The 139,586-nt window shown below is 36.5% G+C and overlaps 4 protein-coding genes and 1 non-coding gene across 10 annotated transcripts in view; 3 read left to right on the plus strand and 2 right to left on the minus strand.

Moving 5' to 3' along the window:
- The first annotated feature begins 20,156 nt into the window (after positions 1–20,156).
- On the plus strand, positions 20,157–76,449 carry slc24a4a (solute carrier family 24 member 4a). 2 transcript variants are annotated; one of them, XM_073826421.1, is made up of 17 exons: positions 20,157–20,755; positions 34,717–34,827; positions 54,638–54,714; positions 56,292–56,366; positions 58,730–58,814; positions 58,902–59,005; positions 59,413–59,487; positions 61,389–61,414; positions 61,501–61,554; positions 63,290–63,378; positions 67,082–67,251; positions 68,842–68,989; positions 70,525–70,691; positions 71,056–71,170; positions 71,275–71,387; positions 71,478–71,543; positions 72,912–76,449. In XM_073826421.1, the coding sequence occupies exons 1-17, from the start codon at positions 20,578–20,580 to the stop codon at positions 73,062–73,064; spliced, it is 1,806 nt and encodes a 601-aa protein (XP_073682522.1). In that variant the 5' UTR covers positions 20,157–20,577; the 3' UTR covers positions 73,065–76,449. The 2 variants fall into 2 exon arrangements, with proteins under 2 accessions (XP_073682522.1, XP_073682523.1); XM_073826422.1 differs by having other exon boundaries at positions 68,845–68,989.
- On the plus strand, positions 40,766–40,930 carry LOC141296422 (U6atac minor spliceosomal RNA). Its single transcript, XR_012341267.1, has one exon. It is a non-coding gene; the product is annotated as a U6atac minor spliceosomal RNA (small nuclear RNA).
- Positions 76,450–77,878: 1,429 nt separating the features above from the next.
- dglucy (D-glutamate cyclase) lies at positions 77,879–96,363 on the plus strand. 5 transcript variants are annotated; one of them, XM_073826416.1, is made up of 13 exons: positions 77,879–77,962; positions 80,508–80,624; positions 81,464–81,617; positions 83,500–83,698; positions 83,881–84,031; positions 84,949–85,071; positions 85,381–85,584; positions 89,129–89,389; positions 89,743–89,842; positions 92,802–92,950; positions 93,241–93,360; positions 95,167–95,321; positions 95,928–96,363. In XM_073826416.1, the coding sequence occupies exons 2-13, from the start codon at positions 80,525–80,527 to the stop codon at positions 96,069–96,071; spliced, it is 1,860 nt and encodes a 619-aa protein (XP_073682517.1). In that variant the 5' UTR covers positions 77,879–77,962; positions 80,508–80,524; the 3' UTR covers positions 96,072–96,363. The 5 variants fall into 5 exon arrangements, with proteins under 5 accessions (XP_073682517.1, XP_073682521.1, XP_073682520.1 ...); XM_073826419.1 differs by having other exon boundaries at positions 77,898–77,962; positions 80,538–80,624; XM_073826417.1 differs by having other exon boundaries at positions 77,919–77,962; positions 80,490–80,624.
- Positions 96,364–105,602: 9,239 nt separating this feature from the next.
- On the minus strand, positions 105,603–107,074 carry gpr68 (G protein-coupled receptor 68). The gene has a single exon (XM_073826845.1). The coding sequence runs from the start codon at positions 106,995–106,997 to the stop codon at positions 105,960–105,962; it is 1,038 nt and encodes a 345-aa protein (XP_073682946.1). The 5' UTR covers positions 106,998–107,074; the 3' UTR covers positions 105,603–105,959.
- Positions 107,075–114,718: 7,644 nt separating this feature from the next.
- Positions 114,719–139,586, minus strand: part of ccdc88c (coiled-coil domain containing 88C) — a 79,675-nt gene continuing 54,807 nt past the window's right edge. The window contains exons 25-34 of the mRNA XM_073826600.1: positions 137,992–138,135; positions 135,306–135,492; positions 134,977–135,122; positions 133,774–133,863; positions 132,950–133,236; positions 126,861–127,067; positions 122,610–122,684; positions 122,462–122,521; positions 119,447–119,676; positions 114,719–116,994 (exon numbers count right to left, since the gene is read on the minus strand). Coding sequence (XP_073682701.1) covers positions 116,104–116,994; positions 119,447–119,676; positions 122,462–122,521; positions 122,610–122,684; positions 126,861–127,067; positions 132,950–133,236; positions 133,774–133,863; positions 134,977–135,122; positions 135,306–135,492; positions 137,992–138,135 — 2,317 coding nt within the window. The 3' untranslated portion in view covers positions 114,719–116,103. The remainder of the gene's footprint in view (positions 116,995–119,446; positions 119,677–122,461; positions 122,522–122,609; positions 122,685–126,860; positions 127,068–132,949; positions 133,237–133,773; positions 133,864–134,976; positions 135,123–135,305; positions 135,493–137,991; positions 138,136–139,586) is intronic.

Here is a 139,586-nt window from a genome sequence, read left to right on the forward strand (position 1 = left end):
TATTCATTTTAATATTTTATTAGTGTACTCACCCCATATGCTATTGTTTTTTATTTTTTTTATTTTTTATTATGCACTTTTTTGCTGCTGGCCAACACTTTGAACTGCCACTGATGGTGAAAAACGATAATGGAATTTTGGAATAATGTATAATTAATAATAATAATAAAGTTTCTTTATTTTCAATATGTGATAATAACCCACTTGACACTATTATTATTGCTATTATTGCTATTAATAATAATAACAAATATATATTTTTGTATTTGATCATTAACAATAAACCACTGCAAAATACCTGTAGATTTTAATGCAGCTTTTTCTATTAATTTTAATATTTTATTAGTGTACACATCCTCATGCAATCCCAAACCCATATGCTAAATTTATTATGCACTTTTTGATGATGGAATTTTGAAATAATGTATTATTAATAATAAAGTTTCTTTATTTTTAATATGTGATAATAATCACTTTACACTATTATTATTCTTAATAATAATAATATTATTTTTTATATTTGATAATTAACAATAAAACACCGCAAAATACCTGTACATTTTAATGCAGCTTTTGCTATTAATTTTAATATTTTGTTAATGTACTCATCCTCATGTAATCCCAAACACATATGCTATTACATTTACTCTGGAACGCAAATTAAGTATTCGCTAGTTCGCTATTTGCTAACAATTTTAACTGAGGGTGAACACGTGATTATAGAATTTAAATATTATTAAATATTATAACAAACTACCACAAATTATTATTATGAAGAATAAAAATAAGAAAGTGCCTTTATTAAATATTGTACAATTATCGCTAGACTACTGTAAAATACCCGCCTGAACTAAATTACTTACTGTATGCAACAATTACAGTAAGCTTATTGTAACATGCTGGCAACATTTGCTGTTAACAGCATTTATTATATATTGGCTAAAAGGTCATGAGAATGATTTGTACTCTTTTGGAGGCAAAACCAACACATGATGTTAATCTGTATCATTTATGCATGCTATATGGAAGACATGATTGATTTCAGAGGACGCCAGATGACATTTCCCATCGCACTGATCCAAAGACATCTGTACAGTTTTTACAATCAAGGAGTGTGTTGATAAAGGAAGGAAGGGCTGTGTTACAAAGCGAAGCTTGACTCTGTAAATTCAGAACAGTTCTGCTGCCGTTCACTAATGTTTATGTTCAGGTTGTTAGACTTTATTTCATGCTCCACTTCTCTCTATTACATAGCACTGAGGTATGAATACAAGACCCAAACAGCCAGGCTTCATTTATACAGAATGAGAACGCAGTACATGCATGAAAAAAAAAAGAAAGCCAAGCCAAGAAAAACTAAAAAGACAACGTCCTCTAACAGCATATTTGCTGTTTAGTATGTCACGCTCAGTCCTTTTTTCCCATGTGGTGGCCTCCAATAACCCTCTTTGTTTGCCACCATGTGTGTATGTGTGTATCTATTTGTGTAGCGGGGTGAAGAGTTTTGTGATATGGAGTGTATGTCGACTCTGACCTTTTGTCCATTTTTCATTTTCATAATTGACCAGGCATGGCAGAAATGTCCATCAGCTAATCCTCTTACTGTGACTCTAATGCCAGCTCTGTCAGAGCAGCACCATGTTAATGGAACAAGCTGCTACGAACCAGCAAGGTGGAGAACGGCCAAGTCCTGACGGTCCCCACTGGCTAACAGCATGCGACAAGTGCCGTTCCCTCTATTAAGCCCCATTAAATTAGTATTAGTTTTAATATTAATTGTGCTCTTCAATTATTGATCATTGTAATGACTGGACATTATGGATTTATTCCTGATTATTACAGTTCATGCTTGAGGGAGCATGGCAGCAATTTATTATTGGAATGAATGTATAGCATTAGCTTAATCGGTCTAGACCAGTTCTCAACTGGTGAGGCATGCAACTGTTCAGTGCAAATGATAAAATGTGACTATATCTAACTCTGCATGCTATAGAAAAAACAAATAAGCTTTTAAAAGAAAGGATAAAATAGTTCCCATTAAAAAAAGTTAATATCTGACATGGAATCTGATGACAATTCCTACTAAAAGAGTCAAAATATCTTGTCTGTTACTACAGCGGTGTGAAAATGTGTTGGCTCCCTTCCTGATATTTTATTTTTTGCATGTTTGTCACACTTTAAAGTTTCAGATCATCAAACAAATTTAAATATTAATCAAAGATTTCGCAATCAAGAAATCACTTAAATAGGACCTGCCTGACAAGGTGAAGTAGACCAAAAGATCCTCAAAAGCTACGCATCATGTTGAGATCCAAAGAAATTCAGGAACAAATGAGAAAGAAAGTAAATGCGATCTATCAGTCTTGAAAAGGTTATAAAGCCATTTCTAAAGCTTTGGGACTCCAGTGAACCACAGTGAGAGCCATTATCCACAAATGGCGAAAACATGGAACAGTGGTGAACCTTCCCAGGAGTGGCCGGCCGACCAAAATTACCCCAAGAGCGCAGCAACGACTCATCCAAGAACAGTGGTGGAATGTAACAAAGTATTTGTACTTCGTTACTGTACTTAAGTAAATTTTTACGTATCTATACTTTACTTATACTTTTTTTTTTTTGATTTTTCAGCAATTATCTGTACTTTGTACTCCACTACTTTATTAAAATGCATGTCGTTACATCCTTCCGAATCTTGCATAAAATTTTTTTGGTCGACTGACGTTTTGGCGTTGCTGGCCAATGCACGTTGAAACAGATTGGAGATCTGATTGGTCAAAGAACTCAAGCCGAAAAATAGTGAGTGCGCGTTTTGAAACAACACAAGCGGAACTGATGTAAATCGAAGAAAAGGACACCAAATATCAAACATGGACGAAGAGCCAACAACGTCGACTGAGCTTGAGCCTGTGCCCTGTATCTCTGATTCTGAGAGACACCCCTGGCCTTATTTAAGCAAGTTATTTGAATTTAAAGGTTCAAAGAATGACTCCTGGCGTTTTCAATGTGTCAAGTGCCTACCTCAACGCAAAGAATTGTTAGCGTTTAAAAACTCCCCTTCAAATTTGAAGAAACATATAGAGGTAAGACATGCAATGCTAGTTATTAATATTTAAGTTACTAACTTGCTATGACATGGTGCTATGACTGTTATAGAAAAACGGATGTCAACATAACAAAAATATCACACCAGTATAATATTTGTTTCAAACATTTTACTTAAAAAAATACTTTTACTTAAAAAAATACTTTAAAGTAAATTTAAAAGTATGTACTTAGGACTTTTACTTAAGTAAGATGTTGATGTAGTAATTATACTTTTACTTAAGTATATATTTTGCAGGGTAGTTGTACTTTTACTTAAGTACTAAACTTAAGTACTTCCTCCACCACTGCTCCAAGAGGTCACAAAAGACCCCACAACAACATCTGAAGTACTGCAGGCCTCTCTTGCCTCAGTTAAGGTCAGTGTTCATGACCACTGCTGAGCAAAAAGAACATAAAGGCTCATCTCAGTTTTGCCAGAACACATCTTGATGATCCCCAAGCCTTTTGGGAAAATACTCTGTGGACTGATGAGACAAAATATGAACTTTTTGGAAGGAGTGTGTCCAATTACATGTGGCGTAAAAGTAACACAGCATTTCAGAAAAAGAACATACCAACAGTAAAATATGGTGGTGGTAGTGTGATGGTCTGGGGCTGCTTTGCTGCTTCTGGACCTGGAAGACTTGCTGTGATGAATGGAACCATGAATTCTGCTGTCTACCAAAAAATCCTGAAGGACAATGTCCAGCAATCTGTTTGTGACCTCAAGCTAAAGCGAACTTGGGTTCTACAGCAGGACAATGATCCAAAACACACCAGCAAATCCACCTCTGAATGGCTGAAGAAAAACAAAATGACTTTGGAGTGGCCTAGTCAAAGTCCTGACCTGAATCCTATTGAGATGGTGTGGCGTGACTTTAAAAAGGTGGTTCTTGCTCGAAAACCCTCCAATGTAGCTGAATTACAACAATTCTGCCAAGATGAGTGGGCCAAAATTCCTGCACAGCGCTTTAACAGACTCATTGCAGGTTATCGCAAATGCTTGATTGCAGTTGTTGCTGCTAAGGGTGGCCCAACCAGTTATTAAGTTTAAGGGGCAAACACTTGTTCACACAGGGCCATGTTTTCTCTTCATAATAAAAAACTGCATGTTGTGTTTACTTGTGTTATCTTTGAATAATATTTAAATTTGTTTGATGATCTGAAACATTAAAGTGTGACAAACATGAAAAAAAAAATCAGTAGGGGGCCAACACTATTTCACACCACTGTATGTATGAATTTAAAAAAATGAAGACAATATTTCTGTAAACCAATGAAACTTTTGCTGTTGAAAATGGTCAGTTACTGTCATATTTTGGGCTGTACTACTCGGACTGGGAAAAACTTTTGGAGTACTATAGACTACCAGAAGTTATAACAAAACAAGGAGAAGAGTGCAGAAGACTGTCTGAGGATGTTTGTTCTTATAATTTCCGGTCAGGTAGGTGATAGGTGATCTTAATTAATACTGCTCCTATCCATCTTTAACACCTATTAACTTTAGTTTGTTAAAATATCGCACCATTTCCTGCTTACTAAGTCCTTCTCTATATGATTTAGGAGCTACCACATGTTTTTTTCCCCATGGTTTAGACATCACAAATTAGCAGAACAGCATATTCAGTAGTACATTAACAATGCAGTCAATGCTGTTGGTTACATCCGAGTATCCTTCAGTATAGGCCAGTATAGTATAGGCCTTCAGGTAACTGATCAAACCTTGATGTCAGTGCAAACCCTCTTTTATTATAATTAATTAATATTTTAAATGTTTACTGACCCTAACTGGACCTAATACAATTCACCAATTTTGTAATTATATTAGGCTACATTAATTGTATTGTTTTCACAAACTGTGAATATACCAATTGATTAGGCTTATTATTTTGAATTGTAGGCTCATTTTGAGCACAAAGTATATGCTTTCTCAATATGTAATTGTTGTGAGTCTAATTGTTTTGATTATTATTTTAGCTATAAATTGTAGGGTGTAATGTCACCCACTTTGTATAATTAAGATATGTATGGGGAATTACTGCATTGTGTTGGTGGGAACAACTATCGGAAGTGTTTAAAATTGTCCATGCTGAAAAAAAAAACAGCTAAAATCAGCCTAAGCTTAAGCTGGTTTAAGCTGGAAGTAGCTGGTTTTAGCTGGTCTCCCAGCCTGGCCCGGCTGGTTTTAGCTGGTGGAAAGTGGCCAAAACTCCTCTAAAACCAGCCTGCTGACCAGCTATGACCAGCTAAAAGCAGGCTAGTTGACCAGCTAAAACCAGCCAACCAGCCTAGGCTACTTTTAGCTTTTTTTTTCAGCAGGGTGTGTAAACAATTCCACAAGCTTATTTTTTTTTTCATATGAATTGTGAGTACATGCCTACCTTAAAAGCGATAACAGTGTGTCTTTTGGTAACTGATGATAATAGCAATATGTCCTCGTCAAGGTTCAGTTCTTCATGGGTAAATTGCATAGATATAAATAAGTAGATGCCTAATTAGTGACTGTTTCTCTTTTATATTTATGGGTAAATTAGGGATGTTGTGACCAAGTAATCAGTGTAGCTTGTAGCCCCCTCTTTTGGTAAAAAATGATCGATACATGACTGCTCTGGTAACCAACAGGCTATGTTGGTCTTTTTTGCAATGTTTTAAAGGGGTCATTAGATGCAAAACTCACTTTTACATTTAGTTTGAACATTAATGTGTGTTGGCAGTTTGTGTGCACAACCACCCTACAATGATACAAATCCAAAAAATCTTTTAAAAACTTTAAAAGTAATATTATATATTTTTTTAAATCAGGTCATTTTCAGCTTCTTGTCGGTGTGATGACACACAGACAAAGGCCACTCCCACAATAGTTGATTGACAGGAGCATCTAGACCCACCCTCACCAAGCTGAAACAGTCCGACTCTGATCGCCATTGTGTTGACTCAGGTGCAGGGGAAGACAAGAATGTCTCTGATAGAGTGATTGAGGTGTTCTGTTGTTGGATGTAATAATGATAATAGCAGTTATCATTTACTTCCGACATCTGAGCTGCTGAAGACGCAGAGGATTAACGTTACTTTCGTTTTTGATGGGAAAGCGCCGATCCCGATCTACATATGCGTCTATGTTTGTGCGAATATTTGTGATGCAGCTTTACTCACAGCAAAAGAGTTTTTTGCATCTTTGCAAATGGCCTTTGTTAAAAATGTGCTAGTTAACAAGTTTCGCAGCTGAATTCGGCTTAAGTAAACATTACAGCTCGTCATCCCACTGCAGCGAGGGGCGGGGCGAGCAGAGTCCATTAGCATTTAAAGGAACATGCAACAATATAGCTCGCTCTAAAAAGGGCTGATTCTGACAAGGTAAAAAGAGTGTTTTTACACTACCATTGAGAATGTTATAGACTTCTCATTAAGATCCTAATGAATCATATCAACTTGTGGAAAATAGGCATTCAATGAGGGTGTTTTGAAATTTCTGTAAAAAAAAATAAATAAATTGGTCATTAGTCTATAATGACTTTTTAAATTATTTTTTTATACAGGCATCACTGACCTTTATAACTTGCAGTTCACCCTGCTGAAAAAACAGGGTCATAGCCGGTCAGCAGGCTGGTTTTTAGAAGGGTTTTGGCCACTTTAGAAGGGTTTCTGGCCAGGCTGGTCAGGCTGGTCTTAGCTGTTCAAACACCCTTTAAAAAAAGGTAACAAAAACAATAATGGACGAATTTTTTAGTTGGAGGAGAAAATAAGATATGAAGTTTTCCAACCAACTTTACCTTTTTGAACTGAACTTTTCAAGTGTGATCGTACTATGCGTGAAGTATGCACATGCGCATCGCAGAGTTAATGCAAGACAAGCAGTTGTGGTTAAAAAAATCATTTTTAAATTATTATTATTATTGAAAATGACAGATTGTTTAACTAGATAAGAGCTTTATTCCTTGACTGGGTTGGTTCATTCTGGAAGAGAAATTCAGATTCAAGCAAAACCATTTAATCATGTCTAAACATCCCAGCTTTAATGCACTTGTAGTACATTCATTCTCCTATATATTACAGTAGTGAATGAGATGGTGTATGCAATGACTTAAAGTGTGTGTCATGTGCATGCCCTGCAACTTTTCATTGCAGACGGAAACTCAGAATGAAAAACATACTTCCTCACAAGTGTTTGAACCCTCAGCTGACTGTCCTGCCTGGTGCCTCAAACCCCAAATTCTCATCAGCTGACTAGTCCTTGAAGCCTAAGCCTGAGACACACACTCACTTACACACTGCTGTATTCAGACCATTCACATGATTACAGGCAGGAAGGCAGCATGACTGTTGAGCTGCTGTCTCTACACCAGTACACAACACATCAGTAGGTCCTTAGTGTTTGGTAAGGATTATACTGTAGTAAACATAAAATCAAAAAGGACAATATTTTCTTTCTTAGTAAACTTCCATTGTCGCTTTCCCTTCCTTGTGTATTCATCTGTGTACCTCATTCCAAAGAAAAAACTATTTGTCTTCTTAATTTCACAGCAAATTTAATTATCTTGCTTCGTCTTTGAAAATGTTTTTCTGTTGATGTCACAACGATATGTAGACCATCATTCTTCATGCGCTGATTTTCACAATCAGTTTCTATCAAATCACTGTTGATATTATTAATTAAAACTAAAACTCTGAAAAAGAAGTGAATTGAAATAAAGATAAATTCAAAAATTATAAAATTTAGATGGAAAAACTAAATATGTGACACTGGACGACAAACACAAGTTATAAACCCTGTTTTACATTTTTTTTAACTGAGATTTATACATAAGATTTATATATAAATAAGCAAACATTTATACATAAATACGCTTTCCATTGATGTATGGTTTTTTAGGATAGGACAATATTTAGCTGAGATACAACAATTTGAAAATCTGGAATCTAAGGGTGCAAAAACTGTCTAAATATTAAGAAAAATCGCCTTTAGAGTTGTCCAAATGAAGTTGCATATTACTTATCAAAAAATAAGTTTGGATATATTTACGGTAGGAAATTTACAAAATATCTACATGGAACATGATCTTTACTTAATATCCTAATGATTTGTAACCCGATCATTTTGACCCACACAATGTATTTTTGGCTATTGCTACAAATATACCTGTGCTACTCACCAAGTTTTGTGGTTCTGGGTCACATATAATAAAATGAATAGAAGTTAAAGTACTAAATGGAAGCCTGTTTCCGCCAGGTCAGAAAAAAAATCCATGCCTTAAAAAGTCGAAATTATGACTTACTTAAGTCATAATTACGAGATAAAAAGTCGAAATTATGACCTACTTAAGTCATAATTTTTTTTTTATTATTATTATTATTCAATGCCACAAGAACAAGAGGTATTACATATTCATATCAAATTAACATTAGCAGCCAGAGAAAAAGAAGAAACAATATAGAAAGAAGAAATTAAATTACAGAAATTTCAATGTTTTTAGAGCATTACATGTTTTCAGTGCTTTTTTGTTTTTTGTTTGTTCCAAGAGATTTACATACAATTTAAAGTCGTTAATAAAATGAGAAAAATTTGGTTTACACTGAGCCCACTTTTTCTTATGTATATGGAATTTTCCTAATAAAATAAACAAATGTATAATATGTTGTTCTTTACAATTCAATCTTTCATTTTCTGTATAAAAAAGCACATCAAATATACAAATTTCTATCATACATTCCATTTTCCTGTTAATATAGAATTCCATATCTTTCCAAAATAATCTTGAATAAATACAATGAAAAAAGATGCAAAATGGTTTCTTTTTCTTGACCACAAAATTCACAGGTATACGAAATATTAAGCTTAATTACCTACTTAAGTCATAATTACGAGATAAAAAGTCGAAATTATGATTTAAACATATTGATCACATGACCACTTCATGCCTTCCGATTTGAATCAAATGATTCGCCATACGCCTTTGAAGTTCCCTTTCCAGGGGTCCGTTCTTCGTACCTCGCTAACTAAAAGTTAGCTGGATTTGACTGTTGACGATTTTGCGTGATCTTGGATCGTTCGGTTCTTCGAAGCTCATCCGGGACTTGCTGTCATAGTAACAGGTCCGTAAACTTAAACCTGGGGGGAGTTCCATAAAACAAGTTTACCAAATAAGTCAGGCTTATTTCAGTTAGTCTGACTTATTTTGAGCCAAATCAAGTGACAATAAGTCAGACTAACTAAAATAAACCTGGCTTATTTGGTAAATTTGTTTTATGGAACACCCCCCTGCTCGGGAGCAGGTTTATCTCATGTAAACAGGATTTAGGCTGCGCTCCTGACAGGTTATGATTGGTTGAAATGGCGAGGTTACATCTGATTGGTTAAAGAGCACGACTGACAAGGACTGACTCACGTGGGAAAAGAAAAGTATTTTGCAAGAAAGTGTAGAAAATAATTAAGACGATTCACACACGAATGATGACCACAGCTACACACACACACACACACTCATTATATATATATATATATATATATATATATATATATATATATATATATATACATACACATATATACATATATATATATAAATATATATATGGATCATGGATCAAAAGCTAAATATAAAACACTCTCCAAAAACTACAATAATAATAAAAAACACACATACTGACAGGCCTACAGTATATACACAAGTATTGAGGTCAACTATAAACAATGTCCATTTTTACTTCAAAGTTGTGATAGAATAAAAGAGGGTAGTGTAGCCTTGATCACAAGCCAAAAAAGATCAACATTTTACCACGAAAATGTTTACACACTTAAAAACAAGCGAAGTTGTCCAACCTCTTTCAGGATGACATTTGCGGTTGTTTAACGAGGACACTGCAGCGTATAAAAAGAGTTTGCCATATCTAGGGGATAGTATGAGGCACAGATACATCATTTAAAGGGGCGTTTTTCCTCTGAGTGCAAGGTAAGATGAAAGCAGCGAAGAAATTATTTATCTGTGCAAACAGGAAGGTTGGCTGTGGAGGGGGTTTTCCTCTGGGGTAAGCAAGGTTACCTGGGGTGGCTGGAGCTCTCTTTGAAATGAGGCTACATGTTTCCGTATGCCTGTGGGGAGCTGCTGCTACCAGAGCAGAGTACGTCCCAGGAGCCATTTTGTTCCCTTCTCAATGGCTTGGCGGCGAGCCCTTTGGACTCCTAGCTGGCGAGGTTCAGATGCCATGCAGAAATGTGGATCCGCTTCAGAATCTATGAATACACTGGTACATAGCTTAGCTTGTTTGAGTTTTTGTTCCTATTTTGGAGCTGTTCTCCCAGATTTATTTCAGATTTATCTCAAAAACATTTCCACACTATTAATTTAAAGTCTAAAGTCTATTTAAAGGGGACATCGGATGCAGAATTTAATAAATGTGAATAATGCAAATAAATGTGTCTTAGCAGTGTGTGGACACAACCACGCTCCCTGCTGAAAAAAAAAAAAACAGCTAAAACCAGCCTGGGCTGATTGGCTGGTTTTAGCTGGTCATAGTTGGTCAGCAGGCTTGGTTTTAGCTGGTGGTATCCCAGCCTGACTAAGACCAGACTGGCCAGGCTGGAAAAAGTGGCTAAAACCTGTCTAAAACCAGCCTGGCCAGGCTGAGAGACCAGCTAAAACCAGCTACTTCCAGCTTAAACCAGCTAAGACTTTTTTAAAGGGGTTATCGGATGTCCATTTTCAAGTTCATATGATTCTTTATGGTCTTAATGAAAAGTCTATAATATACTTTGGTTAACAATTCTCAGTATTAGTATAAAAAAATACCCTTTTTCCTTGGCAAAATCATCTCTGCAAAAAATCAACTAATTTTATTGCATGGTCCTTTAAATGCAAATGAGCAAAATTTAGCTGCATTTAGCGGTGAAACTTGCCAACAAGCACATTATTAAGAAAGGTCGTTTTCGAAGATGCATAAAAACCCTTATACTCACTTCTGCTGTGGGTAAGGCTGCATCAGGATTGATTTGCACAAACATAGACGTGCAATGTAGATCGGGATTGGCGCTTTCCTTTTAAAAGCGAAAATAAACGTTATCCTTTGCGTCTTCAGCGGCTCATTTGTTGAGAGTAAATGACTACTGCTATGTTCATTATTACATCCAACAACAGAACACCTAAATCGTTCAGTCGGACACATTCTTGTCTTCCCCTGCACCTGAGTTGAAACAATGGCAATTGGAGTTGGACTGTTTCAGCTCGGTAAAGGTTGGTCTAAGGGTCAATCAGCTATTGAGTGAGATATCAGAGTGGCCTCTGTTGGTGTTAGGCTGAGAATGACCTGATTTTAAAAAGGAGATACTACTCTTAAAGATTAAAAAATACCACTGGGTGGTATTACACAATACCATTGAGAAATTTTAATCAAAGTATGTTATAAACTTTTTATTAAGACACTAAAGGATCATATCAACTTGTGGAAAATAGGCATCCGATGACCCCATACGGCTGGTACCTTGGCATGTAATTCTTTTTTGGATACACTGCGAATGAATTTCAAGTATTGAGTTTTCGAAGATGAACAAAGGTATTGTGTCCCAAAGATGAATGAAGGCCTTACGGGTTTGGAACGACATGAGGGGGAGTAATTAATGACAGAATTTTCATTTTTGGGTGAACTACCCTGCTGAAAAAAAACAGCTAAAACCAGCCTAGGCTGGTTGGCTGGTATTAGCTGGTTTAAGCTGGAAGTAGCTGGTTTTAGCTGGTCTCCCAGCCTGGCCAGGCTGGTCAGGCTGGTTTTAGCTGGTGGCTTGGTCAGGCTGGAAAAATAGCCAAAACCCCTCTAAAACCAGCCTGCCGACCAGCTAAAACCAGGCTGGTTGACCAGCAAAAACCAGCCAACCAGCCTAGGCTGGTTTTAGCTGGTTTTTTCACCAGGGTATCCCGTTAAGAGGCTGTTTATGTTCACTTGCTGGAAACTTATTTACAATAATTCCGATGAATTATCAAAGGCAACAATTATCAAAGTTGTGACAAAATGTTCAAGAATTGTGTTTGTTTGTGTGACTCTTTTTAGTGCTCTTTTTAGCCTCCTGCTCAAAGTCAGGGAGTCAGGTCTACAGATTCAAGTTCAAGTCTCTGAATTATTCTTAAAAGATGTCTTGATTCTGGATGTTGTGAAATTTCCACAGTGAGGTTTGGCTATACTCCAGTTTCATTTACATCTAGAGCCTGATTCAGTTACAGCTGATGTAAACAGCTGTGAAGGTTTTGAGTGACAGCATTAAATCTTGCTTAATCATCCCTGCCTAAGGAGTCATCATTATGATCCCTGAGCCAGCAGAGCGGTTAGGAAAAACACACATTATTTCAGTCTAAGTTGGCTTCAGTCGGAAAGGTTCTGCCAGTCTACAAAAAAATGTATAAATGTATATTAACAATTTATATAGTCCAACAACATGGCTGATTCCACGACGTTCTGCCCTTAAAGTTATAGTTCACCCAAAAATGAAAATTTCCATGTTGTTCCAAACCCGCAACAACCTTTGTTCATCTTCAGAATGCATATTAAGTTATTTTTGATGAAATCCGAGAGCTTTCTGACCCTCGATAGACAGCAAGGGTCCTACCACGTTCAAGGCCCAGAAAGATACCACGAACATCAACAAAATAGTCTATGTATGATCCTCGTTATTTTGGTAAATATATAACATTTCACAAATTCTGCAAGGTGTGTGTAAACTTTTGACCTCAACTCTATGTACTAATGCATTTAGCACACATGGGAGAGATACTTATTGGCATGTTCATCACATGTCTGTTTTTAAAGAAAATCACAGGAAGTACAGAGCTTCTTCAAGATCAAAAACACAATACAACAGTTGTGACTTCAGCATCTAACCAGTTAGTTAAAACAGTCACAGTCTTTCTTCAAGGCTTGAACATGGAAAAAGGCTCAAGTCTTTCGTCATTATCGTCTGGGGAAGCAAGTCATCTGAACTAAACACATGATTCAAAGGAATGAGAGAGCGAGAGAGAGAGGTTAGCAGCATGAATCCTTCTTTAAGTACCAGTTGGTTACTGGAAAACCTTCTGTGGAATAACCCTGCTGGGAAAAAATATAAATGGAATAAATGTTCTGTGATTAACTGCAATACATTATAAATTACATTCTTCTGCTGCAGGACATCATTCTCATGGGCATCTTTAATAATGCTACGTCTGAAAAATGCTGTGGCGGTGTTACCTGGGGCTGTGCTCCCACATACCTTACAGTGAAGACCATAATTCAAAAATCTTTTTTTTACATGCACAAGTTCCTTCTCCTTGTACATGTCATAAAATTATCCAATCGCTTAAAGGTTAATTACCATGCTGTATATAATTGAACATTTCAACTGCATATTTACTGAAAATGAAAATTACACCATAAAGAAGACCAAGGCTTGTTGTCACACTTTTTACTCCTGTGAATATCTGGGACTTTTTTGGAAAGGTTACTGTATTGACACTTATTTTGTAGCATACAGGGATGCTTAAAAGTTTCTGTTTTGTAAGTAAGATTATACATTTTTGGTAACATAAAAGAGAATAATGGGAGCCCTTTACACACACATATACCATCTCTCATAATTATAACAAAACTCCACAGCGTTGAGGATCTCACATTTCACCTGGCCTAAATTCTCACCAGCTGACCTTTAAAACTCGAGAGAGTAACTCACCACACACACACCACTGGAGAATTCAGACCATTCACATGATTACAAAAAGGCAGCGTGACTTCTGAGCTTTTCCACGCCGTCTTTTGGCAAAACTTACCCACCGTGCACTGCAGGGGGCACACCGGTAGCATCGGTGTCCAGTAAATCTTGCTCACCGTTCACACAGTCCTGTTCTTTTAGCCTGAAGAATAGTTAGCAAAAAACTGACGTTAAAAAGCACTGACATCAGGCAGTGTAGGCTGTAGCTGGTGAAAACAGATTTGCGAGCATGCAACATCCCTTCCTTCATTTTTTGTCTGGTTATGCATTTAGTTCAGGCAATTGAACTGTTTTGGCCCAACAAAAAAGGCTGCATTAACAGTCCACCCTGAGGCTGATTCCTTGTTGTTGAGCTTGTTTGATGTGCTGAGCTTTGCACGTTAACTTCACATGTCTAGCCAAAATGACTAATAATAAACTTTCTTTGCAATTGTTTTTGAAATGTGCATCAAAGACCAACAGGGAAGAGAAGATATTCTTAAATTAAGTTGTTATTTTTGTTTTCTTTGCCTTTAAAAAGTATTCTTTTAGCTTCATAAAATTAAGGTTGAACCACAGATGTCACATTGACTATTATATTGATGTCCTTACTACCTTTTTTGCCTTGAAAATGTCAGTTGCATTGCTGTCTATGCAGGGTCAGAAAGCTCTTGGATTTCATCAAAAATCTCTTAATTTGTGTTCCGAAGATGAACAAAGGTCTTACGGGTTTGGAACGACATGAGGTTGTAATTAATGATAGAATTTTCATTTTTGAGAAAACAATCCCTTTAATTGATGGAGTGGTGTTGTGGATTATTACTGATGTTTTTATCAGCTGTTTGGACTTATTGTCCTTTGGTGAGTATGACGCAATGCTAAATTTCTCCAAACCTGCTCCAATGAAGAAACTCAAGTACATCTTGGATGGCCTGCGAGGGTGGTTACATTTTCAGCAAAGTTTCATTTTTGGGTGAACTATTACTTGGAGTAGTGTTTGTGTAAAATAAAAACAGGTTAACTGCCATAGGGAAACACTCTTTATTCGTCAGTTAATTGCTGTTTTTGCTCAAATGCTAAGTCCAAGAAAGGCTAATTCCTTTGACTGTGCACATGAAAGGAAAAGGAGAGACATGCAGCCAAAAGAGAAAGACATGGATTCAGAGGAAAGAAAAGAAAATTGATGTATCTAAATAGGATCCACTACATCAAATTTAACCCCCTTTAAAGAATCCTGGGTGACCCTCTATAGCAACCTGCTAATGATTTTCAGACCTGACTATGAATTCTACTTACTGTCTCAGGCAGTAAAGGCATCTGGGCATATTTTTGCCCTAGATAAAAAAGACAGTCAGGAAATAGTCTAACCATAACCATACTTTGGCTACTAGCATTCAGGTTCACTGACTAAGGTTGAGACCAGGAAGGAAGTGGCTACTGTTCTCAAAAAATATACTGATGCAGTGAAGTGAGCCAGACTTTGTTCAATGGTTGCATAAAACAATTTTCATTTTATTGCAATATACAGCACATTGCAAAAGTATTCATACCCCTTAATTTTCTCATGTTTTGTTATGTTGCTGCCATGTTAAACTGCTTTAAATTACCACATCAATTTTCCACATCAATCTACACTCCATACACCATAATGTCAAAGCAAAAAAAACATGTTTTTAACATCTTTTCAAATTTATTAAAAATAAAAACTTAAAGGATTCCATTGCATAAGTATTCATACCCTAATCTGTGACAGTTGAAATTCAGCTCAAGAGCATTGATTGTAGCATATTGCTTGTAGATGTTACTACACTGAGTGAAATTAACCTGTGGCAAATTCAATTCAAATGGGTATGATCTGGAGCAGCACACACCTCTCATAAAAGGTCTAACAGCTGAAAATGCATATCAGAGCAAAAACCAAGCCCTGGGGTTAAAAAAAAACTGCCTGCAGAGCTCTGAGACAGAATTGAATCAAGCCACACATCTAGGCAAGAGTTCAGAATCTGCTGCATCAAAGGTTCACAGAAGCATGCAGTCACCGTTACCCTTAATGGAAGAAGTTTGAAACAACTAGGACTCTTCCTAGAGCTGGCCTCCAGGCCAAACTGAGCAATTGATGGAGAAGGGCCTTGGTTAGATTGGTGAATAAGATCCTGATGGCCAATCTAGTTGAGCTACATGATCATATGTGAAGAACCTACAGAAGGACAAACATCACAGCTACACTCCCCCGATCTGGGCTTTATAGTGGTGTGGCAAGACTCAATCCTCTCCTCAGTGAAGTCACAAAGAAACACACTTGAAAAAAGCAGCTAAAGGACCCTCAGACTGTGAGAAACAAGATTCTCTGGTCTGATGAACCTCAATTCCAAGCATCATATTTGAAGAAAACCAGGCACTGCTCCTCACCTGCACCATCCCAAAAGTAAAGTGTGCTGGTAGCAGCCTCATGCTGTGGGGGTGTTTTTCTGAAAACCCAGTCCAGATCATTCAGAACTTCCAAATGAACAGAAGGTTCACCTTCCAACAGGACAATAACCCTAGACACACAGTAAGAGTGGCTTATAGACAACTCTGTGAACGCCCTTGAGTGGTCCAGCCTGGGCTTGAACCCAATCAAACACTTGAACATCCAAACCTGAAACATCCACATCCAAGTTGACAGAGCCTGAGGGGTGAAGAGGTGAGGAGAAAATGGCAGATCATTGCCAAATGCTGATGTGCAAAGCTTGTCGCATCATACCAAACAGTACCGCCGCTCCCTATACGCAGAGTACGCAGTCTGCGTAGGGCACCAAGTCCCAGGGGGGCCCCATCCCAGCTGCTAAAAAAAAAACGTTTTTATATATTATAATAATAAATTAATATTAATAATATACATATAAAAATATAAACGTATATATATTGCATTTTACGGTAAGCGCAGAGTAGGCTAGTAAGCACCCGTGGTGACATGCAGCATCTGCGCCGCGACGCGCCCTCACCTCTGTTTACGGCTGCCTATTTGGCCAAAAATGATGATAATAATTGATGGACAATATGCCTGGTCCTGGAAAGAGACATCAATACTCCGGCGCCAAGAAACGAAAGAAAAAAAAGCCCAAGATGAAGCCCGTGTATATCACTTTCAGGTGCGTTCATAATCCTGTGAAACTTTATTTTATTCTGTCGACGTTAATAATGTGTTTTAATGTCGGTAATAATTTCACGACTAACGCATCTTTCTTAATATGAATAAAAGCAGATCTAAGTAAACACAGTGACTTAAAATGCATTATATTAAAACACAGAGGCAATTATGATTATTGATTAATAATGACCATATGGTGTCATTAAATAACAGTGTTAAAATACATAATCTAATACAAAATTAGCAGTTTACATTACAATTTTAATAGAAATGCCTGAAAAGGGCACCAAAGGCCTGGTAAATGCAGTTGTTACACTTACATGACGATCAAATTCCTTGTTTAATATTGACCAAACATTTAAAATATCCACATAATCTTTCCTATCATTTCCTCAACAAAAATATGTGGACATCATAACTCTTGTCTGCTTTATTGTCAAAGTCTGCTTTATTGTAAATTTTGAACTGCTCCACCAGATGACAGTGTTGATTTTATTTCAGTTTATTATTGTTTATTTTATTAAGATTTCACAAGTTTTATTTAAAGTGTAATTTTAGTTTGTATTTTTTGCTGTAGAGCTACAATTGTAATTTATAAATGATACAATTTATTTATGTATTTACTTTTATTTGAATAAAGTTCTATTTTGGCCCCAATAGTAGTTTTTTTTTTTTTACTTCCGTAATATTTGGGGGAAGGGGCACAAAAGTAAATTTTTGCTTAGGGCACCCATTTGGCCAGCAGCGGCCCTGATACCAAAAAAGACTTGAGGCTGTAAAGTTGCTTCATCTAAGTAGTTGAGTTCAGGGTATGAATACTTATGCAATGTACTTATTTCAGGTTTTCTATTTTTAATACATTTACAAAGTTGTGACAATTCTGTTTTGCTTTGTCATTATGTTTTTTGGAGTGTACTAATGTGGAAAAAAGTAATTAAAAGCAGTTTAACATAAGGCAGCAACATAACAAAATGTGAAAAAAGGGGTATGAATACTTTCCCAAGACACTGTACTGTATGTGTTACTAGATCATGTATCCATACAATTTTTAATCAATCTATTTCAGATGAATTGCTTTGGTTGTAAAAAATAAAAATAAAAATAAAAATAAAATAATACTAATAAAAATGCCATTACCGGTGCTGTGCTTTTACCTCCAGTGAATTCAATTTAGATATGCTGATTGAATATAAGTGCTGTTTCCACTGTATTCGGGAAAGGAAAAACTTGTTTTGGCACTAAAATATATAATGTTTAAAACAGCTGGGTGAATGGTTTGTGATATTAATTTATTTTCTTGAAATTACAGATTTTAAGATTTTTTTTCCCTTTTTGTGACTAGTAAATTCAATAGCAATATTATTTTTGTAAAGAATACTACTATTGCATTATGGAACTGACCTTAACTTGATATTTTCTAAAATAACATTATTCTAAAAGGATTAAAAAATGCCTTTTTTTTTCTTTAGAACGTACAACCATTGCATCCTGTGGTAGCCGCATTACTAAGTTTATGAACCACTTTCTTGTAATTTGTAAATGTAGGGCCTCACACAATAAGAACCCAAAAAGCCTGGAAAAAATGTTGCTCAGTCATTCGTCACCATATAAGCTGCTTTCTACCTAAGTCTGTTAAAGTGACTCACTAAGGGTTAATTTACAACAACCCATCATTTAACAGGGCAGTTTCAAGGAAAAGGTAGGACAGAAAACTGTTTAGCACACAAACTGTAATTGAAATAATACACACTTGTAACAAAACATTAAATAAGGGTCATTTTTGAGATTTTATATTGTCTGAAAGGTGAATAAATAAGCTTTCCATTGATTTGAAAAACAAATATTGAGAAAATTGCCTTTAAAGTTGTCCAAATAAAGTTCTTAGCAATGCATATTACTTATCAAAAATGAAGTTTTAATATATTTATGGTAAGAAATTTACAAAATGTCTTCATGGAACATATGATCTTTACTTAATATCCTAATGATTTTTGAAAAATAGATCATTTTGACCCATACAATGTATTTTTGGCTATTGCAATATACCCATGCTACTTAAGTTTAACTTTTGTGGTCCATGGTCACATTTTTATCACACTTTGTTACTTTAAATGGTCAACTTATTGAGCTATAAGCATACATGAAAATCTATAACTATAGCTATAACTGTTTATTTTAATATATCTTAAAATGTCATTTATTCCTGTGATGGCAATTGCGATTCCAATTCATTAATGAATTTTAGCAGCCATTACTCCAGTCTTAAATGTCACATGATCCTTCAGAAATCATTCAATGCTGATTTGCTGCTTGGGAAACACTATTATGATCATAGTTAAAACATTGAAGCACCATAATATTTTAGTGGAAACCTTTAGGATTATTTGAGAAATATAAAGTTCAAGAGAACAGCATAAACTTGAAATATAAACCTTTTGATACATCATTAATGTATTTACTGTCACTTCAATGCATCCTTGCTTAATACATTTTTTTAAAGTATTAATTCTTACTAGCCATAGATGTTTGAACAATAAATTAACACATTGCATCCTATAATTAAACCCCCAGACCAATATTTAAAGAAAATATGATCCACTGACATGAGATCCACATGATAAAATGATCATTTGTGACCCTGGACCTTAAGTAGCACGGTTATATATGTAGCAATAGCCAAAAATACATTGTCTGGCTCAAAATTATTGATTTTTCTTTTATGCCAAAAATCAATTATATTAAGTAAAGGAAATTAAGTAAAGGTCATGTTCCATGAAGATATTTTTTTTTACGGTAGGTGATTACCTACCATAAATATACCTAAACTAAATTTTTGATTAGAAATATGCATTAGCCCTACTAAGAATGGTGATTTTCTCTATATATTGTAATTTTTATTGCACCCCCAGATTCTAGATTACAAAAAGTTGTATCTCCGCCAAATATTGTCTTATCCTAACAAACCATACATCAATGGAAAGCTTATTTATTCAGCTTCAGATGATGTATAAATCGTATTTTACATAACATTCAGTGATTTATTAGGACCAGCCTACACTGTTTATATGCTAGAAGCCATGCCTTTTCCAAGGATTATAGTAGTCTAGTCTAGCGAGTGTAGTAGGCTCAGTGTGCATACGTCATCAGCGTCACGTGAACGCGCGTAACAGTCTCTCACATGTAGAAGTCACAGCAGCTGCATGAGAGGGAGATGAAACCTCAACTTGAGAGGAGTGAGCCTTAACGGCATGGATCCTAAAGACGCGTACTGACAGGGCTGTTTATATATTTCATGAAATAACAGAACACCACGCTCGCCCCGTATAGTTCTTATGTTAAAGAAAATGTGGCTTTTAGTCTTCTTACAACCAGACAACTGTGAAGTCCGACCAAAATATGTCCAGTGATTAATTTCAGCTGATTACAATTAGCATTTTTTTTTCTCGCAACAGGACACACGGGCTGCTTTAATAATACAACATCAGAACGAACGCGTGGACGCACCTGGGACTGAAGCTCAAACACACATGCACGCTGCGCGCTCCACTGCCTCACACGGGATCCGCGCACTGGACATGAGGAAGACCTCATCCCGAGCCTGATTTCCTGCGGTCCCGGCCATCTGTGTAGCTTCGATTCGGAGCTGAATTACACTCACAAAATGACCCAGCCACAGGCGACCATGGAGCTGGAGCAGAGCTGCAGTATATCTAAAAAGAGCATCATTACCAAAATGTTTAAAGTTCGCAAAAGGAGAGAGATGTTGTTCGTGCAGGTGTGCTTCATCTGCAGCGTCCTGTTCTTGGCGTGGTGTATGTCGGCGTTGCTCACAAAAACAGGTGAGTAAGTGATTGTCCTTATATGTTTTGGTGAGACTAACTTACACATCGCTACTTACGCGTGTCGTTATTGTATGGTGTGTTAATTATGCGCCGACTTGTCCTTTTTTGGGACGTCAGACGCTGAATTATTCACAGTAGTGTGAACAGAGGCTGATGTGAGTGGTTACAACATCCCTTCACATGAATATCTACACATAAACGGTTGACAGCATCTTTACAACGTCCGTTATTCTCTGGGCTATTTTGTGGGTAGATATGTCGGTTGGCATGGTTACACGTTGTACAGTATATTCAGCAGTCTCATTTGTGCGTATGTTAGTCAACAATGAAACAAACAAACAAACAAACACACGACGATGGTTCCAAGCTGTGGTCCAAAATATGTAACCGACAGCCCTTGATTGTGTTTATTTGTAACGGTATTATACAAATTGAATGCACAGTTTCATTCTATTCGACGATTAGTTGCTCATTTCAAGCTGTCTGAGTTTGAATGTAGCCCACATGGGCGGAGCCAAACGTTTAGATGGGCGGGTCAAGATTGTGAAGGGCGGAGTCAAAGCCACAGGCAGATTTGAAACTTCTGATTGTTTTCATGAATTGCTTACATTTAAAGGGTTAGTTCACCCAAAAATGAAAATTAGCCCATTATTTACTCATCCTCCATGCATCCTAGGTGTACAGGTGCTTATCATATTAGAATATCTTCAAATGGTTGATTTATTTCACTAATTCCATTTGAGAAGTGAAACTTGTATAATGTATAGTTCATTCCACACGGACTGATATATTTCAATTGCTTATTTCTTTTAATTTTGATGATTATAACTAACAACTAATGAAAATCCCAAATTCAGTGTCTCAGAAAATTAGAATATTACTTAAGACCAATACAAAGAAAGGATTTTTAGAAATCTTGGCCAACTGAAAAGTATGAACATGAAAAGTATGAGCATGTACAGCACTCAATACTTAGTTTGGGCTCCTTTTGCCTGAATTAGGCCGCGATCACACCGAACGCGTTTTTGCAGTTGGAGGCGCCTCTTTTGAATGGTTTTCTGTTGGCAGTGAGCGTTCTGCGCGCTGCTTATACGCCCCGGGCGCCTCGCGTTTTAGCCGCCTGCTGCGCCTCGCGTTTTTGCAGGAGCGCTCTGAGCGCCTGAAGTTGAAAAAAAATCAACTCTGAGCGGAAAAACGCCCAACGTCATTCGCATTCTTTTCCATTGTCCAATCGAATGAATGGAGAGGCGGGCCTTCTGTTGTGGTGATGAAAGTTTACAGTTGCTTAAAAAGTCCGGAGACTGCAAGAAATAGAGGAGAAACCTTTGGTGTCTATCGTGGGTAACCCGGAGCTGTATTATTTAGGGTTTCTGCTAATATGACAGTTTACTTAACAGCAAAAAACTAAGATTTTAGAGGGCTCGCGCTATAATCCTTTGATTTGACTGACAGGACAGCTGTTTTGGTCATTGCTTAGCAACATAAAAAAACCGCAGCACACTGCTCTTTTATTAAAAGTCACCAAAAAAGGCAGTGCTGTGCGCCTCGCATTTTTAGAACTAAAAGACGCGTTCGGTGTGATCGGGGGCCTTACTGCAGCAATGCGGTGTGGCATGGAGTCGATCAGTCTGTGGCACTGCTCAGGTGTTATGAGAGCCCAGGTTGCTCTGATAGTGGCCTTCAGCTCTTCTGCATTGTTGGGTCTGGCATATCGCATCTTCCTCTTCACAATACCCCATAGATTTTCTATTGTATTAAGGTCGGGTGAGTTTGCTGGCCAATTAAGAACAGGGATACCATGGTGCTTAAACCAGGTACTGGTAGCTTTGGTGCTGTGTGCAGGTGCCAAGTCCTGTTGGAAAATGAAATCTGCATCTCCATAAAGTTGGTCAGCAGCCTGGTATACAGTTGCGTTGACCTTGGACCTCAGAAAACACAGTGGACCAACACCAGCAGATGACATGGCACCCCAAACTATCACTGACTGTGGAAACTTTACACTGGACCTCAAGCAACGTGGATTATGTGCCCCTCCTCTCTTCCTCCAGACTCTGGGACCCTGGTTTCCAAAGGAAATGCAAATTTTACTTACATCAGAGAACATAACTTGGACCACTCTGCAGCAGTCCAGTCCTTTTTGTCTTTAGCGCAGGCGAGACGCTTCTGACGCTGTCTGTTGTTCAAGAGTGGCTTGACACAAGGAATGCGACAGCTGAAACCCATGTCTTGCATACGTCTGTGCGTAGTGGTTCTTGAAGCACTGACTCCAGCTGCAGTCCTCTCTTTGTGAATCTCCCCCACATTTTTGAATGGGTTTTGTTACACAATTCTCTCCAGGGTGCGGTTATCCCTATTGCTTGTACAAATTTTTTTTTTTTTTTTTTTTTTTTCTTTCTCTACCACATCTTTTCCTTCTCTTCGCCTCTCTATTAATGTGCTTGGACACAGAGCTCTGTGAACAGCCTGCCTCTTTTGCAATGACCTTTTGTGTCTTGTCCTCCTTGTGCAAGGTGTCAATGGTCATCTTTTGGACATGATTGTGTAGCCTACAGAACTAGACTGAGAGACCATTTAAAGGCCTTTGCAGGTGTTTTGAGTTAATTAGCTGATTAGAGTGTGGCACCAGGTGTCTTCAGTACTGAACCTTTTCACAATATTCAATTTTTCTGAGATACTGAATTGGGGTTTTTATTAGTTGTCAGTTATAATCATCAAAATTAAAAGAAATAAACACTTGAAATATATCAGTCTGTGTGGAATGAATGTAAACATTATACAAGTTTCACTTCTTAAATGGAATTAGTGAAATCAACTTTTTGAAGATATTCTAATTATATGACCAGCACCTGTATATGACTTCCTGATTCAGATGAATCCAATCGGAGTTATGTATAAAATTTATCCTGGCATTTTCAAGCTTTAGAATTGCATAGATGGGTCTCTTCAGTATATAACAAGTCCAATAAAGTGCATCCATACATGGAAGCAGTTCTGCGCGGATGGCGTTAGACGTAAGCGTTGCGCATGCGCCAATGAGTCTCACATATACCAGCATTTGTTTACAGGAGCAAAGGAAACAAAGCTTCCTTAGTTTAGCAAAGGAAAACCAGTTTCCTCTTGGTTTATATTAAAATTCTCCATTTTTCATTACAAATCTTTTTAAAATTTTAATTCATGACTGATGCTATGTTTACTTCTCTCTATGGTGCGTCCGTGTTCATCACTTCCGAGTTTATCGCCATTCACCCGGAGCTGCTTTTGTGTATGACCAGCCGGTGCAAGCTAGATTTAAGTGATTATTGTTTTCAATATGCATATTTTTCTTATAAAAATGCATCGATTTGCTACAGGAGGCCTTTATTCTGTGTGAGGCATGGATACACTTTATTGGACTTGTTTTGGACTGATGAAGAGAAACACTCGCCCATGCAATTCTAAAGCTTGGAAATGCCAGGATCATTTTTATTATAACTTTGATTAAATTCTAGGAATGGGACGATAAATCGCTGCAACCCAAATCGAGAAATGATTTCACATCGATTCTGAGATTTTCGAACACATCGCGATTCTTTCTCAAATCGATTCTGAGCTTAGTTTTTGAACAGCAGATGGCGCTGCTTGCTTTAGAAACAGCCGTGCTCTGCTTGTTTCCAAATCCTTACTCGCACTTGATTCACCATTCATACAATTCGTAAAGGTTGAAGCAAATTACAAGGGTGTTCACAGTGGGCTGTGTATACATTAATCTTGTGTCATAAAAGCATTCTGAGCCAAGGTGAAATTACACGACTCAGCTGAACGCACAAGTGCTCCTCAGCACTCTTCTTCATGAGTATTTGAGTGTGTGGATAAACTCATCTGCTGTTGAGTTTTTATCTAAGTTCAGAATCCATTCTCGATGCATTTAGAAGGTCTCAGATTGTCCCATCACTCATGAATTCGTCAATGGTAAATGATGGGCTAATTTTCATTTTTGGGTGAACTAACCGTTTAATTGAATGTAGCGTGTTCGATGAAGATCTTTCTCTAACTTCTCAGAGGCCTTCTGACTGAATTAAGCAAACAGTCACAGTTTTGTTTAGCGTCATGTGTAGGGATGTGAAAATGTAAAGTTATTGTCCTTACAATAACAAATTGTCATGTAAAACTCTTGCATGTATTTTATTAAGGCTATCCACCGTATTCTTTGACATGCCTTTTGTTGAGACTGGTTCATTAGTCGCTGTAGGGAAACAACAGGAAGAATAATGTGCGGTAAATGGTAAAACTGTTTGCACTGCAAGCCAGTGTGTTCATAATTAAGATAATACATTAAAATAATATGGTAAGACACACTAATTTGCAATATCAAGCAGTAAAACAAGCTGTTTTGTACAGCTAAAAATAGCTGGATGTGGATAAGGCCGGAAGCCAGACCCATAAAATTTACAAATGGCCACTCCCGTTCTTACGGCAAAAATAAGGTAAATATCTACTTAAGTATGAACTCAAATCCAGTGTTTAGTAGTTCCTGATAAGCATTATTGTCAAAGATACTGTATAAACATGACTGCTTTCTTTAATGAGCGGTTTGGCGTCAAGACCAGGCGGAACGTTAAAGGGTTAGTTCACCCAAAAATGAAAATTAGCCCATTATTTACTTACCCTCCAGGCATCCTAGGTGTATATGACCTCCTTCTTTCAGACGAATATAATTGGAGTTATATTAAAAATTGTTCTGTCTGTCCGAAGCTTTATCATGCCAGTGGGTGCTTCTTTTCATCGCTCCAAAATAAGTCCAATAAAGTGCATCCATCCATAATAAAAAGTCACTCACAAGGATTCAGGGGGTGAATAAAGGTCTCCTGTAGCGAATCGATGTGTTTTTGTAAGAAAAATATCCATATTTAAAACATAATCACTTTAACCTAGCTTGCACTATGGAAGCAGGTCCGGGTGGATGACGTTGGTGTTGCACATGTGCCTTTAGAATCTCGTGAAAACCAATGTTTGTTTACAGGGTCAAAGGAAGCCAATGGTCTGTGGGTGTAACATCTGAGGCTGAGATTATGTTCTAACAACAAAATATTAATAATACTCCAGTGTCATTAAACGCACCATAAAAAAGGTTTAGAGACAATTTTCACTCAGAAATTGCTAGTCAATTTTTCAATGTATCACAAAGAAACCAGTAACATTGAATTGAACATGAAGTTTCGAAGGAGAAAGATTGAAATATGTTTTTATTGTAAGACATGCTTGTAATCTATTTTTACATCTTTCTTTCTTAAAGTTGAGATATAGGCCTAATGGAAGTAGTAACAGATCTTTTCTTCTGTATCATGACGGACATCTGAATGTAATGCATTTTTGAAAAAGAAGTGTCCAGTCGATACTACTACTCCCCAGCTCACTTTAATTGTGTGGAAATATGCAGATTGAATATTTAGTTAACATCTCCGTTTGCGTTCCACGGAAGAAATAAGGTCATGTAGGTTTGGAACTACATAACATTTTTAAAGATAAAACTGGAGATATAAGCAGAGCTCTGAGACCCCCGCTGATCATTAGCCGGCAGACAGTCTGATATCCATAGAGTCTCATGTTTTCTTTTTTTTTCTTTTATATGTCTCTCCGCAAGAGTATTGTGAAAGGAAGGTGAAGGAGGATTTGAGGAAAAGCAGTTTTACGAATTGGATTAAAAATCACATCTGTAAGATGGAGGGTATAACTATCTCATGTGTAATTTAAGTATGGAGATGAAAAGGACACAGGAAATGGAATCAGTGGCAGGTGAAGAGCACAGTACGCAAACTATGATATATGGGCCATTCTATAGAATTGCTGCAAAGTCAGAGTTGGAAACCTCTTGGAAAAAAATATCTTCCACAAATTTTGTACACATTTTCACACATTTCTAGTAACTGCAGTTAATTCTCATATTGTGTCTTCAGAAAGTTTTGGAATATTTGTCACTACTGAAACACAGTAATGTATAATTTAATACATTTGCCTGTTAAGATTTTGATTCCATCTACCATTGTAAATATATATATTTTTGCTATTTTATTAAAAAAATTTCAGAAGTAAATCAAAAACAATAACAATTCTATATTTTATATTCTATATTTCAAGTGTGATTTATGAGATTTGTTGTATTTTAAATCCATTTTTTCTTTGAAATCAATATGATCAACTTTTTGGCTTTTACAAAGTTAAGGATTCATTAGATTTGAATATACATTGAAACTAAACACTGTCACCATCAGCTAAGTTGATAATTCAATATTTTTTTTTATATTTTTGACAAAACGTGTCTTGTTTTGGTTGTGACTGCACATTTTTGGTAGTGACAGTAATGTTTTTGGTATAGCAACCAGAATTTTTTTTTTCCTCCCTAACGCCTTTACTAAACACTAAAAAAACATACTAAAATACAAAAAAGTTCAATAACTGTACAAAATTGTTTTATTTCCCCCAAATAAAAGATTGTGTTCCCTTTTGTCACTACAGAAACAATGATGAGATGTTTTGTAGATTTTGTTTTGTAGATTTGGGCGCAGCTCAAAAAAGCAAATTTTTGCTAGCACAGTTCTGAATAGTTGTACAAGCATAAATTTAAAAAATATTTCATGATGATAAATGCAGGGGTATAGTTAAAAATTAGTCTTAGCCAATGGAATAAAACATGCATTGTTTCGGTAGTGACATGAACTACATAGTTTAATATTTTACAAAAATAAATAAATAAATAAATAAATATATATATATATATATATATATATATATATATATATATATATATATATATATATATTAGGGCTGTCAATTGATTAATCATATCCAAAATAAAAGTTTGTTTTTAAATATGTGTGAGTACTGAGTATATTAATAATGTATATATAAATACATACACGTACATGTATATATTATAATAATAGTTGTCTATATATATTTATATTTAATTCTATATACATATAAACTCTTTATAGTTACATATAACATTTTGCATCAAATATATATACATACAAGTGTGTGTATTTTTATATACATAATAAATTTACACAGTACTCACACATATGTAAAAACAAACTTTTATTTTGGATGTGATTAATCAGGATTAATCATTTGACAGCCCTAATATACAGTATATATAATTTTTTTTTTTTTGACAAAAAAAAATCAAAAAGATATTTTTTAAAAGCAAAATAAAATGCAAAAATGATTTTAGTATTTTCATAAGTTAGCTTTCAGGACAGCCAATTAAACCCTCCAATTAAAAGTATCAAATAAATGATAATTTTATATATACTAAGCTTATTGATATTTTAAATATGATTGTTGGTTTCAATAGATAATAGAAAGATCTTAGTAAACATCCAAGACTTCTTGGAATTCTTGGATGCTTTTTAAATGTTTTTTGGTTGTGGGACAGCAGTTTGCACCAATTCTGTAGAATTGCCCATATACCATTGTAGACCATCTGAGGCTCATTGGGGACAAAGTGCTTGTGGTGACATTTCTGCAAATATTACAGAGATGTCAGGTGAGTGCCATTATAATGTTAGCCTACCCTGAACCTAACCTATAGTGGTAACAAAAGTAAAAATGCATTTGCTAAAGTAACACTGCCATTTTAGCATTTTTCTACAAGTCTTGAGCTCTTTTTTGTGACTCATACCGAAGTGCTTCTTATTGAAAGTGCAATATTGTACCAGGTGAGCTACTGAGCAAGTTTACAATAATAATAATAATAATATAGTATTGCGTAAATGTGTAAAATAAGTCTGTATAATACCCCGTAATCATAATTGTCAAATATTTTTGTAAAATGCAATAAAAGTGGGTGTCCTGATGACAATAGTGTTCATTTCATCTGAAAAATCCAGTCAGTTATAGGGCTGTGCAAATAATTGAAATTCAGTTTTAATTTCTGCATCAAACAATCATGAAAATACAGTAAAATCAAGATGAAACAATTATTGCGCCCCATTCCACCCCCTTTCCAGTGGTGAGCTTTCACTCCTTCATAAAAGCCTAATTTCACATGCAAATCAGCAAAATCATGTAATGTGACTTTCATAAAAAGGATGTGATTAATAAATGTTTCTTTGATGTTGTGTTTTTAAAAGCAAGCGAGAGAACTTGCGCCATTCTGTGTATGCAGAGACAGCAGAACACGGACATGTAAAGTTATCTTTTAGCTCAATGTGCACACCTAAACGGTCAAATACACGCAAAAATATTTTAAAATGAGGGAGAGCTTAAATGATCATAAACCGTTGAGAATGAAAATATGTTTGTAACAGTATATTGGATCCGTGTGGCTCTTAAAGCGGCAACAAATTATATTCCTTCCGCCGTCTCTGTGCTTAATGTTAATAAAATGTAAAAATACAAAGAAAAAAATCACTCACTGCAGTTGAATGAAGGACTTTTGTAGTTTTAATAAGAAACAAGGCATTTTTAATTATTACAGTGAAGACGCTGTTTTATTTTGCATTCAAATAATTACATTCAATTTCTGTAGCAGGCTGTTTGAATACTTTAGACTTGCATAAAAGTATTCAGTCTTTTCTTTAAAAATGGAAAAAAAAGCACCCAGTGCAAAGTGCACCCAGTCATAATGTTAAATAATCGTGATTACAGTATTGACCAAAATAATCGTGATAATGATTTTTGCAATAATCAAGCAGCCCTAGTCAGTTACATGCATTACCTAGATATACAATTGACTGCAGTTTCCAGCGGAAATGAACACCCAGCCTAGGTGGTTATAAATGGAGCACAGATCAAACCTCTGTGGTACAAGCACATCTCAGACACAAATGATGTCTCATTACAGGGGATTTTGCATCACGCTTTTCCACTTACTCTTATTGCCTATGAAGTGTACAGCGTTGCCCGCCTGGCTGAGCGATGCTAGTGGGTGCGGTTGAGTTTAATTACGGCAAAATTACAAGCGGCTTAAGGGATTACCTGCACATGATATTGTAATGATGAGGATGCTGAATATGTGCTTTCTGCTTAATGGCTCTACGGATGTTGGCGTATCTGATAAGCCTGTCAGGAGTCCATCTGGTGTGCTCTCCTGCTGTGATTATCGAACATCACACCTAATATGGGCCAGCTTCTCAAATCTCATTCCTGTTCTTCTGCACCTTCTCATTTCCCTCCATTGATAACCGTAGGGAAGTTAGTGCAGGCTGAAAATGCTGCTTAATGAACTTTTTATTGCTGTTGAGTTCATTATTCTGTCCTCCTTCTGTGACACTTCGTTACACAACTTTACTGCTTTTTTTTTCTGCTTCTCATAAGCTCTAAGTGGGTCATTCTGTTCTTGATTTAGGAGCAGTTGGAATATTTTTGACAGGTTTTGCTGCAGTAGATTTCAGTTTGGGGATTTTTTTCAGTCTCTGTCTGGCTAGTCCTAATGTACTGTAGGGAATAGAATCAAGACTGGCCATTTAAAAGATATTGTGTGCATTAAAAGAATTGTCCACCAGAAATTGAAAATTATCACCCTTATCTTGTGTTGTGTGTGTGTGTTTTTTTTTTTTTTTTTTCTCCCCCAACTCAGATAAGTTGGGAGTGGGACTAGGAAGGGAATAGTTTGGAAGTTAACAGTTTTGTTTCTTAAATTCGGAAAATGATTCTTTCAGTAAAAAAAAAAAAAAAAAAAATCAAGGTACCTAACTATAGTATATTTTTAACCGTGATAATACTGGGCAAATGTATACGGGCCATTCTACAGAATTGGTGCAAACTGCTGTCCCACAACCAAAAAATGTTAGATGTTTACTGTCCTTCTATTATACACTATATTGCCAAAAGTATTCGCTCACCCCCTTCTAATGAACAGGTTTGACTACTTTAGTAATTTCCATGAGTGCAAATCTTAATGTTTAAGCATAAAATGATATTCTAGGGAATTGTGTGCTTCTAATTTGATAGCAACAGTTTGGACAGGACCCTGTTCAATTCTAACATGACAATGCCTTTGTGTATAAGGCAAGGTTCAAATCGAAATGACTGATTCAGTCAGTGTGGAAGAACTTGACTGGTCTGCATAAAGCCAGTTTTTATAATGAGTTTTTGGCTCAAGGTCTGCATTTAAAGTCACACCAGAGGTGTTCAGCTGGGTTTAGGACTTTGCTTTCTGTAGACCAGTCAAGTTCTTCCACACTGACTGAATCAGTAATTTCGATTTGAACCTTGCCTTATACACAAAGGCATTGTCATGTTAGAATTGAAGAGGGTCCTGTCCAAACTGTTGCTATAAAATTAGAAGCACACAATTCCCTAGAATATCATTTTATGCTTAAACATTAAGATTTGCACTCATGGAAATTACTAAAGTAGTCAAACCTGTTTATTAAAAGGAGGTTAGCGAATACTTTTGGCAATATAGTGTATATTGAAACCCACAATAATATTTTAAATGTCAGTAAGCTTAATATACATAAAATCATCATTTATTGGGTACTTTCGTTTGGGAGGTGGCTGCCCCGAACGCTAACCCCTAAATCAACTTATGAAAATGATATTGAAATTTTTGTATTTTATTTCAGTTGTTTTTATTAAAATTAGCTTTTTATTTTATTTATTTTAAGTGAAAAAAATATTTTTAATATTTTGTTTTTAAATCATGAAAGTTTAAAAAAATGTGTCCTGCATTTTATCACTACACTGTAAAAAGTTTTCCCCAGATTCAAGTTCAGCAGCTGCCTTCAGTTTTTAAGTTAAATCAGCTTAAAACTACAAGTCATTTTAACTTATTACAATAAAAATGAGTTGATTGAACTTGTGAGTTTAAATGACTTAAGTTGATTTAACTTAAAATCTTAAGGCAGCTGCTAAACTTACGTTTTTAAGTTAAAACTGGTGAAAACTTTTTACAGTGTACCGAAACAGTGCATGTTTTAGTCCATTGCCTAAGACTTATTTGAACTACACCCCTACTTTTATGATCAGTAAATATTCATGTGTTCCTCTTTCTCATAGCTACATGGCGAGATAATAGGCCCCATCATTTTAAGGTAAATGTGTTAAGTTTGAAAATCTGTGTGTAACCTTAAGGAACGTCACTAGCAAGCACCTTTTTTTTTTTTTTTTTTTGCAATTAAGCACACATTTTGGGTGTCATTCCATAACATTTTAGTTTTTATGTGTGTACAACTGTTCAGAATTGTGCTAGCTAACCATCTGCTGATTAGTCTATTTGAGGTGGGCTTAAAAGTATCTAAAATTATCACTGTTACCTATGGTCACGACTGAAACACGTGGTGACAAAAGGAAACACCAAATCCTTTATTTGAAGGAAATAAACAATTTTAGTACAGTTATGCAAATGAGCAGCTTAGTATGTTTTAGTATGCGACTATGCGTCATGTATGATTGACTTTATGCCTTTTATTGCTGTGTTTTGGTAGTGACAATTTTGGGGAGAGAAGAAATATTCCAAAACTTCCTGAAAACACAATATGAGAATTAACTGCACAATTACTAGAAACATGTTCCTTGGATATTATACTATTTGCAGACATAAATCATTTGTGGATTTCCAACTCTGACTTTGAACAAATTCTGTAGAATGGCCCATATACTCTTTTTGTAATTTACGTTATTTTAGGGGAATTAATACATGAAAGGCTAGCTGACTGCATATTACACTGGAATCAAAAATATTCTGACTTTTAAAAAACAACCTATTACACACACTAACACTTGAGCTGGACGAGTCAAATTTAACCAGTCAAGAACCACTAAATTAACCACTCATTCAACCATTTACTCCGTAAGTGAAGTAAAACTGATAGTAAAGCAAGTTTATTAAGAAGTATATGCTCATAAGTGTGATTCGTTTGTGAATCAGACTACACTGGTCATGCTATTTCTTGTTGCATGTAACCAGCGGTAGTCATCAGATTTATCTGTTTATTGTTTTGTAGTATTTAGAGGACCATTGTTTTTCACAATGTAATCCTAATGTGAATGTTTTCTGAAAACACTCACAGTGTTTCAGTACAGTGTTCTAATTCTTCAGACCACATTGGTGGCAGAATCCAGACGTTCACAAAATGTCTAAGGAATTGAACGTCATGAAAATCCCTAAAAATAGAACTGAGTGATGACTTCTGCTTGTTAATTGCTTTCATGTTGCACAGAAAAAGTAACATCATACATTTGATCATTTTTGACAGAATTTGCATTTTTTTTTAATAATTTGAATAAATGCAATGTGTTCAATGATTAACAGCCGTAATGCCAACTGTCTAACAAATATGTTCCACTAAATGTGTGCCATAGTTTCAGAACAAGATAAATGTGATTATCCATGTGATTATGATTTTTTGGATCTCACTGCATATCCTCATGTGCTGAAACCGACTGCTGAGGGATAGAAATGTAGGCAAAATATGCATGAAATCCTAATTCAAGCTCTGGCTGTTAGGACAGTATGCATGGTTGAATCTTCACACTATTTTCTTTTATATGATTTTCTCAAAATAAATAAGCCCTGTGGGGCTGCTAACCATGATACAATGCACATCCTGTTGGAATATTGATTAAAACCGATAGCCAGGCAGATCAAGGCTGCAGTTTCAAACGCTAACCCCAAGCCTAACCGACAAGTCATTTAGCTAATTGGCTCCAAGTTGTTAACTATTCCTGGATGATGAGTATTTGGATAGCTGATGTGAAATGTAATGCAAGGTGCCATGTCAAACTTATAAAACCATTTTAAACATTCTGGTGTTTGAAGTTCTGTTAAAACAAAATTTGACTGTTTAAGTGAACACAATCATGGAATTGCATATATTAGGTTAATTAATTATGTGCTAATGTTTATTATCCGATTTAAATTTAATATAATGGGTCAAGGGAGTGCAGTCCATATAAGCTGCACATACTTAAAGGAACACTCCACTTTTTTTGGAAATAGGCTCATTCTCCAACTCCCCCAGAGTTAATAAATTGAGTTTTATCATTTTGAAATCCATTCAGTCGTTCTCCTGTTCTGGCGATATCACTTTTAGCATAGCTTAGCATAGATCATTGAATCCTATTAGACCAATAGCATCGCGTTCAAAAATGACCAACGAGTTTCCATATTTGTCCTGTTTAAAACTTGACTCTTCTGTAGTTATATCGTGTACTAAGACCGGCGGAAAATGTAAAGCTGCGATTTTCTAGGCCGATAAGATTAGGAACTACACTTCCATTCCGGCGTAATAGTCAAGGAAGTTTGCTGCCGTAACATGGCCGAAGCAGGCGCAGTAATATCACACAGCACATGTGCAAATGCTAACCTAGCTGGAAACTAATTTCAGGCGCTGTGTGATATTACTCCGCCTGCTGCGTCCATGTTACGGCAGCAAACTTCCTTGACTATTACGCCGGAATGCGAGTGTAGTTCCATCTTATCGGCCTAGAAAATCGCAGCTTTACATTTTCCGCCGGCATTAGTAGACAATATAACAACAGAAGAGTCAAGTTTTAAATAGGACAAATATCGAAACTCGTTGGTCATTTTTGAACGTGATGCTATTGGTCTAATAGGATTCAATGATCTATGCTAAGCTATGCTAAAAGTGATATCGCCAGAACAGGAAAACGGCTGAATGGATTTCAAAACGGTAAAACTCAACTTATTAACTCGGGGGGAGTTGGAGAATGAGCCTATTTCCAAAAAAAGTGGAGTGTTCCTTTAAGCCATTATATTAAATAAGTCCAGACTGGCTAATTAATATTAATATTACTATAAATTCCTTTGTCATTTGAGATGTAACATAAGATTATGTATTAAATTGTTGGGAGAATGTATGTAACTGCCTATTAATTATTTATTTGTCAAACGAAGGTAAATTCTGCAAATATCTGCCAGTTATGAAGGGATCTGGGTAAGCGGATTCACAACAGCTTTGGCGCCTACGCTCTGAAATTGTCATTTAAATGATGTGTTTCTTCATTCACAGGTCATGGGCTGGTGCTACAGGAGGGGTTTGCTGTACCCAGAGATCACTTGGGCCGAAGGCTTATGGCCGCTGCGGGAGACAATGAGACGGAGAAGAATTGCACACCACCAGGTAATTCATGCATCACTTCATAGTATGATTAATATTTGAGTGATCACTTGTTTAAGAATGAAGTGCAGATTTCAATGCAGGGCTTGCAAAAATGTAAAAAATCCCCAGGTAACCCAGGCATTCGGAAATTTATTGAAAATCCTCCAACGTGAATGGTTACTCTTGTAAGATCTCTCAAGGTTAAATGATAACATTTAATTTTTTTTATTGCATTATGATTGCTTCAATCCAGAGACAGTGTTTTATCTACACATATCCATACTTACCATGCTCTTTAAAGGGATAGTTCACCCAAAAATGTACATTTTGTCATTACTCGCCCTCATGTCGTTCCAAACCTGTAAGACCGTCGTTCATTTTCGGAACACAAATTAAAATGTTTTTGATAATCTTAGAGCTTTCTGACTAGTGTTGTCACGATACTAAAATTTTGACTTCGATATGATACCGGACTAAAATATCTTGATACTACTACTGAACCGACATTACAACAAAAACATAGAACAACAGGAAATGTAAATAAATAATGGATGATCCAAATGGAGGTTATAGCTATTTTATCTATTTAAAAAAAAAAAAAAAACATCCCCTTTAATAAATAAATAATACAAATCACATGCCAGTGCCACTACACAGGACTATGGTAAGCAACTGCTGAGCCTACAGGTATGTAGAGATCTTTGCAATATTAGTGAGTTAGCTAAAAGGATAAAGCCAAATCTTATTTCATGATATAATAATTTTATTGCACAATAACAATTTATATCATGATATAGTCTTTTTGGTTACTTTATCTTTGTTGTTAATAATAAGAACATAGATGCAAGTAACAAAGGACAAATACAATAAAACAAAAACAAAAAAAATGAAATGGGGCCCCATTATTATTATTTTTTTTTTTTATTTCCCCAAATTCATTTTTTTTTTTCTGTTTTCATTTAGCTGGATTATGTTTTTCCTGTAAACATTTTTCTAGATTCTGTTTTAATGGTCTCATTTAAAAAATATTAATCAAAATGGATGTCTAATTAATTGAAATCATGAAACTTTGAAGTAAGCATGAAGCAATTTAACAGCAATTTATTAAGTTTAATAAAAATGAAATTATTTATTTTTATCAAATTCTCTAAATCTTCTATCCATTGATTTTCTGGATTCCACTTTAATCATTTCATTAAATTTCAATAATTAAAAGCATGTCCAATTAATTTATAAAGATTAGTTAGATTTTATTAAGAATTTAATATTATATTATATTATATTTATTTTCCATAAATACTGTGTGTATTTACAATTTTCTGTTAAATTATTTTTTTGGTAAATATTCCTTAAATGTTGTTTTAATAACACTTTTATTAGTAGTATTAGCACTTTTTACATTACACTAAGTAATATTTCTGTCAAGTTAAACCCAAGTTTTATTTCGACGAATTGTTGTGAAGTCCTTGACGTTTCTGTTTGTATATATGATGATGGTTTTTCTCAAAAGTAACAGTAAAATGCTCATGAACTGACTCTCACAGCAGTTTGTTTGTGTTCATGTACTCATATATTGAGGCAGCAGAGACTGAAAACACACTCTCTTCAGTATGTGTGTAGTAAGCGAAACCGTGCTTCTGTGCCATTCATTCATACAGAACATGCAAGATTCATATTTAAACAGGCAAGTTCCGTGATATTCCGTGTGTAGAGTAAATTAAATTATGACTGGATCCTGTGATTCAGTCTGCATTTTCCGCTTCGTGGTAATCATAGGGCCCTAAATAAACAGTGATTTACTCAGGGAATATTATTAAAATGCTTTCTTAAAGTACTGGTACTAGTACAATACGGAAAAGCAAGGCATTGTGATGCCTTTTTAGAACCGGGTATATCGTGCAACACTATTTCTGACTCTGCATAGACAGTAGAGCCCGACCGATAAAGGATTTTGAAGGCCGATACAAATATTTGTTGGTTTTAAAATCCGATATTTTGATATATCGGCATATATACATAATATGATAATGCATTTTAAAAAGAAACTTGTTTCTTTTTATTGTCACAACAGAACAGAGGAACATAAATATATTAAAGTTCTGATAAATAAAATGTATAAAAATACAAACTTAAGATACGAAACGTAAAGTCCTTTAAACAAAAACAAAAACAACAGTTTTAAAAGACTTTGTAAGCTTCATAAATATAACTTTGAATAGGACTGGAGACAAATTCTGTTAAGTTTTAGCGATCTAAATCCATTATGTGACTCGTTAATGCTCCGGCTGAACGACAGTCTGCAACGCACACTTGGCGTTATTGGATTTCACACACGTGTAAAAGAAAAGCTAACTTTTATGCACAAGCTACGTTTGATACTTTTTCTCTATGTCTAAATGTTCACTCCTCGCAAGTCTAACTTACATTTTACAATCCAGGGACTGTAACTAGATATATGCTAGTTATAAATACAGTAATCATTACTTTATTTAGGCAGAATTAGTTTGTTGTGGTTTCCAAGCTCATTAATGTTAACGTTAGCGGTCTTCCACTAGCGGCATTAGCTTCCACTGATAGAGTTCGTTACTATTACTCTGATCATCTTTGCCTTTACATTAAAGGGAGGGTTTGTTTCATGCAGCCAAGAGATGAAGTAGATACCGGTCTTCCCGCGGGGATATAAGTTACTTTTATCAGTGGGCTTTTGCGGGACGAAATAACATATACTCCTTTTGGAGCGGGCGGGCCTAAAGCATCCGTCCCTTGCAGATGAAGTTTGCGTGCAGCGGCAGCTTTGTCTTCGGTTTTTACAAAGCGTAGCCACACTTTTGAGCACTTCGCGCGATTCATCTTGTAGAATGATGTTTACATTACCACACGAGGTCCTGGCAGATTGCACACGCGGAAGGTCCTGGCAGATCACTAGATGAAAAATTGCACCCAGGATTCGATAAGAGGAATCAACATTTTTAATTTTATATAAAGTATTCAATTCTTTCTTAAGTATCCAATTCCAGAATCGGAATAAATTTTAGATTCTCAACCCTACCATGAACACACTTCACCAATGATCTCACTCGCGGATAACTGGCTCTCTCTCTGCCCGACTCTGGCTGGATCAGCAAGTTGCAGGATATGTGGCGCGTTATACAGGAGTGTTGCCAACAGGGACGGTGTAGAGTGCCCTCTGATGGACAAACAACAAACAAAACAACGCCAACACTCATGACATGGTTGAAGTGTGTTTCGTCCGTTTTTTATCTTTGAAATATTAATTTATCAGCCATTATAAATGCCGATACCGATAGTTTGGAAAATGCCTAATATCGGCCGATAATATATATAATAATATCGGCCTGCCGATAAATCGGTCGGGCTCTAATAGACAGCAATGCAACTGACATGTTCAAGGCCCAGAAAGGTAGTAAGGACATCACTAAAATAGTCTGTTTGGTATCAGTGGTTCAACCTTATTTTTATGAAGATTATGATTTTATGATAATACTTTTAACTTTATGTAACAATTTCCTTTTTTTGTGTACAAAGTATTCTTATAGCTTCATAAAATTGAGATTAAACCACTGATGTCACATGCACTTTTTTTAATGATGTCCTTACTACCTTTCTGGGCCTTGACCGTGTCAGTTGCATTGCAGATGGATTTAATTAAAAATATCCTAAGTTGTGTACCAAAGATGAACAAAGGTTCGAACGACGTGAGGGTGAGTATGACGGAATTTTCATTTTTGGGTGAACTATACATTTATTCCACGTAATGTAATTTCAACATCTTAGATTTATTGCATGCGTCTATTGGTCCACACTTTGGGAAATGATGCTTGCTTCACACATCATTCATTCCTATTCATCTAATGTCACTGATATTGACAAGACAATGCTAATAAAGACATAAATCTTGAACGAAATGTAATATATGCATGAAAACGTCAATGGAATGGAGCCTGGTCCTGCCAACTTATTGAAATGAATTGTTCCAGCAGTAAATTAAGCTGCTCTGACTGGAAATCGTCATCGCTTATCGCTCCGGGCAGCTTTGTGGAAAGACAAAAGAATTGTAAGGGAAGATTTGTGATTATGAGAGAAATGGATCTGTGGCTTTGCCTTGTGCGTTCTATAAATGGAAGCATGAAGGCTATTTTTAGACGTTTGTCCCCTCGACGTCCCTGTGACCATAGGAGATGTTGGGGAAGATGAGGCCAGATCTTTTGATGCATCTTGGGAGTCCTGGCATCTCAGCGCCTGAGGGCTCTCTCATTAAGTGGCTTTTATTTGCCGAACGCCGCAGTTCGGTGCACGTGACCCCACATGCACTAGGATGTGAGATTATGAGTTGTTTCAGGGGTTGTGTCTCTATTAGAGTCATGAGCTGAGGAAGTTTGTTGTCGTGGGCTGATGGAATCTGCCCTTTCAATTTACTCTCTGCCCGTAACGAATATCTCAGGGAGTGTGGAACAGCACCGCTTTCAGGCAGATTTGCTCAGCAGTGCGCCATTCGCTGTCGTCAAGCGCTGACATTGTGGATCTTAGCCTTGCTGCTCCCAGCCAGAATGTGAGCGAGCGGTGATCTGAGGTCTTTGCCAGCTACATGAGCGAGAAGGGAGAAGAAAGATGAGATCTGTCCATCTCTGTCAGCAACCCTCCGAGCTGAAGGCCAGGTCGAGGTCACGTCGGTTGTCTCAATTGTGAAACATTCACTCATGCATTTATGTCCCACTGCGTGTAGAAGTTTGCAAAGAGCACTTCTTTCTTGTTGTAATGTTATTTATTCTTTTTAGGAATTGAAGCTGTTAGCAGTATTACCGCCTCTATTTAATTTAATTTATTTAATTTATTTTTTTTACATTTCCCTACAAAGATACTCTTGAAACCACTGTAATCAGAGATGGGGTAGGAAAGTGGCAGCACATCATCTTGGTGTTGTCAAATGTGTCAAAAACAACGCCTCTCGCGACAAGCTTACAACAGACTGCTTATGAAGCTAAATACTGCTTAAAGGGTTAGTTCTCCCAAAAATGAAAATTGTCATTAATTACTCACCCTCATGTCGTTTGAAACCCATAAGACCTCCGTTCGTCTTCGGAACACAAATTCCGAAGTATACTCGTGGCTTCATAAAATTACGGTTGAACCACTGTTGTCACGTAGACTATTTTGTCGATGTTCTTGTTGCCTTTCTGGACCCTTGCTGTTTGTGGAGGGTCAGAACGCTCTCGGATTTCATCAAAAATATCTTAATTTGTGTTCTGAAGATAAATGATGGTCTAGGGGTTTGAACGACATGAGGGTGAGTAATTAATGACAGAATATTCATTCTTGGGTGAACTATCCCTTTAACTTAAATGAATTGGTGACCACATTATCAGCTTCCTCCTTTCTATGGGATGTGCATTCTTTTATAAAAAATTAAGTATTTTATTGATTTTATGTGACTCTTTTTTTTTTTTTTTTTTTTTTTTTTTTTTGGTTTAGAAATCACTTTTAGAATTGGGATCATATATATTCAGGTTTTCCAAGACCGTAGGAATAATTAAAAAATGCTGTGAGGAAGTAATAAAATAAAGGGATATATTAAAATAAGAATTATTGATCTTGATTTTTAGTTATTTTGGCTGCTTATAGTGCTTGCTGTTTTTTTTTTTTTGCCTATGTGTTTTATTTTCCCAAAATTTGGAGCACCTCTTTGTATGGAATCCCATTTCCGCCACTGAATAAAAGTTTTTAAAAAGGTAATTGCCATTTATTTATTTTTTCTTCATAATTCTGACTTTTTTCTTGCAACTGAGTTTACATCTTGCAATTCTGAAACTTTTTTTTTTCATAATTGCGTGATATAAACTTGCAATTGCGAGTTATAAAGTCTGTATTGCGTGACAAAATCAGAATTCTGTAATACAAACTCACATTTATGACTTTTCTCAGTTGCGTGATATTGCGTAATGTGTTGTATGAAAGGAGAGAAGGTTAGCACTCCCCTTGACAAGAATGGAAAAGGTCCTAGTGACCTTCAACACTTATACGTTCTGAAGATAAATGACAGTCTTAGTTGTTCGAACGACAACGACATAAGGCATGATGAGTAATTATTGACAGAATTTTCATTTTTGGGTGAACTATCCCTTGAACTTAAATGACGAAGTGACCACATTATCAGCTTCCTCCTTTCTATGGGATGGCCTATGAAAGGAATACGGTTAAGGAATTGCCACCTACGTCATGGCATCTCTAACCATGTTTTAGGGGGCAGCCATGGGTCAATTCTGATTCCTCTGAATTGTGAAATAAACTTGCAATTCAGATTTGTTTTCCTCATACTGTAACTGCATGATATAAACTCTCAAATGTAAGTTATAAAGTCAGAATTGTGAGATATACACTCGCAATTCTGAGAACATAGTATTTTTTCCCTATTCAAGGAAAAAATCAGAACTGTGAGAACTTGCAATTTCAAGTTTTATTCATTGGCGAAAACGGGCTTCCATACCTTTGGAAGGTCCCTTTAGAAAAGCAAATTTTATAGTGCAAGTTTTTGAAAATGATACAGTTTTTGTTTCCGTGTTCAGTCTTTAGGTATGTGGTCAGAAGCGTAGTGTTGTTTTACAAAGTGACATCGCCAACTACTGGCCTGGCATGCATAAATAGCGTTTTTAGTCATTTTTGCAGATCCATATAAATGGGGATATTTTTGACAACATTGTTGTTTGCATTTTTAATACATTGTCATGTCAACCTACCTAAATTTATTTTCTATGCCATTCTCTAAAAATCAAACCGTGATGGACAGTATCCAGTCAACATTTAGTGTTTATTTTGCAGGATTTGTCTCCCTGTTGCAAAACTGCTGATATTTCTGTACAGCTCTTAGTTTCATTTGAGCTTCAGCCCAGATCTCCTGTGGCTTATTTCCAAAATGCATCAGAGCAGCAGTCCAGCAACATCTTATGTTTTCCTTAAACCATTGTTCATCCCTTGATGTAGACATCAACACAGTGCCCACACACAACTATAGCTATAACTGAATGAAATTGAGTAATGACTTCATTTATACAGCTTCTCTTGAGAGGTATAGTGTCTGCCATCAGATTGTTATTAAATAATGATGTTGTGCAAAGCAGCCTCTGTGAATTATACTATAGATTATATCACAGAATAAAACATTTGAAATTTGCTACAATATTGGTTGTTCTGGCCCATAATAATAACCCACTTAGGGGTAGAAAGCCCATCTGATCGACATATAACAAGAAACTCCGGTTGTTTGCTTTTTAATGTGATGTTTAGAGGCAGGTAAATGCGAAATCGATGATACCGTAATCCGCCAATGTGCAAAGTGTTGGCGCATTCTCAGCAATCTCTGTGAAAGCTTACACGGTAAACACTTAAGCAATTTGTTTAAAATGTTGTGCAACTTTGTGGTCAGAAATTTCTATCTAAAAGTAATAAGTAGCAGTTATTTCAATAACATGTTTACTGCTGCTAATTGCCTCTCAAATATCTTTTAAAGATTTTATGCCGTTCACCTTGTACACGTGATTAATACAGCAATTGGTTCTTCCTCTAAAACGCTCATTGCAGCAGCCTGGGAACTTGTAAACACTCCTTCCTAGCAGACTGATTAAAATCAAGTGCATGCTGACTCCTGGAAGTTGCATAGCAGTCAACCAATCAAATTGGAGCTGGCCAGATCCTGATTTTGCATGCAATATGCATCATACGGTCCCTGACGGGTCCATTGATGTACTTTCTGAAGCTGAGGCTGTTGAGGAGCTTGTCATCTGTTCTGCATTTGCTAAATAAGATGTTCCTTTATTGTCATGTGGTGTAAAATGAGTTGATTTAATTTGTGATGAGGGCATCACACCAATCTCTGAAATGCAGCTAATAAAAACGCATGCAATTCAGTTAGCATGCATTTTAATTTAAAAATATTTAGCTCTAAAGAGAAGATATTTTGCTTGTTTATATGGCTTTGTAATAAGAGAGTCTCACTGAACAGGGATCCGCATAGGCAAACAAGCAGGTGCTTTGATGAGAGCGGCCTCCATTATGTTTGCACTCCTCAGAAGCTGCTCAAATCAATAAGTAATCTGAAAGAGAGCGAGCGCTCAGACAGTCTGGGTTGGATGCCAGCTTGTTGACTGAAATTTGAATAAGCAGAATGCTCCTGTGCCTGAAGAGGGGTTATTTTAGGAACTTGCATCTTTTACAGACTGGAAAAGATTGATCGAACCATTCGTAAGGGGGGAAAAAAAGGTGATGGGGTGGGCGCTTTGTGCGTGCACTTTTAAGATGTGACATAACTGCAAGCTCAGGCACTGACAAATAGGTTAATACACTATTCAACAGCTTTACAGATCTGCAGCGTATCTCATAAAGAAAACAAAATACCGTTACAGCGCAAGGCTTGTCACATAGAGATGGGGCTGGAGGCGGCATTGTATTTCATCCAGTATTACAGTGTTCTTTCCGGATTGCTGCTGTATATTAACTACGCAGTTTATTCCATAAAAGACTTGTAACTATTTATTGACATTTAAGTCCTTACGATGCCTTGACTAATGTAATTCTGCTCACAAATCAAGCAGTAAATCAGTCATACGTTATGGTCTAGGTTGTATTTACTGGTTGGAACCACACACTAACCCACAGTTAAACATGAAATGGCTTTCGCAACAGGACTACCTTCGCGGGAGGGCTAGCTTGGCCAGTTCTAGCAATCACCAATCACCATTGAATCCCATAAGGGCTCACGTTACAGCTGAGTGCTTAAGTTTGCACCCCCTGCAGGATGTTTATCATTAATAAGTAGGGATGCACGATATGAAAAATTCTAACCGATACCGATAGCCGATAATTAAGTCCTTCTTTTGGCCGATACCGATAACCAATACATATTTTTATATGATAATTTTGTGCACACAGGAGAATACAAAATCTAAGATAAACTAATGAAATTTATATTATATATCTGGGTCTAACAATCATAGCAAACAGTCCTGACTTTTCAAAAATGTATTTTTTTTTTTTTTTTGTGTAAGGCACCACAATTCTAAATAAAATAAAATGCTTTGACATTTGTCAACCTGGAAAAAATGAAAAGTGCATCATGGAGTAAAGTCAGATGTCCAAATGTCTGTGGTAAACCTTATGTGTAGTCCATTCTTATTGATCATATTATGAATGTGTGCAGCAGCCAAATCGTACAAGGCGGGGAATAAAATATCAGAATCGAAACAAAAACGTCTCAACTCTTCAGAATGTTGCAAGCGCAATGCAGGTCATGTGACATGAACCAACCAATCAGCTTTGTCCTTTCCCTTAATAACACTGAAAGCACTGGCAAGGTGGAGAAACAGCTTATCAAAGCTGGAATAAACAGGAATAAACATTTTTAAATAAATTTGATAACAGAGCTACTGCAAGCGATTTTTAATGCTGAAAATCTATTTATTCTTTGCTGAAACTACCGCGTCTTTATGGAGAGCGCATGTCATGGCTGCTTAGCAACGGCAGACACCACTGGAGCTCATACTACAGAGCGGTTTGGCAAAGACTTTGGGTTTGGAAAGAAAGAGAAGGTGGCGCTTCAGCGTTTTTCACGCGTTTTTAGGCGCGACATGTGAACTGCCCCTAAAACAGATTCACCGCGATGACGACCGCTGAAGTGAGATATAAGATTGTTAAAACTTAACGGCTTTTTACCTCCTCTCGGAATCCTTGCTAAACATGTGTTGCAAATAGCAGTAGCATTGTCCTCCTTTGTCACTGTGAAAAACTACCAGACCTGCGAAGGCGATGATGACGACACAGATGATGACGTATTAAACGCGACAAAGGCTGAGAGTCACTGCAGTTTACAGCTGCAGTCACTTGCACTCGGAAAGCAGATGAATCTCAGATAAACCAGACTGATTGATTGATTTACCAGCAAGAGTACTTTATCGGATCGGGTTTCATTTATTTATCGGAGCAATAAAAATGACGTCATTTTTACCCAAATCGGTCGATAATTTATCTGTCCGATAAATATCGTGCATCCCTATGAATAAGTGTAATAAAAAATTAGTTGTGATGTTTAAATTGACTGCTCAGGGGGTGTAAACTTTTGAACAGAATTTCAAATTTTCTTTTTTGCCTAAATCTTTTTTTTTTTTTTTCATTTAGTACTGCCCTAGAAGCTACAGTGGATACTTGCATGTTTCCCAGAAGACAAAATAAGTAAAATTTACCCTGATCTTCAAATTCAGAAGGTTCAAAGGGTTCAAATACACCAAAAATGCTAAAAAAACAAACAAAGAATCTGTAGGACCTGAAGGATTTTTCTGAAGAACAGCAGGCAGTTTAACTGTTCGGGACAAACAAGGGACTAAACAAAAAACAAAAAAGTGGATCATTCAGGTAACAACAGTAGTAAGTGTGCGTAAATTTTTGAACGGGGTCATTTTTATAAATTTAACTATATTATCTTGTGGACTATGTAAACCACTTTTATGTGAAATATCTTATTCAGGTCAGTACTAAATAAAATATAACATGAATTTTGTATGATTTCTCTTAATTTGGTAAAATAACATTTAGCAGATTCTGAATATCAGAAATGGAGAGACTTAAATCAGATTTACCTTAAATTTCACCCAGCTAAATACTCACTAAAAACTCCCACAGATCATGTTTTCATGCTTATTTTGATGTAACAAAGTGGTTATATCTAAGTGAACTTTTTTTATTTGTCTTCCCATTAACAGCATTATATTGTTCGTTCACAATGATTCACAAATACAGAACGCGCATGAACACGAGGCAGGATTTATGCCATGAATCAAACAGCTGATCACAACCAGTCATATTTAATCATATCGCGATGGAGGCATGGCCTCCTCTTACGTGACTTTCCCCCCATTCATTCTCATTTACCCCCCACCAAACTCGTCACACACTTTAGAAGGTCTGTTAAAAGTCAATGGGCTCAGGGGAAGCCAGAGAGATACGGACTCTTACTGTAACTTGATTTAGTGATTTTATATACTTCTAATGTTATATTTTGTAATATTGGCATTGTTTTACTTTTTTTTTTTTTTTTTTTTTTATCCAATATTTTGAGGAGGCACTGCCCTCCTTTTTCGTTTTGGCATCAGGAAGCAATTCTAACAGGCTACGCTGATACACACGCACACCTAGCTCAGCTCGGTATATCCAACTGCGAGTCGCTGGTCCTGCCATGTGTGTTCACATCAGGACAGACGCTGATGGATAAGGTCATCAGATGACAGGAGACAACAAAGCACATACTGTCTCACTCTACCTGAGATGGTTCTCCACAGTAGCCCAGATTATATGCTGTTCATACAGCAGATAATTGTATGTTGTATGTATGTTGTACTGAATTGTATTGTATGTTGTTCGCCATTTGTATGGAGACACTGACAAAGCCTCCACCTTAAAATACTGTCATGATGCCCACAGAGACAGAGAGAGTTTGTTTTTAATGGTACTATCATTAATAATTGATGCAGTGTGCCGGAGCTCCTAAGGACTTTAATGGATTTACCTGCAAGAGATTGCGATGCTTCGCACAAGTGCATCAACCTGGAGAAAAACAACTTCCAGTGTCAACAAACAGCAGGTCCTGCTGAATACCTCATGTGTTCCCATCCTGCAGAAGCAGCACTTCTGGAAGATTGTTTTATCATGCATATCAGCTAATATTAAATTATATTTGCTCATGTTTATATACATGTTTTCCATAAATCTCATTTGTTCTCGTGTGTCTAGCAAACATGGTTACACTTCCATGTTTACAGTATTTGATGAGCTTTATGTATGTTGATTATTGTTTATATATGAATAAAAGCCTAAATGAAATTTGACTTGTATTGAACTCCTCTGTCTATACTGCCCTCCAAAGGCAAAGTGCAGTAACTACGCGAACACTGAAACTGAGAAAAATGCCTTTAAAGTTTTTGACAGCTAGTCAAACACTCTCGTTTCTCTGAAACAACACTCTCATTTCTCCGAAACAGGACAAAATTAAACCAGGAGACTTTGCCACGAGACAAAACAGTTGTCACAATGTCCATTTTAAGCCTTAACTCAATTTTGACCAAATGTGTAGTTACTGCGCTTTGCCTTTGGAGGGCAGTATACTTTTACAGTGTCTTTTTTTTTTAGTATTTGATGTTATATAGGTTTTGATAGCATGGACTTTTAGTGAATATACAGTCAAGCCTGAAATTATTCATACCCCTGGCAAATTCTGACTTAAAGTTACTTTTATTCAACCAGCAAGTTTTTTTTTTTTTGACCGGAAATGACACAGGCTTCTCCCAAAAGATAATAAGATGTACAAGAGGCATCATTGTGGAAAAAAATATTTCTCAGCTTTTATTTACATTTGAACAAAAAGTGGCATGTCCAAAATTATTCATACCCTTTGCAAACTGTCACAGTCTATGGGAAAATCCAAAGTTCTATACCATTCCAAATAGTCCAAGCTGTTCTAAAGCATCCTAATTACCCTGATTCATTGGGAACAGCTGTTTTAATCAACTCAACAGGCGAAAAACAGAAGCTCTGTGCTGTTGGTTTGTGGACTGTCATGGCTAAGACAAAGGAGCACACTGAGGACCATTGTGGCTACTCACAAGTCAGGAAAGAGTTATAAGCCCATATCTAAATGTTTTAAAGTTCCAGTGGCTACAGTGCAAAGTATTATTAAAAAATACAAGACGTTCCGCACTGTGAAAAAATTCAGAGAACGTGGAAGTAACACCAGTGCCTGTGCTGGCCAGGAGGATAGTGAGAGAGGTTAAAAAGAACCCAAGGTTCACCACCAAGGCCATCCTGATGAATCTGGGCTCTGAAATGAATGGACAAAAATACCAGTGGAGACATGCAAAAAGCTGGTCAGCAGTTATAGGAAGCGTTTGATTGCTGTAATGGCCAATAAAGGCTTTTCTATTGATTATTGAGAAGGGTATGAATAATTTTGGACATGCCACTTTTTGTTCAAATTTAAATAAAAGGGGAGTAATTTTTTCCACAATGATGCCTCCTGTACATCGTTTTGTTATCTTCTGGGACACATCTGTGTCATTTCTAATCAAAAAATTTCTGGTTGAATAAAAGTAACTTTAAGTCCGAATTTGCCAGGGGTATGAATAATTTCGGGCTTGAGTGTAGCATGGTGCTAGAAATGCCAGTCATGGGTTCGATTTCCAGGGAATGCATGAACTGATAAAAGTATACATTGAAGTCTCTCAAAATGGATCAAAATTATGAGAGAATATTAAAAACATAAACGTTCGTCCATACAATGAAAGTCATTGAGGTTTAATGTTACTTTGGACTAGGGGTGGGTAAAAAAAAAAATGTTAAAATCGAATTTTAATCGATTCTCTTTTTTACGAAACAGTACCGATTTTAACTCCCAAGAATTGATTAGTCTAGCCTGTTTTCAGTTAAAGAATGGAACATTGTAGTGCACCTACCATCAAATAAATCACAATAAGATTTGTTAATTTTAATACGAAACCATTCTTAGATTTTCTTAGATCAAATTCTATCCATTTTAATGCATTATTCAAACAATCAAAGCTGTTTTGGTGCAGTTTAATGTGGATTGACAGATCGCTATAAAATACTCTTGTTCTAAGAATATTTTACTTACCCCACTGGCAGATACCCCTCCCCACCCCCGGAAACAAGACTAAATATCTTACGTCATTTTGCTCATCTAGTAAATGCATATCAATTTAATAATTTTTACACATTTTGACTAGAAACAAGACAAAAATACTAAGTAAGACAAGCCTTTTTTGCAGTGTAAAAAGTAGTACTTTGTAGTACTAAGGTGGTCTTGCGGGTTTCCGCCAAAAATAAGTCAACATTTATAAATGTTAGTATTGTAAGTATTGTAATTTTACTGTTGTTCTTAAAAATATAATAAAAAAAATGTTCGGTTATCTGCCTTCGTCCCAGTGTGTAATTTTGTTCAGCTTTGGCTGAGAATTTTCATTTCAGTGCATCCCTACTTGAAATCATGTGGCCTAATGAAGAAGCAACACCCTATAGGCAAGGTGGTCACAGGCCACTTCCTTTTGACAAAAAAAAAAAATTCTCCAGTTCAGTTCTCTTATATGTGACCCTGGACCACAAAACCAGTCATAAGGTTAAATTTTACAAAACTGAGATGTATACACCATAAGCTCAGTAAATAAGCTTTCTATTGATGTATGGTTTGTTAGGATAGGACAATATTTGGCCGAGATACATCTATTTGAAAATCTGGAATCTGAGGGTGCAAAAAAATCAAAATACTGAGAAAATCACCTTTAAAGTTGTCCAAATTAAGTTCTTAACAATGCATATTACTAATCAAAAATTACATTTTGATATGCTTACAGTAGGAATTTTACAAAAAATCTTCATGGAACATGATCTTTACTTAATTTCCTAATGATTTTTGGCATAAAAGAAAAATCAATAATTTTGACCCATACTATGTATTTTTGGCTATTGCTACAAATATACCCCAGCGACTTAAGACTGGTTTTGTGGTCCAGGGTCACATATGTGGCTGCTGTGAGTCTAGTGTATGTGTATTTTGAGTGTACGTGTGTTAGTCTGGGGATGACACTCCATGTGCCCGGTGGCTTCTCTCAGGAGACGACCTTGAGGGTGTCCTCTCCTCCTTCTCATGTGTTATGGGAGGGGCGAGCTGTGGGAAGGGAAATGTGATCGGGGCACCAACAACTCTCTTCCGCTTGATAGATAAAACCTGTTGGGATTCTTCATTTTTCTCAACCCTACAGATAACAGCAATGGAAATGGCTGGTGGTTGTGATGATAAAACATCACGCCACAATTGCCGTCATTTATAACAGATCGCTTCTTAACGGGAAGAGCTATTAATGCCACGAGTGTTTTAATGAGCTCTTCAGACTGAAAAATGAGGTTGCAGTAGAAGATTTTTAAGCATTTTTTGATGCTTTTACACAGCAGGTATTTTTCGTTACTGGTATTTGCTCTGAAGGACAGTAAAAGTCTCAGTCTTGCATATGAAGGAGGGTCCGTGCCATATCTGACTTGGGGGTGGCAAGTCTCCACGGAAAGTGTTAAACTCATTAGCTTTAGAGGGGAAGGTGACTGTATAGATTATGGCATTTTGTTGATTTATGTTGTGAGCTTCATTAGTGCGGCCCTGACAGGCAGCATCTTGTGCCATTGGGGATTATTTGACCTACAGGGCTGCCCGGGTCACAAAAAGGGCTGCCATGACAGAATGTACTGACGTGTGACCTGCCCTGCCATGTGTTTGTGGCGGTTTTGACGTTTAGTGAGATTGCACTAACAGAAGGCCTTGGAGGCATATAAACCAGATTTAAAGGAATGTTCTGGGTTCCATATGAAGTTAAGCTCTAGCAACAGCATTTGTGGCATAATGTCAATCGTCACAGAAAAGGATTTTGGATTCATCGCTATAGTTTTTGTCAGAAACATAAATCATGGTTACAGTGAGTCATTTAGTAGACAGAGCCAGGCAATAAACTTTAACAGTTTAGGTCTTAACCCCTATGTGTTAACTTTAGACTAGTGTGGTAACTTGCCTTGTCTGTATTATAGTGGAACTATAAAAATGGAAAAATTACACTAGCTGCATTTCCATTACCCTTCAAATTGCACAAACTGAAATTATGGCTAATGGAAACGCGTCAATTTCGTGAAAACTCCCATATATTGCGAAAAAGTTTTTAGGCTCGCATGAGGTGGTTTTTCAGGCATTTCGAAAAAAGAATAATTTGCTAAACTGCAGTCACATGATCATTCTTTAATATACTGTAGTCTTAAACACCTCATGTTGCCGCTTACACAAACATTGACTGCACAATTATTGAATAAGGGGCTTATTCAATTAAAGCTTGGATAACTGTGGCCACTGTAGTCAATGCTTGTGTTTATACCAGCCGCTGTGGCTCGTTTTAATTTCAGAAACGTCCCAGAAGTGGCTCTCCGCACTTCTTCTGCAAAGATAGATGCCTACATTTTAGTCGCATAACATGGAAACGCTGTAATTTCACAAGTTTTTTTTTTTATTGACAATTATAAAACTTGCAAAAGTTTTGCACAAATCTGTAATGCCCCTACTGATAAATGCAAATAGCTGAAAAGTCTGTTGTTGATTTTAGCTCCTGCTTAAGCTTAATAAGAAATGTAAAATGCAGACCAATCTATTTAACTTTTAAATATTTGAAGCAAAATATGAGCCTATAAGAGAGATTTCAGATGAAATGGGCAATTTAATGGGTAAGTAAACATTTGTACCATTTATGTACTAGTTATTATTTGTGACCCTGGACCACAAAACCAGTCATAAGGTTAAATTTTACAAAACTGAGATATATACATCACATGAAAGCTCAATAAATAAGCTTTCTATTGATGTATAGTTTGTTAGGATAGGACAATATTTGGCCAAGATACAACTATTTGAAAATCTGGAATCTAAGGGTGCAAAAAATCAAAATACTGAGAAAATCACCTTTAAGGTTGTCCAAATTAAGTTCTTAGCAATGCATATTACTAATCAAAAATTACATTTTGATAGGTTTACAGTAGGAATTTTACAAAAAAGCTTAATGTAACATGATCTTTACTTAATTTCCTAATGATTTTTGACATAAAAGAAAAATCATTAATTTTGACCCATACAATGTATTTTTGGCTATTGCTACAAATATACCCCAGCGACTTAAGACTGGTTTTGTGGTCCAGGGTCACATTTATCTTGAATTAAGCAAAAGCACAAGATACATTTTTGTGGGACAGAGGGACAGTTCACCCAAAAATGAAAATTACCCCATGGTTTACTGACCCTCAAGCCATCCTAAGTGTATATGACATTCTTTTTTCAGATGAATACAGTCTGAGTTTCAAGCTATAATGACAGTGAATGGCTTTTGAGATTTTGAAGTCCAATAAAGTGCATCCATCCATCCATCCATTATAAAAAGTTCTCCACATGGCTTCGGGGGTAATAAAGGCCATCTGAAGCAATTGGATGTGTTTGTGTAAAAGAAAAAATCAATATTTAAAACTTGATCTTAAGTTTCCCCTTGTTGTACGCTCATTCAAGAGAGAGTGGCGTTCCAGTGGAGGCGAGTGAGGAAGCAGAGAGAAGCATTTGTAAAAAAAAAAAAAATAATTTTTGGAGTATTTCACTGTAAACCAAGAGGAGACTGGTTTTCCTATGCTGTAAACTAGGGTTGCATCGATCCGATACTCTGGATCGGTATCGACGCCGATCCAAGCTTTTTGAATGGATCGGATATCGGTGATGCGTGACCGATCCAAATCCGTTACCAGAGTTTGATTAAATAAATAGCAAGAAATAATGGTCTACTGTAAAAACTATAATTCATACAAGAACACAATTATTTTAAAACATTGCCTTAAAAATAAAATACATTTACAATATATTGCGCTGCTTACACAACCACATGTGACCTGAGTGTGACAGGCGAGTTCAGAGGGAACTTTCATATGCAAAGTCTACTGTACCTCAGCGCGGTAAACATGTCCCTGATCTGGAAATATTTTACTCTTGATACAGCATCTAGTAGCACTGCAAATTGTACTATTTGCAAAGCCAAAGTTTCAAGAGGTTGAAGTAGTGTTTCGAATTACAACGCCACAAATTTAATCAAGCATCTTCAAAAGCATCACGCAAAAGAACACAAGGACTTTGCGAACCGAATGACAGCTTTTAATACTTTCTTTGTAAATACTTTGTAAATGAGATATTAATTAAGAAGTTATTATTAAATGACTTTCATTGTCTGACTATAACACTATTGCCTGATTTTGCTCTATTTCGTCGTCAAAAGTAATCTGAAACAAGTCACAACTGAGCCGCTGCTCATCTCCACTCAAACACAGCGGTGTTTCGTTTATGAATGAACGTGCGTTTTTAAACGAATCTAGTGAAATGATTCAATTTCCCATTCAAACAGAGAGTCACTTGCTTTATTTCTGAATGAACCATCCGTTCAAATGAATCAAATCAATGAAATGATTAAGTAATTAAATCAGTGTCTTGCCGCCATCTGCTGGCAGATCTGTTCAGTTATTTATATCTGTAATATTTCTGTTTTCAAATGTTATTTTTAAAACATTAATCTTAATATGAATTTATGAATTTGATTGCACTCATGCATGTCTCTCTCCCCCCCCCCCCCTTTTTTTATCCAACAATGTGCCAGCAGATTTGGTATTTCTTTCTTTACCTAAAACAAATAAATCTTAATGACAAAGTGAATTGTATACATTCTTTAGTTTTGAAGGTAAAATACCCCCACTGATATCGGCCTGGTATCGGTATCGGCCGATACTCAGAATTTTTGGTATCGGATCAGTTTTGAAAAAATGGTATCGTTGCATCCCTACTGTAAACAAAACTTGGTTCTCGTGTGGTTAGCATATTCTCAATGAAGCTTATGCTACTCCTAAAGTAATGCATCTTTCGAATCTGTAAAGACTCTACATTTATTTGTATGCACTCAGACTAACAACGAAACTTTGCGCTTTTGTAAAATAATTAAGCAAAAAGGATGCACTTTTTTAAATGAACCAATTCAAATAGAGAACAAATATTCTCAGATTTTTAATCCATATGAAACATTCATTCATGGCACATCACTACATTTATTTGTATGCCCTCAGACTAACAACGAAACATTGCACTTTTGTAAAATAAATAAAGCAAAAAGGATGCGCTTTCTGCCGTCTGTCTCTGAGAACTTGAATGCGAAAATTGAAACTCTGTATACTTGCCTTACAGACATGAAAAATGTATCTACAGAGCGTGAAATGTCTACTTTTAAATAAACCAATTCAATTACAAAACAAATATTCTCTGATTATTATATTATTACTGCGGAGATGACGAGTCAGTGTCGCCGACTTAATCTCTTAAGACGAAAAACAAAGAAAGCACTAGTTTATCAGTAACTTATTAAACCGTTAATGCAGTCTCTTTGCTGTTTTTTTCCTGACACTTTTATAATTATATCTCCCGGTGCACTGTGGCAAGCTTTTTTTGTGCGCTTGAGTGCTTATTAGGCTGTGTAGGCAATTAAAGGCTCATTATTATGATTTATATGGTTTATTAATAAACGTGTGACTATTAGTCGACTAATGCTTAAAACTGAATGACTACTAGTCGACCAGAAAAATACTTAGTCAAGGTCAGCCCTATAGCTACTGTCTGACAGTCACAAAAAGTTGGATCAAAACTTGTTTGAGGAACAATACAAATATGCTGCTTTTCTAGAATATGGTGTTGAAATGGGCTGCAGAAATCCACATTACTTACCTAGTCCAGCTCACCCAGAGAAAGCCAAGGATACTAGGTGAAGAGCGTGAAATGTCTCACTAGGAAAACTCCATATTGGATGCACCTCTGAATTGCCTCGCTGAGACTACATGCTATCATGCATCAGTAATTTTCTTTCCTATAACTAAATTGAGCGTACCCTTGGCTGTGGTGAATGTCAGTGTGTGAAATAACAAATGCAGTCCCATGCACTGGTGACCATGTATACTACATATACAATGTATTTTTTTTCCTTCATTATGATGAAGTTGCTTGTCCCTAGGGCGTGATTTATATTCTGTTGCCCACACATTCCAATCGTTCCTTGGAATCTCATGCAGATCTGGTTTTACGGACTGTACCATCAGGTTTTTATTTGGATCATTTTTATGGAAAGTGACAACTTGCACCAAAGTGACTTTTTCTTTCTCATTTTCAATGCAGCCATCCACGAGTTCCCCCGGGATATATTCACCAACAGACAGCGTACGCAAGGAGCTGTACTGCTACACATATTTGCGGTAGGAGAACTTTGTGTGTGTACGTCAATCAACATCTAGCCTTGCTCACCATTTGACCTTGTCATCCAGGATAAATGGTGCTTGTCTGAGAATTTTATGACAATTATAAATAGTTTGTCAGCTCTCGCCGTCATTTATGATCGGTCTTGAGTTCTCCATTGGGTTCACGGTGCTGAAGCCACCCTGTCAACACATGCTTAAAGAGCAGAAGTCCACTTAGGCTCAATCCCAATTCTACCCCTTACCCCTACACTTAGCCCTACCCCTCCGTTTGGCGCGTTCACGTGAAGGGGTAGGGGTGTCTCATTTCTCTTTTGGTTGGAGGGGTAGGGGTAAGGGGAAGGGCCAGATAGCCCTCCAAACGAAGATTTTTCAGGACCTCACTTCAAACGAAGGGCTAAGAGAAATTTCCAACATGGCTGCTCACTCGAGCAAGCAGACTCGTAAATATAAGTAATTTTTGCCTTTAATAAGGATTTTCATGACAATGTTTCATTATATGTTTATTACCTTCAATCTTGTGTTTGTGTTTATGGTGTTGTTTTGTAAATAAACGTTTGCAAAAAAATCGCTAAAGTTTGCTAGCAGATAGCACTGATACTTACACGATATTACAAAATATATTTTTATGTCATATACACTTGACTGCATGTTAGAAACATGAAAGACCAGTGGCACGGCAATTTGCAACGGTGGTGTAGGTGTGGTATACGCGGTATACGGTGTATACACACTTCCACTTTTTAAATCCCCTCTGATGCGCATTATTCAGTGTCCTGCATTCGCCAAAATCATGGCAGTCCACCACATCCAGTCATGTGAATAAATGTAAATATTCGCTCAAAACACCCAATAAAGGCAGTGATGATGCAGTCAGGACCGTGGAGCCGGCTTGCTTTGAAATGTATTTAATGATTGCGCCTAATGCACCTGCGCCCGCTCACCGCACCAGTAATTTAAATCAGTACATAATAATAAAAACGATACCTTACAAATAAAAAGAAGCTGATTTTTACGATCAGAAATTTCTTAAACCAGTGAACCCCTGTAAACATTTTAGTCCAAGGATACAGAAAACGAATGCGTTCAAATAAAAAGTTCAAAACGAAATTCACAAATGAAGCATATATACTTCTCCAGGCACCACTACACTGATTAGCAATTTGCCGCGCATGTGATAATGCGTTGTTTGTTTTGCTTACGGCCACATGTGAATGAACGGTGCGTACACCGTACATTTGTACTTTTTGTAACATGACAACATTTTGACATCTTGGAATGAGTGATAAACATCTGCGCATGTCCTCTGACGTAACATTAGGAACTAGCGACAACCTATGATGACGTATTACAGTGTTGTAGTGGTGTCCCATTTCTTAGGGGAAATATTTTAGCCCTTCCCCTTTACACTTTGTTTCAAGGGACAAGGGGAAGGGGCGAGGGGTAGGCGAAGGGGTAAAAAATAGAATTGGGATTGGGCCTTAGACATCTCAAATTATTTCTGCACGTTTGTTATGATGCATTTCATTTTCATCTTTCTTTAAGGGATTTATTGCGGTTTGTGTTTCCCATTTCAGGCTCTATACATGTTTCTGGCCCTTGCTATTGTCTGTGACGACTACTTTGTGACCTCTCTAGAGAAGATCTGTGAGGTGAGAAGAATTGTACTGTTGTAACAATGAACTTTCAGTTCCCAGAATCACCTGTTCTTCTAAACCTAGAATTTCCAACACGTTCCTGTTAAGCTACATACTGCACTCTTAAAAATAAAGGCTCCAAAAGGCTGTTTTTGCTGTGATGTCATAGATAGAAGAACCTTTCATTGAACAGTTCTTAAAAGAACCATTTTGAAGAACATTTTAAAAATCTATTTTTTTGTATATTTTTTTTTTAATAGGCAGTGCTTTAAAGGGGATTAAATTAGAGATGCAATTTCTTAGAGAAATTTTTAGCATGCTAACAGCACGCTTAACCATCAAAGCACTGTCTTTTTAATGAATTCACCATCTTCTACAATAAATTTCAAGATAAATTACAGTCCGACTTCAAATCGCCTGACGCGAGCAATGTTCTTATTATGCATAATCCTTTAAAATCCATCAATAAAGGTTATAGTTATTCAACTGATTTATTATTATTTTTTGAATATCTGTCAGCATTTAGTGTCAGAATATCCCTAAAAAAATGTACCTGCTTATTGTCTGGTCAACATGACTATTAAACCAGCCTATATAGCAATCCTTAAAGAAATAGTTTACTCAATTTATTTACCCATTGTGAATTGTAATTTATTTACTTATGTATGAAACCTTTTGTGGTGTAACACAAAAATTTCTGAAGAAGTATTTTTATGCAGCTGTTTGAAATGTAATGACAGTGACAGTTTTGACCCCATTAGGGACCAAAAATACCGCAAGTGAGTCTCATACACTGCCATTCAAAAGTTTGGGATCAGTAAGATTTTTAATGTTTTAAAGAAGCTTCTTATGCTCATCAAGGCTGTTTATTTGATCAAAAATACAGAAAAAAGTAATCCTGTGATCAAAGCTGAATTTTCAGCATCATTACTCCAGTATTCAGAGTCTCATGATCCTTCAGAAATCATTCTAATATGCTGATTTATTATCAATGATGGAAACAGTTGTGCTGCTTAATTTTTTTTTGGAACCTGTGATCCTTTTTGTTTCAGGATACTTTGAATAAAAAGTTAAAAAGAACAGCATTTATTTCAAATGGAAATCTTTTCTAATAATATACCCTACCGTTCAAAAGTTTGGGGTCAGTAAATTTTCAAAACTGAAGAGAAATTAATACTTTTATTCAGTGATAGCAAAAAAAAGTGATAACAAAGACTGTTAAAAAGTGATAGCAAAGACTTTTATATTATTAGAAAAGATTTATATTTTGAAAGAATGCTGTTCCTTTTTACTTTTTATTTTTTTATTTTTATTTTTTATCAAAGAATCCTGGAAAAAAAGTATCACAGGTTCCAAAAAATATTTGGCAGCACAACTGCTGCAAACATTGATAATAAATCAGCATATTATCGAAGGATCATGTGACGCTTAAGACTTGAATAATGGCGGGTTAAAATTCAGCTTTGCATCACAGGAATAAAGTACATTTTAAAGTATATTAAAATAGTAACTTTTTATATTGTAATAACATTTTACAATATTACTGTTTTTAGTCTGTATTTTTGATCAAATAAATGCAGCCTTGATGAGCATTAGCGACTTCTTCTAAAATTTACAGATAATGTACTCACCCCCTTGTCATCCAAGATGTTCATGTCTTTCTTTCTTCAGTTGTGATGAAATTGTTTTTTGGGGAAAACATTTCAGGATTTCTCCATACAATGGATTTGTATGGTGCCCCCAAGTTTGAACTTTCAAAATGCAGTTTAAATGCAGCTTCAAAGGGCTCTAAACGATCCCAGCCGAAGAAGAATGGTCTTATCTAGCAAAACGATCGGTTATCTTTGAAACAAATTGACAATTTCTATACTTTTTAACCTCAAATGCTCATCTTGTCCCATCTCTCATGCGTAGTCTGTGTGATCCGGGTCAATACAGTTGGGGTATGTCGAAAAGTTCAAACTTGGGAGCACCAGATATATCCATTATATTAAAAACTAAATTTCTTAATGGCTGAAGAAAGAAAGACATGAACATCTTGGTTGACATGGTGGTGATTACATTATTTGTACATTTTTGTTCTGGAAGTGAACTAATCCTTTAAAATTTAAAATATTAAAAACATTGTTTTTAAATTGTATCAATATTTCACAATATTACTCTTTTTATTATTACATTCATGCTGCTCTTTTCCAGTTCATAGTGAAAAAAGTAAAATAAGGGTAAGATCATTTTAGAGTGAACTGTTCCTTTAAGAGCTCCTTGTCATTTAGACAACCCACTTACAGTTTTACACATCTCCGAAGTCTATTTAGACCTTTTAATTATTACCTCCGCACATCCTCTGTGTGATTCTGTATGTTCCTCCCATCCATCAGAAACTGCACCTGAGTGAAGATGTAGCAGGAGCGACCTTCATGGCAGCTGGAAGCTCCGCCCCCGAGCTGTTTGCCTCTATAATTGGTAAGCCACACGTACAGGTGCTTGGATATGCATTACTCATGTGTCAACAGATGCTGTGGATCAGAACCCTCTTGCTTTGTTTTGCAGGTGTGTTCATAACACATGGAGATGTGGGGATGGGTACCATAGTGGGCTCAGCCGTGTTCAACATCCTGTGCATCATCGGTGTGTGTGGGATATTTGCGGGCCAGGTGAGTGTCTGAGCTCTATATTACAGCTTTCCTCATTTGGAGCTGCTGCCACTCTTGACCTTTATGTTTTCATCTGGGAATCGCAATGTGAAAATTACTTTTCAGGCTTGCTTTTTTCCCCATTTACTCATTTCAGAACATTTCTAAAAATCCAATGTAAAATTCTACCACTTTAAATACAGGATTTTCAGGCAAATACTTCGGTTAGTGTAATGAGTTCTAAGAACAATCTTTTAAAAGCACATCGCTGTGGTATTTTTGTCTTTTGAGAAACAAAACTTTTTTTTTTTTTTTTTTGGCTTATGGCATGACTTGAGGGTATAGTAGACATGATAAATTTAACAAAGCAAGAAATAGTCGCTTTTGTTGACTTCTGTTTACAAAGCTTTTCTCTTTTTCCCCACTAGGTTGTTTTTCTCACCAAGTTTGCTGTGTTCAGAGACTCTATCTACTACATTTTATCTGTGGTCGCCCTTATTGCAGTAAGTGTCATTATTCTAATGAGATCTAGTAACTAAATGGCAAAATGGAGTAGGTTCTGGAAGTAAAAATGCCATTAAGTTTCTCCACAAAGAAACTATAATTAGCAATAATGTAAAAACCTTTCAAGACAGATGTACCCTGAGCTTTGCGGATGTAAACAATGGTTTAGAAGCTTTTATGGAAAAAAAAAAAAAAAAGTCTGCAAAGCTTGTAGAAGTTGATGTCGTTATTGAGTAGAGTGTTTCTAAATGGGCCAGTAACCACCCAGAACAAAATATCCCACTTCAGTATTGTGCATTTTTTAAATTTCGATTTAAAAAAAAAAAAAATGGATTACTTTATTGCTTTTTTGTGTTGTAGTTTTAGATTTGCTCATATAAAAGAGTTAAAGAGATAGTTAACCCAAAAATGCTGTCATTAACTACTCACACTCATGTTGTTCCGAATCGGTAAGACCTTTGTTTGTCTTCAGAACACAAATTAAGATACTTTTGATGAAATCTGAGAGCTTTTTGTCCCTGCAAAGACGCAATGCAACTGACACATTCAAGGCCTAGAAAGGTAGTAAGGACATCATTAAAGGAACACTCCACTTTTTTTGGAAATAGGCTCATTCTCCAACTCCCCCCGAGTTAATAAGTTGATTTTTACAGTTTTGAAATCCATTCAGCTGTTCTCCTGTTCTGGCGATATCACTTTTAGCATAGCTTAGCATAGATCATTGAATCCTATTAGACCAATAGCATCGCGTTCAAAAATGACCAACGAGTTTCCATATTTGTTGTATTTAAAACTTGACTCTTCTGTAGTTATATCGTGTACTAAGACCGGTGGAAATGCAAAGCTGCGAGTTTCTAGGCTGATAAGATTGGGAACTACACTTCCATTCCGGCGTAATAAAGGAAGTTTGCTGCCGTAATATGGCCGAAGCAGGCGGAGTATTATCAGAAATTAGTTCCCAGCTAGTTTAGCATTTGCACATGTGCTGCGTGGTATTACTGCTCCTGCTTCAGCCTTATTACGGCAGCAAACTTCCTTGACTATTACGCCGGAATGGAAGTGTAGTTCCTAATCTTATCAGCCTAGAAAATTGAAGCTTTGCATTTCCACCGGTCTTAGTACACGATATAACTACAGAAGAGTCAAGTTTTAAATAGGACAAATATCGAAACTCGTTGGTCAATTTTGAACGTGATGCTATTGGTCTAATAGGATTCAATGATCTATGCTAAGCTATGCTAAAAGTGATATCGCCAGAACAGGAGAACAGCTGAATGGATTTCAAAATGGTAAAACTCAACTTATTAACCCGGGGGGAGTTGGAGAATGAGCCTATTTCCAAAAAAAAGTGGAGTGTTCCTTTAAAATAGTCCATGTAACATCAGGGGTTTAACAGTCAATGAAGCTATAAGAATATGTATAGTATAGAATAAGTATTCTCGTAACTTCATAAAATGATGGTTAAACCACTGATGTCACATTGAGTATTTTACTATCTTTCTGGTTCTTAAACGTGGTAGTTGCGTTCCTGTCTGTGCAAGGTCAGAAAGCTCTTGGATTTCATCAAAAACATCTTAATTTTGTTCCGAAGATGAACGAAAGTCTTACGAGTTTGGAACAACATGTTCTAAAGACAAATACTTGTATCTTTGTCTCTCTCTTTTAAAAACAACAACAAAAACTTTAAATCAAAGTTTGTTCATCTTCTCTCTTTGTTCAGGGCTCGCTGGTTTAGTTCAAGTCTCAATTAAACACCTTTTTTTTAAATATCTGTGAAGGAAATGTATGAAAAAAATACTGGGTTGTCACTGTTAAGCTCTGTGGAGCATGTAATTAAGACATGGACTGAAAATCTGCTGTCACTCCATGAATACTTACACAGACTGAACTTTTCTTTCAGTTTATTTACGATGAAAAGATTGTGTGGTAAGTGAACCTTTGTTTGAGTAGACCTTATTCTGATTGGTTGAAGGCAGACATCGGAGCGTCTTTTTCCTTCTCTGTCTCTGCAGGTGGGAGAGTCTGATACTGATTGTTATGTACTTAGGCTACATTGTCATCATGAAGTGAGTCCACCTTCGTTTTGTATACTCATTTATTTAAACATCTTTGTGTTTATTTTAATTAAACCTGTTTAGCCTTGTTTAAATGATCAGTTTTTTGCATTAAAGAAGTTCACTTCCAAAACACAAATTTACAGATAGTTTTACCCCAAGATGTGCATGTCTTTCTTTCTTCAGTCGTAAAGAAACTGTTTTTGAGGAAAACATTTCAGGATTTCTCTGCATATAGTGGACTTCTATGTTGCCCCCGCCCGAGTTTGAACTTCCGAAATGCAGTTTAAATGCAGCTTCAAAGGGCTCTAAACAATCCTAGCCGAGGAAGAAGGGTATTGTATAGCGAAACGATTGGCTATTTTCTAAAACAAATTGACAATTTATGTACTTTTAACCTCAAATGCTTGTCTTGTCTAGCTTTGCGTCAACTTTGTGTGTTCCGTTTCAAGACATTTAGGGTAGGTCGAAAAACTCCCATCTCGTTTTCTCCTCCAACCTCCAATCACTGAAGAAGTACTGACCCAGTGTTTACAAAAGTTAACATGCAAAGATCAAACACCTTTTACAAAAAAAGGTAAAACAACGATGTAGGACGATTTTGAAGTTGGAGAAGAACATGAGATGGGACTTTTTCGACTTACCCTAACTGTCATGAACCAGAATAAATTTGAGGTTAAAAAGTATATAAATTGTCAATTTTTTTAAGACCCTTTCTTCCTTGGTTGGGATCATTTGGTGCCCTTTGAAGCTGTATTTAAACTGCATTTTGGAAGTTCAAACTCATATGGAGACAAATCCTGAAAGTTTTTCCTCCAAAAACATAATTTATTTACGATTGAAGACAGACATGAACACCTTGGATAACAATGGGGTGATTACATTTTCTGAAAATTTAAAGGATTAGTTCACTTTCAGAATAAAAATTTCCTGACAATTTACTCCCATGTCATCCAATATGTTAATGTTTTTCTTTCTTCAGTTGAAAAAAGATTTTTGAGGAAAACCTTCCAGGATTTTTCTCCACATAGTGGACTTTAATGGGAATCAGTGGGTTGAAGGTCCAAATTGCGGTTTTGATGCTGCTTCAAAGTGTTCTACACGAGGAATAAGGGTCTTATCTAGCGAAACAATTGGTCATTTTCTAAAAAAATAAAATAAAATCTGTACTTTTAACCACAAATGCTTGTCTTGCACTAGCTCTAGAGTGGAATGAATGGTTAGTTCTTTGTCTGTGGACTTTGGTTTTCATTTTCTCCTCCAACTTCAAAATCGTCTACCTTGTTTTACCTATTTTTGTAAAGGCTGTTTGACTCTTTTTTGCACATTCTCTTTGTAAACCCTGGGTCTGTACTTCCAACATGACTATGTAATGCTTGAAGTCAGGCTAGTGCAATATGAGCATTTGTGATTAAAAAGTATATGAATTTTTAATTTTGTTTTAGAAAATTACAGATTGTGTCGCTAGAGAAGACCCTTGTTCCTCAGCTGGGATCATGTAGAATTATTTGAAACTGCAATTTGGACCATCAACCTGCTGATCCTCATTGAAGTCTGCTATATGGAGAATGTTTTTCTCAAAAACCTTTCTTTTCGACTGAGGAAACAAATATATGAACATCTTTGACTTGGTAGTGAGTAAATTATAAGAATTTTAATTCTGGTTGTAAACTATTTACATTTGGGTAAACTTTGAGTATCACTGTTTTGTGTTTAGTTGGTTTATATCTGTCTGTTTTTTTGCTAGGTTTAACACTAGCATTCAGAACTACTTTTCGGGGAAAAAGGACCAAGGAGTCGCCAATGGTAACACGGTCATCAGCGAGATGGAGGATGGTAGTAAATATCATCTTTTAATTGAAGACGATCCATCACGGCCGTTACTCAGACCAGCTAAGGGTAACTAGACAGGCTTCCTCATGGGCTAGTAGCGACTAACCCTCTGCCGCTTACAAAGAAGTCAGATCTTGTTCTCTTTAAATTAATTCCACTCTACTATCTTTATTTCTGCTGTTTGTAAACCTACGCCAACAGCACTTACTGAAAGCGTAGCCATCTGACATCTCTTATGAGAGGCTGACACTTTGCTTCCTTGCTGAATAACTGCGGTGCGCTTTCTGTTTCAGAGCGTGGTGTCCTGTAGTGCAGCTCTAACCGTTGTGCTGCGTGGCGGTCTCTGTCACCCCCCTGCTGAAGCCTGTCTGTTTAGCCTTACTAAATCTGCCCTGGCTCCTGTCTCATCCTGCAGTGCTGTGTGTGTGTGTGTGTGTGTGTGTGTGTGTGTGTGTTCATGTCTTACACTCAGTACCAGTGATACATCCTTCCACTCGTTTACAAAATGGTATCTGTCACTGTGTCTGAATGATAAGGTTTGCATTCATGTATTCATTTGAGGTTTTGAGAAGATATCTGTCAAGGACAAAGGCAAGTGAAATAGAGATATGGCAACATCAACATTAAATCTGAATTGAGAATGTTCCTGGTGTCATTGTGCACAGTTTATCAGTGCATGTTGTTTCAAATATAAAAAATAGGTCCCATTTTATATTAGGTGGCAACAAAATAAGTACAGTGTACTTATTGTGTTCATATTGTATTGTAAAACACTTCTGCTGCTATTGAGGTGGTATATGGGTAAGGTTTGGTGGTATGAGTAGGTTTAATGATGGGTTAAGGTGTACAGTGAAATTATAAATGTAAATATAGCTGCAAGAAGCAATTACTGGCATTTGAGATCATATAAAAAAGACATTACATATTATTTAGCAAGCCTGTAACCACCTAAATCAACGATTAAAACAATTTTTGGCAAATCTAGGGAATTTACAGTGGAAATGTGATTTTATTTTTTAAACATTTATGACTGTTATAGTGCCAGCTGTGGTCCGATTTCGCTTACATTTTGCATGCTTGTTTAAAATCACCTGTCACATGTGCTCACTAGGTTTTGTGAAGTTTTGAGTTTTCTTTTAGGCTTTATAGGCTTTTGGGCGTTTTAGACTGGCCCCTTTTCTAAACAACCCCGTTATAGCTTCCTAAAGGGCACATTTTAACTTAATTAATTTTTTGAGAATTATTGACCTAGAGAGTCCAGAGAATTGCACTGCAGTGTTTTTTTTTTTTTTTTTTTTTTTCCAAAACCTAGGACTAGTTTGCGAAAATAGGTTTTTTACATCTCAATCATTTAACAAACAATTTGATTGACAGCAGTGGTTCTTGTTTGGAATGAGGCCTATCGTATGATACAAACATTGTGCGTATGTGTGGAAAAACTGTGCATTATAAAATCGTTTACGCCCTTAAAAAATGCGATATCCCCCCAGAGGTAGCCTGGAAAAATCCAGACCCTAATCTATTAAGATTAAGGGTCTGGGATCGAGCAATGAAAACTGCCTAACTCGAGGGGCGGCACCAAGCATGCATTTGAAGCTCTAACTGCACGCAATTGGATAACGCCACGACCAATCACAACAATACACGCTTAGCTACCAGCAGAGCTAAATGATGTTTCATTAACAAAGTTCGGGAGAAGCGCGTCAGATGCTTAGCGTAAACATCACAAGTCAATCAGCGCCATAGGTTTAAATACAGCTGACTCACCTCAATTCACTCGATGGTTTATCAGTAAACCTCCACCACCCCATCTCATCACTCCGAGTTCTCGCTACTCCTATTGGGGGGTAACGCACTCTGGGTTCGGGCCACTCCCGACCTCGGAGCCCTTCACCGGACAGCACGCCAAACATGCACTACTATCCTCCTGCTAATTATATGTAAGCGTGAACTCGTGAACTGATTGATTAAACTCTTGCCGTATCCAGTCGGCAAAACAGCAAAAACGTCCTTCTTGCAAAGGAACGATTCGAGTTTTCGGTTTTCTGTTCCTCTTTTATATGGAAAGCCAAGTGTAACTCGTTCATTGTAGCGGCCAAAGCCGTTTCAAACAACTTGTTGTTCATCTGTAGCGACAGCGATCTTTCAAAGTTTACTATATGATTCGGACGTCGCAGTGCTGTCATCATCAGCTTAGCTCGCCTCTGGCCCGCCTACATCAGATACACCGATTTGATTGGTTCCCACAATTGCTTACGTATTGCGGTAACCTGCATTATTGCTCGATGCCAGAGTGTCTTGCAGAGACAATTCAAATTGTGCTCTCGCGAGACCTCTGGATTTCCAGGGTACCCCAGAGGCTGAATTTTCAAATTTCTCACAGACTTTTAGGACCGTGAGTCAAACAGGCCCACTGAGTTTACCGGCATTAACCTTGTCTAATAGGTGCTCAAAATTCATCTGCCAATGGATTTTTCCCCTCTTTTAGCGCCACCAAGTGGTCAAGCTCTGGGATTTTTTTTTCTTCCCATGTGACCTCAGATTCAGCTCTTACATACATGTTCAAAAGTTATAGCGATATTCTCTCTCCAGAGATTCTTCCTGCACTTGTTTGGTTCCAATCGGGCAAAAAACCTAGGACTAGTTCTTGTACGTAGGTTTAAAAAAAAAAAATCCCAAATACCCGAATCCAGGGCATGCGTTTTGTCCTACTCCAGTCAAAGATTTCCAAGACATTAGACACTTGAGCCTGTGATGTGCTATAGGAGTTATGAATGATTTCGTACTTTTGACCACTGTAGTGCCCCTGCTAGGCCGATTGGGGTGAGCCTTGGTGATGTTGTAGGCGGTTTGAGTACTACCATCCCTCCAAGTTTCAAGTCTCTACGACTTGCGGTTTGGTCTGCCTGATCAGTTCCTTGGCCATAATATATTATTATATTTTATTATAGCGCTACGTGCTTAAACCCCCAATTACAGATGTAATTACATGCAGGTAAGTACAATATAAAAACGTGTGTACACAATAAGTGCATTGTATGTAAATGTAAGTACATAGTAGTTGGGGCCACCTAATATAAAGTGGGAGCAAACAAAAGTTCTTCATTTTTTCCCCCCATTTATTAACACTTGCGGCACAGAAATGACACACTTTACCTTTAAGTTGTATTTAAGTAAGAATACTCTATTAATATCATCATTATCTTTGGTCAGTGTGTTTCTGTATGTAGTTGTCAGTAGAGCCCTTCCTGTGGTGTCCAGCAGTAATCTGCAGGATGGTTGAGGATTTCATTTCATGTCAGTATTCTGTCTGTCGATGCTTTCTGACAGTATCCTAAGGCGCTCAGAGGTGGGCCTACAGTCTGTCCCAGCAGGAATCAGTCTCTCACTGACAAACAGGACTTTAGATTGAAAATTGTGACACATCCTTTTTCATTTGAGTGTGTGCGTGTTTACAGTCCCGCTGGTTTCTGTGCGCAGTTGTTGTGTGGATTTATTTATTTATTTTTGGTCTCTCCGGGCAGGTTTGACAGTTATGTGTGTGTGTCTGTGTGTGTGTGTGTGTGTGTGTGTGTGTGTGTGTGTGTGTGTGTGTGTGTGTGTGTGTGTGTGTGTTTTATGAACAAATACTGTACATGCTGCGTGTATTGAGCGTGAGTACAATGTATAGGTGCACTCATAAACAATTTTTCCTCCGTGTCCGCAGTAAAGCCCAGTAAAGAGTACACTAGGGGCTCTGTTGTGATGGTGGACGAAATGATAAACTCAAGCCCTCCCCATTATCGGTTCCCCGAGGCCGGTCTCAGGGTCATGATCACCAACCACTTTGGGCCCAAAACACGTCTGCGCATGGCAAGCCGACTTATCATCAATGAGGTAAGAAAATACACCAGCTGTGTTAACTGTAATGTATATATGTTTTGTAATCCATACAATGAAAGTCAATTGAGTTCAGTGTTTTGGACCCTGTTGAGTTGGGTTCTGTTTTTTTTTTTTTTTTTTCGGTTTTAATTTTTCTAGACTCTATTTTAATGGCTAAATTAAAAAACATGTCTAATTAATTGAAATCATGAAACTTGCACAATTTAACAGCGATTTATTAAAAGTTAAGCAATAATTACATTTTTAAGGTCCTATAATGTGTTTTATTTTTACCAAATTCTGTGTTTTCCATTAATTGCCTTCCATTGTAATGGTTTAAATTTTAATACTGAAAAGCATATCTAATTAATTGATTTTATTTTTTATAAATATTATGTTATTTATTTATTTTATTTTAAGTTTACATTTTTCTGGTAAATAAAATCTGGAAAATATTTTTTTCTGGTGAATATTCCTTAAAAGTAAAGTAGTAGCAGTAGTACATTATGTAACACATTTCTGTCACAGTTTCCGAACTTTTGACGAAAAAATTGTTTTTGTGTTCATGTACTCGTATATTGAGTGGCAGAGCCTGAAAACACAGAGCTTAACGCATGCTTCAATATGTTTAGTAAAGAAAACTGCGCATCTGCGCCATTCATTCACACAGACATGCAGGATTCATATTTAAATAGTCTTTTTTGTGGCTTAATATTCACAGACACTATTCCATATCACATATTAATTTAAGTGGACTGACCTACTTGTTTTATTCATCCAAATTTGTCTAATTCTGTGACATTCTGTGTCATACAGTAAATTCCGTTTTTATGACTGGATTCCGCAATTTAGTCCGCGTTTTACGCATCGCCCTACTGATAGATAAAATTTGAACCCCCATCCTATTGTTCATTTTTCATATATCATCTTTCGCTTAGAAAATGTCACAATACAGAAGTTAAATGGGTTGTGAACGCTGATTCATGTTGAATTCAACAGATTAGAGTTGCAGATGTGTTCAGCTATTTTACAAGCTCTTCAAATGCGGCTCATCCATTCAGAATTCCGTGTCTGCAATATCCAGTTTATAAAAGAGCATATTTAACACTGGGAACCCAGAGACTGGATTATAAAGCAGAGTTCAGAAGGGATTATGGGCCGGTCTTTGTTGGCTAACTCAGCACTGTGGAGTTCTCACGTCAGGTAGCCCAGTTCTGGGTGTAAGGCTGATTAAACTGTTTCTATAAATATCCACATGCCGGCGTTCAAAGAGTTGTGTTAGAAATTCAAACCCTCTGCTACAAAGACTGCTGAGGAATTTGATAGAGACATGTCAGCTAGTTAAGAGGAATGAGGCTGGGAATGATGTTAAACTGTTTATGGATATATAGTACTTTGACACAAAAGGTTGTCAGTCTTGTCACTATACGTCTTAAAAGATAGTACACCCAGAAATAGAAAAAAAAATGGTTTATTTACTCACTCTTATGTTATTTCTAATGTGTCATACTAATTACAGTAGCTGAATAGAAAAGCATTGTGAGGAAATGTTACGATAAGAGTGAATTATTAAGCGGTTTTTGTTCTGTGGTCCTTATAAAACAGCAGCAGCGGCTGGTGAAGATGGCCAATGGGGTGGATGCAGTGCTGGTGGCAGATAAGAAAGCTGACACCTTGGAAAATGGCAACGTAGCGGAGGACAAACTCACTGAGGAGTCGGAGAGTGAGATGTCATCTCCCTTCAGCTTGCCTGGTGAGGCGGTTTCACTTTCTCACACATTAACACATTAGCTCTTTAACCACATGTAGCGACATCGGTGGCATCTGAAATCATAGTATACTATATGTACTCACATAGTTCTTATGCTGTGCCCTAACCAGCAAGATCTATGTGATGATAGAAAAGCTTGAAATGTCAGGGTATTTTAAAACTGGGATTTCTGGACCTGGAAAAGTTACAGAATTTAATTAATTTACCAAGGTTTATAACACTATGTTAGATATCATGCAAAGAATGAAGCTATATATTTTTTATTTACATACAGCTGATATCAAAAGTTTACATACAACTTGAAGAATCTGCAAAATGTTCATTATTTTACCAAAATAAAAGGGATCATACAAAATACATAAGACATTTACATATCAGAATCCTTCAGGTCTCACAAATTCATTGATTTTTCAGCATTTTTGTGTATTTGAACCCTTTCCAACAATAACTGTATGATTTCCATGAGATCCATCTTTTCACACTGAGGACAACTGAGGGACTCATATGCAGCTATTACAGAAGGTTCAAATGCTTACTGATGCTTCAGAAGAAAAAAACAATGCAGTAAGAAATGGGGGTTAAAACTTTTAGAATTTGAAGATCATGGTAAGTTTAACTTGTCTTCGTTTTTCCTTCTGAAGCATCAGTGAGCATTTGAACCTTCTGTAATGGTTGCATATGAGTCCCTTAGTTGTCCTCAGTGTGAAAAGATGGATCTTAAAATCATAGTCATTGCTGGAAAGGGTTCAAATAGCAGAAATGCTGAAAAACTGAAGAATTTGTGGGACCTGAAGGATGGGGGCAGTTTAACTGTTTAAGACAAACAAGGGACTCATGAACAACTTTTAGAAATTCAACGATTATTTTCTCTTGTGGACTATATGCAAGCGTCTTTTATGAGATTTCAGGTCACTACTAAATAAAAAATAACATGCATTTTATATGATCCCTCTTTTTTTGGTAAAAGAATTAACATTTTGCAGATATTGCAAGGTGTATGTAAACTTTTGACCTCAACTGTTATTGTACCTCAAATTTGAACAAACATATTGTCGTATATTAGAAAAAATAAAGCAAGTTAAGGATTTATTTAATTTAATTTGAGTTTAGTTTAGTAAATGTGATTTGTACCAAAAGAACACTGTGTGTGTGTGTGTGTGTGTGTGTGTGTGTGTGTGTGTGTGTGTGTGTGTGTGTGTGTGTGTGTGTGAGAGAGAGTGCAATGCATTGTTCGGTCAGTTCATAGTAAAACAATTGTGAGAAAATCACATGATAAAGGATCTCTTTTGTTGAGATTATAGCTTTTTTTTAATTTACTGCCCGTGTTTAGAGTGCCTTAGTATTATGCATTGGGTGGCCATTTCTGATGTGTTTTCTTGTGAGCTGTGCTTTCATCTGCCCTCCCTGTAAACTCCTAAGTCACTATAAATACAAGGACTGGGTGGTCAAATGAATAATAAAAGAGAAGCTTTTTTTGGGTAGAGGCTTAACTGACCTACTGTACCACGTGACTGTAGGGGGCGCTATGGATAAGGTGAAGTTTTTCGTTTCCTGGCCCATTTTGGTGTTGCTGTATTTCACCATACCCAACTGTGCCAAGCCACGGTGGGAGCGCTGCTTCATGCTGTCCTTCTTCCTCTCTACACTGTGGATAGCCGTTTTCTCCTATGTCATGGTGTGGATGGTGAGTTTCAGTTTCTTTTGTGTATTTAAGTTTTTTTTTTTTTTCTTCCTGCAATTTATTAATTTTAATATAATATTTAAATATAATTTTTAAAAACGAATTCTGTTATTGCAACATTTAAAATCTTGTGTCTTAACTGTGACTGCCATAGTAAATTTAGTAAAATCTCTTTATTTTTTCTTAAAGTTTTCTTAGACCCATGTAGCCCCTGGGATTCCTTAGACGGGAGATTGAAATCATCTTTGTTTTGACACTATATCTTTGAATTTTGGCTTATTTTAGGTCATTCTGCTTGCAGGCCTGTTACATCACTATTCCTATAAGCATTTCATTGAGTCTCATTCATGTGGGTTGCTGTGTGCAGGTCACAATCGTTGGATACACACTCGGAATCCCAGATGTCATTATGGGTATAACTTTCCTGGCTGCGGGCACCAGCGTTCCCGACTGCATAGCGAGCCTCATTGTCGCACGGCAAGGTAGAGCTCTCCTTTGTTTAATTTTCTTGGTTATTCTACCTTCGCTTATCTTTCATCCATGTTGAGCTGACTTTCTAGCTCTGGCTTTGTGTCTGTGTGCTCAGGCCTGGGGGACATGGCTGTCTCCAACACGATTGGCAGTAACGTCTTTGATATCCTGGTTGGACTCGGCGTTCCCTGGGGCATCCAGACAATGGCTGTCAACTACGGCTCTGTGGTATCTGTCTTTGTCACTCCTCAAACATACACGCACACACAATTCCACAAAGACCATAAAATTACCTTTATTTTTTTGTGTCCTATTTAGATCCAAATCAACAGTAAAGGATTGGTTTACTCTGTTGTTCTGCTGCTGGGTTCGGTGGCTTTAACTGTGAGTAAATGCAAAGAACATGGCCAAAAGTACTATATATGGACACCTTTTTTTAGTTTTGGTTAAAAAAAGGGTGTTTTATCCTTTTGATCTTTCATTCAGTTCACAAAAAAAAAAAACTTTTCATTGAAGTTAAACAATAAAAAAGGGGGGGCAAATCTCACTATGAAATAAATGTTTTACTAGTTCGTGTTGGCCACAATTATTGGCACCCTATTATTGCATCCATGTTGGTGCTTGTCTTCAGTTCACCCCATTCAGTTTTTATAGGGTTCAGGTCTGGGAACTGGGACAGCCATTTGTGCAAAACTTCTTCCTTCTGCCACAAATTCAAATCTAAAGTTGACAGTTTAACAGCTGAGCCCAAGCCTTCGTTACTAATTTGAAAACGTCACTTTAGAACTAGTAACGAAGGAATGTTGAGTTGCTTCATTGAAAGCCTGTTGTATCACTGTATTATGTGGAGTATTATAAGAGAGAGATGGACTGGTTAAGTGTGATTACCTGCATCTGATACAGCATTCATTCTTCAGATCGGTCTCATTCAAAATGAACAGTAGTTTATATATCTGCTGATGAAAGCGTTATCTTTGTTGTAATGTTAATATCCTTTCATCTGTTAAGGGTGATTTTGCTGCTTAGTGCATTTGTTTGCTGCATCAAGCTGTTGTTGAAACTAAAAAATAACTTTCATCTAATGGTGGAACAATGTAACTAAAATCACCATCACGAACACACGCACCGTTTCTCAATACTAAACACTAGTATTAAATAAATAAAAAAATGTATACCAAATATTATTTGAATAATATTATTTCATAAACAACAACGGCCATCATCCAAGTTGCTAGGCAATTCAGTCAACAGTACACAGGCAGCGCTCTGATATACAGCATACGATGTACATAAACATGATGAGTTTTGCCAAAACTATTTGCTCTGGAACAAATAATAGTTTAATGAGACCAAAGAGATACATCAGAGTCAACGGTAAATTCCAAAACATCTGGCCAAGGTGACACTGCTCTCGAGCAGATTCATGAGCACTGAACGGTTGCTGAAAACATTGACACAAAATTTTCAAATAGATCTTTATTAACAATCTGCATATTTGAACTATAAACAAGTACATTCACACCTGAAAAATTCTTAAAACTACATTCCGCTAATATTTATAAAATGATACTGGATTTGGGCATCCGCCATGCCACTCACTATAAGAAATACCTCAAGCGAAGTGATACGATTAAACTGTGAAATGGCTGTTGGAGTTCTGATATCGCTCTAATATCACACTTCTATAAACCAATCAGATAGATGATTGTCTTCTCTGGCTTCTTACTAATAATTGTATTTGTCCACCTTTAGGTGTTGGGGATCCATGTGAACAAGTGGAGGTTGGACTTTAGGCTGGGCATGTACGTGCTTGTTTTGTATGCCATCTTCCTCTGCTTTTCAATCATGATCGAATACAACGTCTTCACTTTTGTCAACCTGCCCATGTGTCGAGAGGGTGACTAAGCTGGAAGATTTCCATGGGCTTTGAACCAAAATACCTCCGGGATAAACCTGCAACCAAAATCACCAATGATTCTGTTGTTTCCTCTCCGTTTGATCTCCCTACTGAGTCGCTACTGTTGAAGAAAACCACTGTCTGCTGCTGCACATTCGCACCACTGTGGCTCAGATGGAAGAACTGCATTTCCCAGAAGACGTTGACTCTCAACTTTCTCCATCGATTCCAGGAAATAAAAATTCTCCTTGGCAGCTCTCTTTATAACTGGATATTCTTCCACTTCTGAAACTCGGACAATCACAATGCAGCCCGTAAATGTCTCGTTCAGAGCAGAAGGATTGAAAGTGTAAACTTGGATCACAAACGACACACACACATGGCAATGACAAAGAATGCTGCTCATTCCTTTATGCATTAGCAAACTACATTTTCTAATTTTTGTCTTCCCTTGAGACACCGTATGACATGAACATAATGCACTTTATATGTGGCATAAAACATCTAGATCATATTAATTTATTTCCTCGAGAATGGAAAAATGAAAGTACGTCCTTGGTGCAATAAAAAGATGGAACTGACATGAAATGACTGCCCTCGGGCAACAAAGTGATTCTCGCAGCTCGTTACATGCTAGAAAACTTGCACGTAAAGATGCACAGCAGATGCGAAGCATTTTCTGTATGGATAATGCGGTGAGGGCGAGATATTATGAAATCCTTATGAGCTGGACCATGCATTTCCTGCTGAGAGCTTCCGGCAGGTGCCCATCAGTGAGTGGACCAGCTGGAAACAGAAGCTCTAAAATTAGACCTGTTTTGGTTTCCCCTTTCTTATTCCAGACCTGCATTAACCAGTGAATGGAACCAATCATAAAGCACACATCAAAAGCTGCTCCTCACCTCTTGTTCAGACCAGAGCAGATGACCCTCAGGACCGCTCTTTGCTTGTTTCGCTTTGGACGATAAGACTGACAACTGTGGTAGCTTTGATATTTCAAACACATACTGATGAAATCACAAACAGAGATCCTGGATTTTGCAAACATGCTACGAATCGATGCATTTTTGTTTATATGTAAATATAACATCACTGATCCTGTTTGAACCAGTGCTTCCTTACAGATGTTGGGAGGTGAGGGTGTATTTACATATGTGACCGAAACGGCCGCTTTTTCTTTATTTCCAATGCACCCTAACCTCCCTCTCTGGATATTTATTACCGTGTGTCTGTAATGCATGATTTGACACGAAGAAGGCATTTTTAAAGCAGGGCGAAAGCTTTGTGAGCTCACGTCAATGTTCCTACAAGGATGGATCTCAAGAAAATGTGCCCAGGTCATATTTCATCACAAAATCAAAAGAAAAATAAATTATATTTTGCAAGTCAATGAGGTTAAGGACCTTTTACCGTTTTTCTGCATTGCAACATTTATTTTCATGAAAGTTGAAAACATTTTTCACCTTGGATTCTCATTGCTGCAGTACGTGTGGGCCATATAAATATTACAAAGTTATAAATATTATATAATATGATTTTCTGTGTTCTGGTAATTGAATTTTTTTTATTAGTTATAGGAATGATTTCTTTCACCTGGTAAAGGAAATATGTGCATTGTTTGTATTAATTGTAATGACATTTTTGCAATGTGAAAATTTTTTTTTTTTTTTTGTTTTTTTTTGTTTTGTTTTTTGCAGTAATGAGAATTGAGGTGTAAATTTAAATGCTTTTGTGCTAATAATGATTTTTTTTTTTTTTTGCATTAGTTATAGCAATGTAATTTTTACATGGTAAAGGAAATTTAGTTCTGACTGTCAAATTTAAATAACTTTTGCGTTACGGTAATGGGATTTTTTTTCATTGCTGTAATAAGTACTGTAATGAGAATCGAGGTGTATTTTACGTATTTGGATTGTATTAATTGTAATGATTTTATGTAATGTACTGTTTTTTAAACAGTAATGAAAATTACAGTACCATTATTTGAGGTAGAAAATGCACTTGCAGTGATGTCACAATACAAAAAAAAAACATGGTCCACATACACTTTTTCTTTTAGCATAAAAAAAATCTTATTTCTTTGTTTTGTGGTGAAATATGACCTGAACTTGTTTCTTAAAATTCACCCCTAAATGGCAGCTACAGGACCCCCATTCACTCAGCTGCTAGTGAGCTCAGGAGATCCAATCTTGAACGTAGGGTAACGTGTCTTTGTGTCTTTCGTCAGTTGTAGAACCTGTCATTGTCAAGTGCTAGGAGGTGCTGTCGCTGTTGTCCGTGCAAAAAGACAGGTGTTGCAGTATTTGATGTACACATTATATATGATATATGCAATCTCAGTCGGTGAGGGCCGAGTGCGGGGATTATATTTTCATAGATGAGCCATGTTCGTGAAAGCTGCTGAAGTCGCCCACCGCTGTAACACATGCATGCAGATTCTGTCATCTAATCTCACATCACCTAATTGCCATTCTGTAGAATGTCGACTTTAGTTTATAGTGGCTATGTGCTGTGCAGAATGACGGTGGTGTGGTGTGATGATTCTCTTTCTATCTTTGTTCTGTGGTGTTTCTCAGTGGTGATCTGTACGGTTACATTATTTAACATACGCACACAGTTGAAGCTTTGAAAGCTTCTTCCTATGTTGGTTGTCACATTATATAGTTAAAATGTGTGTTTTTTTTTCAGCATTAATCAGCAACAAATTGTTTTTTCAGCATTAAATGGTGCCAGTTTCTATGTTAGTTTCTCCCTTTTGCCAGTGCAATATATATTTCTTTGAATCTCTGTCAGCACACTATACTTTACTATTGACTCTGTTGCTGATTATTTGTGCCATGCTTGATGTAAATGCTACATTATATTTGAACTGAGATGAGTATTTTTTGACATTTAATTGTATTTTATAAACTTCGGACCTCCGGAGTGGTTTGATTGACGTTTCATCGGGTCACCTCAGATGGGATGTCTTTGTTGCCAGTTGTATAGCACTCTTACATATGCGCTCTCCATTGTATGCCTCTCCAGAGGGCAAAACTTAAAGGAAAATGCTTCAAATGACTCTGCCACGCATGAATATGCACAAAAGTATGGGAACTTCTCATGCAGTGTCTTGATTTATTAAACACACATGCACAGATACATGCGCAACTCTACGAGTGACCTGCTGCACTGTGAGTGGAAAGGCATATAGGAAACCTTCTGTAAGGTACAGATTTAATGATTTTCAACATAAGACGTTGGTGTGTAACTTGAATGTATTGTCTTGCAAGCAATGGATGTATCCAACCAATGCATTTTACTGTAAAGCAATAATATAAAAAGAACATGAACCACAATATATGAAGCATACGAGTATTGTATGGAGAAAACTATTAAATTATACAGTTTATAAATGTGGTTCTTGCGTGTCTGTCTTGCATTCGGTCACTGAATGAGTGTTTGGCGCCCCCTCATGTATAAAGCCTGTGGTACAGTTCTGGCCATTTTGTGTTGGGAGGAGAGTCTCGCTGCAGCCTGCGGTGGACATCCAACCCCGCCCACATCCAAGTGTGACGCCAGACGCCACGCCCATGTTCAAACACGTCACACAACTTATTAAATAGTATTAACACATATTAAAATAGTGATAATATGATTAGCAATGTTCACATTTGTGGACATATCTTTAGAGAATTAGATGAAAATGAAAATATGCTAAGTGTTACTTTTACAATAACAAAACTTAATTGTCCGTCTAAATCTGATCTTGTCTAAGCTATGTCAAAATCGATTATAATAAACGTGAATTTATGTCATTACACAAACAAATAGGGTAAGGTTTAAATGTTTTATTACCAATTACCATTTTCCTAACTTTAATCAACCAAAGCAAGCGTTTTACCGGCTGTTCGAATGTAATTAGTTCCATATAAAAGATGACCTAGGTTTAATTTGTTTTATTTAATACAAACTGTTTTGTTTACATCCCCGATACAACATACTTCCGCCATTCTTGCACATGCGTACAACATCGGGATTCTTTTCTTTTCTTTTCTTTTATTAAAGAATAATTGGACATTACAAAAATATTGAAATAGAAATCCAGATACACAAAATACAAGCTTAATCTGTATACAGTAATACAATATGTAATAAGAGGGAAAAAATAAAAATAAAAAAATAAAAATAAACTAATACCATAGAGAGAAAAATAAATAAATAAACGTATAAATAAAAAGTAAATAAATAAACAAAAACTAAATTAAAACCTAGAAACAACTAAACAATAGTTCAAATTTTCTTCCTTTTCCCTTTCATATACAAAAATTATATTGTGGGAGCATAACCAGAAAAAAAGTTCTCCATGAAATGTAACAACAAATGTATTCATTTGTTTTAAAGACTTTTTAAAAACGTCTATTTCTGATAAAAATAAATTACATTTTGGTATGCATTTAGCAAATTTCTGTTTATGAATATAGGCTAATATTTGCCTTGCAAAATGTAAAAGTTAACAACGTACTCAATCATTTTACTTTTATGAGAATAAGTGCAGATAACATCTTTTAAAGAAAGCATATAATTAACATTTCTTTGCAGAAATAGAAAGGTGCTAACATCAGAAAACTAAGACAATTCACAATCATAAAACAAATGACAAGTCTTCCTCAAGTGTGTTACAGAAACTGCAGGTATTATCAATGTCCATGAATTTAGAAAGAGCTACTTTACATGGATAAATTTCGTGAAGTATTTTGAAATGCACCGCTTTAAGGCTACCGATGGGGAGGGGAGTTACACGATGACGCATTGACGTGGGCGTGGTGTCTGGCGTCACACATGGATGTGGGCGGGGTTGGATGTCCACCGCAGGAAATGGAATCGTTGCTGACCTTCTGCGGTAGCCTCTGAGCCAAAAAGATGGGTGAGTTTTGTAAAAACGGAAGTTAACGCCTTTAAATCGGAATTAGCATCGAAAAGATGACGTTAATTAATTTTGTAAGCGAGTCTGCAGGTCCTATGTGCAGGTCGCGTTGTGTTTGTTTTCAAGAGGCAATCACTGAAGTGTCGGGTATTCTATAGTCTTTGGTGTCGGTTCGCTTCTAAAACGCTTGTGGCTTGTGTGTTAAAACGTGAATAAAACGACTTTTCTAATTCTTGTGTAATTAATAAGGAACTTTAATGACGGAGGATAAAAATGAATGTGTCACTCTAAAATTGTCTAAAAACGTAATGTTCACAGTTACAACAATATTAAATAGACTAGTTTCACTTTTCCACAGTGACAGAGGTGAAGACCTAGGTTAGATGTCACACTATTTACTTCACATTTAAAACACAGTGTGTTACATTTCTTAAAAGTTACAGTTAATTAAACAAAAATTCGACAGAGGAACGTGTAGATTTATATGAGGTAAGTTGTCAAATAACCCACCAGACTCTCTATTATACTCCAGAAACGTAATGTTGACAGTTACAGCAATAATAATTCCAGACTAGTTTCACTTTTTCACAATTCTAACATTACATAGTTGAGACCAGGATTAGTTGTCACACCATTTACAGCACATTTAATACACAATGGCCCGGTTTCACAGACAGGGTTTAGACTAAGCCAGGATTAGCAGATAGTTCAATTAGGATATTTAAGTAATTTTTATAAACATGCTTAGAAAAAAACATTACTGTGGTGCATCTTGAAACAAAACAAAGACACTGGTATATTTTAAGATCCGTCAGTGCAAGTTTCTTTCAGTTCAAACAGCTCATTAGTCTAGGACTAGGCTTAAGCCTTGTCTGTGAAACCGGGCCAATGTGTTATATTTCTACCGTTATTATCCAGGAAAAAGATACAGCCGATTGAACAAATTCGATAGAGGAACGTATGACTTTATATGGGGTAAGTTGTCACAATGGAATCTGCCACTAAACGGTTTATTATATGTTTTTCAGTAGAATTTTAAAGTAGGCCTAAACTCAACATTTGATGAAACAGGGTAATATACAAAAATATCCATGAAAAATGACCAATAAAAGTCATAATTTAGTTTTAAATGATAGTATTATAAAACATAAAACACTGTTGACAACTTGCATTAATTAAACCGACAGCCTGACTTAAGAACAAAGTTCAATATTTTGGTTACAATGTGCCTTTATTATGTAAGTATCTTGCCTCATTGCTTGCTATTATGGTTTCATTGTGTGTGATTGTTTACTCAACAGCTAAAGGAAAAGTATATTATGTTGGAATTTTTTCTACCATAGAAAACCCACAAAGAAAACTATTATATGTGACCGTGGACCAAAAAAACTTCTTAAGTAGCATGGGTATATTTGTAGCAATAGCCAAAAATATGTTGTATGGGTCAAAATGATCGATTTTTCTTTTTATGCCCAAAATCATTAGGATATTAAGTAAAGATCATGTTATATGAAGATAATTTGTACATTTTCTACCATAAATACATTAAAACTTAATTTTTGATTAGTAATATTTATTGCTAAGAATTTAATTTGGACACTTTTGAATTTTCTCAATATTTAATTTTTTTTATGCACCCTCAGATTCCAGATTTTCAAATAGCTGAAAGTAGGGGTAAAACATTAAACTCAACAATTCATGAAACAGGGTAATGTACAAAAATATCTATGAAAAATGACCATAAAAGTCATAATTTAGTACATTTTAATAATAATATTATAAGACTTAAAACAACGTTGACAACTTGCATTAATTAAACTGACACCCTGACTTAAGAACAAAGTTCAATATTTTGGTTACAGTGTACCTTTATTTTGCAAGTATCTTGCCTCATTGTTTGCTATTATAGTTCGATTGTATGCGATTGTTTACTCAACAGCTAAAGGAAAAATATATTATGTTGGAATTTTAGGGCACAAACCATCCATACCATAGAAAACCCACAAAGAAAACTATTATATATGACCCTGGACCAAAACAAAGTCTTAAGTCTTAAGTAGTGCAAATATATCAAAACTTAATTTTTGATTGGTAATATTCATTGCACCCTTAGATTCTAGATTTTCAAGTAGTTGTATCTCAGCCAAATATTTTCCTATCCTAACAAACGGAAGGCTTTTTTAAGCTTTCAGATGATGTATAAATTTCAATTTAAAAAAAAAATCGACCCTTATGACTGGTTTTGTGGTCCAGGGTCACATATTTGGACTCGAACACCTTGTAGTTAGCCCTGGTCTTGCTGATTTCAATTGGAACCTAAAATATGGATATTGCAAAAGAAAAAGTGTCAACTATTTTCAAAAAGTTTCCATTACTGTCTCTCTCTCTCTCTCTCTCTCTCTCTCTCTCTCTCTCTCTCTCTCTCTCTCTCTCTCTCTCTCTCTCTCTCTCTCTCTCTCTCTCTCTCTCTCTCTCTCTCTCTCTCTCTGTTCTAGGCCTTTAAATCTAGAAATATAAATTGTTTCAGTTTCTCTGATATTTCCAGATCTGTAACCTGTGACGATGTTTCCTGCAGTGCTGTTGAAATGTGCGACAAATGTTTTCCGTCGTGCTGTTCGACTGAAAGGCCTCAGATACAGCACCCGAGCAAACAAGAAGCCAGGTTAGATTTACAAGAGGTTTGGAGTTAGTTAGTATGCACCATCATGCATTAACATTTACAACAGCAGGTTACATCAGCTTAAAATCACTAACCAGCTGGACTTTAAAGTGTCAGGCTGTTGTAAAGCTCAGGATTTAGCATGTGGCAGTCAAAGAGTCTGTCTCCCAGTGCTCTGCGGAGCATTATTCGACTGCAGAGTCAGGACATTAAGAGCACCTCTGGTATCGCAGCAGGTATGACGGGTTAAATTATGATTAGATGCCTCGGTATATTTAGTAAATACAATGTAACTCTTGTGTTTATGATTTTATCATTGTGTTAGCCAAGCATGTTTCAGCTTGACAAAAGAATATGCAATTTATACTAGGGAAACATTTTTTTTTTATTTCTTTTTTATTATTTTCAATTCTCAATCTCACAATTCTAATTATGCAGTATATTGATCAGCAAATGCACTGACTGAATTTACAGTATTCACGTTCTGTACTCAAATGAGTAGAAACTGATCATTTAAATAATTTTGTACCAGCTTTCTGCACAAATAACGTGACTACTGCATTGTTGAACCTTCACTCCTTCAGACTTTGTCACCTAAGCTGATGACTTCCTCCAAAAACCTAAAAGGAATACTGACGTTCCTAATATCATTTTGAACCAACTCTTAAATAAATAAAACACGTCATGTAGGAGTCAAATATAATTGTACTGTACAAACTGAAAGCTGAAACTTTAGTTTGTTGTTCCTGTAGGATTTGCAGAACATTTTTAAAAAATGTATTTAAGTCGAGCATAGAGACTGCAGGATCTTACAGACAATATTATTGTATGTTTACTGACAGGATATCAACAGGCTAACGTGGTAATCTTGCACAAGGATCTTGCAGATGACTTCGAGGCGTTTTGCCGAGCTAACAGCAGCCCTTTACCGCTGCTGTACAGGAGCAAATGTGGAGAATGGAGCAGCGGCCCTCTCGCAAAAGGATCTGACATCAGGTATCTTCACTTCAAAGTGTTCACTGAATGCAGAAATGAACCCCCTGCTTAATACTTTATTTTACCATCTATTTAATTGAAGGCTGCTCCTTCACAGATTGTCATTTAGTCACGGACAAGTGTAAAAAATTAATCTTTTTTTTTTTTTTTTTTTCTTTTTAACAACAAAGTGTTCTAGTACCATCTTGTTGTTTAATAATTACACCCAGAGATGGTCTGGAAATAAAATACAGGCTGGAAAAAAGGTTGTTTTGAAGAATGTGGGTAACAAAGCAGTTAACCATAGCCATTGACTTCCATAGCTAAAAATACTATTCGATTTCAGCTGTTTGATTACCCACATTCTTCAAAATTAAATGCCCTCCAATAATATTGGCACCCTTGGTAAATATGAGCAAAGGCGGCTGTGAAAATAAATCTGCATTGTTTATCTTTTTGATCTTTTATTTAAAATATTCACAAAATTCAAACTTATCATTGAAGTACAACAATGGAACGTGGGGGGACAATCTCATTATGAAATAAATGTTTTTTCTCCAATGCATGTTGGCCACAATTATTGGCACCCCTAGAAATTCCTATGTGTAAAATACTCTATCTCTGAAGTATATTCCCATTCATATTTACATTTTTTAGCACAAAAGGGTGACTAGGAGCATTAAATTGTCCAACCATGACTTCCTGTTCCACAGGATAATAAATATGAGGAGCACAAAGGCCAAATTCCCCCCAAATAGTAAAACCAAAGAAGGTAGTTCTGATGTGCAGAACAAGATTGTTGAGCTTCACAAAATAGGAAGTGGCTGTAAGAAAAGAGCTAAAGCATTGAAAATTACAATTTCCACCATCAGAGCAATAATTAAAAAGTTCCAATCAACTAAAGATGTTACAAATCTGCCTGGAAGATGACGTGTGTCTATATCGTTCAATTGGACGGTGAGGAGGAGAGTTTGTTCAAAGACTCTCCAACAATCACAGCTGGAGAACTGCAGAAATTAGTTGAGTCTTGGAGTCAGAAAGCCTTAAAAAATACCAAACAGCCTCTACATCACTGCTTTATGTTTGGAAGGGTTTCAAGAAAAATCATCCTTGCTCATTCAGAAACAAACCCCAGCATATTTAGTTGTCAAACACGACTGGAACTTCAAACGGTATTGGCTTCTATGGTCAGATAAAACAAAAAAAAAAAGGCTTTTTGGCTGCAAACAGGGATAAAAAAGTACTCCATGTCCATCATTAAATATACTGCTGGATCTTTAATGTTTGTCTAGTGGAGGTCCTGGACATCTTGTTCAGATACATGGCATTGTGGATTCTATCAAATACTAACAGATAAAAAATCTAAACCTGGCTGCCTCTGTTAGAAGTCTTATAATGGGCTGTGGTTGGATCTTCCATCAGGACAATGATCCAAAACAAACATCAAAATCAACACAAAATGTGTCACTGAGCACAAAATGAAGCCCAGTTCCCTGACCTGAACCCTATAGAAAATGAGTGGGGTGAACTGAATAGAAAAGCTGGGAATCTTATGGATCTGGAGAGATTCTGTATGAAGGAATGGTCTCTGATCTCGTGTCAGATGTTCTCCTAAAATCATCAGGCATTATAGGAGCAAAACTCAGAGCTGCTATCTTGGGAAAAATAATTGTGGCCGACGTCAATAGAGAAAGGCATTTATTTCTTACTGAGATTTTCTCCCCACTTTCCAACTTCGACGACAGGTTAGAATTTTGTGGATTTTTTTGAATGAAGGATCAAAAGGATTAACAATGCAGATTTATTTTCACAGCAGCCTTTGTTCATATTTACCAAGGGTGCCAATATTTTTGGAGGGCACTGTGTATATATATATTTACACAATGTCCTGTTTTTCTTTCAGGGAGGACTGTCCAGAATACTGTGTGTTTGAGAATGGTGTGCTGATGAAGAAGGTCGCTAGTTTATCTTCCTACACTCCTCAACTTCAGGACATGGTCACATTCTACTTAGGCTGTAGTTTTGGTTTTGAAGCAGCCTTGAAGGCCTCTGGCGTTCCAGTGAGAAATGTGGAACAGGGTAAAAATGTCAGCATGTACAAGGTCAGTAAACACCTCAGGCCTGGATTACATCCATGTGCTGTGTGCGCCTACAGCTTATTACTTGATTTTGCTTGTGTCAGTTGTTTCTTCTGTTTGAAATTGTAAAAATGACCAAACAAAAATTCCTGTAGGTCAGAGTGCTTATGATTGTTTTTTTGTTTTGTTTTGCTTCGTTTTTGCAGACCTCAGTAGATTGTATTAGATCAGGACAGTTTCAGTGTCCGATGGTGGTGAGCATGAGACCTATACCAGAAGACAAGCTGGACGCTGCAGCTCAAAGCACACATGTGATCACACTGGCACACGGAGGCCCAGTCCACATTGGAGACCCTAGTATAAACTTTTTTTTTTTAAATTTCTCACTGATCATATACAACTTCTAATGATTTTAAGGTGATTGACAGTTAGTCAGTTCCTTTATTTTGAGTAGTATATCTCTTGTTTTATCCATTAAAGGGCACCTATTATGTCTCTTTTTATGAGATGTAATATACGTGTCAGGTGTTCCCAGAATGTGTCTGTGAGGTTTCAGCTTAAAATACCCCACAGACCATTTATTATATAATTTTAAAAATTTTGAGTGTAAGCAGAAACATGCTGTTTTTGTGCATGTCTCTTTAAAATGCAAATGATGTTTGGTTTTGATTATCAAGTATATCACACTGAAATCATGCATTTTAAAGATATATATTAGTTTAAACATCTGACAAACGGCACACGGCATGCAAGTACTAAACTAAGTTCTCTTTCACGTCTTATTGCACTTAAACTTTCATATACAAGTTTATGTTAAAAACGCACAAGTTACAAAAACAGACAGAACAGTTAGCATACTATTGCCTTGGCGTTAGAACTGGTACACCATTGTCGCTTGCAAAAACAAAATGGCGGCGCCGTGTGCGGAAACGTGCAGATTAAGGGGCGGTAATATTATAATAAGATCCCCTGTCCACTTCACAGGGGGAGCAAAATCTGACATACTATTTTTTCACAATTGCAGAAAAAGGCTTAACAAAACTTAAAAAAATTACTGTGTTGTCCTTTTTTAATGTTTTCTGGGTTGGTAGAGGCACCGGGAACCAGATTATAGCAATTAAACACAGATAAATCTGATTTTCATGTCTTCCTTAAAACCCAACAAACTAATATGCGTGTCTAATCAAAACATGTCTAAACATACTCGAAGGGTTAACATTTTAGGGGCTTGGAGGTGGAAAAAATATTATCATAAACACTTGATTCTCTTACAGGGCTGCTGGGCATCCATGACCTGTCACGACCAGAATATGGGGACCCAGTGAAAAAGTGTCCTGGTGATGTGCCTGTGTTTTGGGCCTGTGGGGTCACTGGTGTTGAGGCAGTACAGAGCTGCAGTAAGGTTTACAAAAAATCTTTGCAATATTACAAATACAGATGTACTTAAAGGTGAAGTGTGCCATATATTAACCAGAACATCCTAGAAACCAGGGTAAACTGCTTTTTTTTTTCTCCTGAAAAGGTAAAAATAGTTGTTTTGCACTTTTTGGTGCTGCTAGTGGAGTAGAAATTACACACTTAACCTTTAAGATTTAATGTCACTGGGTTTTGTTTCTTTATTATAATTTTTGCAGCATACACAGAGTGTGTAGGAGAAAAACTAGATGTTGACCTTTTTTTTTTTTTTTTTTTTTTTTACATTGCAGAGCCTGCTCTGGGGTTTACACACTCTCCTGGCTGCATGTTCATCACTGATCTAAAGGCAGAAACTATTTCGCCCCTCACTCTCGAGCCAGCACAGTGCCCTTTGACGTTCTGCATTTCCCAGAATCCTCAGCATTACAGTATGGCTAGCAAAAGAGCTGTTGAACAAATTCGAGCAATTGAGGAGCTTGTTGTTGAAGACCCAGGTATGAAGCAGAAGAATTCTGAACCCAAAAAAAAGTATTTGAGTACCTAAAGACACACTTAAAATGCCTTAGTAACAAGCAAATGAATAGTCTTTTGAAAAAAAATATGGTTGAGTAAAATAATATGGAATATATTTTATATCGAGTGGGTTGCCTCATATGGGCAGAAATGTTGAGATCACATGACCAGCTGTTATTAGACACTTTCACTCAATTATAGCTAACTGTAAAAAGTGCATCTTTTTTGACACAATGCAAAAATGACACATGCAAAAATAAATTATTAGTGCAAGCAGCGATTACCGGGGTTCAAGCGCTAAAAGTTATTTAAGCACATATGAAAAAAGACATTTAACAAGTCTGTAACAACTGAGTCAATAATTGAACTAAATCAATGATTAAAAAAAAAAAAAAAAACGTTTTGCCAAATCCATGTAATTTACCATAGGAATATTATATTTTTTAACGTTTATGACTATTGTTATAGAACCAGATGTTGTCCGATCTTCTTAAAACTTGCATGCTTGTTTAGGTGCTTGTTTAGTGTCCAGGTATTGTACTGCAGTGTGTTTTTTTTTTTTTCCAGATTTACTGAAAAACCTAGGACTAGTTCACAAAAGCAGGTTTTTTACATCTTCTCAATCACTTAACAAATGATTTAATTGACAGCAGTGGTTCTGAAGGCAATGAGTAATGAGTTCAATTATATGGTACGAGTATCACGTGTACAGTCGTGGCCAAAAGTTTTGAGAATTACATAAATATTGGAAATTGGAAAAGTTACGCTTAAGTTTTTATAATAGCAATTTGCATATACTCCAGATATATACTTTCCACTGCATTTCATTGCTGTTATTAAAGGACCTGCTGAGATCATTTCAGTAATCGTCCTGTTAACTCAGGTGAGAATGTTGACGAGCACAAGGCTGGAGATCATTATGTCAGGCTGACTGGGTTAGAATGGCAGACCAGGGCGTCCAAGAAAGTCCAGCAAGCGCCAGGATCGTCTCCTAAAGAGGATTCAGCTGCGGGATCGGAGTGCCACCAGTGCAGAGCTTGCTCAGGAATGGCAGCAGGCAGGTGTGAGCGCATCTGCACACACAGTGAGGCCAAGACTTTTGGAAGATGGCCTGGTGTCAAGAAGGGCAGCAAAGAAGCCACTTCTCTCCAAAAAAAAACATCAGGGACAGATTGATCTTCTGCTAAAAGTATGGCGAATGGACTGCTGAGGACTGGGGCAAAGTCATGTTCTCCGATGAAGCCTCTTTCCGATTGTTTGGGGCATCTGGAAGAAGAAAAGGTGAGCGCTACCATCAGTCCTGTGTCATGTCAACAGTAAAGCATCCTGAGACCATTCATGTGTGGGGTTGCTTCTCATCCAAGGGAGTGGGCTCACTCACAATTTTGCCCAAAAACTCAGCCATGAATAAAGAATGGTACCAAAACACCCTCCAACAGCAACTTCTTCCAACAACAGTTTGGTGAAGAACAATGCATTTTCCAGCACGATGGAGCACCGTGCCATAAGGCAAAAGTGATAACTAAGTGGCTCGGGGACCAAAACGTTGACATTTTGGGTCCATGGCCTGGAAACTCCCCAGATCTTAATCCCATTGAGAATTTGTGGTCAATCCTCAAGAGGCGGGTGGACAAACAAAAACCCACTAATTCTGACAAACTCCAAGAAGTGATTATGAAAGAATGGGTTGCTGTCAGTCAGGATTTGGCCCAGAAGTTGATTGAGAGCATGCCCAGTCGAATTGCAGAGGTCCTGAAAAAGAAGGGCCAACACTGCAAATACTGACTCTTTGCATAAATGTCATGTAATTATCGATAAAAGCCTTTGAAACATATGAAGTGCTTGTAATTATATTTCAGTACATCACAGAAACAACTGAAACAAAGTCAAAGATCTAAAAGCAGTTTAGCAGCAAACTTTGTGAAAACTAATATTTGTGTCATTCTCAAAACCTTTGGCCACAACTGTATGTGCTAAAAACCATGCAATGTAAAATAGCTTACGCCCTTGAAAAATGCAATATCACCACAATTTCTGACAGACCTTTGGGGCCATGAGTCAAACAAACCTTGTTTAATAGGTGCTCAAACTTCATCAGCCAGTGGCAATGTTTTTTTGAGACACGCAAATGTCCTGATAGACACTTGTGGCACTTTGGACCAAGACCGTGCACAGCAATTTTCATGTGGATAGGACAAATGGTTGCATAGGAATAGCCATTTTGATGTTTTTTTTTCCCTCTTGTAGTGCCACCAAGTGGCCAGGCTCTGCTATTTTTGACCTGTGATTTCAGATTGAGCTTAAAAATCTTAATTAAAAGTATTCTGAGTTTGCCGAAAATATCTCATTCCGTTCAGGAATTATAGGTATTTTACTGAAAGTGGCCATGCCCCTTTTGAACGTTTTGGCATCCCTTTGCGACGGTGAGTCGAAAGTTTAACTTTTTTTTTGATAGTTATTGATATTCACTCTCTAGAAAATATTTCTTCACTAGGTTCGGTCCTGATCAGATAAAAAAAAAAACCTATGACTAGTTGGCAAAAGAAGGTTTTTCAAAAAAAAAGTCCAAAATACCCGGAAATTTGGCCAAGGATTTCAACAACGTAAGACACTTGGGCCTTTGACAGTTTAGGAGTTGTGAGAGATTTCATACTTTTGATCACTATAGTAACTATAGTAGTATAGTATAATAAATAAATTAAAAATAATAATACTCTCTTTATCAATATTTTTCTTAGATCTGTTTATGACCTGGGTTACTAGGTAAATACAATAAAAAATATTTAAAAGAACCCATCTCAAATCTTATTGGTGACAATATTTACTAGAACCCATAAAAGCTACTTCTAAATAATATCTGATAAGCTTGAATTTCTACAGTGGCATTGCAAACTCAAAGTATTTGTTTGTGTAATGCTACATCCACACCACTAGGTGTCAGTGTAAGTCCACAACAACATAGTAGTTTTTGTTTAGTATTTGTACTATTGAATGCACTAATATATATAACTGTATATTTTTTTTAAATATGGCCTATGTGTACAAATACTTTTTTGGGATCGCTGTCTGCCATTGTGAAGTTTTTTACTGTAATGTTTAAACAAAAAAATCCTAATTGGATCTTGCAGTGAAAACAAAAGACTTCTCTCTAGTGACATATGCAGGATTTCTGGACAACAAAACCAGTCATAAGTAGCGCAGGTATATTTGTAGCAATAGCCAAAAATACATTGTATGGGTCAAAATCATTAGGATATTAAGTAAAGATCATGTTCTGTGAAGATATTTTATAAATATCCTACCGTAAATATATTAAAACTTGTTTTTTGATTGGTAATGTGCATTGCTAACAACTTAATGTGTACAACTTTAAAGGTGATTTTCTAAATGCTAAGAAGCAAATCTAAATTCAGATTGCAGATTGTCAAATAGTTGTATCTCGGCCAAATATTGTCCTATCCTAACCATACATCAATAGAAAGCTTATTAAACTTTCACAGTAGTAACTGTGTGGTTTATGTGCAGGTTCAAGGGGAATCCGGGCCCTGTTCTTGCAGGATGAGCTCCTAAAGGCCTGTCTCTCGCTATCCCATTCCTCCTCTGTTCTCATCACCACTGGCTTCCCCACACACTTCATGCACAACCCCCCTGAAGAAACTGATGGCCCACCTGGGGCCATTGCAATGGCAGCTATGCTTCAAGCACTCGGCAAAGAGGTGGTCATCGTGACGGATGAGCGTGCTTTGGAGATGAATCAGCACATAATGCAGGATGCTGTGAAGAAAGGTGCCTCAATCATTGCTGATTTAGTGTTTTTGAGATATTCTTTGGTTATGCTAACCAGATGCGATAAAAGCGACAAACAAATGTTGATCCTAATCCTAATTTTAAGTGCTTGGAGGTGGAAAAATTGGAAAAAGGCATTCGCAAGATTACTGTTCTTATTGAATTTATTTTAAAAATATATATATAAAAATTGTGTTTTTTTTTCAGTGAGGACTGAAAAAATTAGATGATGTTCGGAACTCTTACTGTACCATGATTTCTTAATATGTGCGTGTGTGTGTGTGTGTGTGTGTGTGTGTGTGTGTGTGTGTGTGTGTGTGTGTGTGTGTGTGTGTGTGTTTGTTCACAAACAGGTGTGATAAAGACCTCAGTGCCAGTAATAAGTTTCCAGAGTAATGGCCCTGACTCAGCACTTCACTTCCTGTGCCGTGATGGAGATCCCGCTAAGCCCAGGTGTAATGTGGTTCAATCTCATTTTCCATCCACTGCTTTCTCTTGTACTGCATCTCAATTCACCTACTTATACTATGCCCTGTTTGTGTGAAGAAAAAGCACATCATTTAGAGTATGTAGCAAGAACAGTAGGCAAGTTTTGGGTCTTTAACAGACTCTATGTCCAACAACCAATGGGTTGTGGGCAATATTACTTATTAGAGTGTGCATGAATCTGCACTTTGAATTTTCAGTGGAAATAGTAAACCATGCAGATACTTTTTGGATACTCACTTCAACATACTATAATTTGCGACAAACTAATTAAGTTTAATAGAATATGGCTAAAAATGGCGTCAATGGAAAATACATACTGTATGCTGCCTATTATTTTCTTTATGCAACACTGAATACTTAATTAGTACAAGCTTAATTCTTAGGGATGTAATGATATTATCATTAATATCTCGATGTTATCGTGGTCATACAACTATATGAAAATATAGGTCTTTAGGGCAAAAAGTGTAGTTTTAAAAATATATTTAAACTTCTTATTCTAACAATAAAATGTCTTGGCACAGTATCTGTCAAATCAACTAAAACCGAAAGCACAATATGGCTGAATCCTTTCATCAAGTCTGTTTTTGCTATGCGTTTCAAAGCAAAGTGTGCACTTTGTTCAGGCGATCAGCTCAGTTCACAGCGAATGCAGTGAACTCGTTTATTACGTGTGCTGCTATAAATGTGTTTAGCACTTTATTTTCACAGCCGATAGTTACAGCATTTCACTAGATTTGTCGTGAGACCAGGTTTTATAAGCCTGTTTTCACTGAAGCTGGAGTTTTTCGTCAGAATTAAAGCTTAAAAGTGCAGCATGAATTGCTGACAGCTAGTGGATTAAATGGGTAAGGTTACTGCTGTGCAAATTCTAAACATCTTTTTCAAGTGTAGAAGTTAGGAAAGAAGTATTGTAATTTCCCTACTCTTTTTGTAAAAAATAATATACCTATAATATATTCATTTTGATTTATTTTACAGTGCAGTTGTTTTGCAACATATGGCTATTATTGTCATTGTTGTTATTTTTATCATTATTATATTCTAATTTGTTTGGCTTCCATTCACCAGTGTGAATGTAATTTAGAATGAGACAGTATACCACAAAAAAAGGGTTGAGGGTTGAGTCCCCTTAAAAGTCAATTCAAATACTTGAAAATTTGAACTCTCAAAGTACATTAGATAAAAGAATTTAACTTGAAAATGTACAAAAAAAATTCCAATTCATTTTTCCAATTCGTCTTTTTTTAAAATATTGCAATAAATATCATATTGTGGACTTCATGTCGACATTTTAATATCATTAACAACATAACATTCCACAACATTAATTCATAACAACATTAATTCAAGTTTGATAACTGAATTCTGAAGACAGATATTCTTGTATATTGGCTGCTAAACTGTATATCTATTCATTGGTAATTTCATGTTTCGTGACTACTCTGTGGTCTCTTTCATCTCAAATCAATATTTGCCCATTTACAGTATGTAGTTATTTAATGATTACTTTATTGTTTCAAGGTAATGTTGGGATCATTTTGTGATAATAACTGTCCATTATCTCTCACTTACTGCATTATTAAAGGAATATTCCATCTAAAGATCAATCAGCAGCTTTTGTGGCATAAAATTAATTACCACAAAAAAAAATCACATTGATTATTCCACCTTTTTAATAATAAAAGCAAAATTTGAGGTTACAGTGAGGAAGTGAAATGCAAAAATGTTTAGCTTAGAGTTTTATAAAATCACATACATTATTCAGCACTTGTCAGTTTTACAGTCATTTTAAGGCTTTATATGTTATCAGAATCAGAAAGAGCTTTATTGCCAAGTATGCTTGCGCTTACAAGGAATTTGTTTCAGTGTTATTAGCTTCCAGTACACAGAGACGCACAGACAATAAAAATAAGAGAATAAGAAAAAATACACATATGTAAGCATAAATAGACCAAAAATAAAAATAGAAAATAATAATAATAATAATTTGTAAAAATTGACAATAAATATGTATGTACAGTTGTGCTATAGGTGATAGGATGGAATACAGGGATGTGTTAGGGTGGAGGTGGTAGCAGTAGATAAAGTCAGATTATTCCACACATTTTTGCACAATGGGAGGAACATTTTAACTGTTCATAAGGTGGATTGCCTGGGGGAAAAAACTGTTCACGCGTCTGGTAGTCCTGATCTTTGGGGCTCTGTAGCGCCGGCCGGATGGTAAGAGTGAATGTTGCCACTGCAACGAACTTGTAAAACTGAACACTACTTTACACAGAAAAGATTAAGTGACTGTCACACTAAAATCATTTAAACAAAGATATTGTTGACGTCTTGTTGCAAAATTATTAAAATAGTATTTTAACGTTGAATTGGCTCCATTCACTTCTATTGTGTTTGCCTCACAGAAACAGATTATTTCTTTTCTTTAAAGAGATAGTTCACTCAAAAGTTTAAATTCTCTCACGACTCACCCTCGTGTCATTCTAAACCCGTAATGCCTTTGTTCAGTTTCAGAACACAAATTAAGTTATTTTTGAGGAAATCCGAGAGCTTTCTTACCCTGTGTAGACAGCAACACAACTCACATGTTCAAGGCCCAGAAAGGGAGTAAGGTCATAGTTAAAATAGTGATATCACAGGCTCTAATTTTATGAAGCTATGAGAATACTTTTGTGCACAAAGAAAACAAAAATAACTTAATTCAACAATTCATTTAACTCTTTTGTGTCAGTCGTCGATGTGCGTTCACGAGACTACCATGACGAAAGAATAAAGTTGTTTTTAGATTTTTTTTTGTGCACATTCTGCCACAGCATTCATACTAGACGGCAAAAAGAAGACTAGCATGCAATTCCAAACACGGCTTATGTCTTTTTTACCATATAGAACTGAAATTGTTATTATGTATATTACAAAGGTTTGACCACTTGGTGGCAATAGAGCGCAGCGGCCGGGCTGCCGACGGGAACCACTACAACATGAGGGGGGTGAACATCAAGCATTTAGTCGACCCAATAGACGACCTCTTCACCACTGCCAGCACTATTGCGGGCATCACTACCACAGGTAATAAAGTCAGAAAGTCAAAGCTCAAAGCTCCAAGCTATGATTAACTTACACAATCAAATGTTTCTGTGTAATAAAATGGAAGAATTTTTGATTTGATTATCCAAGCCCTCTCTCATGTATTGACTGTCCTAATCTCGTTTAACGTCACAATGCTTGAATCACCAACTTTGTTCCCAATTAATGATAAGTTCGCTTGGCACCAGGGAGCGGTTTAATGAGATCTGTCACCTCTTTGGAACAGGATTAATTGTGTTAATGTGTGTGTGTGTGTGTGTGTGTGTGTACAGGGATCGGGGATGGAGGTAATGAGCTTGGTATGGGCAAAGTCAAAGCAGCAGTTAAAGCATACATGCCTAATGGAAACCTGATTGCGTGTGACGTGGCAGCTGATTTTGCTATCACAGCAGGTAAGTGCACCTCACACAAAGACCACATAATGTGCATACGTGCTTCCTGCTAGCTAGATAGAAAGTGAAGATGCTGCACCCTAACACATAGCCTATGTGGTCACACATTACACCTACTTGTTCCTTATTATGGGGGCTAAAGAAAGAATGTTAGTTTCCAATATCATCGCAGTGCATCAGAGATGCTATTTGACATTTTCAGTGTTGCGTAGTGTCTGTCTGGTAAAAAAAAAAATCCTCCAACATTTTATTGACATTTGACATGTTTATGAATGGAAACGGAATGGAAATTATTGAGAACAATATGAAGAAGAATAGATTTAATTCTAATTTCTTGCCTAAGCAAGATTTCAAATGCACTTTTTGAATAGTATTTCATTTAGATAATATATTTCAATGAGATTAAATACAAGTTAAGCTGTATTGACATCTTTTGTAAAAAAAAAAAAAAAAAAAAAACTGAGGTTGGGGTTATGGTACTGTACACAACAGCATGCCACATTTACAGTTGATAGATCTTGTACTGTGAGGTCAAAAGTTTACATACACCTTGCAGAATCTGCGAAATGTTCATTATTTTACCGAAATAAGAGGGATCATACAAAATGCATGGTATTGTTTATTTAGTACTGACCTGAATAAGATATTTCACATATAAGACGTTTATGATCCACAAGAGAAAATAACTGTTGAATTTATAAAAATGACCACGTTCAAGTTTACATACACTTGATTCCTAATACTGGGTTGTTACCTGAATGATCCACAGCTGTTTTTTAGTTTAGTGATAGTTGTTCATGAGTTCCTTGTTCATCCTAAACTGTTCAACTGCCTGCTGTTCTTCAGAAAAATCTTTGAGGTCCCACAAATTCTTTAGTTTTTCAGCATTTTTCTGTATTTGAACCCTTTCCATCAATGACTGTATGATTTCGAGATCCATCTTTTCACACTGAGGATAACTGAGAGACTCATATGAGACTATTACAGAAGATTCAAATGCTCACTGATGCTCCAGAATGAAAATGAGAATAGTTTTTTAATTTAACCTAACATTTAAAGCTTCTGTTTGAACCTTCTGTAATAGTTGCATATGAGTCACTCAGTTATTTTAAAAGATTAGTTCACTTCCAGAATAAAATTTTCATAATTTGTCATCCAAGATGTTCATATCTTTTTTTTCTTCAGTTGAAAAGAAATTCAGTTTTTTGAAGAAAATATTCCAGGATTTTTCTCCATATAGTGGATTTACATAGGGATCAACAGGATGAAGGTCCAAATTGCAGTTTTCAAAGGGCTCTAGCCGAAGAATAATGGTCTTATCTAGTGAAATGGTCTTTTTCTAAAAAAAACTCGTCTTACACTAGCTCGACCTCACATTATGGGACATTAGGCGGAAGTACCGACCCAGTGTTTACAAAGTGAACGTGCTTTGAAAAATTTTTTGGAAAATGACAGATCGTTTCAATAAGACAAGGCCCTTATTTCTCGGCTGAGATCGTGTAGAGCCCTTTGAAGTTGTATTGAAACTGCAACTTGGACCTTCTACCCATTGGGCACCATTGAAGTCCACTATATGGAGAAAAATGTTTTCCTCAAAAATGACATAGGGGTAAATTATTCCGGAAGTGAACTAATCCTTTAAGTATAGCCTTGGTGAGAATAAGAGACTTTTAAAAACCTTAATTATTCCAAATGTCTCAATGTTGTATATTATTGAGGTATCTACAAAAGCTTGTATTTTCACCACAATGATAGTGTACCATGAACAGTCTTTTTTAGCATACCTAACATTTACTTCCTGTGTAGGAGTGTCCAACTGGGGTGGCTATGCTGTTGCCTGTGCTCTGTATGTTCTCAATCTCTGTCCAATACATTGGCGGTACCTCCATAGGGGTTTGGGTCTGTCACCCACACCTGATCAACAGAGTTTGTGGAAGGCCTGCCTGCCCACTGTAGACAAGGTAACACAGTATTATCAAAAATAAACGATGATAGCAATGATTATGATCGCTAAGTTCAGTCCTGACATGACATTAAAACATCTGTTCTTCTCAAAAAAGTACTGCTTGCGGCTTAAGGGTGTTTCTGGAAGGGTTTATGCATGTCACCCCATAATATCACCTCAAACTGTTAACTTCATATCCCATTTTATTTTCAGTAGAAATCCACTGGTATAAAATGTGCAAGAGCGTCGCAGTGTTGCTTCCAGTCAACGCTGGCCATTTTTATATTTGTGGTGAACTGCAGACCGCATCAAACTCTCTGCCAGTGCACGTTATAATTATCGTAGCCACAACGTCTGGAACCAGCCTGTTAACCCTGTATTCACATTCCTTTCTGTTAGCCGAAATATTTTCTGTGTCCATCATGTTGTTTCTCCTCAGTGGCTGCAACAGATTGACCTCTTAATAACACTTTTCCTTTTTTTTTAAATTCCCACTCCCACATATGGCTTAAAATAAAATACCATTACCACTGAATCCATTACCAAAGATTGAAGACAAAAAAATCCAGCTGCAAAGAAAAATATGTGGTGACTTGATGTGGTGCTTCTGTTTGAAACGCAGGAGGAAGAGATGCTCCACATTTTGGTGAAATATGGCGTCCGCAGTGGTAAAACGGCAAACCTGGGACTGGAGGTGGATGGACTGACCTTTCATCCTTACCATTCTGACATCATACAGCGGGTTCAAAATCTTACTCTTGCCTGATATGATAGTGTGGCCAACGTCACAAACACATCATACAGCCACAGGAACCAACATCTGTGACCAGCTGACTCAAGCTTGTTTGCATATTCTCACTCATCCTCACAGATGAATATGAATATGGGAATGTAATAGAAAAAGCTGCCATTATTAATTTTTGGTAATCTTTATAAAGACAATCCACAAAGTAGTGCTTCATTTTTGTGCCTTATAGAACAATGTTGCTTCTCACTTTAAAGCCTATTTCTTGCTGTATTCAGTATTTAATTTAAAAAACAATAAAAGATTAATAAGATTAATGTTGATTTCTAGTTATTACAAAAATTGTATTTACTATGTACAGTCGTGGCCAAAAGTTTTGAGAAATTGGAAAAGTTGCTGCTTAAGTTTTTATAATAGCAATTTGCATATACTCCAGAATGTTATGAAGAGTGATCAGATGAATTGCATAGTCCTTCTTTGCCATGAAAATGAACTTAATCCCGAAAAAAACTTTCCACTGCATTGTTAAGAAGGCGTCCAAGAAAGTCCAGCAAGCGCCAGGATCGTCTCCTAAAGAGGATTCAGCTGCGGGATCGGAGTGCCACCAGTGCAGAGCTTGCTCAGGAATGGCAGCAGGCAGGTGTGAGCGCATCTGCACGCACAGTGAAGCGAAGACTTTTGGAAGATGACCTGGTGTCAAGAAGGGCAGCAAAGAAGCCACTTCTCTCCAAAAAAAACATCAGGGAGTCATCTTCTGCAAAAACTATGGCGAATGGACTGCTGTGGACTGGGGCAAAGTCATATTCTCCGATGAAGCCTCTTTCCGATTGTTTGGGGCATCTGGAAAAAGGCTTGTCCGGAGAGGAAAAGGTGAGCGCTACCATCAGTCCTGTGTCATGCCAACAGTAAAGCATCCTGAGACCATTCATGTGTGGGGTTGCTTCTCATCCAATGGAGTGGGCTCACTCACAATTTTGCCCAAAAACACAGCCATGAATAAAGAATGGTACCAAAACACCCTCCAACAGCAACTTCTTCCAACAATCCAACAACAGTTTGGTGAAGAACAATGCATTTTCCAGCACGATGGAGCACTGTGCCATAAGGCAAAAGTGATAACTAAGTGGCTCGGGGACCAAAACGTTGACATTTTGGCTCAATGGCCTGGAAACACCCCAGATCTTAAAACTTGTGGTCAATCCTCAAGAGGCAAGTGGACAAACAAAAACCCACTAATTCTGACAAACTTCAAGAAGTGATTATGAAAGAATGGGTTGCTGTCAGTCAGGATTTGGCCCAGAAGTTGATTAAGAGGTCCTGAAAAAGAAGGGCCAACAGTGCAAATACTGACTCTTTGCATAAATGTCATGTAATTGTCGATAAAAGCCTTTGAAATGTATGAAGTGCTTGTAATTATATTTCAGTACATCACAGAAACAACTGAAACAAAGATCTAAAAGCAGTTGAGCAGCAAACTTTGTGAAAACTAATATTTGTGTCGTTCTCAAAACTCCTGCTGCTTGCTGGACTTTCTTGGACGCCCTGAAGCCTTTTTAACAATGCAGTGGAAAGTTTTTTTCGGGATTAAGTTAATTTTCATGGCAAAGAAGGACTATGCAATTCATCTGATCACTCTTCATGACATTCTGGAGTATATGCAAATTTCTGTTATAAAAACTTAAGCAGCAACTTTTCCAATTTCCAATATTTATGTAATTCTCAAAACTTTTGGCCACGACTGTACACGCAAAGCTAGACAAGATGAGCATTTGAGGTTAAAAAGTATATAAATTGTAAACATTCTTAGAAAATTATCGTTTCGCTAGACCCTTCTTCCTCAGCTTTTAAGTTTTAACTTAAAAAAACTATATCGAGACAACCCTGAATTGTTTTTGTCAAAAAATATAATTTCTTTGCAACTGAAGAAAGAAAGACATGAACATCTTGAATGACAAGGTGAGTAACATATTCATACTAAAAAACAAAAACTTCAGTTTTGATTTCCCTGCTGAAAAAAAAACAGCTAAAGCTGGTCTCTCAGTCTCTCTCTAACTGGTCAGGCTGGGAGACCTCCAGCTAAAACCAGCCTTCTGACCAGCTAAACCCAGCAGGGTCCCTCCCTGCTGGAAAAAAACCCCCAGCTAAAACCAGCCTAGGTTGGTTAGCTGGGTTTAGCTGGTCAACCAGGCTGGTTTAAAGCTGTGCTATAGAAGATTTTGTGCTTTAAAATAATTAAATCCTATTATTTAGCTAGTAAAATTAATAAAATTTATCTTAAATCGATTTTCTTGCCCTGTATCGAATATCGATTAACTATATATGGAAAGCCTACAATAAAGATTTTCAGGCTGTAGGGTCAGATTTATTTGGGTCTGGCTTCAGGTCTCATCAGTGTCTAGCTATTAGAGATGGGCATATCGATCCTGAAGTATGGATATATCTATAATGATGCAAGTATCGAAAGAATCGATACTCAAATAAAAAATATTGATACTAAAGTGTGTTTTATTTACCACTGGTTTGTTTATTTAACAAAAAATAATGTGTGCAATATGAATTGAATTGGACGTATAACCTATGTTAGTGAATAACTGTGCAGTATAGGACTATTTTCCTTCTCATCTGAACCCACACAAATGTTGCAAGGCAGAACCAATCAACCACAGAGAGCATTCACTCACTTAAGACAGGGCTGCATTTCCCAAAAGTATCATAAGAAAGCATTGATGCTTTTGGGAATGGCAGCCTAGAACAATGCTTATCAGAGGACAGAAAAAAAAAACATATTTGAGTTATTTTTTTACAATAAACAAATTGAAATTGTAGCCTACATAATTTGTGCAATTACATTTATTTAAATTAACGTTTAACGCTGATTTTAACATGATGGATCATGTTTTTTAGTAATGTTAATATTAATCATGCACTGTCAGAATAAAAAAGTTGTATTTTATGTGTGCAACAACCTGTTACTGGCAGCCCCTTATGAAACTAGGACCTGATGACTGGTTTTGTGGTCCAGGGTCACGTATGTTGTTTTACAGCTACATAACAGGTCCCCCAAAGTATTTTCAACTGTAGGATTTGTAGTTACCACTTCAGTAAACATATTTTAACCATGTGTAAAAAATATAATTTAATAAGTTGCATTTAAGGGATATTAAATGTTAAAAATGCATTTCAAATATAAAGTTAATGAGGTATAAATACATATTTTACTCTTAGTAATTATACTGGCCTTAAAAGTATATCGGTATTGTATTGAAAACAAAATAAGTGGTATTGCACATCCCTACTAGCTACTTTTAGCTGTACAGTACAGCTAGATTTTCTGCCTGATATTTTAAATTGGTGTGTCTTTGCATATTATTTTAATGTATTATCTTAATTTTGAACACACTGGTTTGTAGTGCAAACAGGTTTACCGTTTACTGCATGTTGTTATTGTACTAGTTTAGTCGCGCTAATAAACCGGAAGTGTCGCTCATAGGCTTACTCCCGCGTTGAAGAATGAGGTGGATTTGCGACAATAAATAGTATCATTTAACATGGACATTTAAACGGCAAACGTGTGGAGAATTGCCCAAAAAGGTAAAGTGACAAAACCACTATCAAAACAAAATACGGACCTACAACGCATATGATTACTGTTTTGTGAAATACTTGTTGAACATTATTACTAGGTTTGTAGTATAACTCCACTCTGTTATGGCGATATTGATACTCAAACCATGTGAACCAATTTTATTTTAACCACAGATGACGATAGAAAGGCCAAAGATTTTGTGAGGCAGTTTTGATTAAATCTAGTTTATAGGCATATTAGGTTACGTTCTTCTTTATTGTTAACGATTTTCTTTTTTGTTCTGATTTAAGTAGGCTACTTGAGCCATATATTCATCGTAATATTCATGTTGTACTCCAAGAAACTTACCATGGTATTACACAACTTCCCTTGAGAGTACAGGCAGATGTTTTAGTTCAGATCTGTGTTACATAACACATTCGTGTTATTTGGAAATCTGTGTATTATCACTGACCTTGTTAGAGTTAAGTGTCTTTCCCTTTTCTAAGGTTCAACCAAAATCAACAGTGGAGAAGGCCATCTCAAAACCCTTAATCATAAATTAAAATAAACAGCAGACTTTTAATTAGTCTGGCTCTGGTTACACCTGAAAGTTTTAAACATTTCTCTGGGACCGGATTAACAAGCATGAAAATAAAATAAATAGGCCAATCTATCAATTTCTTTAAAATGGTGCTGGACACACTATGTTTTTACTGGGAATGTGACTTTATACTAAGTAATCCCATCTGTATTTAGGCTTCTGTTTATGCACCTTTGTTTAATGTCACAATTCTACTTTCAATAGTTAAATAAACCAAAGACAGCCAAGAAAGACCATGACTGAACAAAGAGTACTAGTACTGATCAAAATGTTTCTCTAAACCATTTTTTTAATGGGAAATTGATTGTCCCCTGTGCATTAAAGGGATAGCTCTATTATAATGTATTAATTATTTGTGACCCTGGAGCACAAAACCAATTGTAAGTAAGGGTATATTTATTGAATGGGTCAAGATTATCAATTTTTCTTTTATGGCAAAAATAATTAGGATATCAAGTAAAGAATTTCCAACTGTAAATATATCAAAACTTAATTTTTGATTGTGATATGCATTGCTAAGAACTTTGTTTGGACAACTTCAAAGGCGATTTTCTCTGTATTTAGGTTTTTTTTTTTTTGCATCCTCAGATTCCAGATTTTCAAATAGTTGTATCTCGGAGAAATATTGTCCTATCTGTAACAAACCATATATCAATAGAAAGCTTATTTATTCAGATGATGATGTATAACTCTAAATGTCAAAAAGTAGTATAAGACCCTTATGACTGGTTTTGTGGTCCAGGGTCACATTTAGTCCTGTTTTTGCTATTCACATGAGACATGTTTTCCTCTTTAAAAATATAGAAGAAAATAATAATAATAATAAAAGGAGAAATGAGATAGGCAACACATACTTTAATGCACAAAGTATGCAGGCAAGACAGCCAGAGGTCTGTTGAGTAGAGACAGGAAGTGCAACACAGATTTAATCATTTTTTTTGCACCACATATATCATGGATTTGCTTTTACAGTACCTATTATTTTCAGTCATTTGTGCCTTTATTATTATCACTAATACTATTTACTCTTACATCAATGTTTTATTTTTACTGCCATGTTTTTACAAGTAATCTTGACACTTTTTTTGGTCATGTGTAGATGGTAATTAGCTAGGAAGGTATTTGTGATGAAATTATGATTGTTTTGCGTATATAGCTGTCATGTATCTTTTGTAATAAGTTTGTATTTCATACATCTTGCTGAGGCTGATAAGCCAAATGAAACCAAAATTAAATGATCAGACACTCAATGAGAACATCTTTAGGTTACAAAAATCAGACTGGTTAACATTTATGCAGTCTTCATAATTAAATATAATTTCTCTGTACTTTTTACACCCCTGCTATACAGCATAACATTGCTTCTCTCTATGTACTGTGTAACAATACAATCATTGCCAGTGATTTGTGCAATAAACACAGTATATTAATGTACTAATAATAAAACGTCCTATAACCCGAACTGCAGTCACTATGTAAAATCATGAAATAACCTGAATACAATCTTGATTTGGTTACATATACATAGAATCTGCATGCATGTTGATTATTCATTGTAAACATAGTTTGAATGAGCAGGAATAAGAGAACGCTTCAACATGTCTGTTCTTTCAGTTCAGGTCATTCACTTAAACAACAGGTATTAGCTCTGATTAATTCCTTCTTACAAAATGTAAACACTGCACCAACTTTATTTACCTCAGTGGTTTGAGCAAACAGAAGATCCATGATCAGTCAATTCTCCCTCATCTATTTTCCCAGGATATGAAATCACAGCAGGAAGCTGTCCAGGTTAAAATGGTCTGTTTGGAGGTGGTTGACCCTTCACACCCACACCGTGTACCATTTTCTGCTTGTTAACCGTCTGTCTGAGTGCTCCATGTCTAACCATGTAAAAGGTGAGTAGGTACAGCTTCATTGCTTTTGTTTTCTTAGAGAAAAGGTTCACCCTAAAAATTCTATTATCATTTACTCACCTTCATGATGTTCCTGACTTGTTTCCTGACTTGCGTTCTATCATGGAACACAAAATGTCAAGCTGTTATCCATAAATAAGAACATATTGTAACCAGAAACTGGTAAACACCAAACAGAACATAGAAGCACCATAAAATTATCATCACAATTTTGCCTTCCCTATCTTGTAAGTTACATTAAGAGTGCAGACATTTTCAGTGAACCAAACATCACCAAATGTTCTCACACATTGAAACTAAATCTAAAAAAAATCTTCAGTGATAACAACGGGCCATAGGTGTTATGGTGAGTAAATGATGACAGAATTGTCTTTTTAATGGAACTGAAACCCATGAGGTTTGAAAGCAGAAATGTTTTTAGTCTTGGACACAGTTTTTAACGGCTACACGCACATCGCTAAAGGGACTTGGAACGGTCCAGAAAATGTGTAGCTCATCGGTTCCCGAAACCTCAAATGTCAACCACTGGTGATTATCAAGGTAGCAATCCCTGAGCATTACACCACATAACAGTAGCATGTTAGCTTACCAAAACCGTGAAATATTGCAAATTTAATTTTAGAACAAAACACAAGAGTGACTCTGACGAAGTATGCTAATGTTCTAACCAATGCAAAATAAAAAACAGTATGCAGCTGTACATCTGTAATTCTTCCTTTGTCCACTGAGAAGCCTGTAGGTAAACTGTATGTATAGATGGTGAAAGATAGTTCACCCAAAAAATGAAAATTCTCTCATTAAAGGGATAATTCACCCAAAAACAAAAATTAAATGTTTATCTGCTTACCCCCAGGGCGTCCAAGATGTAGTTGACTTTGTTTCTACAGTAGCAAGGTTATAATAGTTTTGGATTTTTCATTAGTTTTAGTTTTTATTTCGTTTTGACTTTTTGTTTTCAAATTCAGTTAGTTTTAATTAGTTTTAGAGGCAGATTTACTAGTTTTTATTAGTTTTTATACTTTTAAATTGCTTAGTTTTAATTTAGTTTTTATTAGTTACAGTGTTAGTTTTTTTTTTTTTTTTTTTTTGTAAATTAGGATATTTGTCAGGTGCATGATTCGCAAACAGACTATTGACACGTGACATCACAGACTACGTGGTGCCGTACGGGTAAAACACCTGGCATAAAACAGGCAATGTGAAGTAGGCTAGCCTAAATAGATTTTTATTTCAACCCAAAAGGCTTATGTTGTAATAGTGGCGGCCCCCAAAGGTAAATTTAATCAACTTAGGGTTGTACTTAATAGTGCTGTTCGGGCACCAGACAAGGCAAAGATTCCAAATTTTGCCAAATAAAAAAAATAATACACAACACAAACATCAGAAGGAAAGAATGAAGTGGAAAACAATATATTTACTTTTTTTTTTTTCGTTTTCACAGCATTAATAATAATAAAAAAAAAACATGAATTCATTGAGAAAAAGGATTTTCACTTGCTCAATTCAAAAAGTCCAATAGAAAGTGAAACCATAAAAAAGAACACTGTTTCGTTTTTAACTCAACTGGAAACTGTCTTAAAGTTCACCGTTTTCACACATCACAAGACAAAAATCAAAAATGAGAAAATAAATTTAGGTTCGATCAGTTTGCAGTGTGTGTTGTGTGAGTGCGGGAGCGGGAGTTTTCGTGCAGTGTGATTGTTTGTTTGTGTGTGCATCTGCTGCGTGAAGCAGGCAGCGTCTGGTCGGCCAACCAATTTACAGGCCAGGACACAAATCTTTGGAGCTTCAGCGGAGTTTTATCAGAAGAAGAGAAACTATAGCACCTGCGGCAGGCGAACCAGGCTGGACTTAAGTTGCAACCGGTATTAATGCACCACCAATTTTCTCCGATGTTTTGGCGTTCACACTCGATCTGCGCAAGCAAACAATCCAACACCTTTGGTCACAGGTACCGTTTCCTTCACGTTTTTTTCCTTCCGCTCACTCCCAGACTTCCGTTTTAATTAGTGGGCAAGGTGCAAACGCCGGTATAGATTTGGATCCATATCGCCACAATGTATTTACAAAGACGAAAACGAAGGACGTTTTTGCTATAATATTAGTTAGTTTAAGTTCGTTTTGTATACACACAAAACAGTTTAAGTTCGTTTTCGTTTTTTTTAAAACTCGTTTTTATTTTTATTTCAGTTAACGAAAATGCTTTTTCAATTCTAGTTTTAGTTTTTTCGTTAGTTTTCGTTAACTATAATAACCTTGTACAGTAGAACACATACAGAGATTTTTGACCTCAAACCGTTGCAGTCTGTCAATTATATGATTGCAGTCAATGGGATCCACAGCTACGAGAGTCAAAAAACATGCACAGACCAAACCAAATTAAACCTTGCGGCTCGTGATGAAACACTGAGGTCTTAACACACGAAACAGTCGATCTGTGCACGAAACGGAACAGTTTTTATATCATTTTTTACCTCTGATCCACCGCAATGTTCAGCTGTCCTGAGCGCGTTCATAACAGCCGGCACAAAAAGCAAGCAACCTTAACTTCAGTCGATCAAGCTTAAAAGTTGGGAGTCTGTAAAAAAAAGTCAACACTCCTGGATGAGTTCGCGCAAGCAAACATAATCTTTTAGTTTTTAATAGGTTGCAACAATCCGGATAAGCACAAGTTATTACCATTTTGAATAGCCGCCATACCCACAATCTCTCTGCGCTGTATAAACACTGAGTGGCGTATACGCATAACAGATTGCTTGCACGCATGCGTCTACTATGCCAGACCTTGTTGACGCGCTACACACTGGCTGTTGTGAACGCGCTCAGGACAGTTGGACATTGCGGTGGATCAGAGGTAAAAAAATTTTTTATATAAATACTGTTCAGTTCCTTGCACTGACAGATTGTTTTGTGTGTTAAGACTTCAATGTATCGTCACAAGCCGCAGGGTTTTATTTAGTTTTATCTGTGTGTGTGTGTGTGTGTGGGGTTTTTTTTTTGACTCTCAAAGCTGTGGGTCCCATTGACTGCCATTATATGACTGACAGACTGCAATGGTTTGAGGTAAAAAATCTTTGTTTGTGTTCTAAGAAACAAAGTTACCTACATCTTGGATGCCCTGGGGGTAAGCAGATAATAGGGCTGGACGATAAATCGCATGCGATTGTCATGCGTATCTTGTCAGTAAAGCTGGTTCTGTGATTAGTAGTAAATCTCCTTCATGTGCATTCAGATTGCGCGGCATTTAAAATACAGAGCTGTATATTACTGACAAGCTACGCAAAATGAACGAATCGCATTCGATTTTGAACACGATATTGTGTAGCTTGTCAGTAATCTACGGCTCAGTGTTTTAAATGCCACGCCATCTGAATGGACGTGATGGAGATTTACTACTAATCACAGAACCGGCTTTACTGATGAAATACACATGACAATCACATGCGATTTATCGTGCAGCCCTAGCAGATAATCAACAATTTTTAATTTTTGGGTGAACTATCCCTTTATATACTCACCCTCACGTCGTTCCATGAAATCCAAGAGCTTTCTTACTCCGCACATCAAGCCAACTGACACATTTTTCTTTTGTTGAACCACTGATGCCACATGGACTTACTAACAATGTACTTGCTCCCTTTCTGGGCCTTGAACTTGTCAGTTGCATTGCTGTCTACGCAGGGTCAGAAAGTGATGGTATTTCATCAACGATATCTTCATTTGTATTCTGAAGATGAGCGAAGGGCTTATGACGACATGAGTGTGAATGATTATTGATAGAATTTACATTTTTGGGTGAACTTACCCTTAAAACATTAAAAAGTTCAAACATCAGTTTTGATCTGCTGTAAGAGTGTCACTACTGTGGTACCTGTAACATTATCATTGGTGGCTGCCAGCTCGGTGCAATGCGTGTTGAACCTTCCATGACTTTTTGAGCAACAACATAAGACCCGAGTACAAGCTTCCTGAGCCTTCTGGATGCCCTTTTGGGCACTCTCGCTGATAAAACAATAGAGCGCCGGATCGGCCACGCAGTTAAAACTAGTAAGCAACAGAGAGAAATGGTAGTAGTTGAAAATTTTCTCGATGAACTCGCAGTCCCGCTCAAATATGGTGCGTACCAGCAGGAAGACGTGATATGGTGAGAAGCAAACCAGGAAGATGACGATGGTGCTGGTCACCAGGTACTTGATGCGAGTTTTCTGTGCAGTCTGCGTGCCTGCACTTTTGCCCACCGCTCGGAGGACTCGAAAGTACGACACAGAGAGAATTCCTAAAGGGAACAGGAAGCCTATGTAAAAGCGGTAGTAGTTTATTGGATACTCCCATGACTTCATGGGATAGTGCTCAAAGCACACAGACTGGTTATGCTTGTCCCTGCTGAGCTCCTTGTGCCGGAAGAACACCACTCCTACGGCAAGTTCTTTGAGCCAGACCACCGAACTGACCAGCGCTGCTGCTCGTACCGATCGGAAAGCCGAGAAGCGGAAAGGGTAGACCACGGCCAGGTAACGGTCAATGGAGATACAACACAGAAAACCAATGCTGACGTAGATGTTCTCGTAGAGCAGGAAACCACACAGTTGACAGAGCCACTCTGAACCACTCCAGTCATCTCCTTGAAAGATATACTGGAGCCAGAGGGGCAGGGAGGCCAGGTACAGCAGATCGGATATGGTCAGGTTTAACAAGTAGACCCCCAGTTCATTGCGGGCTTTCAGCTGCAGCCAGGCATGGTAGAGTGAGTAAGCATTGGCGGGAAGACCCACCAGCAGGACAAGGATGTACGCACCCGAAAACAGGTACTGGTGAATTTCGTGCCTTATAGTGCAGTTTATTTGCTCCTCCGACATGTTCATCTTTCTAACCGCATGTTCGCAGAGTCTTATTCAACAAGTGTAGGTGAGTACGTAATCAGCAGAGGCTTCCAAATTACTTTCCATGGATTCTGTGGGAAGCAAACAAAACAGTGTGTCAAATTATTAGTGTGCCAAAATACCACCACATAGGGGTGTGTAATATAAATCATCTATGATAATATCTTAATTGTTGTTTAAGCAATATGCAATTTGACATTATCCAGTATATCGCAAAATCAAACAAAAACTTACCCAGAGTGCACACATAACCTACTTGACATCTGCGCAAGCACATTTAGAGTTCATGCTTTTACTGCATGATTTAGTCGATTAAAATAAATGTAGAATTCCCCCAAAATTCAAGATATTTTCAAATATCAAATATGCCCCCATATGACTTTTATATGTGACCCTGGACCACAAAACCAGTCATAAGGTTAAATTTGACAAAACTGAGATTTATACATCATATGAAAGCTCAATAAATAAGCTTTCTGTTGATGTATGGTTTGTTAGGATAGGACAATATTTGACTGAGATACATCTATTTGAAATCAGAAATCTGAGGATGCAAAAAAATCAAAAAGACTGAGAAAATCACCTTTAAAGTTGTCCAAATTAGGTTCTTAACAATGCATATTACAAATCAGAAATTACATTTTGATATGTTTACAGTAAGAATTTTACAAAAAATCTTCATGGAACATGATCTTTACTTAATTTCTTAATGATTTTTGGCATAAAAGAAAAATCAAAAATTTTGACCCATGCAATGTATTTTTGGCTATTGCTACAAATATACCCCAGCGACTTAAGACTGGTTTTGTGGTCCAGGGTCACATATGTATTTTACATTTATATCATCTGGCATAGTAAATACCACACAAAGAGTACAGTTTTTTCCAAATATCAGACTGATTGCAAATGTATGACAGCATTTAAAAAAACAAATTAACCATGTTTAAAAAAAAATCTCTGATTACGAGATTAAAGTCAAAATATTTAGAAAATAAAGTCGAAATATTTTGACAATACTGTCAAATGTTTCAAGAATGAAGAGAAATTAACGATAAAGTCAAACTCAGGGGCACCATTTAGAAGTCCATTATATGGAGAGAAATCCTGAAATGTTTTTCTCAAAAAACACCATTTCTTTACGACTGAAGAAAGAAAGACATGAACATCTTGGATGACAAGGGGGTGAGTACATTAGCTGTAAATTCTTGTTCTGAAAGTGAACTACTCCTTTAAACATTGCACCAATTCAATAAACAAAACGTTTTTTTATTGACTTACATTTTAGACCCAACAGTTCCTGTTTTTGCTCTATTTCCTCAACGAAAATAGTTTTAAACAAAGCCACAGCAAGTGTTTTTCATCTTTGAGCAACACACAACAGTGTTTTGCAACTGAATCAATCAGCCATTAGGTTTATAGTTTTCCCAAATAATTGTAAATATCAGCATTCAATGTTTTATTTAAACATCAAAACATTATGCATTTGTAACTGCAGGTTAAATGCATTCATGTCCTGCCTTAAACAGTTCTGCTCTGCATTGCAAAACACAAACACTATCTTGCTTTCATCAGGGTCTCTGATAAAAAGATTATTGTTAATTATAAGTTAATTTCTGTTACTCCTGCAAACTAATCACTGCATAGAATAAGAAGAATATCAAAATCAGCAGTCCTAAACCTGCCAAAATGCCAGCACAATAACACATTTAGCAAAATATCATTTAGTTATTGTGATCAACAAAATTCCAGAAAATATTGAGATTTTATTTTTGCCGTTATTGCACACCCCTACACCACAGTATTCATATAACCCTGAAAAACAACAACTTTCACTGAGATTTTGATGTATGTATTGGATGTCATGGGAAAGTGAAGTCTTTCTGTGAAGGTTATCTTAAAAAAAATCATAAACTTTTGATGGCTTACAGTAAATACTTGACTTGTCAAACTGATTTGGTTTTCTGCTCAGTTTAACCAGACGGAAGTACTTCTGCACGCCTGAAAATAGATTTTGCTTTGGTATGTTAAAAAGATGACCGCGGAGTGACAATTTTTGTGTGTGGGCTGTGTCTTTCAAACCGAACTCTTCTAAACATATACAGGACGATATATTATGAAGTACAATACATCTTTTGCACCTGGCTTTGACGTCCATGTGGGTATTTTCTTTATTGAGCAAACTATCTTAAACATCTTGTATATAAACCCTAATTCATCTTATGGATTTGAGTAACATGCCTTGCCCTTTTCAAACTGACCGTGACCTGTTTCGCAGAATGTCTGGCAGATAAAAGGATGTTAGTTATAGTGGGATTGAGACCTTGGCTGCAGTGACTACTGTTCAACACAACATATAACAGACCAATAAAGCAGCGTGAACAACATGTTTCATCACCAATCCATTAAATGCTTAAGAATGTGTGTCAAACACGACACCTTCAGTAATACTGCTCAGACATGGTGAAAATCGTGACAGTATTACCCAGAGCAGTGTCTCAATGAAAGCTGTTTTCAGTAGAATTGCTTTTGTATTCGCTTAGGGTTACTTTTTTATGGAGCCATTTTCAACATCAAACTTAGACTTACCTATAGAGATTTGATATTTACCAAGCTAACTAAGGAGTGTTTTTCTTGAAGTCTTATATTGTATTTGATAATACAAGCAGTTCACTTTCTGTTAAGATCAAGATATTGTTTGGTCAGAGTAATGTAGCAGTATGAGAGGCAATGTGTTACAATGGTTTTACTGTGGGTAAGGGCTGTTCTTAAGCACAACACTTCACATCCGTAGTCAAATACATTAATCATTAGTTCATTACTAATTATAGAACTGATTTTTTTCAGCCAAACTGGATTGATTGCGGTTGCTGAGCAACATAGAAACAGAATTAAGTTTGTGTTGTTACAGATGTGCATCTGTCTACAGCAGCTTCAAATGCGTCTTATCTGTCAATAATGTGCAAAACTTAACATTGAGTCATTTATAAAAACTGCCAAATACCGATTAAGACATTATCTGAAATCTGAATGAATAAGCTTTCCTTTGATGTATGGTTTGTTAGGATAGGATGATATTTGTTTGAGATACAGCTATTTGAAATTCTGGAATCTGGGGGTGCAAAAAAATCAAAATATTGAACTGTCATAAAAATATGATTTATTAATATTTTTTCCACTTTCTCTGATGTCAATTTTTTAACCAGCATCTGGTCTATCCATAGATAACAACCATTAATTAATTTTCAGAATTGTAACCCCCTCAAAATGCTGGTTTCTTTGCATAATGCCACAGGTGTTTTTTAATTAAAAAATTAAAAATAGTAGTAATTTCCATATACTAAATGGTAAGCAGAATTTTTTTATTCTTTGCTTATTAGATTCTTGGGTGTGTCAGTGAAGAACAACAACATTCATTTTGAGGAATTTATATTTTTATGTACTGTAGTGTTAGACTTTAAAAAAAATATATATGCCAAATTTGAAAAAATGGTGCAATCTAGTAAAAAATGGTAAAAATGTACAATTTGAAGCCTTGCTGATAGAATGAATGCCTATTAGCAAATATTGCATTATTTTAGTCAAATCGCCCTGGGTTCAAATATTGCAGTTGGGTTTCAATGTGGACATTTTTGTCCTTAAGGTCCTGAGTGTAAGTATTTTTTGCACAGAGGGTAAAATTGTTTTTTTTTTAAGGAAATGAGGGTGAATTATTACAATTTCAGTAAAAATGCACACCTGAGCCAAAATTTATGCAGTTGGCATTAACACAGGAACACTTATAACAAAAAAAACAAAACTGAAATGGACAAAAATGTCCAAAAGGTCGCACAAGGGTTAATATCCTAATGATTTTTGGCATAAAATAAAAATTAATAATTTTGACCCATACAGTGTATTTTTAGCTATTGCTACACATATGCACACGCTACTTAAGACATGGTTTTGTGGTCACAATTTGGTATAAGGAACTTCAGGACTAGTGACATGAAGAGTCAAAAATCCAAAGTAAAATGTATATTTAATTGAAAAGAAATTCTAATATTTTGTAAAAATGAACAGCAAAAACCCTGAGCCCCTTGAGTTTTAACAGAACCCTAGTGTGCGGTGTTTGGTTGGGGGGTAATTGAGAATGAAGGGGGAAAGTCAAGTGAGAGGAGGCAAAGCCTCCATCGAGATATGATTGGTTATATTCGGCTGTCATTGGTTCATATGATAAATCCAGCCTCTTGTGTTTGTGCTCATTCATGAATATAAATATAAATGTAAAGGTGTTAATGGGAAGACTAATAAAGATTTACTGAAGTGCTTTGAAACTCGCAACGTTATTCAATGAGTTGACATCATTTTGAAAGGAAGACAGGGTGGGTCTGCATTTACATCTGCAAGGCGTATTTTTAGATTGTTTTCTCATCTGCAATATGTCTATAGGACGTTTCCTTTCAGATGTCTATTAGATGTCTTTAAGATGTTTATGATTTAGAATGTATGTAAAACTGACATCTTACAAACGTCTGCCAGATGTTTGTACACAGCAGATGCTTTCTAAATCAAGTGATCAACAGACATCTTGCAGATGTAGGTGTGCTATCTGGGCATTGGCGGGAGTTAGAGACTGTACGTTTTGAATGCTTATATTTAGTAAATGTGAATTTTGTCATTGTTTTAGACCACACTAGCTTAATAGAGTAGATAATCTTAAGGCTACTTAAAAAAGTAAACAAACCACACATTTAGATATAACCCCTTTGTTATGTCAAAATAAGACTGCATGAAATGACATCAAAACGTGATCTGTAAATAGCTGTGTGAAATTTAAAGTAATTCTTGATATCTGTGACCAATATTTACCGAACTTTGATGACTCATGATGCGAAAAATTCAAAAATAGCTAAAAGTGAACTATTAAAAACAATAGCTAAACATAAATTGAGCATAAATGAGTTATTTTAATAAATGTAAAATGCTTCACAACACTAACTTGATGAGATTCATACATGGCTTTAATAAATAGAACACTGATTACATTGTTAATCTTTTTATGATAGCCTAAGTAAGGTTTATTTAACCAATAAAAAATATACATATACACATATAATAATCCATTATAAATATTCACCACACAATTAGCTCCAGCCTCCCATCCCTTAGGAAAATTAACCATGGTTTTATTATAGTGAAACTGTAGTAACCATGTTTTTGGCGTATTAACTACCATTTCTATAACCACAGTTTGACTAAATACCATGGTTAAACTTTTTTTGTTTGTTTGTTTGTTTGTTTGTTTTATTTGCAGTAAAACCATGGTTAATTTTCTTAAGGGATACTTAGTTTTTAAATATACATTCAATTCTTGCATAAATTAAATTATGAATTTTAGGAACTGATTGTGAAATTGTATAACATAAACCCAGGAACCCTACTCAGCAAATGTGGGAGAACATGTGCCTGAACGTGCCTCTCTATATGCTGACACGCTTATTTGGCATGAAATGTTTAACCTATTGAAGCCATGTACTGTAATCCTGCATGTAGCATTTGTGACTAAAGTTTGACATGTAATATAGGTTATAATACTGAAAAAAAAACTACCATATATTTGGTTAATTATATATTCGTGTTTATTATTGATGTAGTATTGCTCTATTGTGCGCGACTCTTTACACCGCTTGAAATTGGTAAGTGGTCACATTATAAAATTACGCTAATTAAAAATTACTTAAACGTTTAAAACGTGAATGGGTTAAACCATGTACCAGTCATTGGTAGCACAGCTTAATAAATGTGTCTAAATAATTTCAGACAAGAGTAGCAAATGCTGGTCAGAAGTGCCATTTGTAGATTCTCACTTGTAGTACATAGCCTACTGGAGAAATGATCTGGCTATTAAGATAATTATTGTGAAAGTGCGTTACAAATAGCTGTTGAAAAGCTGTAAAATATTAATCAGCATGATTTATTTTACTAAATGGCATGGTAATCATATTTTCGTACAAAAATAGGCTACCACAGTGATAACAATCTTCATTCTGGTTTAACAATAAAATTAATATGGGAACTAGATAGAAATGTTCATAATACATTTCTTTGTTCTGCTTTTTTGTTTAGTTTTTTATTGACAGTAGATACTAGCTACTAAGTGCACAAACGTAGCAACAGTTGCTGTACGCTAATATATGTTTGTTTTAAGGTATAAAATAGTATATCAGATTTAATGAAAGTACATTACCTCAAGATTGCTGGCTTTAATCCCATGCGACTCATTCGAGGCATTTCCGAAGTGTGATAAACATCTTATCCTCAAGCTCAACAGCTCCACCGACTCTCTATTCGTTTACTTGCAGGGTGAATTTTTTTTTGCAGAAATATCATCCGGGGTTGTCGCGTCGGAAAAGGGGGGAAAAAAAACTAAATTGCGTCAACAGTTTTTACGTGATTACTCAAAGCGAAACACTCATCTCAAGTGTCTTCCCCAGACTCAGGATATGTCTCATATCCTTATAGTGACCTGCCCGCACAGACAGCACGTTTGGCCATTACAGCTGCGCTCCGACTGAACCGACATGAAACTGACACGGAACGCTGCTATAATGTCCAAAGTGCTGTCTAGGTAGGCAGCTCCTTCGCATAATAGCCTCATGTTTATCTACCTGTTGGGAATAAAGGTAATCATGTATGTAGTGATGTATGCGGAAGTAAACATTTAAAGTTTCCTCAGTGAAATTGTTTTGAGCGCAAAGAGAGGATCTCAAACGGTTACATTCCTCGAATAGTCACACTTTGGTGTCCCATAACGTTTTTAACGCATTTTATTTGTGAGACATAGCCTATTAGATATGTTTGATAAACCGCTATTAAACAGCATGAAAAATATGTAAATACTGTCCTGCGTAACGCATTTTGTGATTTCTCGGTTGTTCCTTAAAATTGTGACAAAGTTCGTTTATATGGCAGGACAACTAAATCCAATCTAAAAAAAAAGGTAATTGTGACTTTATCTCACAGTTCTGACTTTTTTTTTTTTTTTAGAATTGCCTCATATTAACATAAATTTTGACGTTTTTCTCAGAACTGTGAAATATAAACACAATTGCGAGTTATAAACTCAGAATTGCAGGATACAAACCCACAATTGCGAGAAATAAAGTCAGAATCGCAAGGTATAAATTCTGACAATTTCTCTCAATTGAGTTTACATCTCGCAATTCAGATTTTTTTTTTAATTCTGACAATTTCTCTCAATTGAGTTTACATCTCGCAATTCTGACTTTTTTTAAATTCACAATTGCCAGAAATAAAGTCAGAATTGCGAGAGAAATTTGTAATTCCGACTTTTTTTCCTCAGAATTGCATCATATAAACTCTCAATTCTGACTTTTTTCTCATAGTCCCACCTTTTATCTTTTATATTCTGACTTTTTTCTCGCAATTGCAACTTTGTATCTCACAAATTCTGACTTTTTTCTCAATTGCGAGTTTACGTCTCGCAATTCTAACTTTTTTCCTCAGAATTGTCATATAAACTCACAATTCTGACCTTTTTCTTGCAGTTGCGACTTTGTATCTCAGAATTTCGACTTTCTCGCAATTGCGAGTTTACATCTCACAATTCGAAAGTAAAAATTTATTTAAATTTTAATTCGAAAGTAAAAATGTATTTACTCATCTCATATATAAAAACCAGAGATTATTTAAAAAAGCTTTATTACAAAGAGTTCAGGTTTTGGAAAACAGCTTTCTCTAAACAGGCTTCTATCATTCACAATAAACTTTACATTAAATGTAAAAGGTTGTTAGGGTATCTACTCCTTACATCAAACACACAATATCTTACAGGTACTGATCTATGTTCATGTGCAGTAGTGTATAAAAACAGCTGTATATCTAAAATCTTTTAACCAGTAGTTGTGCACGTTCAAACAGAAGGAGACTCTCCTTATATTCACACATTCAGTGTGAATGCTTGATCCAAATATATTTCTATGAAGATACACCATTGCCTTTGGTGGTCAGCTTTAGCCTTTGACTTCAGACCATCAGAAGTTTAAGATGGTGACACGAGATGGCAGAAAAACACCACTGACAGGGAACAAGGGGTGCTAGGTTGGTGACAGAGTGAGGGATCCTTCACGGGAATGCTTTACGTGCGGAAAAAAAAAAAAGTATAATCAGACCACTCCATTCTTCCAGTGTTCAACATCATCAGACTTAACCACCAACCACACAACAAAAGCCATTTTGGAAAAATGAGGAATACACACTGATTAAAACAACCACACAAACAAGTGTCATTAATTGTCTCAAGGACATTAATAAATAAACTTCTGGTCATTAGAACAGTTGTGCAGTGTTAAAAAATGAATGTGCTGGAAACAAAACTAAAATCAAAAACACCAAACTGAGCTTCAATTTCTTTTTAGTACTATTCTAAATGCTTGTGTGAAACTGGGCAATATGTCCAGTACTTCAGATTCCCCTTCAAAACCCATTCCCAATACATTCTTCCACCTTAATATCAACAAGGTGCAGTCTTATTCCCATGTCCAACGCTCTTCTGTCGTATTCTCTCTTTCTGGCTCAGTGTTGCGTGCTTCTGCACAGAGTCTGAGCCAAACCCAGGTCCTACAGCAAATACATGGTCACCCACAAGAAGCAGAAAAGAGCAGATTGTTTGGTATGTCAGCAGGGAGCAAATGAGAGAGAGGCCGCTTCCCGTAATGGGTCCCTGTGAGGCTGTCTCGGTGATGGACCTGCGACTGTTCTTCGCCTCCTAAAGATGGATGCAGTCGCTACTCAGTAATTACGCTGGGAGTGGCTCCTAGCACACAGCCCAACGTTTGTTTTCCACATTCAGAATAGAACGTGAACCGGCTCTGCCATGGAGCTGCGGAAATCAATGGCATTTGATTGGATACGAAGGGGAAGAATACATTCAAGTGCCCCATACATTCGCTTTCAGATCAGTGTGCAAGACCCTCAAACGCAACTGGTGCCTTTGTTGCACCAAGAGAAACTTGGGGAGGAAGGACATGACCAGTTTTCCCAGAGCTGCCTGGGGCTTTTATTTGTTTACAGTGCAGCGTCTGAGGTTCTACACACAGCCATACTCATACCAAACAGTCTGGGGGTCATTGTTGGGGTCGGGAGAAGCAGGTTTGCTGGTGGGCTGCTCCTTGGTGGTGCAGTTTAAGTTCGCAGTGTCCGCTTTCTTCAACAGAGGCGACTCGGCCTGCCTTTGCTCCTGAGGTTCCTCCTCCAAATCCTTTAGCCTCAGTGCTGACACGGCTCGCACCGGAGTCACCATGGCCACCTCGCCACGATGCAGGGCTGACCGGGTTTGAGCAGGTCCAGAACGAACCGCTCCTGCCCGGCAGCTGCTGCTACCACTCCCAACATATTCCCGTTCAGCCTGCAGTGGCATAGGTGGAATAGCCAGGGGCGACTCATCTCTCGGTGGAGCGAGAGATAGACGGCGGGGGTCCACGGACACGTGACCGGGGTCTCCAGGCAGCGGCGAAGAACCAGCCAGCCTAGCAGACATGGGTCTTTCTCTGGCAACTACTCCCGACCTCCTCACTACCACGTCAGTTTGGCTGGGAGAACTTGCTTCGGTGCGGTAGCTGTCCGGTCCGTTGGAGCGGAGGAGGTCTGCGGAGGCAAGGCTGAATGTGCGGCTAAGACTGGTGCTGCTGCCCGCAACTCCACGAGGACTGGACTGCTGCAAAGGTGTGGGTCGCAGTCCTGCTCCTCTGTTAGGAAGGGTTTGCGACTGAGAAGGAGGTGTGGAGGTCTCTGTGAGCCGAACGCTTGGTTTGACGCTGTGTCCGGGTTTGGGGGATCGACCATCTAGTTCTGGTGGAGTAGACTTGATGGTTGGCGTGACGTAATTGGTGGGGGTTTTAGCGCCATCTCGCAAAGGAACAGGACGAGTAGATCTGGTGAAATAATCAGTCATCAGATCCTCTCGACTTCCTGTCTGCACCTGAAAAACATTTAAATCATCATACATTTTTTGCAAAAATCATGTGGTTTTAACTGTGCCTCAATTCCAGTATTACAATGGAAATTACTTGCAGGGTTCCTACACACTTTGTGATGCCTAGGACACCCTTACCTGGTTAGGAACTCCCTTGCTATAATAAAAATGTATTGTGGTGGTCTTGTGAACGTGCGTCGAAGACTAACATGGAAGAGTTAGTGGAAGTTATTTTTGTTTCTTTGTGCACAAAAAAAAAATTCTTATGGCTTTATAATATTACAGTTGAACTACCGATGTCACATGGACTATTTTATAGATGTTCTTACTACCTTTTATCTATGTAGGGTCATAAAACTTGGATTTCATCAAAAGTATCTTAATTTGTGTTCCAAAGATAAACAAAGGTCTTACAGGTTTAAAACAGTATAAGGGTGAGTAATTAATGACAGAATTTAAATTTTTGGGTGAACTATCCTTGTAAATGCAGTAATACAATGCCTTGTTTTTACGATTTTTTTCCACTGTCATTATAATGAAGTGAAATTCTTGTATATTTCGAAAATATGAGGAAATATTACCAAACATTTAACTGAAATATTATGAAAATATATTAGAAAATATTTACTTTATTCCAACAGATGGGATACAATGTTAGATATGTTGAAAAAAACTAATGGGTTAATTATGGAAGCCCTTTCCACCACTGAAAAAAACAAAACAAAAAGGGTAATTGCGACTTTTTAATCTCACAATTGTTTTGGTTTTTTGCAAGTTTACATCTCACAACTCCCTTTTTTCAGAATTGTGAGATATTTTTCTCAGAATTGCAAGTTTACATCTCACAATTCTGACTCTTTCTCAGAATTGCGAGTTTATATCTCACAATTCTGACTTTATAACACACAAGTCAGAACTGTAAGATATAAACTCAAAAAGTCTTCGAGTTTTTATCTTACAATTCTGACTTTTTTTGCAATTGAGTTTATCATGCAATTTTGACTTTATAACTTGCCGTTATGAGTTTATCATGCAATTGTGAGAAAAAAAGCCAAAATTATGAGTTTTTCTATCGCAATTCTGACTATTATTTTGCAAATGTGAGTTTATATCACTCAGTTCTGAGAAAAGTCAGAATTGTGAATTTACATCTCGCAATTCTGACTTCATAACTCGCACTTACAAGTTTATATCATGCAATTTTGAGAAAAAAAGTCAGAAGTTTATAAATTTTGAGTAAAAGAAGTGAAATTGCGACATCTCAGAATTCAGATTTTTTTTCACTCAATTGCGAATTTACATCTCACAGTTCAGACTTTTTTCTAGGAGTTGTAAGATATTAACTTGCAATAATAAGTTATAAAGTCAGAATTATGAGATATAAACTTGCAAATAATTTTTTTTTTCTCAGAACTGCATGTTTATATCTCACAATTCTTACTTTATTACACGCAATTTCAAGTTAAGTCAGAATTGTAAGATATAAACTCATAATTCTGAGAAAAGAAGTCAGAATTGTGTGAAAAACAAAATTGTATTTGTGAGAAAGTCTCACAATTTTTACATTTTAAATTCAGAGGAAAAAGTTAACTCTCAATTACGAGATATCACGCAATTCTGAGAAAAAAGTCAGAATTTTGAGTTTATATCTCGCAATCCTGAGAAAAAAAGTCAGAATTGTGAGAAAAAAGTCACAATAACCTTTTTATTTTAACTTAATCAGTGACGGAAATAGGCTTTAATATTTGACTGTTTAATGAACTGTTAATTGAATCAAATAACTGACTTTAATGTCTTGACTTGTGTTTATATTTAATATTTAACTTATTTAAATAAAATGTAATCTTAAAATTAAATAAATTCAGCAACTCTAAGAAATCTGATTTTTTTTTTAAATTCCACTAACCCCCAAATATTCCTATTGAAATATTCCTAGAAATCATTGTTTTAAAATGATTCTTCCTGCCAAATTGGTTCATGACTATGGGAATCCTGTGCATGCATTTCTGATAACTTGCCCATTATCTTACAAGAGAAGCACATTAAAATCTATTACGATGACAGAGGGACTTGGAGATATGTGTATCAAATATGACATGTGATATCAACTTTAGTAAGGCCACTAGCTGAAATGGTGCATGCCCATCACTGTCAGTGTCTCCATTATAAACATTTCACACAGCACTCAAAGACATTATCTTAATAATCCCCAATTAACAAACAACAATCTATAGTGCAGGGCCAAACAGATCAAATATCAGGCATAATTTATTTAGCAGCCTAAATGTCTCCACTGATCATGAGTTAAATTTAAAAAGATCTATTTTGCCATTCTCTCTTGATATCTGATATCCGAAGCGAGAAAATGTACATCCTGTGATTCACCACACGTGTTAAAACATATGCAAATTCTTCTAAAGATGAGTGTTGAAACGTTGTTAGTGTTAAAACAACTTACAGTGGGTGGGGACAGGGCATTACTCTCCTGCAAGAACTCCTCCAGGGTGACCATCTCGCTGCCAGGGGAGGACGGCCGTAGAGATGTGGGCCGCTGAGAAGAACGTGAAGCAGATGGGGCGTCACAGGGAAGGGTGGAGCTACGACTGAGACGTGAGCCTTCATGACCCAGTCCAACAACATCATCACTTGACAGACTGGCAGATCGGCCCTGCAGGCAGTCTAGAGAACCTGGAGGAAGACAGGAAATTAAAACACGAACTAACATTTAAGAGTGTGGAATGTCATAAAAGCACGCACGTTAAAAGGTAGCTAATGGAGGTTTGTGCGTGTCCATAGTGCTATTCACACAGTAAGTATAATCATGGTCAGTTATTTCAGCATTTACTGTACATGCGCTAGCCTGCGATTTTATTGAGAAGCTAAATGAGAAAAGTGTTTTTCCTCACACAACCCAGGAGAGAAACATTAGAGTGATGTAACTGCCATCCGAATCAACATCTGACTCGACAAGGAGAAATTGGCCTCTGCTAAGTGCTGTTGGGCTTTTACTTGACACTTTGCATGGTAATGAAATCAAATTTCTTCTAGTGTGAAAGATTTGATGTTAGAGGTGTCCAGAACATTTATACACACGTTGCTATGCGGTTTTTAAGGTGTTGTGGGTGGTTACTAGTTATTAGAGCATTGCTAGGTGGTTGCTTACTGCACCAACTCAAGAGACCATATCCATTTATTCATGGTATTCTGGTCTGTAGATATGGCCCAGGGTTCTTCAATGCAAGTCTATTTGATTTTTCTGCATGGTTTATTATCCACCAAACAACAGTCTAATGGCTATTCTATCCATTGACATCACCTCTTGTGTTTGGTTTGTTTAGATGTCTTTGGTCCGTGTTGTGTTCGTATTTTATTCAAACTGCACCATAGTTTGTTTGCAGGTAAATAGATTTTCAGCAGTTTTTGTCTGCTTGTTTGGTGCACACCAGGGTTTGCATGGTAGCATTCACACTTACTCAGGTGAACTACACTAACATAAGCAATCGTGTCAGGTTCATTTTAGTTGAACCAAATATGGCAAGTGTTAACACCCTTAGAAAACTGGTTCCGTATCACTTACAAAATACTACTTCTTACCTATAAGGCCCTTAATGGTTTAGCTCCTGCATACCTAACTAGTCTCCTACTACGCTACAATCCCTCACGCTCCCTAAGGTCACAAAACTCTGGACTTTTAGTAGTACCTAGGATAGCAAAGTCCACTAAAGGAGGGAGAGCCTTTTCTCATTTGGCTCCCAAACTCTGGAATAGCCTCCCTGATAACACACTCTCTATGTTTAAATCTAGATTAAAGACTCATCTCTTTAGCCAAGCATTCACATAATGTATCTCATAACGTTGTACTTCAGTTACATCTGATCAAATGCACATTAATATTCTTCAGCTTGGGCAAAACACATCATTTTTGTTTGGTTGGAAGTTGGAACAGCAGCTACGCTAATTATTTCTCTATTTGTTTCTCTGTTTCTGCCACGGGATTTCCATCCCGTGGTAACTAGGATTTACACAAGATTCAGTCTGGATTCAGAAGAAAAGAACCAAAGAATTTGTGGGCCCTGAAAGAACTGAAGAACAGTGGGCAGTTTAACTGTTCAGGACAAACAAGGGACTTCTAAACAACTAATCGCTTAACAAAAAAAAAAAAAAAAAAAAACAAAAAAAAAAAAAGGTTGTGGATCATTCAGGTAACAACACAGTATTAAGAACTTTTGAATGGGGTCTTTTTTTATAAATTCAACTATTATTTTCTCATTTGGACTATTTGTAAACGTCTTTTATGTGATATTAATTAACAATAATTGCAGATTCTGCAAGGTGTATGTAACATTTTGACTTAAACTGTAAAGTGTACCTAAAGAGAGCTTTATGTACAACTATTTCACTAGGCAAATAATGCAAGATGTTTGGCATCAAAACCACATCTTTTTTTTATTCTTTGTTAGCAAGCACCACAAACCACACCTCACACCTCACACCATAGTGTTAGAATATGAGTCGCCAAATGAGTAAACTGTCTTAAAGGTCATTACAACGGTATTCTCACATAGTCAGATCATTGACGAAATGGCAAAAGAACCAGCCCATAGCTTCTGGTCAAAAACACCTACTTGGAAAAATGACTGGCATGGCATTTATTAGTGTTTAGTTAATCTGAAATATACACTGAGTTGAATTTCCAGCAGCCATTACTCCAAAGTCAACGTAACCCTTCAGAAATCAATCTAATATGCTGATTTGCTGCTCAAGTAACAATTTTAAAAACATCTGTGCTTTTTAAAGGGATAATTCACCCAAAAATGTTTCTCTCATTAATTACTCACCCTCATGTCGTTCAAAAACTCATAAGACCTTCGTTCATCTTCGGAACACAAATTTAATTTTAATTTGAGTTCTAAAGATGAACAAAGGTCTTAACAAGGATTTATAATGACATGAGGGTGAGTAATTAATGACAGAATTTTAATTTTGGGTGAACTATCCCTTTAATATATTTGCAGAAACCATGATACATTTTTATCAGCATTCTTTGATGACTAACAGCATTATATAACATTATAAATATACTGGCACATTTGATCAAATTCTTGCTTCCTTGATGATTAAAAGTATTGATTTCTTCATAAATAAAATCATACTGAGCCCAGACTTTTTCAACAACAAAAAACGATTCAAATGGCTTAATTAAAATTACACATTATATGATTTAATTTAAATAATTAAATTATTCATGATAAAATAATGCTTGCTCAATAACAGAGCAGCCTTTGCAAATGAATTTCTGCAAATGTTCTTGTAGAGACATTTGTTTCACTCTGAGAAGCAATTACTGTCTCAGTAGTACTTGAGAGGGAAGAGTGTGTACGGGGGTGGCAGTTTCCATAGTGGCTAATGAAGTGGGTATGCATGCATATGTAATAGACCACACATACACACACACACACACACACACACACACCTTTAGAGCTGATTGGGGAATTGCTGCTGGAGGTGAATTCGGCGGAGCTGGGTCGGTGGCCTGTAGAGGTGGGCACATATCACATATAAGCACGTCAAGAAATAAAGCGAGGCTGTAGAGGCAACATGTATTGATTTAATTCTCTTACCTGTGTTTCCATGGACACCGCTGGCAAAGACAGCATCTGGGGAATGATGGCGCAAGTCTTCCTCTGAGACCAATCCTGCAAATAAGAGAGTCGGCACTGAATATACAATTTAAGTCGAAAGTTTGCATACACCTTGCAGAATCTGCAAAATGTTAATTATTTTACCAAAATAAGAGGGATCATAGAAATTGCATGTTGTTTTTTATTAAGTACTGACCTGAATAAGATATTTCACATCGAAGACGTTTACAAGAGAAAGTCCACAAGAGAAAATAATAGTTGAATTTATAAAAATGACCCTGTTCAAAAGTTTACATACATGCAGTCTTAATACTGTGTTGTTACTTGAATGATCCACAACTGTGTTTTTTTTTTTCGTGATTCACAAGTCCATTTGTCACGGACAATTACACTGCTAACTGTTCTTCAGAAAAGTCCTTCAGGTCCCACGGATTGTTTGGTTTTTCAGGATGTGTGTGTTTGAACCTTTTCCAACAATGGCTGTGTGTTTTTGAGATCCATCTTTTCACACTGAGGACAACTGAGGGACTCCTATGCAACTATTACAGAAAGTACAAATGATCACTGATGCTTCAGAAGGAAAAAATGATGCATTAAGAGCCAGGGGTGTAAACTTTTGAACGGAATGAGGATGTGTACGTTTTTCTTTTTTTTGACTAAATGCCATATTTATTTTATTTAGCACTGCCCTTCAGAAGCTACAGAAGATACCAGAAGACAAAATAAGTTAAATTTATCCTGATCAACAAATTCAAAAAGCATAATGCATGTTTCCTTCTGAAGCATTAGTGAGCATTTGAACCTTCTGTAATAGTTGCATATGAGTCCCTCAGTTGTCCTCAGTGTTAAAAGACGGATCTCAAAATCATACAGTCATTGTTGGAAATGGTTAAAATACACAAAAATGCTGAAAAACCAAAGAATTTGTGGGACCCGAGGGATTTTTCTGAAGAACAGCGGGCAGTTTAACTCTTTAGGACGAACAAGTAACTCATGAGCGACTACCAAAAACAAAAAGCTGTGGATCATCCAGGTAACAACACAGTATTAAGAATCAAGCGTATATTAACTTTTAAACAGTTATTTTTATAAATTCAACCATTTTTCTCTTGTGGACTATATGTAAACATCTTTCATGTGAGATATCTTATTAAGGCCAGTACCAAATTAAAAAATAACATGCATTTTTTTATGTTCCCTGTTATTTTGGTAAAATAATTACCAGTATGCAAATTCTGCAAGGTACAGTATATGTAAAATTTTAACTTCAACTGTATCAGTATATGTACATTACGCTTAGTTTATCCCTATTTTAAGACATTTGATTAATTAGTGCCACCATCATTATATTTATTTCACATAATTTAGTTACCCTTTTAAAGATGCTCTCCTAAGAACAGTGTGATTATGGGACACGATGGGCCTTTGGCTACTGTTGTCTTCCTGTGTGCATTTGTACGAACATGACTGCTTGTTTACGCAGTGCAGTGGATATCTGAGAAAGCTTCAAGCACTTGAAAATAAACATTCATTAAGAGTGAACGCTTTGTTATTACGCTGACAGTGGCTTGATGAAATAAGCTTTGGGCTTTTTGGCTGGGAGTCACTGAAAGGGTCAGTGGTGTTTAAAGCTAAAGCCCTCATGTGTACATGGTGGTACATTACACAATGTAACGGCTAAATAAACTAATGCAGCATGGAAAACACAACAAAAAATTCTTAATGAAAACTTCAACAACTGCACTTATGGAAAAGGTATACATTTCAATACATAGTTAGGGTCTGTGAACACCCACCTATTTAAATGACATCCACAGCCTACTATTGATTACCACAGGAAAATTATTTCCGCTCATCCCTCAAATGGAAAAATTAATGATGTTTATATAGTAGTACAACTGCAACTCCCAAAGCAGACATTTATCTAGCTAGAAAGGTAGCCGAATTTCAAAAGGAAGATTTACAAAAGACAACTTTACAGCTCCCAAGTAACATTTTTTACTAATAAACTTTTCTTGTATATTTTACACTACCATTGAAGTTTGGGGTCTGTAATATTTATAATCTATCTATCTATCTATCTATCTATCTATCTATCTATCTATCCTTATATAGAAATTAAAACTTTTATTCAGAAATGATGTAATAAATGGATTAAAAGTGACAGTAATGACATTAATACACTTAAACAATGAAATACTCAAAGGGAACCCTGGGTATTAGGACTCGTATTGCTTAAAATAACAAATTATGTTGCTTACAGAAATTTGTTTTGTACATTTTTGGACTATGGGGGAGCACCATTATTTTAATGACGTGAAATAGTTGCACTCTTTGAGCTACTGGCGCTACCTGTTGCTATTTTTACCGTAACACAACTCGGAAAATAAAATACTCAAGTGATGCCACATTGAGAGGCTTTTGGTTGTAATTTTTCTAGCGATAAGATGAAAAGAAAAGATAAAATGCTAGATGCAATCGTGGCAGGATGTAAACATGCAGACGCTTGTCATGATGCCGCAGCTACTAAAGTAGTTTCTCAACACGGATTTCACTTAATATCCAGTGGCATTTAAACTCTTTGTGGGGAAAATTGATGGTACAGCATTTCATTTAAGCCTACGCAATCACCAACTGTAAGCTCTTTCAGTGGCTGTGGTAATTGTATCAGAATTCTATTTTCCGAGTTGTGCATCCTGAGGTAAAAACAGCAACAGGTAGCGCCAGTAGCTCATCGAGTGCAACCATGTCACGTCATCAAAATATACAGTCAAGCCTGAAATTATTCATACCCCTAGCAAACTCTGACTTAGTCACTTTTATTCAATCAGCAAGTTTTTTGTTGACCGGAAATGACACAGGATTCTCCCAAAAGATAATAAGACGATATACAAGAGGCATCATTGTGGTAACTTCAAAACAATTAAATATGGTCTTACAGCCCTTTCCTGACTTGTGAGCAGCCACAATGTGCAGCCGCAGGTCCTCAGTGAGCTCCTTTGTCTTAGCCATGACTGTCCACAAACCAACAGCAGAGAGCTTCTGTTTTTCACCTGTTGAGTTGATTAAAACAGCTGTTCCCAATGATTTAGAGTAATTAGGATGCTTTAGAACAGCTTGGACTATTTAGAATGGTATAGAACTTTGGATTTTCCCATAGACTGTGACAGTTTGCTGTTGGGAGAAGCCTGTGTCATTTCCAGTATAAAAAATAAAAAATAAGAAAAAAAACTTGCTGGTTGAATGAAAGTAACTTTAAGTCAGAATTTGCCAGGGGTATTAATAATTTCAGGCTTGACTGATATATGTGTTTTTGTCTACACAATCAAAGTAAATGGGAGTCCAATGTTATTCTGGACCCCACTGACATGTTTTGAACAAAATGAGGGTGAGAAAATTATTACAGAATATTCATTTTTTGGTAAACTATCACTCAAAATAGTCATTTATTATTAAAAACTAAGGGTGTGTTCACACTTGTAGTTTGGTTCATTTGGTTCATGTGGTCCGAAACCAAAAAGAATAATGATACAATTGGTCCTGGTCCGCTTAGCGTTCACACTGGCATTTTTAACAGCAAACCTAAAGATACCGAACCTAAAGGCATAGTGATACATTGATAACCTGATTGGTCGGGTTAAATGCTGTATTTTTCATGACGGAACTCACCGAACACTCCAAACAAAACTAAAAGGTGCGTTTAGCTTAAAGCGCTTAAAGTCGAATAAACCTAATGCTAACTAAACCTAAATTTGTTTTGAATGCATGGCTTGTGAAATCACGCTGCATAGCGTTGCACCTTGTTATTACTTAGTGTTTGTGGTCTGTTTAGAAGTATTTGGTCTGTGCTGCGTTCATATCATTCAAACCACACCAGAGTTTGTTTGGAAGCGGACTGAGACCCATCTTTTTAGCAGTCTCGGTCTGCTTGTTTGCTGCGCACCAGGGTTCGTATGGCAGCATTCACACTTACTCAAATGAACAGCGCTAACAGAGTAATCGCACCAGAGTTTGTTTTAATCTAACCAAACATGACAAGTGTGAACAAACCCTAAAAGCAGCCCAAAGTCTGTTGTAATTCCAATCCAATACAAGACAAACCAACAAATCATAAAGTGGCTCTAAGCATGAGCATATTTACTAGCATACATAACAGAATGAACATGGCCTGTCATTTGAGGTTCAAGGGCGTTGACATATAGTCTGCTAAACGACATAATTTAGCATTACCCTTTGGCCTGCGTCCTGGCCGCATGCTGGAGGATGACGTGTAGCCTGTTGCATTATGGGAGTTGCGGCTCAGTGGTGTTGAACAGGTGGCTCCTGGCTCTCGGCCCCTCCACCGGACCAGTTCTTCGTACCCGTTCATGCTATCACTACCGCCCCCTACTGAGCGATAGCCCTCTCTGCCTCTGGACCCTCCACTGTCGTTTAACACTTAAAAAAAAAAAATCAAGAGAAAAGGTCAGTGTCTGTGAGCGCATACAGAGCATATGCAGTGCAAGCGCTGCTGCTGGGCTCCAGTGACGCTGCGGGCAGCTGCATAGGAGAAGGTGTCGGGGCAAAAGCACAAGCATGTGTTAGTAAAATTGGATCAGCTCCAAAAAACACTTAAGCATGACACCCGTGGGCTTTCCTCACACTTTTAAACAGTTAAAAGAACGTCCCTTGCTCAATACAAGTTCTATCAGCAGCATCTGTGACTCATACTCATGGTTTCAGTTGTACTCCTACACTGGACATTTATGGGGAAACTTGAATGACAAGGGTGGCGAGTGCTTCTGATAGTTCACCCAAAAATGAAATTTTAAACCTGTATGAATTTCTTTCAAGTGAAAACAAAAAGATATTTTGGAGAATGTTGGAAACCAAACTGTTTTATGATTGGTTTCCAACATTCTTTAAAATATCTTCTTTTGAGTTCAACAGAAGATGGAAACACAACACAAGGGTGAGTAAATAATGACATTTAAATTTTTTGGGTGAACTTTACTTTAAGTCTTGTGGCTATACTTTCAACATACTGTATAGCCAAAAGTTCCTATTTCAACACATTCTGATGCAATGTCTTGCCCCGCAAACAGTCATTATTGTAAACATGAATTCGGTTGCTTTTACAAATTGAGGAACATGTCCTATTTTTTTTAAAGGGGTCATTGGAATCAAAATTCACTTTTACATGTTGTTTGAACTGAAATGTGTCTTGGCAGTGTGTGTACACAACCACCCTATAATGATAAAAATCAGTGTTTTTTTTTTTTTTTTTTTTGAATCCCCATAAATCATAACCGCTTTCTCAGATCAAGCCGTTCAGATTCTTGGCAGAATGACGTAGCTGTGCACAGGCCCCTCGCACGATTGTTGACTGACAATGGCTGTTTTAGCATAGACCTGCCTTGAGGGAGCTGTAAACTGTCCGCCATTGTTTCGACGCCAGAGCAGGAGTAGACAAGAATGTCTCTCATGCATTTTGTTGTTGAATGTAATAATGAACATAGCAGTCGTCATTTACTTCTGACAACTAAGCCACTGAAGATGCAGAGGACGACTTTTGTTTTTGAAGAAAATGCGGCCCCTGATCCGCCTAAAATGAGTCTATGTTCCCGCAAATCATTTGTGTAAGTGTAAATGTAAGTGTTTTTTTATGAATCTTTGCAAATCGAATTTCCTAATAATGTGCTAGTGAGCAGGTTCTGCAACTAATACAGCTTTACAGTCTCAGAGAACTGTTCATCACTCAGTGGAAGAGAGGGGTGGGGTGAGCAGAGCTCATTATCATTTAAAGGGACATGCACCATAATGGTTCGCTATGAACATAGCAGTTTTTGACAAGGTAAAAGCTGTGTTGTTTTACACTACCATTGACAAATTTTAACCCAAGTATGTCTTTTCATTAAGAATCATATCAGCTTGAGGAAAATGGTCATCCGATGAACCCTTTAATGAACTGACATCATGCCACAGATGCTATCGATAGTGTTTAACTTGGATTGAACCAAAAACATTCCTTTAAGCTTGACTGCTGTGACCAAACGAAAACACCAGCTGGAGCACTCTTGTCGCTCCACGAGATTCACTTTAAGAGTCATGTTGAAAATGATACCTCACATGACTTTTAAAAAGAAGAAAGTAGTTTCTATAACTGCGAGAAAAATCATCAAGAGTAGTTCCAAATAATGTTGGGGCTTTTAATGACTTTGAATCACATAAATAAGAAGGGAAGTTTGCAAGTCAGATTAAAACATGCATTGTCTATAAGATATAGTTCACACAAAGATGAAAATTCTGTCATTAATTACTCACCCTCATGTCATTCCAAACCTCTAAGACCTTTGTTCATCTTCAGAACACAAATTGAAATATTTTTAATTAAATCCAAGAGCTTCTTGACTCTGCATAGATAGGAACTGACAACGGACATCAATAAATAAAACAGTCCATGTGACGTCAGTGGTTCAACCGGTGTCAGCAGCATCATGCGTTGAAGACTAACATGGAAGAGAAGAAATTGTTGAATATAGTCATTATTTTAGTTTTCTTCATGCACAAAAGTATTCTCATAGCTTCATAAAATTAAGGTTGAACCACTGATGTCACATGGACTATTTTAAGGATGTCCTTACTACCTTTCCAGGCCTTCAAGGGTCAGAAAGCTCTTGCTTTTCATCAAAAATATCTTAATTTGTGTTCGAAAGATAAACAATAATCTTATAGGTTTGCAACAACACGAGTGTGAGTAATTAATGACAGAATTTTCATTTTTTGGTGAACTATTCCTTTAACAACATGACACATAATGACTTAATTTTTAAAGTTATATGGGAAATGTCACAAACCGGAATTAAATGTGCATTGTCTATATGAACACCATGGCTCAATGTGTCAAAGTGCATGTGCTAACTACTAAAACTGCTGATATTCTAGAAGATCATCTTGGAGGCCTTACATACCCTTCATACAGTTCTCTACACTAACTTTCAGCTTGGCACAGCAGTTAGTTACATATCCTCTAAGCACTAAAACTACCAAAACACTTCTCTTAAATAAACTCAATGCTTACCTAGCAAATATAATTGAATGTATTGCAATATTTTAGTACTGTAAAAAACATAGCAAACTGCTGTCCTTTTTAGTTTTGTCAGGTTTTGAACTTATATGCATGAAGAATTTGTAAGCATGTGCAAAAATGATCTGTCTTCACCTAGTGTAACTGTACCACATCTCAAAGTGTGCACGTGCTAACCACTAAGTTTTGACTTGTCTTATTTTTCTAATGACAGAAATGAGAAGGGGAACTGTCACAAGCCAAACTCAAAAAACAGACATGAATTGTCTATATTTGACCCTGGACAACAAAACCAGTCATAAGGGTCAATTTAGATTTCTCTATTATCTGGAAGCTGGTTTGTTAAGATGAGACAATATTTGGCTGAAATACAACTATTTGAAACTCTTGAATCTGAGGGTGCAAAAAATCTAAATATTGAGAAAATCGCCTTTAAAGTTGTCCAAATGAAGTTCTTTGTAATGCATATTACGAGGCAAAAATAACAAATTGATACATTTACAGTAGGAAATCCACAAAATATCTTCATGAAACATGATCTTTACTTAATATCCTAATGCACGCGCTAAACTGTGACGTAGGTGCAACACATCTCAATGAGTAATTCTGCATCACTTATAGAACATGTAATTCAAAGATTAAATGGGGAGATACAAAAATAGCCCACACACAGAAATTCATGTTGTGAACATCCATTTGAGATCAACAAACACTTTTACAGGATGTGCAGGCGTTGAGGTTTCTCTTCTGTATGATGCACACTACACACTACTACACTTGTCACACCACCTTCAACATAAAAATAATGCAATATCTTCATGCAAATCTAACAATTGTATTTTAAATAAAGCAGTTAAACAATTGAGATATTACTTTCTGCCCTAAGAAGGCTGATTAAAGGACAAACCGATACATCCCCACCCCCAAGAATGGAAGTCGTGCCCTGCGTAAAAAGGCTACGATACAAATCAATGCATCTGATTTGCATATGAACCCTCCAAACATTAACTGGACAGTTGCATGCACATAAAGCACAGTGGACGTCCACCAAGCAATGTTAAAGATGCAAAAAAAAAGGTGCTGGTTGCTGGATGAAGTAAAATGTTGCAGGCCATTTTTAAGCAAACCTTTTGTGCAATGCAAGTTCACAAGCCACACATCAAACCACACAGGATAAACTAAAAGGTATCTGATGAAGTTTGTCGCCTCCATCTGCTTTCCTCCTTCAATCTCTCTCTCTGTATGCATGCACTTAATTTGATTACTATTGACTGCAGGCAGCAACTGTGGTCACCTCAGCCCGCCTTATTCAGTGTGAGCAATATCACACACACACTCACATTTCTCATGGCAAGCGCAAAGCCGACTGCATTTCGCTCGGTTTAATACACATTACTTACTGCAGGGTTGCATTCAGAATCCCGCAGCCCAGTCCCAGAGCCCCCCAGAGCATTGCAAGGAGTGTTTTGTGTGTATGTGTGTGTTTCTTCATTTTGATTTAGCACTAAGCCTGTGGTGGTGCGAGTGACAGGAAAATCTATTTCAGAGTGTTTCTTTCTTTAGCGTTTAGCGCCTAGCTTGATTTAAAAAAAATAAATAAATAATGAATAATGACATATGGAAAGAATGATGAGGTAAGTAGCGGTGATGATGATGATGTAAAAGGAAAAGATGAAGTGTTAGAAATGGCCAATATGCGAAACAGGCTCGGCGGGGGGGCAGGGAACGATGTTGTCAGATGAGGACCAGAAGCGTAGGCGTCTAGTAATGGATCGTCGAGATGGCGGCGGCGTCCCCTGAACGCGCATTTTCTCCTGGCTCTTGCTCCTGAGAAAGTGGAAACGCTTCGCTGCTGGAGGGGCTGGAGTGTGTGAGGGTTAATGTACAGACAGATACACAGACAGGGAGAGAGATGGGTCAGTGGAAAAGAAGAAATTATGATTCAAAGATTAAAAAAATGGTTACATTTATGATTCATGAAGAATGTAGCCCAGAGGTTCCCCTTTGAAGATTATTTTGGCCATGCAATATAGCATGAAACTTGAGGAAGCATTATTACTTGGAAAAAGCTGAGAAACGATAGACTGAAATTGGAAATTTACAACAGGATTAGTTCACTGAGTGGACATCAGGAAGAAAAAGAGGTTATATTTACAGTAACCCTGGGGGAAAAAAAGATGCATGGCGCCCCCTAGTGGAAAGGACAGATAGCTGATGCAAACTAAAGCTAGTTTACTGCAACTACATTGAAAGTGTCTCTATTTTTATGTTTCAGACCTGAGGATGTTCAGTTGGTGTAAAAGTTGTTTAGTTACCAAGACTCCAAAGTCACTTGTAAATGTACATCATGAATATGACTTATATGGACTCCAGTGCAATTCACAAGTAATATTAAAGCAATATGGCTTAATTTAGCATCTCATAAAAATGCATTTCAGACTTGAAGGGATAGTTTAACCAAAAATAAAAATTATCCCATGATTTACTCACCGTCAAGCCATTCCAGGTGTATACTCTTCTTCTAGACGTATACAATTGGAGTTATATAAAAAAAAAAAAAAATCTTGACTCTTTCAAGCTTTATAATGCCAGTGAATGGCTGTTGATTTTTGTCAACAAGTCTAATAAAGTGCATTCATCCACCATAAAAGGTTTTCCATATGGCTCCGGGGGTTAATAAAGGCCTTCTGAATTAATGCATTTATGTAAGAAAAATATCCATATTTAAAACTTTATAAACCGCAATCTCTCGATTTTGCTAACTGATGTACGTGCGTTCACGAGAGAGTGCCATTCCAGCGGATGACACAGGACGTTTTTTTTTTTTTTACTCAAACACATCGATTTATTTCAGGAGGCCTTTATTAACCCCCTGGAGCCATGTGGAACACTTTTTATAATGGATTTATGCACTTTATTGGACTTCAAAATCTCAACGCCCATTCACTGCCATTACAAAGCTTAGAAGAGCCAAGACTTTTTTTTTTTTTTTTTTATCTCTGATTGTTTTTGTCTGAAGAAATGAAGTTGAATACACCTAGGATGGCTTGAAGGTACCATTTTCTAAGAGAAAAAAAAAACACTTAAGAAAGTTCTCAAAATATCTTCTCTTGTGTTCCACAGAATTTTCATTTGGTAAACTACTTCTTTAAATAACATTGGGATGGAATCAAACTTCGGTTAGGATCAAGATATAAATCATTGTGTTACTTCATGTGATGGCTTAGTTCAGCCCTGTGACAGCAGTACTCACCTCGGCCATTGAGGGCAGGTGAAAGGGTTGGTGACTGTATATGATTCTCCTCTGCGGAGTGATTGTTCATGGAGTCCAGACTGAGACGTGACTGTCTAGGCGGCAGCGGTGGAGGGGGAAGGGGTGGTGTGCTCTCGGGACAGTCTATGCATGTGGGGATCTCTGGCAGAGGGATGTCTGGAGCACTTCGGATTCTCTCACGTGGAGCGTCGGTCCTTTCTCGTTGACTTTCTTTCTTAGGTTTCATGAATTTCGCTATTGCTTTAGCTCCAGCCCAATGCCGACTCCTGCGTTAGAGAAAAAAAAAAGTAATAAAATCCTTTTGTATTCAAAGTTTATACTAAAAATAAGTTGTCATGACAACTCTCTAAGGTTAATGTTAATGTGTCTGGTCTTGGAGGAATAGATCTGCTACGCTGCTGCGGCATTGCAAGTACCAAGACTTGCTACTGTCAATATATCCACAGCATGCTGCTGTGAGCATGTAGGAATACTGCTGCTGCACATATAACATACATGAAACACAGCATAGCAGATCTATACAGGTGGAGCTGGGGAAGGTGTACGGTTTCTGAAGCATGCTGCAAACTGCTACAGCAAGCACTAGTCGTACATTTGAATGTTGAACAGTGAGCTTATTGGCTACCAATACAGGAGAGAACCAATCAGCTGTGCCATGTGATAATGATGTCATCAGGACAGATTGTTATCAGACTGCGCCATCTAGAGTTTCATGCCAGAACTTTGTATTTAAACTTAACAATTAGATCTAAATGTACAGTATGTTCAGTCTTGATCAGTATAGATTCCACAGATGGACTCACTTTTTAGGAGTCGGGTCATAGAACTTATACTGGTCCATGATCTTCTCCTCCAATTTCTCCTTCTGTCGCCGTAAAGAATTCAGCTTATCACTGTAACAGAAATCAATGATTATTAGGAGAATGGCATTAGGACATTTTGACCAACAACATTTTTTTTTATTAAAACCAGTGTTTCCCAATAGGTTTTTTAGATACCCCTACACATATACTTTTCTAGTACCAGAGATGGCAATCATTAATTAAAGGGGACATCGGATGCCCATTGGGATTCTTTAGGGTCTCCATGAAATGTTGTGTAAAATTACACCCTTTTTACCTTGTCAAAAACAGCTCTGTTTACAGAGACCAGTTTCGGTGCATGGCTCTTTAAATGATAATGAGCTACTGCTCACCCTGCTCCTCTCTTTCATTTTGTGTGTATTCATTGGCACACTGCCGTCAAAAACAAAACTAATCCACTGTGTCCTTAGTGGCTCTGATGTCGGGAGAAAATAAAGACTCTTAAGTTCACATTTACTTTTTGATGCTTCAACTGTTTGGGCGTGGAGAAAATGGCAGACATATGATAATACAGGACAGTCCGTCAGTGTTCGTGGGCGGGGCCTGAGGAGTATGATGTTATAGCTTGATAATTGAGATTGTTTACGTTTTTAGGGTTAAAAAAAAAGGAGTGAATGGATTTTTATCATTGTAGGGCGGTTGTGTCCACACAATGCTAAGACACATTTTGCAAACACTATGTAAAAATTATTTTTGCATCTGATGTCCCCTTTAAAAATATGATATTTGACCCTGGACCTGAAAATCATATGTACACATCATCTGAAATCTATGCATTTGTCAGGATAGGACAATATTTGGCTGAGATAAAACTATTTAAAAATCTGGAATCTTAGGGTGCAAAAAAAAAAAAAAATCTAAATATTGAGAAAATTGTCCTTAAATTGTCCAAATGAAGTTCTTAGCAATGTATATTACTAATCAAAAATTAAGTTTTGATATACTTATGGTAGGAAATTTACAAAACATCTTCATAGAACATGATCTTTTCTTAATATCCTAATGATTTTTGGCATAAAAGAAAACTGACCATTTTCACCCATACAATGTATTTTTGGCTATTGCAACAAATATACCCATGCTACTTAAGACTGGGTTTGTGGTCCAGGGTCACATATGATGTCTCTGTGACACACTGCTTACATGTACTGTTTCTGTTCTTCGTGGTAAAGTTCTTTGCTCTCCATGGTTCTCTCCAGCAGGGTCTGGTTTTGTTGACTGAGCATCTGGATCTGACTCAGAAGATGATGGTTTTCCTCTTCCAAGTTTCCTTTCAAACGGGTTAGCAGCTAAATGGAGAGGAAGATATCTTAGCACTGGCTGCTAAAAATAATCAGTATCAAGGCCTGGGATCAATATCCAGTCTTGCCTGTGATGGTCTAATACATCACAGGCACAATACTCTTGGGTTTGTCGCAGAAGCAGATTGTGTATCCAGTTTCAGTTATTTCCTTTTATAAGGTCTCTCTCACCTCACAGTGGTTGTCCAGTTTGGTCATTGAGATGTCCAGGCCCTGATGCTGCTCTTTCAGTTGATCGTATCGTGCCTGCCAGCGGTTCAGTTCCAGCTGGGACTCATTCTGAGAGGTCTTCAGTTCTTTGGTCTGCAGTTGCAGGCTGTCATATTCCTGCCTCAACTGCACGTGCGTCTGTGTAAGTCTGCAGGTACATAAACATTTTATAGATATTATATATCTATAAATATATATTATATATTAGAATTTTATATTTTTCATGTGACTATATTGAATATGTAATTCATTCCTGTGATGCAAAGTTGAATTTAGAGCATCATTACTCCAGTCTTTGGTGTCACGTTATCCTTCAGAAATCATTATAACATGCTTATTTATTATCATTGTTGAAACCTTCAATACTTTTTTCAGAATTCTTTAATAAATAAAAGGTTAAAAAGTACATTTATTTGAAATTTAAATCTTTTGTAACAACTTTTATAAACTACCATTTAAAGTTTGTATTCTTTCTTTTTTTTTTTTTTTTGAAAAATTAATATTTTTACTCACCAAAGTTATATTGATAAAAAGTGATAGCAAAGACTAACATTGTAAGAAAAAATAAAATCTATTTTAAATAAATGGTGTTCTTTTTAACTTTTTATTCATCAAAGAATCCTGGAAAAAAGAATCACAGGTTCAAAAAAAATAAAAAATAAATAGGCAGCACAACTGTTTCCAACATTGATAAAAGTAATAAATTAGCATATTAGGATGATTTCTGAAGGATCATGTGACACTGAAGACCGGTGTAATGGGTGAAGAAAATTTAGCTTTGCATCACATGAACAAATTAAAATATGTTAAATATTTTAATATATTTTAAAGTATATTAAAATAGAAAACCACTATTTTAAACTCTAATAATATTTCACAATATTACAGTTTTTTTCTGTAATTTTGATCAAGTAAATGCAGCCTTGATAAGCATAAAATAATTCTTTGAAAAACATAAATCTTACTGATCTCAAACTTTAAACAGCAGTGTTTGTTTTTATTGAACATACAGGGAGCAACAGACTTTTTGTGTGAAAATATGTGAGGTGGCACACAATAGATAAAAGGCTCACCAGCATTGGGCAAAAATCACAAATTATTCATACAGATACTTCAGCTTAAGTAGTATGTTAAGAAAAAAGTTAATATGTGTTTTGTTCACTTTAATATTTAATATTTTAATAAATAGAAGGATAAATTTTTGTTCAATAGATATATTGTCATGGAAATGTTCATTTAAAAAAAACACATACAAAATTATTTAAAACAGTAAAGGATTCTGATGAATGATTGAACCAGATTTTTTATTTAATATAGCTTTACATACATTACAATAAATATGAAAGTTTATTATCTCATATGATTAACATCATATTTTTAAATATGATGGTTTCATTATAAATATGGTGATTATCTCAGAAGTGGACACCCAACTTAATATATGATATTCACCATCTGATTGAAACCATATCATGTCAACAAATGGAAAAATCAGCCAGCTATTTATCATTATCTTAATTATTGTGCCTATAGGTGAATTTTTGTGCCATCTAGTGGTTTAAAGGAGTAAGCACCTTTGTACCATACAATTTAAACATAATTGTGCATGTCATATTTACATTTATTTTCAATCATTTACCAGATGCTTTTGTCCAAAGCGACTTTCACATGAGCACAATAGAAGCAACAAAGGGCAAAAATATGTAAATGATAAGTCCTGGATAGCACATGTAGCAAGATGTATTTATTGATTTATATTCCCTAATAAATAAACAGAACAAAAGTACATAGAATAGAAATAGAGCGGAGAGAGCTAGTGTTAGAGGGTCAAGCTATTATTATTTTTTCAAATAAATAAAAAAAAAGAAAACAATTAGAATAGAAATTAAATAGAGAGTTAGTGCTAGTGTTAGATGATGATGGTTTTTAAATAATAAATAAAACAAAACAAAACAAGAAGATCGAAAAATAGAATAAAAATTGTTAGTGTTAAAGATTAGGGGGTGGGAAAGTAATTTTATTTCATGGTAACGATATACATCACGATATAGATATTTTTGCTTAAAAAAACTAAAATAAGAAATGCTTTAACACTGTTTAAAGTAATTTAATTTATAAAAACAGGGCATTTTCTTTGGTGTATAAATCAAATATATGTTTCTTCTTATTTAAAGTTACAAAATTGATTTAGTCAGGAGCACAGAGCAGTGAGAGATTTTCTCTCTTTTGTTGTTTGTTTAACATGAATGACAGACAGCAGAAATATTAGACTGCTGTCACTTTAAGAGCTGCCCAGATCCAACATATACGCGTACATATACCGAAATGAGTTTTGCTGATTGTGTCTGAAGTGGCTTGAAATCAGTTGTTTTTAAACCGTAATGCTTAAAAATGTGTGCAAACGATAAGTGTTTTTATTACCAGTAAGCAATGTCAATAATAATACTAATAGTAATAGAATAACTATGCAATGATGTGAAACCTAAAATACTGTACATCCATAAATGTTGTTACTATTGCTCTAGTGTTATAGTCTATTCCAGCCAGCAGAGGGCAGTACATGATTTACATGAATACATCACCTCAGCCTCTTGCATGTTTTCCACTGAAAACTGACTACTGAGTGTTATGTTGATAAAAAGAGTACCTGTCTACTTCTTCTCTCAAACTGCGGTTCTCCCCCAGGATAAGAGTGTTCTTTTGAATTTCCTCTCCCAGACTCTTCCTGTCTCTGTGTAGAGATGCCTCCAATGCCTCCATAGCGTCCTTCTGCTTCAGGAGAACCGTGTATCTGTAACACAAATGTACATACCGTGATTCTAACTACTTTTTTTCTCTCAAACACATTCAAGTCATATGATTCAGGAGCATAATACATTTTTTTACGACTGAAGAAAGAAATACATCTTGGATGACAAATTTCTCCTTTAATACTAATGTAGAGCAGGTTTTCCCACACATCTTCAAGGAAGTAAAGGAAGATGCTATATTTAACACTAAACACTAAAAATGTCTTTCCAAATAAGTTCTAGTGCACAAAAAAATGAATACTAAATACATCAATAATTTTAACTAGATGTGGCCTAGGACCTCAAGACAGTGTGTGACCTATTGTACGTCTATCCATCACAGCCTTCATTTTCATTTCTGTTAAATTAAAGATGGCATCTTGACAAACGTCCGTTGGGGTTTGCATTCACAATTCCATTGGGGGTTGTGATGGAACTGACAGTGGCAAATTAAATAATGTATTTAAAAAAAAGATGACATTTTTTAAATTCTAAGAAATTATTTAAGAATTAATAATTATTAAAATAAATTAAAAAAGTATTTTTTAAAAGTAAATTATTCAAATAATAAACATTAAACCGAACACTTTGATAATAATATTAAATAAATAAATAAATGTTCAAACTGTTTTGACACACTAAAAAAGAAAAAACCTTATGTGCATGTGTGGCAAGCAAAGTCTGGCTTTTTTTTTTTTGCCTTTGTCTTTTTCTATTTATCTCCCATCACTTCCCCAAAATCTATTTCCTTCATGACTGTTTTAATTATTTGTGGAGATGTTACATTATTTATTGAAAGGTTAACATGACTTAAAATCATAGGGGGTATTTCAAATAAATAATTTAAGCCACAGGGGTTTCATCTGACAAAAAAAAGCTTGGGAACCTGTTTCATATTCCAACACTCCTCCAAAAACAGTTGTGTCATAAATGGATAATGGTAATTTACATAAATAAAGTAATTAGGGAATTGAGTGCATGTGACATGTGGAGTGTTGGACATGGACGCTGAGGCCGGCGGACATTACAGCTGATTGGGGCCCTGACAGCCATCTGCTGAACCCCTCAGCTGAGGCCCCCAGAGACACACTACTGCATTATTCATGAGGCAGAGAGATAAAGAGACAAGGGGAGACTACAAAACTACATTAGGGCAAATAGAACCATGTTTTTCCTGTCTCTTACAAAAGACACGACTTTCCACATTGCACCATGGAAAAATGACTGTGACAGGCACGTGTGAGAGGATTAGTGTGTATTAGAGCAGGTTGTACAGATCTGGCCATTTAAAATGCGCGCGGGAAGTAAAGTGGTCTCGCGTGACGCCGGTGTATTCCAAGGGAACACGGAAAATACAATGACATAGGAAAGACATGATCAGTAGGGGGCAGTCATGTAACGCACTGGACTGGAGCGGCAGCAAACATCGCTCTAAGCCCGAATGACTCGTTTG

Source organism: Garra rufa, chromosome 21 (assembly GCF_049309525.1).
Source record: "Garra rufa chromosome 21, GarRuf1.0, whole genome shotgun sequence".
Classification (NCBI taxonomy): domain Eukaryota; kingdom Metazoa; phylum Chordata; class Actinopteri; order Cypriniformes; family Cyprinidae; genus Garra; species Garra rufa.

Excerpts from the sequence above, each read along its gene's own strand:
- slc24a4a (XM_073826421.1), top strand. The coding sequence starts at position 20,578 with ATGACCCAGCCACAGGCGACCATGGAGCTGGAGCAGAGCTGCAGTATA. Across the intron at positions 59,006-59,412 it reads GTGGGATATTTGCGGGCCAG|GTTGTTTTTCTCACCAAGTT; the intron begins GTGAGTGTCTGA and ends TTTCCCCACTAG. Across the intron at positions 71,388-71,477 it reads CTGTCAACTACGGCTCTGTG|ATCCAAATCAACAGTAAAGG; the intron begins GTATCTGTCTTT and ends TGTCCTATTTAG.
- dglucy (XM_073826416.1), top strand. The coding sequence starts at position 80,525 with ATGTTTCCTGCAGTGCTGTTGAAATGTGCGACAAATGTTTTCCGTCGT. Across the intron at positions 85,585-89,128 it reads GCTTGTTGTTGAAGACCCAG|GTTCAAGGGGAATCCGGGCC; the intron begins GTATGAAGCAGA and ends GTTTATGTGCAG. Across the intron at positions 93,361-95,166 it reads TGATTTTGCTATCACAGCAG|GAGTGTCCAACTGGGGTGGC; the intron begins GTAAGTGCACCT and ends CTTCCTGTGTAG.
- gpr68 (XM_073826845.1), bottom strand. The coding sequence starts at position 106,997 with ATGAACATGTCGGAGGAGCAAATAAACTGCACTATAAGGCACGAAATT.